Source organism: Saimiri boliviensis, chromosome 2 (genome assembly GCF_048565385.1).
Source record: "Saimiri boliviensis isolate mSaiBol1 chromosome 2, mSaiBol1.pri, whole genome shotgun sequence".
NCBI classification, from domain to species: Eukaryota; Metazoa; Chordata; class Mammalia; order Primates; family Cebidae; genus Saimiri; species Saimiri boliviensis.
In genome coordinates, this window is record NC_133450.1 from 186776495 (window position 1) to 186912370 (window position 135876).

Consider the following 135876-nt stretch of genomic DNA (forward strand, 5'->3'; position numbering starts at 1 on the left):
TGCTCTTCCTGTTCTGTACCCACAATCTACTCTCCACATTGTAACCAGAGTTCTCTTCCTAAACAGTCTGATATTCCACAGAACTCTCACCTTGAAGCCTTCAGTGACATTTCATCTCCCTCAAGATAGAGTCCAAGCACCTTGGCCAGGCTTGCAGGCCTCCCTGTCTGACCCCCACTCACCTTTGAGCCTCATCCCTTATTCTCTGCCTTGAATTTCATGCTCCGGTGATCATTTCTATGCTGCTTCTATGTCTTGGCTTATCCTTCCTTTCACCTGGAATGCCATTCCCACTTCTCTCCTAAGCTATTCAAGATTCCACACAGGTATCACCTCCTTTTCTTTAAAGCTTTGCATGTCCCTAAAGGTTAGAATAGGGACTGTCTGAACTCCTGCAGCAGTAAACTTCCCTAATCCGTGTACTTGTCATACCATAGGAAAACTTTTTTTTTCTTTCAGATAGAGTCTCACTCTATCACCCAGGCTGGAGGGTAGTGGCTCTTTCTTGGCTCACTGCAACCTCTGCCTCCCAGGTTCAAGACATTCTCCTGCCTCAGCCTCCCAAGTAGCTGAGATTACCAGCGTGTGCCACCACAACTAGCTAATTATTGTATTTTTAGTAGAGATGGGGTTTCACCATGTTGGCCAGGCTGGTCTTCAACTCCTAACCTCAGATGATCCGCTTGCCTTGACCTCCCAAAGTGCTGGGATCACAGGTGTGAGCCACTGTGCCTGGCCTCCATAGGGAAATTACATATGTGGCTATAGCCCTCATGGGGTTGGAGGTTCTGAGCCCAGTGGCTACATTTGTCATGTTGTGGATGATCATTAGCTGTTTGTTAAAGAACTGAGGAGTCACTGAGCACATTAAAGATCAAATTCCAAGTCTCTGTGTCTTGGGACTCTTGAGGCCTTCTGCACAGAACCTGGAAAGGAATGAGCTATCCTTTTGCAAATGCTGCCACCTTGTGGCTGAAGTCAGAAGTGAGTGTAGCCAGAACATCACCTATCAATGCAAGAGCTGGGCCAGGCAAATATTACAGTAAGGAGAGGGGAGGTAGGCCCCAAGGGAGTGCTCAAGGCCAGCACCAGTGTCCTTTGAACATTCGTGATGAATTTCAAGCAGACAGAATGACAACAACAAAGGTTCAGAGGCAGAAAATCTTATGGCACTTGGGAAGGGTAAGTGTGGTTGGAGCCTAGGGTCCAAGGCCAAAGAGGGACTAAGCCATGGGCAGAGGCCAAGCAAAGGGGCCCTTTAAAACCACCTAGTGAATGAACTTGGATCCTGTCCTCTAATCTTGGCATGGAGACTAAGGGAATAAAGAAATGACAAGGTCAGATCTGAGTATGGCCCCATATTAGGGGGGCTCAATATTCATTCATTTACTAAATATTTATTGAGCACCTACTATGTGCCAAGTGATGTTCAAGATCGTTAGGTTACATAGGGAATGAAACAAAGATCCTTGTCCTTTTGGAGCTTATGTTCTCATCCGGAGGAGACAATAAACAAAAGTGTTATTTTAAAGATGTGTACATATGATAGAGGATTAAAAAAAACTGGGGGTGGGGGGAAGGCAGGGTAAGGAAGACTGAAAGTGCTGGACTACAATTTTAAATGAAGTGGCCAGAGTAGACCCCATGAAGGTGACATTTTATTAAAAACTTAAAGGAGGGAGGGAGAGAACAATGCAAGTATTGGGGGAAGAGCATTCTAAACAAAGGGAATAGCCAGTAGCTTGGCTTGGGGGAGAGCTCTGGGAAGAATGAAGCACGGATTAGTATGGAAACTGCCACCTCTAAGACAGGTAGTGAGAATGCTCAACACATTCCATCCTGGGTGACTCCATTGCCCACCAGGATGCTCCCCACCTCACCTTTCCCAGCCTCAACTCACCAGCTTCAACTTCAGTGACTTCCTCCAGGCCCTCCAGCTAGCCACTCTCATGGCCACGAATCCTATCAGCTCTGAAAACCCTCAATTTTATTAATACTTTCCCACTCTTTAGGTGTGCCCTCCACTCCCACTGCCCACCCCCTGCCAAAACCAAATACTGATATCTTCATCCCCAGTAACTTAGAATGTGACTTTATTTAGAAATAGGGCCTTTATAGAGAGAGCCAAGTTAAAATGAGGTCATTAGGGCAGGCCCTTATCCAGTATTAAGTGGTGTCCTTACAAAAAGAAGAAATTTGGACACAAAGACACACAAAAAGGTAAGATGGGGTGAAGACACAGGGATATGCCATCTGAAGATTGGCATGATGCACCTGTAAGTCAAGCATGCCAAAGAATGCTGGCAAATCACCAGGACGAGGCAAGAAAGGATTCTCCCACAGATTTCAGAGGGAGTGTGGCCCTGCTAACACCTTGATTTCAGACTTCCAGCTCCGAACTGTGAGACAATAAATTCTGTTGTTCTAAGCCTCCCAGTTTATGGCACTTTGTTACAGCAGCCTAGGAAACCCATACAACTACAGCATTCCTGTCCTAGGATAGTCCATCTCACCCCACCCCATCTTCATGGGGATCTCCAGGCCACTGTGCCCTGTCCACTTTCCCTCACTTCCCTCCTAGCACAGTTTGGATGCCTTGGTCCTTCTTTACATGCCCTCTCTTGCTAGTCTCTTCATTAATCTTCCATAATTCATGCCTATCTTAAAATCAGTCTGGAAGAATGTAACTGTGCTTTTTTTGAATCCTCACCTATCCTGTGGGTACTGCTAGAGCTCACACACCCTGACCAACAACCCTATCAGCCTACGCTGGGCTTTTAGCCCTGTCTGGTCATCCTCCTGCACCCCTAGATATTTCTCCCAATTGCAACAACCATCTCATGCATCCTTCCCTCCAGCTTCCTCACTCCACTTTCAGCTATAGAGCTGGACTACTGTTTTGAGAAGATAGAGACCTTCTGAACTCCCTCATGTCCCATCTTCACCTCCAGACCTATCTGCCTACATATCTGTCCTAACTCCATCCCTCTTGTTGCAGGAAGTCATCCTTCTTCTTCCCTTGAGAGACCTTACCGTCAAGCTTCTGGGTCCCATTTGCTTTTACCTGCTCAGGAACATCATACTGTGAGTTAGCCACAATCTCCTGCATCCTTCATCTCTTTTCCTACTGGCTTCTTCTGTCTGTGAGCCTATAAACATGCTAAAGTCTCTGCTAGTATATTAAAAACTACAACAATAACAACAACAAAAACCAACACTCTCTGTACTCCACATTCTTCTCCTGCTATCTATCACCCCTCTCCACCCATTCACAATCCAATTTCTTGAAAGAGCTATCTCTATTTCCTTACCTTTTGTGCCAAGATGTGACCTTATGGTGGCAGAAGCCACACTGCAGTGAATTAAGGAGAGAGTGGACAGAACTAGACACAACTCTTGTGCTGTCTTGTCAAGTTGGTCAGCTTTCCTGACTCCAAAGGGCTCATGTCTCTGGTCCCCTCCCTGCCATTCCTCCTACAGGCCCCATTTGGGTCCTGTAGAGACCAAAGAGGGAGAGAAAATGCCCTTCCTGGGACTCCAGAGCTTGCAATGCTACTTTCAGCACAGATCACCGTGATTATTCCATGTGATCCCTCCACCCTGGCCATCAGTAGATGGGATGAGATCATCAGCCAAAGGTCAGTAATGTGCAAGGTAGCCTGCCTGGCCTCAAAGCTCTGGAAATCCAGTGATACTCAGAGAACTGCTGTTGGCAGAAGACACACAAGTGAAGATGTTCAGAGAAAAAACAGTATGCAGAGGCTGAAAGGGAATAAAATCCCTGATGACAGCAAGACACCTGAGTCACTGCCACTGCAGCCATAATTGCCTTTAGGGGTGTATAAGACGCTTCACAACCTGTGCATTTGAGAGGCCTGGGCTCAGCAGCTACTGAGGTTTTCTCTTCTAATATCATCTGACTCCTCATCACCTGCCCACCCCCAGGGTCCTCCACATCACTCAGAGCTGACCTATCTTTGAAAGCAAAGGATGCAGTATTTAAAATTTTGACCACTGCCTGCTGGCCCTGCGGTCACCTCACCCCTCCTCTAAGCCCTCATTAAGACCGTCAATCCCCCAGTTCTCTCTCCCAACATCTCAATCCCTCTTGCCTGATCTCAGTTAAGTATTATTTCAAAATCCTTACATTGCTGGGCCTACGCTGCTACAATGTGAACCCAGAAGAGCCCCAAACTTCTGCTTTCCTCATGACTGGACACCCAGGCTGCTGGACACATTGGAGAAAATCTCAAGATCCATGGGAGACCCAACTGATTCAGTTCTTCAGAGTTCACTACTGCCCATAATCCTGCTCTAGTTCCCATAGCACCCCGGCTACTGATGCAACATTCACCTCTCTCCTCATACCCCTGACCGGAGAGTTTAAGGCCAAGGTGAAGCAGAAAAGGAGCAGCAAAGGGGAAAAAAGGCAAGGATGATACCTGAAGAGAGATGTGGGATTGAAGTATTTTTCGTTTTGTTTTTTTTTCGAGAGTCTTACTCTGCCACCCAGGCTGGAGTACACTGGGGCGATCCCGGCTCACTGCAACCTCTGTCTCCTGGGTTCAAGCTATTCTGCCTCAGTCTCCCGAGTAACTGGGTTTACAGTTGCACATCACCAGTCCAGCTAATTTTTTGTATTTTTAGTAAAGACGGGTTTCACTAAGTTGGCCAGGCTGGTCTTGGCCTCAAGTGATCCACTCATCTCAGCCTCCCAATGTTGGGATTATAGGCATGAGCCACTGCGCCCAGCCTGTTTTCTGTTTTTGAGACAGGGTCTCACTCTGTCGCCCAGGCTGAAGTACAGTAGCACAATCATGGTTCACTGCAGCCTCAACCTCCCAGACTCAAGCAATCCTCTTGCCTCAGCCTCCCAAGTAGCTGGGACTAAAGGTACACACCACCATGGTGTACACACCAGCTAATTTTTGGATGTTTTTGTAAAGACAGGATCTCACTACTATGTTGCCCAGGCTGGTCTTCAACTCCTGGATCAAGGAATCCTCCTGCCTCAGCCTCCCAAAGTGCTAGGATTACAAGCATCAGCCACTGTGCCCAACCCAGTTATGTTTCTAAGATAGAAAAAAGCATGTTTGCAAACTAGCAGAGTTGAGGATAGATGTGTATACAGATAGGTCTGGAGGTGAAGATGGAACATGAGGGCGTTCAGAAGACCTCTATCTCTTCAAAGCAGGAGTCCAGCTCCATAGTTGAGATCGGGGCAAGGAAGCTGGAGGGAAGAACGTGTGAGATAGTTGTTGCATTTGGGATAGGTAAGTCATTAATAATGATAATAGTAATTAACATTTAATAGCATTATGTGCCAAGGTGGTTTCTAAATGTCACATTTCTTTATTTCACCTCATAACAACCTCATGTGATAAACAGTATTGTATTCCTGTTTTATGGATAAGACCACTAACACAGAGTAGTAACTTGCTAAGTGGCAGACCAGGACTGAAACCCAGGCAGGCTGGTGCCTGAGTCCATGCTCACAACCACTATACTACACTGTATGTTGCAGATGGTGAGAAATGTCTGACCGGGCACTGTTCCTACACCAGCCCAAAAAAGGTACAAACAACTATCCAGGGAATTAACTATATTCAGTACTGACTGAGGCTTCTTATCTACACCAGATCCTCCCAGCATCAGCCTGAGCCTAGTCTTCCTCCTCCCAATCAGCTCCCAGGGGGTAAGGGCAGGGACTCCCATTTCTTTAATCCCACTCCACATAGCAGGCTGAGTAGAGTCTCATCAAATAGGTAGAAACTTTATTTTCTAAATCCCTCCCTGGACCTCTGTCAGAAGGCAGTTCAGATGCACTGTAGGTAGAAAGCAGAGTAAGCCCTTCTTTAGCAATGCAGAACTTGGTAGGGGCTCCACACCTGTCACTCTTCACAGCAGTCCCTTCCCACATGCCAGAGAGAAGGGAAAGCATGACAAGGGCGCCCACCTCTGTGGACTTGAGCCTTGATGGGGATGTCTAGCAGTCACAGGGCTTCTCAGAAAAGATACACACACCTCAGACATTCAGGCCTGGAGAACAGCCTGGCTGAGCAGGTCTTCAGGATCGGGTATCTCGAGTCCTTCTTCGGGTACGAGGGCCAGAGCTGGAGCTGGGCATGGAACCCAGGCCAGGGGGTGCTCCTGGGGGTTGGTAGCCACACTCATTGGGGTCCAAGGGGTCTCGGCTGAGCAGTACCCACACTGCAGGCACATGGCGGCGCACTGTGAGGGGGTCCAGGCCTGTGTCAGGTGAGGTTGGGACCCAGCTGTCCTCAGTCTGCAGAAAACGTAGCTTGGTGAGCTGGTGTAGGCCCGGGATCCGCCGCTTCACAATCTCAGCGCAGCTGACAGCTTTTCCTGCAGCCCTGCCGGAACCTGAGAACACCACATGCCGTGCACTGCCGCCCTCCAACCGACCCAGCGCCAGCCCCAGCAGATTGCGAAGTTTGCTGCCATCTCGGACCCGCATCTCAAGGGTATCAGGAGGTAGCTGGGGCACTGGGGACGCCGCTGGGAGCTCCACAGAGCCAGCTTTCCGGTAGTGCTCCATCAGTTTGCTGTCTTGTGACTCTCGCTGCCCACTGCACGAAAGCATCAGATGAGTGCTCGGCCATGTGCCCCTGGTCACTGTCCACCATCTCTTACCTCCCTTCAGTATGTGGCCCTGCTCCCCATTCCATACTTCCCAGAAACAGGATCGTATCCCCTGGTCCTTAGCATCTCGTGACAAGGGCCATGCCTGCCTCACATCCGGGAAGGGGATGTACCCCATACACCCCGGTCCTCTATAAGGGCCATAACACCCCCACCTCCAATCCTGGAGTCCCAAAGGCAAGACAAAATTCCCCAAACACCGAGCTCTTGGGATAACGCCAGGACCCCTCATCCCAAACTCTCCGGAACTGGAGCCTAGTCCCGCCTATCCTGGATTCCTTGGAACAGGGCCTGGAACCCTCACCCGAGACTAATACCAATAGAGAGCGCTCCTCGCTTGCGGCATTACAAGGACAGGGACAAGGCCCTTCGCCCCAGGGCCCCCGGAAAACAGCCAAGGACCCTTACCCAGTGCTGCCCCCAAGCAGAACTGACTTCGCTCTCCCAGAGATTACCAGGGTCTAACCATATCAACCCAGGTCACTCAGAAATTCAGGGACAGAGGCTCGACTCAGAAGGCTGCTCGGGCTATTCCAAGACAGCCTTGGTCGTTTCCAGGGTCCTGCCGGCCGCTGTGGCCAAGCAGCAGGCGTCCCCTCTCCCACCACCTCCGAGCGCCCGGCTGTCTGCCCGGTTCCAGCTCTCACCGAAGCCGCTTCACTGTGGATCCGGAGCCAAGATGGCGCGCGGGCCCAGAAGCTCCAAGGCCGCGGGGCCGCGCACGCCCCGACGGGGCGGGGCCTGAGGGGCGGGGCCTGAGGGTCCGGCCGCGAGGCAACTCCGCCGGGAAACAGAACCACCCGCAAGGCCGCCCCGGAGCAGTCCCAGTGGGGCTGGGACACCAGCGCAGTCTCCAATGTAACGCCCTAGAGGGAGGCAGGAAGATATCCTGCGGTAGAAAGGAGTACGTTGGAGAAGTCCTGCGTCTGAAGGGGAGGGATCTGGCTCTTAGAAGATGGGGAGGGCTGGCGCTACCTGTTGAGCAAGAGGGGAGCAGCGGGTTTCACCTTGAGTGCGAGCAGGAGCTTCAGTTTGGAGCTCATCTTGAAAGCTCTCATCTTGAGAGCTCTACACCTGCCAGAAAGCCAGACCAGGATGAGTTTAGTTCCCAGGCCGCTGTTGCACAGGTGAGAGCCTTCGTTACCGACTTCTGAGCTTCGACCTCATCCTGTGGGCGCTGGCGGACCAGATCTTGTGCAGGGAGCCGAGGATTGGTGGGGAAATCGGGCCGCAGCCCCTGACGACACCTGGCTGCGGAGTCTGGGGGCTGAGAGGGCAGGCTACGGAGTCTAGTATGGTGTCTGGCGTATGATCGGCGCTCAAATATTTGTTAAATGATTTGTTAAATTAACGAACCAGAGAAAAAGCAATGGGAATGGAAAAAATTAGGTTGGGAGATGCTAGTAGGTAGGTCCAGTTTCGAGTTGGCGACTGTTTGGACGGAGAAGTAGGGAATTCCGATCTAGGATGACTCCCAGATTGCAGACCAGTTTGGACATGCTGAATTTGAGGTGCCAGTGAGGTCGCGCAGGCGGGGCAGCCAGCGGGTCACTGGAAAAAGGGTCTGGAGCTAGAGCACTTCGTGAGTCCACAAGGGGGCAGCAAACATTTGATGGAGTGCTGTGCCAATCTGTTTCTCAACGTGCTTGCCCCAGCGCCCCTACTTCCCAACTTCCCCTCCCCAGGACCAAAGCTTCCTGCATCCAAACCTCTTAGGCTGCCCTTCTCGGCTGGTGGCACCAGGTAGGCTCCCAAGGGAGAAATTTAAAGGCTCTTCTCTGCTTTTGCACATGCTGCTCCCTTGGTTCTGAAAGTCCCTGCACATCATCTACCAGGTCCCTTCAGTCCCTTTTTCTTTTGTGCCCACCTGATAGGACTGCCCTTTTTCTTTACTGTCTATCCTGCTAGCTAGTGCAGGGCAGGGATTAGGTTAGCCCCATCTACTCCCGTCATCTGACATTTGGAGGTCTCTTCTTAGTAAATGTGGGTTAAATGGATATATGAAGGAATATCCCATTCACATCATCAAATGAGAGCCTTCATCTTGAGAGTGCTACACCTGCCAGAAAGTCAGACCAGGATGAGTTTACTTCCCAGTCCAACCATTAGGCGGGCTGACAGTTCTGCCCCTCCCCTGACCCCCAACCTAAACCAGGAAGCCAGCACACTCCTCTAGTCATCTCTATGGTTTATTGTCACTGGAATAAGAACACTGATAGCGGGGAGGGTGGGTGATGCAAATTGCAAACCTCAGGTAACCTGACTTCTAACTTTAGAGCCCCACCTGAGTACAGAGAGGTGGGCCTCAAATCCAATAAATACAAAGCTTCCTTTGCCTTGTAACAAAGACGGGTTGGTATAGGGCCCTGGAGCCTGACTGCCCAGGCCCACCCTGGGATGGGGAGCAGCTGTCACTCCTCTGCTGGCTTCACTTGCTTGGTGGCCTCTAGCTGGCAAAGTAGTTCATCCCACTGCACGAATTGCTTGGAGAGAAGCATTGTCTGGTTGTAGGTCAAGGTGAGAATAGGAGTCTGAGTGAGGAAGTGAATGGAAAGTGGGGAGCAGGCAAATACAGGTGGGTGGGATGGTATGAGAGAGAGCTAGAGGTGGGACAAAATGACAGGGCTTGGGGACAACACCCAAGGTCCTAGTTGAGCCAAAAGGATACAGTCTTATTGTATTCCTCCAGGAGAGCCTTGGACTCCTCAGTGATCTCCACACACTGGTCCTGTAGGGCCAAAGTGTAGCATAGAAAGGAGCCCGGCAAAGCCCTTATCTTACAATACACTTCCTGCCTCGTCAGGGACTCCCACTCCCCATAGAGCCTAAAAAAGATGATGCTGAATCCCAAAGCCAAAGGAACAAATGGCTATGGGAGAACTTTCAGGCTACAGGATGGGTTCCCTAACAGCACTTCAAAGACTGATTGAAAAGGGAGTGGCCATACATTAAGTAAACATTCCCCCTAGTGTATGTCTCCTCTTCTTCTGCCCTTATTTTTGAACTCTCTTTGAACTTTACACTAGGGCCTGGGAATAGTGAAAAAAGAGCTCCTCCACTCATATTCAAGGACATACCATCCCCAGGAATTCTTGGGTACCTCCCAGCCTCAACCTTATGGTGTCTCAATAAAGCCCTGCTCTGGGAGGCAGAAGGTTTGGACATGAACCTAGGCAAGTTCCTTTACCTCACTGGGGCATATGGAAGATAAAGGATAAACCCCAAAGTTTCCTCTGAGCTTATATCAGAAGGGCCTGAATTTGCTTCCCCAGGTGGCATGAGTGGGGACAAGGGGCTGTGCCACCTCTATCTTCCCTTCTAGTCCTCTACCCTCCCATACCTGCTGCTGAATGTGGATCTGGGCCAAGCGCTGCAGGCGAGCGGCATGCTCAGGAACGGCTGTAAAACAACGCACACTGCTGGATGACGCTTGTGCCCTCCCCCGGGACTGCTCAATAGTCTATTAGGTCTTTGGCAGGATTAGAGTATTGAGTGGAGAAGCTAAACAAACGCCAGACTTCATCGACCGCTGCAGCTGGAGGTGGCGGTGGGGCTCCCTGCCCACTCCAGGCTTACTCCAGGACCCATTGGGGAGGGGAAGATACATGTCCCGAGGAGAAGAAAAAACCTTGGGGTTTCCAGTGTTGTTCCCTACCCCACCCCAGTGCTATAAGCAGGACCAGGTAAAGAGAGCTTTGGCTATCATGGGAACTGTCCCTTTGCTCTCAGCCCAGCGGGGCCAGGTCTGCCTGGCCTATGAAATAGGAGGCCTGAAGATGGATGCCAGGTCCCTAAGCTGGAATCCAACACCCTGAGGCTTGGCCACCATGCTGGGCTCAAAGCTTAAGGCTGTCAGATACTCAGTGGGCAGCTGATCGGGGTAGGGAGGGGGAGCTGGGAAAAATACCTCCAAAGACAGACAAGATGGATATCTGGATTCAATTAAAGCCACTGTCTGCTCGTCAAAGTCCAGGCCCAGGGACTGCTCTCAGCAGTGCAGCAGAAAGAATTCACATACATTCATGCACCTGGCAGAGACTCTGATAGTAAAATCTGGGTTCTGCAGCACCTTGAAGGAGAGATGCTTGGGGGTGGGTAGAAGGCAGAAGGGAATCCCCAGAGTTGGGGACTGCTAGAGCTTAGGCTAGTGTTCTCAGGCCCAAATTGCCTAAGATCCTAAACTGGGCTCTCTACTCTGGTAATTTTAATCCAGAGGATGTGGCAAGTACCCCCAGGGTAAGAATAAAGATAAGGAACTGGCCAGGCACAGTAGCTCAAGCCTGTAATCCCAGCACTCTGGAAGGCCGAGGTGGGTGGATCACATGAGGCCAGCAGTTCAAGACTAGCCTGGCCAACATGGTGAAACCCCATCTCTAATAAATATAGCTGGGTGTAGTGGCACACACCTGTAATCCTAGCTACTTGGGAGGCTGAGGTGGAAAGTTCATTTGAACCAGGAGGCAGAGGTTGCGGTGAGCCAAGATTGCGCCTGGGTGACAGAGTGAGACTGTCTCAAAAAAAAAAAAAAAAAAAAAAAAAAAAAAAGAGGTAAGGAACAGACCCAATCTGAATCCACACAACCTGAAACACAAAAAAGTCTTGCCCATCCATCCACCCACCTTCCCAACCACAGTAGTGACGTTGCAGCCCCAGAGACATACCTTTGATGTGAGCACTGTCCAGCATGGGCACCAAGGTGTTCAACTGTTCCAGGAGCGAAACCTGGGAGAGGATAAACTGCTCCTCTAAAGCAAAAATGGACAAGACAGTTGCAGTGAAGCAAACCTGGGCATTGCTACTTAGCCCATGTAAGGGCCTGAGGACTTGGCAAGGGAGATGGCTAGGTCCTAGAGCTTTTGGCAGGGACTCTGCCCACTGTCCTCCTCTCTAGATGCACATTTTCATTCTGCCCCCAACTTTCCTGGATGCCTCAGGTCTGACCCATTTGAGCCTAAGGAGCCTCTCAGTTACTCCATATCCTACCTTTCTCCAAGGTTTAACTTCAAGGCCTCTTCTTCTAGTCTCCTATCAACAAACTCAGGGAATACCTTCTAGGCTATAGGATACAAAGTACTTCAGACTTGGATCCCCATACCCAGAGGTCCCTGGGAAGATCTGAAAAAGGAGATATGTGGCAGACTACACCAGGCAGGTTCTGTTCAGTGGCTCTCAGAGGCATAGACAATTATATGCCGAAGGAGAGCTGGGACAGTAATGGGAGAGTCCAGTGAGGAAAGCAGGATCTGGGCTAGGCCCTGTACGCACAGGGGGTTTCAATGCACTGAAATCCATATAGTGGGAAAGGTATTCAAGAGGGAGGACTGTTATGTGCGAATGCTTAGAGGCAGGAATGCTTGTCAATTAGTAGAGGAGAAAGAATTCAATTAGCTGAACTGGAGCAGGGAGAGCACAGGAAACAGAGTTGGATGGGAGGGTAGACCCGGCAGACTGGAAGGCTTTGAATGGCAGACTATGGAATTAGGACTTTATCCTAGCAAGGCAGGAGATTCCAAGGTAGGCAAAGTGACATGTTGGAAACATGTTTTTGTGACAGTGAGACTGAACCACATGCAAGAAGGGAAAGATCAGGGTTAAGAGTATGATTTAGGAGACTGTGCAACCGTTCACATTGCAGTGGATGCATAGTTCCTGAGGTAGTGCCACAGGGAGGCATGGAGAAGCTGGACTCAAGAGTCAGTGCACTAGAAGATCTGTACTTTGTGCTTAAGCCATGGCAATTGATCAAGAGCCTTTTGGGAACTCTGACAGCTCTCTTAGCAGGAGCTTCCCAACCTTATCCAGTCCTCAGTGCTGCATTGCACTGATCAGTCTTCTGGGAGACTGATCTCACATTTGGGTTATAAGCTCAGGTCCCTGAAGCAGGAGGGACTCTGTCTCCCCTAGCATGGGCTGTGCCCATGAGGGCGGGGACTTTCTGGTTCACCACTGTATGCTTCCTCACCTAGGATAGAACCTGGATCAGAGTAGATGATCATTCATTATACATCTTTTGGATGAATAATGAAGCTCAGAAAACCCTAGCTTATAGAGTGGCTGACTGATAGCAGACATTGCTAAGGCAATGGTTCCTGCCTAGAACTCTGAAATTGCAGCGCTTTCTCACATGAAAGAAAGATGTTGAAACTCATGCCAATATTCTCTCTTTTCTTTAATGGCAATGCTCTCTGCCCCTATCCTTTCCTAAAAGCTCATCTGTCTAGTGAGCAAAAGTGAGGAAGGTTCTGAAGGAAAATCTAAGAGGCAGGCTAGTGATAGAACATTGGACTAGCTCCCACTGTGGCTGACACCAAGGCCTGCAGCTGGTCCAGAGGTATACTGTACTAGAGGATCCGTAGGATTCTCAACCCAGAACCAGGCCACAATTCCAGAGAGCAGCATCCAGGGGTTGTATCCATCAGAAGACTGGATGGGGAGGCCATCTCTTTGCTTAACCTACCCAATGACCCACATCCTCCAATGCAGGTACACATGTAGCCCAGCATTACCTGCTAAGATGAACTGCAGCTTAGAGGCATCAGGTATGGCAATGCGGTCGATGTACTCAGGATCCAGGTACTTGATCATATCTTCAACTAGAAAAGTAGCGAGATGGAAAATGGAATAGGGTTGGGGAGTAGAGCTGTCTTATGAAGGATGTTTGTCAAGTGGTCAGCCTTGAGGAGAGCCTTCAATGAGGAGCTGATACCCAACAGTGCCGCATGAGCAGGGCTCCACCAGCCTCCCTATCCCCACTTCCCTATCTCTCCACTCTCTTCTCTTGAGGTCTCTTCTGACCTCAAGCTTCAGAGCTGAAAACACAATTGCCACCAACACTCTGGGCCCTCAGCATTCTCACTGACTTATCCTCACCAAGGGTAGAAGGTCTCTTTTCTCCTAGATGCCACCAAGACAAGTCAGAGCTTTGTCTAATTTCTAGTTACTAAGCAGGTTACTAGCTCTGACATAACCAGGCTCTCAGCGTTTAATTTGTTTCCTGCCTCTTAACCTTGCCTGGGAAATCCCATACCCTGTTTACCCTCCTTCACCAAGAGAAGCTTTCAGGCAGAGCGCTTATTTATAACTAAGGACACTGTCATGGGCTTGAGTTTTATCCACAAGGTAGAAAATCACACTTCAATTTACCAGTTGAATTGGGTGCAGGTAAATGTTCCCATAATCTTTCTATCCCCAAAGGGCTATTCCAGTGACCTACTGAACTGAAGGGGCAGGGCCAGGTCCCAGGAAGCCTAGGAATGGGATGTTGGGCAGGTAAGCATATCAGGGAAGCACTTACTCTTTTTGTACAGAATCTTCACCCTTTCCCTCTTGCTAGCAATGTTCCCCAAAGCCACCTGCACCTTGACCAGGCCGTCAGCCACCTGTAAGGGAAGTGGTGGTTAACTGCAAGATACACTACCTGGCTCAAGGCTTGGAAGAGTTAAAGAACCCTTTTTCTTCCAGATTCTCTAGGTTGGCCTCCCTTCTCTAATACTAAAGGAAATGCAGCCCCATCTTCTAGGAATACTTAAAGTGGAGAGAGAGAGTCATGTACTCCTTGGGGAGATTAAAATATGGGGGATATAGTGAACTATTTTAGAGTTTATGGGATATATAGTATACACAATATATTTTCTAGTTCCTAAGCCCTGGGTCTGGGCATGAGAAATGCAAGCATCCTCACTCATGCCTTCATGACCTCTAGACTGGCTGGCCTACCTCTAGCCCTATCCCCTCCAAAATAACTTTAGTGTGGGAGATTAAAGAGTCCAAGATAACTGGGATAGCAATGATGGTGCAATCACTGAATTAGGGAATACAGAAGAGAACTGGGTTAGGGAAGAGGAAAGGTACAGTTAAGAACCTATGAATTGAATTTGAGATGCCTATTGGATATCCAAGTGGAAAAAACTCCAGTAGACAACTGGATATACAAGTTCTCAGAACAGAAATCTGGACCAGAGATATACATTTGAGACACATTGACATGCAAATAGTAATTGACACCACAAAGGCGAGTGAGCCTACCCAAAGTTTAGGGGTAAAATGTAAGGAATCCCAATATTAAAGGGTCAAATGGAGGAGACTAAGGAAGTGACTGCACTCACCCAGTCTTTAGGGCAGAGGGTGAGGAATGCGAGTAGGGAGGCAAATAACTCTGAGAAGCAGCAGTGAGAGATAAAAGGTAAACCAGGAGGGTGAGCATCAAAGATCCCAACGGAAGAGAATGTTTGGGAAGTTAGTTCTGAAATGGGAGCAGTCTGCTACTGGCAACTAATTTCTCCTTTCGTGTACAGACATCATTACCTTGGATGCACTTAGCTCCAAGATATGTCTGACACGTCATCAGAAGTTCTTCAGTAAAAGGTCTTCCCACAGTGGAAATGGGAGGAGAGGGCACCTGAGCTTCGTAGTTGTCAAAATTCCGCCACTAGTATAAAGTAGTGCTAGTCCACATCTGAATACCTAGTACCCGTTCCTTCCTAATCCTGGCTCTTTCAGACCTCACCTCTCACCCTTTGGACCTTTCCTTATGCACCTCTGCTCTGTCTCCTCAGGGGTCCCATGGACCTCTTCCTGCACAATTCATTTAGCAATTAATTACGCAGGGCTCCAGAAGGGCCTTCCTATCATAGACTTCAGCTCTTACTGAAACTCTCATTAGTCAGCTTCTCGAGTGTGTCAGGTCTCCCCGACTAGCCCGCGAGGGCAAGGGCGGAGTTTTAGTCAGAGGAGGTACTGAGCCCACTCTCAGGCTTAACCACCGCAGAGCTCCTTATGAGAATGGACCCCCGAGGGTCCAATCGGCTCTGGGAAGTCCCTGACCTTTGTTATTTCAAAGGCTGGGCTGTGGAGAACAGGACTGGAGCGGTTGCATCCCGAAGGCCGGGACAGCGGACCGCTATTGCTCTGCTCCAGAAAGGGACCGGACCAGACTACTCACCTTCCGCGAGCCGCGCGCCCCGCCTGGCCCATACACCCAGCGCTCCAGCTCTTCCACTCGGGCTTGTAGCCGCTGCAAGTCAGTCACAGCCGCCATCGCTACTACCGACCCACCTCAGCCGGGAAACAGCCAAAGGGCGGGACGTCCGTCCAAATAGGAAGGCTACCCAATCCGACTGCACGAGCGGCCCTTTATGCAGGAAGTGACGCCTGATTCAGGCCTTCAGTGCCGGAAGTTGCTGCTTGGAGCTGTCAAAAAGCTGATTACCTTGGCAACGGCTCTGTTCCAGCCCTCCCCTGGCTTCTAACGCCTGGTTGTCAAGACAACCTTTGCTTTTCGGGTGCCAAAGCTCTTTCCCTACGCTATTCCCTGAGTTTGCACGTTTAAATACACTTACTATTCCAGAACAGGTACATTCCCATAGATAACATCATTAGGAGGCTCCTGAGTTACCATAAACTTTTGGAATCTTCTAAGGTTCAATTGATTAAATGACTTGCCCAAGGCCACCCCGCACTATAGTGACAGATTGGGACTTGAACTCAGGCTGTATGATTCAAGAGACGGAGCTCTTCTATTCCCATGGAACTTTGCTATTCTGCCTTCCCCTCTGAAAGCCCCTGGCCCAAGGCAGCCTATGTACCATGTAATTCCTCCCCATCTCCCATACCCAAACAAGAAAGGAGGCATCAGAGAAGGAGGGATCGCAGCTTTATTGTCTAGGTGTGACCTGAGGGATGTCTTTCACAATACCCCAACCAAACCTTTCACTTGGTTCCTGAAGAGAAGCAGAGCCTACTCAAAGGGGTAGGGTCCTAGAGATGACATTGATAGAGGGGACACATGAGGAGATGATGGAGGTTACTGAAGGAAGAATCCTTTGGTAGATACTGCTGGAATTGGCCAGGGAGGAAGTGCCCTCCCTTTACAATGAGGTAGGTGTAACATCAAAAGAAACTTTGGTTTTAAGTCCACATGGCATGGGAGGTGTGGTTCCCTTCCAGGGCTGGGTCCCAGAGTGGGCAGCCTGAAAGAATCAAAGCAGGGGGTCTCCTCCCCTCTCAGCAATGGAGCTGGGACTCTTAGTTTCAAGTTGGACCTCTCAGGGCAAGGTGCTGGAAGGGGGCCCTGTGGAGGGTGGGGGTGCAGGGTTGGTTGGACCCTGGGAAGCTGGCACAGGCTGGCGACGGGCAAAGAGGACACCTGGCAAAGGGGTGAGAAGATGGTAGAGGGCAAAAACAAGCAGGAGGGGGTAGGATATGGAAACAGAAGAGGAAAACAGAAGTAAGTGTTCTGGTTGCTAGAACACTACTACACACGTACCCCTGTCACAAACCAATGAGGACAAGTTCCTTGGGTCAGTGAAAGACTCCATTGCTAATGTAGATACCCTCAAACAAGTAAACAAGGAATATTTATGCTGATACATAGGCCCATGACAAGGCAGACATCCCCTGGTACCCATGCCAGAGAGTTCATGCCTTGGATCCCATGCCATATGGACACCCCCTTTAATCCATGCCAGTCTAGCAATCCCCTGAATCCTATGTTACCCATGCAAGTTTAGATATGCCTGAACCTCATGCTAATAGAGGAAGTCTAAAATCCCCATGCCAGCCTAAATGCCCCTGACCCCATGCCATTGTAGACAGCCTGCAGTACCCATACCAGTGTAGACCACCCCGTTGATCTCTAGGGCCATGTTGATACTGCTGATGCCACTGCCTGCCAGATTAAGAGGCCCATCCAGCCGCTCTTCTGTCCAGGAGGGGGCAGAGGAATCACGTTTTGGAGAATCAGACTTCAGACTTATTGATAGAATTTTCCCCCACCATTCCTATAGTCAGCCCCCATTCCACTTCAAACCCACCCCTATACTCACACAGTTGTCTATAGAGGAATCTGTCTGCCCCATCTCTAACGCCTGTCAGATGATGGGTTAATCCTCCCTCAGTGTACAGTCCCAAAGCCCCCTGACAACAAGCTCCTCCTCACCCCTCAGGGGAACCTTGCCACGGGGCAGGAAACTGGGGTGCATGCCAGATCGAGGTGAGTCCATGGGCCCCATCAGCACAGCTCTTTTCTCTGGGGGCTCCTCTGGTGCCAACTTCTCCCGTGTTGGTCCCAATGCCAGTCCCACAGGCAGTGCCAGGCGAGGGGCTGGAATTCCACTCTCCTCTAGAAGAACATGTTATTCAGCTCCCCTGGTCAAACCAACCCATCTCTGCATTTGCTTCTCCCCCAGGCCTGGGACCAAAAGAGGTACACTCAAGCTCATGCACCAATCTCTCATCATTTGATCTATCTTCCCACCCAGAGCCTCAGCCTGGAAGCGCTGAAGCGTTTCTCTAGAGCCCAAAGGACCAATGCACATGTCTAGAGAATTTGGGAGACTGTTTTTAGCTGTTGCTTACTGAATAATTCAGATAGCAAGAGGCACGAACTATATCCAAATAGGAGCACTGGGTGGACAGGTAAGGAATGGAGATGCTGTGATTAAAGGACCTTTTCTTGAACTTCAGCCCCCCACACCTCAGTAACCCGTACCCCAGAGTTCTCATTTGACCCCAAACCTCAGGACCCCTAAACCTGTGACCCCCAAACCTCAGAGGCACGTCAGACCTTACTGCTCCCATGCCTCAATGCCTCCCAGACCTCGGTCCCCACACTGTAATGGTTCCCATATCTTAGCGCCCACCTCAGAGACCCCTAAACCTCCACCGTTCTCCCCTCGCACCTTTCTTAATAGGGCATGGACTCAACTGAGCGCAGGCGTGCGCTGGCAGGCCGGAGGCGGAACCCTGGACCGGGCCAGGGCTGGACGCGGTCGCCGGAGGGGCGGGGCCAGGACCCATGGCTGGACCCTGAGCGCCCCGAGGGGGCGGCCCTGACAAGCCGAAGAGAGGGGTAGCGGTGTAAGCATGGCGACGGCCCTCGCGCCGATTGCTGTCTATGGCGGCCTGGAGCTCCCCTGGCGAGCTGAGCGCTCTAGTCTCGCACTCGTACGGGTACAGGTACTTCATATACCTAGGGGCGGACAGCGGGCGGTGAATGTGTGGGAGGCTGGGCCCAGCTGGTCAAGTTCCACACCCGGACTCTCGCCCGGGACCGGACCCGCCCCGCCTTAGCCCGACCCCGCGCCCCCTTCCCTTCCTTCCGCTCGCGCCCTGGGCCTCACTGGGTGCGTAGAGTGAAGGCGGCCGAGGTGATGGTGGTGGGTAGGCTGAGGCCGCGCGTGACCTCCCGCCACACTTTGCGGTTGATGACTTCCACCAGGCCGCCCTTGGCGGTCACCAGGCGAAACAGAGCGTACAAGTCCAGCACCTGCTTCGCCATGATGGGCACGCGGTTCACTGGCGTCCCTGGTGGGGAGTGGGCTGCCGTCAGGACACTGAGACTAAGACCCTGCCTGCGGCATTCCCTGGGGCTAATACAGGGCAGGAGTCCCGGGGAGCGGGGGCGGCGGGAAAGAGGGAGACTCGGGGGAATGGGATTACAGGCGGAGCCCACAGAGCTCCAGGGCCTCTTTTTTAGCAGGAAGGACAGGAGGCTAGACCAGGAGTGGGCGAGGTTCTGTAAAAGGCCAAATGGCTAAGTGATCTGTCACAACTACTCAACACTGTCATTGTAGCCCGAAGGCGGCCATGGAGAATACTTAAAGGAATAGGCGCAGCTGTGTTCCAATAATATACTCTGAAATTAGAATTTCACCAGTCTGGCGATGTTATTTGTCTTTTAATTTTGTCCCCCAACTATTTAAACAAGTAAAAACCATTCTTGTATTGCAGGCAGCTGGGTTTGGCGTGCAAACTTTAGTTTGCTGTCCCCTGGGGTAGATCGTAGGAAGGACTTCCGGACAGTGCTGAAGAGCCAGCCACCCCTAAGCAGCAGCCCCTGGGTAGCTGCCCAAGGCTGGGGTATGACGGGGGAGAGAAGAATCAGCTCCCGCCTCGGCCTGCCGACTCCGCAGCCCGCGCCGCCCCCGCCGTCCAGTCCTGACAAAGGGGCCTGTCTGCGCTGAGCGATGGGCCCCAGTTAATTCCTTACCGATCCCGTCCCCTTCCGCCGCGCCTTTGGACCCGAACAATTAGCTGCGGCCTGATTAATGGGGGAAAATTATCGGCCCCGAGGGACCCTCTCCCCCTGCAGCTGGAGCGGTGGGAGGCAGGGACCGAAGGGAGGCAGAGTTAGTGGGGAGGGGCGGGCAGGCAATGCTGGGATCCGTTCACATCCGCTACCCCAGTGGAGGGGAGGCCTCGAGGAAAGGCCAGAGAGGGGACACTGGAACTAGAATGGGCCTCCCTGGGAAGCAAAAGGACTTAGGGCCCGACTGAGGGTCACTGGGAAGGAAGGGACCCGAAAGGGGTGCTGGGGCTGGGGTGGGGGGGGGAGGGAAGTGGGCCAGCAGCTGCACTAAAGAAGTGGGCGGAGGGTGGGGGGCGAGCAGTGCAGCCAGTTAATTAGCGGCTTATCAGGCTGCGCTCCGAGTGAGTTAATTAGCTTTGTAGAGAGAGATAATGAGTTAGTGTTCGGTCCCATGAATCTGGGGAGAAGCTGAAGTGATGGACTGCCGCCCACCCTGATGTCCTACTGGACCCTTTTGCCTTCTCCAGCTCTGACATTCCTGGGAACGAATTTCTCTCCTCCTCCACAAGCCCAACTCATATAGTCACAGCCCACCCCTTGGGAAGTCCTTCCTTCAGTCTAATCCTAGTCCTTCCTGCTGGACAGCACAAGAGGTGTCCCCTGCCTGAATCAAGGGAAAACAGGAAAGACATGGCTGGAGGAAGGACCCTGGACAGAGAACCAAGGCATTCTCAGCCCTCCATTTCTGGCTCCCACCCCAGGCCAGCCTCCCATCAGTTCCTCCTCCCACCCTCCCAATTGATCCCACACTCATTAACCTGCCAGTGGGCTGGCTACTAATTAATCCTGGGTGGAGGAGGGGGGCAGGGTCAGAGGTTAAAGATGCTATTGAGGGCAAAGGACAGGTGCTGCCAAGCTCAGGCCTCTGCAGGGAGAACCCAACTGGGTCCTCAAATCTGGTAAGGGGGCAATTCCAGGGCCCTTCCCCTATGTCATGCCACTCACCCCTCTTTTGCATGAAGCTAAACAGGTCATCCAGAAATTCCTTCCTCTTGGGGTCTGCATCGAGCTCATACAGCTGGGGAAGGATTGGGGTCATTCTACAGCTCTGTTGATCCCCTCTCCCTCCCTGGACCCCAATTCAGGTTGTACCCTGAAGAAGGGCCCCTAGCTGAAGGAGTCAGTAGGATCTCAATGTGGACTCCCTGGCATTAGCATTAGGCTCTCTTCTCCCTAAGAGCAGGTAGAGGTGCCTTTTTCCAGTACATACAGAGACTGGCCCTGGTAGTGGTGCCCTGGGCAGTTCAAACCACCCATCTTGGGAGTAAGGGAAGAGAGGAACAGGATGGAGCTTGGAGGCTCAGCCTGCCCTCTGGGGCTCAGTTTTCCCCCACCCTCATGGGACATTTAGAGCCCCAGGAAGGAAGCTAGGCTAGGTTGTATTCCATACTGAGGAGACAAACATATATCTGATGCTCTGATTCATTCATTTAAGAACTTCATGCTGTTCACATCCCTGTATGCCAGGGCTGGGGGTGGGTGAAGGGCAGAGATTCTTCTAACACACCCCTCAGGCAGGGTGATGCCCAGAAGCTCCTAGGTTGACACCCAGGGCCCCTCAGCTCATCTTCTGGTCTGATCACCTTTCAGAGGCAGTTACCCTGCCTACTACAGAAGCTGCTATAGAGGCAATGGCCCTGTGCTACCTAGGACCTGTGGGGTCAGAGTTTGAAGGATCCAAAGGCCTTCTCAACTCCTCCCAGTCATCTGGAGCCCCACCTCCTGTGTCAGCTCCCAAATACCAGCCAAGGGAACCATCCCTAGAGTCACTGACCCAGAGTAACAGTCCTTGAGTAACACCTATAAATAATAGTCCATCACTCCATCCCCATAAGAATCCTCAGAGTAAAAAACAAACAAAATACCCATGAGTAATAAACCCCAGATCCACCTTTAGAGCCACATTCCCACAAAAACTGAGCCCTAAGTCTTAGGTGGATACTCACGTATAATACATACACTCTCCAAGTAGTAATCCCTAGAATTATACCTAGGAGAAACAGTGTCTAGTGCCCCATCTCCAGAACAGAGCCCTGAGTAACACTCTCAGTTTTACACTAATGCCAGAGTACTAGTCACAGGTTAATGCTTTTAGAATATAGTCAGACCAACAGCCTACAAGTTAACATCACCAGAATAGTACACCTGGGGTCACAGCCCTGTGTAACACCTTCATAGCGACAGCCTTGAGTAGTGTCCTTAGAATGACACCCAGAGGGTTCTCCAGGGAGAAAGAACTTCAGATTAAGGCCCTGTGAGTGGAGTCTTGTCATTCCGAGTTGCAGAGGAGCCCTTTAGTCACACTGTTGCTGAGTGACTATCACAGGCTAGGAACTATCGTCCATGGAACTCAGGCCCAGGAGAAGGTTTGCATGTGGCCGGGGTAAGGGGGGTGTAACAGGAAAGAGAGGAGAGGTGTGTCAGCCTGCCAAGGCAGTGACAACCTCCATTCTGTTTCCAAAGACAGAGGAAGCAACTGGGAACCCCCGCTGGTCACTGGAATATGACCTTGTGACTTGATGTGTGAGAAGATGGGTAGGGTGACGCTAGCATTGGAATCAACAGCCCCCAGACTGCCCTCCCTCAAAGGTTCCTACACCTGGCTGGGCATGGTGGCTTATGCCTATAATCTCAGCACTTTGAGAAGCTGAGGTCGGAGGATCACTTCAGCTCAGGAGTTCAAGACCAGCCTGGGCAACCCAAGGAGACCCTGTCTTTACAAAAGAAAAATTTAAAATTTAGCCAGGCATCTGTCTTTCCCTTCCTGTCACTATCCTCCAGTTTTCCCTCTGTCTTTCTCTAGGTCTTTGTGTCTCTGTGTCTCTTTTCATCTTGCAGAGGGTGGTGCTGTGGGTGGGTGGGCTGCTAATCGCCTGGCTCTGCTTTTGCCAAAATAGGGAGATAGGAGAGAGGGCTTGACATCGAGGGGGTCGGTCCTACCTGCTTGAATTGTTCCTCATAGGTCCACTCGTGAGGATGGAGTCCAGGGGGCTGGCTAGAAGGCGAGCTGGGCCCCTGGGCCCCTGGACGGCTCTCCTCAGCTGCCTCCTCCTCTGCTCGGGCTTCCTCTCCCTCCTCATCTTCTTCAGCATCTTCCTCTTCCTCAGCCCCAGCCTCCCCCAAGGCCCCCTCAGGGGCCTGTAGGGTCCGATGGTCAGGCAGGGGAGGCTGGGGTGGCAGCATCAGGCGTGGAGATGCCAATGGCCCCACCCCCTGGGCCAGCCGAGCTGCCTGCTGCCTCTGCAGGGCTTCCATGACAGCTTCCAGGCGCAGTCCCCCAGCTGAGGGGGGCCCTGGTACCAGGCGGGACCCCGAGGAAAGGGCCGCCTGTGGGGGAGGGAATTATGGATGCTGGGCCCTGCTGGCCCTATAGCCCCCAACACATGGGGAGGTGATCATAGATTCAGGGAAGTGCAGGGGTCACAAGGAAAGAGGCAGAAATATAGCTTTCCTAGAGGTGAACAGAAATAGGACCAGACACAGGGAATCAGAATGGCCATTGACCGAGGACTGGGAGACTGAGCAGATCAGAGAGGGTGACAGGGACCAAGAGATATCAGAAATGTCGGAGGGAGGGAGAGAGAAAGAAAAGAAGGGGAGATGTCTGACAGAGATAATGACAGGGAGATGTGGAAATAGAGATGGAACAGTGTGACAAGGAGAGACAGAAGTGGAGTGACACAGAGATTTGAGAGGGACCAAGATGGAGAGAGGCAGAGATATCAGGCAGAGGCAGGGTAGAGAGACAGAGGTGGAGAGAGATTGGATACTGGGCAGAGAGACAGGGAGGGTAAGAGAGATAGAGGAGCAAGAGATAAATATAAAAGATCTAAGTGACAGGTAGCTCAGAGACGGACAGAGACAGAGAGACAGAGGCGGAGATAGACAAATAGTGAGACAGGGGTTGAGAGATAGGGAAAGAGCAAGATATCAGGAAACAGAAGAGATTAGAAAGAGACAGTGAAATAGAGAGGGACCGACAGAGACAGGGACGGGATAAACAGCCGGAGAGAGGGGCAGAGGACAGGGACCGAGGAGTCGCGGGAATGGAGGGCGGTGGGGACGGGCACCAGACCGGACGGGCAGGAGGCGGCGGAGCCGCGACGCCCGGCTTCCTCGCTCCGGGCGCCCCGCCGCCGCACTCACCTGCCTGGCGTGGCCCGCTGCCCCTGGCGTCTCCACGGCGCTGCCTCTGCTCCGCCCGCCTCCCGGGCGGCCCTGGCCTTTGCTGGGTCCCCGCGGTGCGCTCCCACCGCCCTGCGCTCCTCTGGCCGCGGTGCGCTCCCTCGCCGTGCCGCTTGCGGCGACCGCGGGGGCGGGACCCGAGAGGGGCAGGGCGGGCGGGGCCCTTGGGGAGAGGCCCCTGTGGGCTCCGCTGCTCTCAGCCCCCCAACAGGTGTCTCCCACCTTCCTCTAGCCAGCTGCGGAGGGCAGGGGGCCCTGGAAAGCTGCGGGGGAGTCGTGAGAGAGTGAGGGCTCCACCGCCGCCGGACTCGGGACCAGAGCCCCGCCCAGCCTCATAAGTCGTGCCTCCGACACCCACATTCAGCACTGGGCTTCCACACACAAACAGCCGGGTCCACACACCAACACACCTTGTCACAAGTTCAGGCGCACAGCTTCCCAGTCCCACACGTTCAGTGACACGGTTACCACAGTGTCAATGGCCTGGGCAGGCTGTGATTAGGAGGGGAAACCCTCTGCAGGATGCTGGGATGAGTGTGGAGGGTCTGGTCAGAATAGAAGCTTCTCCCCTTGCGGTGACCAGTCCTGCCCTGCCCACGCGCTGTCTCCAACTGCAGGTATGCTGCAGTTTGCACACATTTGTGCACATGGTGGTGGACCCACACCTATGCACTCACACACACTCAAGAGGTCTTTAAGCTGACTGCACACCCGCAGCAGGGTACAAACACCCACAGCATGCAGGTACACAGCCATACACAGTTTTTCTCTTTTGACGTTCTATTATGGAAATTTTCGTTTTCTTTCTTTCTTCCTTTTTTTTTTTTTTTTTGACAGTCTTACTCTGTCACCCAGGCTGGAGTGCAGTGGCGTGATCTGGGCTCACTGCAACCTCGGCCTCCCAGGTTCAAATGATTCTCCTGCCTCAGCCTCACGAATAGCTGGGATTAGCTGGGATTAGCTGGGATTACAGGCACCCACTAGCAGGCCAGGCTAATTTTTGTCTTTTTAGTAGAGACAGGGTTTCACCATTTGGCCAGGCTGTCTCAGACTCCTGACCTCAAGTGATCCACCCTCCTCAGCCACCCAAAGTGCTGGGATTACAGGAGTGAGCCACCACACCCAGCCTCTAGTATGAAAATTTTCAAACATAGATGAATGAATAGTATAACAAAACAATAATACTCATCATATGCTTGTTTCAACAGTGACTGGCACTTCACCCATCTTCACACACATTCTCCACGCATGTGTACCTGACTCCCACATCTGTATCTCCAGACCCCCTCAGCCCACTGCTTTGGGCCCTCCCCCTAACTATTCCAAGATGCTGAAATGCTGTTCCTTATTTGGGGGTCCTGAGTAGCAGACCTCTTAGAATTTCTGCTCTGAGCAGCCTGGACCCCACTCCCCTTGGGCATCCTCATACTTCCTGTTTCTTCTTGTGCCCAAGGGGACCACCTACCAAATGTGAGGACCACTATGAGGTGATGTTAAGTGTGTAAGTGAACAGCAGGTGTCTCTAGGGGTGACATCTGGCATAGGTATGAAACTGTGGTACCAGAGACTCTCCTGACCTCAAACCCAGAGGGCAGGAATCCAGATATGACCTTTTCCTCCTTCCTCCTCCTTTTTCCTCTCCCAATCAGTCCACTTCTCTCAGCCTCAGTTTGTTCTGGCTCAGACCATCAGCTCTTCTGACCAGGATCCCATGGTGGGTGCCTCCTCCCTGCTCTCCCTGCCTCCAGCTGCCACCCCTTCTGCACCCTTCTGTGCCCAGCTTTTACTGCAGCACTAAGTCCTGGTTCTCTACGGCCCATTCCTGGCCGTGCTGAGGCTCAGCCCCATTCATATCTTCAGCTCCCCCAGTGCCCTCCACCTCAGATTTCAGACCTCTGGGCCCATCAGAACCCTCAGCCCCCAGAAGCTCCAGTGATCTAATCACCATCAGTACTGATGCCCCCTCTCCTATAGCTTTGTTTGGTGTGAGTATCCTGGGGCAAAGCCAAGCCTCCGCCTCTGTCACCCTTCTCTGATGCTGGGAGGGGAGAATCTGAATGCGCCAGGCAGACAGACATGCCCTGAAAGTCTAGTGGAAGTCTGGAGAGCAGAGGATAGTGATCCCAGAACCCCTGCACCCTGCTTGCTCCTTTTCTCCCCACCACAGCTTCTCCTGGCTGCTCAGAGGTGCCTGGACAAAGGTAGGTGGTGAGAGTGTCTTCCTGGAACGGTAGGAAGTGGCTTGGGGAAATTCCAATTCTGAGTGTTTGGAGAACACTTTGTAGGGTTTGGGTTGAGGGGCAACGGGCTGGGCAGTCACTCCCCAGTCTCCCAGATCAATCAAGCAAAGTTAATCCACTTTTGGGGTCTGGGCCAGGAGGGCTACAACTGGGAAGGGCTGAGGGGAAGGAATACTGCTGACTGGGACCTGGTTTATCTCTCTTCATCTGTGAGAAGGAAAGGCTGCCTCTCACACTCACAGTCCGGTCCTATACCTCACAGAGACAGAAACAGACCTAGACCTTCAGAGACCCATGTTTAATTCATCCAACACATTTATTATCTATTTTTTTGCCAAGCACTGGTGGACACAGGAGCCAATAAAACAAACTCCCTATTATAATGGTATAATTCTAAGTGGGGGCAATATACAGTGTGTCCGATGGTGATAAGCACCATGGAGAAAAATGTAGCTGGGTTGGGAGGAACAGAAAGGGAAGTATTAGTTACCTATTGCTGTTTAACAAATCACTCCATAATTTAGCAGCTTAAAACAACAAACAGGCAGGGCGCGGTGGCTCAAGCTTGTAATCCCCGCACTTTGGGAGGCCGAGGCGAGTGGATCACGAGGTCAAGAGATCGAGACCATCCTGGTCAACATGGTGAAACCCCGTCTCTACTAAAAATACAAAAAATCAGCTGGGCATGGTGGCACATGCCTGTAATCCCAGCTACTCAGGAGGCTGAGGCAGGAGAATTGCCTGAACCTAGGAGGCGGAGGTTGCGGTGAGCCGAGATTGTGCCATTGCACTCCAGCCTGGGTAACAAGAGCGAAACTCTGTCTCAAAACAAACAAACAAACAAACAAACATTTATTTTCTCAAAATTCTGTAGGTCTGGATGGTTCTGACTCATTTTCTCTTATGGTGTTGTGGTGAAAAGGTTGGCCAGGGCTGCAGTCATCTGAAGGCTTGACTGGGACTGGAGGATCTACTTCCAAGATGGCTCACTTGCATGGCTATTGGCAGGGGGCCTGTTTCCCTGCAATGTTGGCCTCTCTATAGGATTGCTTGTCTGTCCTCCCAACATGGCAGTTGGTTTCCCCAAGAATGACCCAAGAAAGAGAGACTCTTTAGGTAGCAATACTTTTTATGGCCTAGTCCTAGAAGTCACACATTATTATTTCTGCCACGTTATTTGTTAAAGTACGTAAGTCTAGCCCACTGAAAGGGGAGGGGGAGGAATTTAGGCTTTACCTCTTGAAGGACAGAGCATCAAAAAATTTTTGATGGCATTTAAAATTACCAAGCAAGAGATACTATTCTATAAGTGTCAAAGAACTCGGTGAGCAGGAATTGAAGGAGGGGAGAAAGACAGCTATGGCTACATGGGTACCTAGGGAACAGCACTGCAGTCAGAATAGCAGGTGCAAATACCCCGGGGTAGAAGTTTGCTTGATGTGTTGGAAGAAAAGCAAGGAGGCCACTAGGTTGGAATGGGGCACTGAAGGGGTGAGTGGTTGGAATGTCTGATCAGAGGAAATGGACCTTGGAGTAGGCCCTTGTAAGGAGTGAAAGGATAGAATGAGATGGAAAGTCATTGGATATGTCTCAGCAGAGAGTGAAAGCCTGACTGGCTGCTGTGTGGCGAACCCTCCACACAAGATGCATACATGAGGATCAGTTAAGTGGCCGTTGGTGTCCCCCCCTCGACAGTGGAGGTGAGAAGACATGGTTAGAGTCTGGATATATTCTGCAGATAAAAATAGTATTTGATGATGGATTGGATGTGGGATGTGAGAGAATGAGAAGTGTCCAAAATGTCTCTGGACAGCTGGATAAATGGAGATGCCCTTAATTCACACAGTAAAGGCTATGGGGTGCTGGTGGTGTGGGGTTGGGAGAATTCGGTTTGCTTTGGATATCTCAAGTCTGAGCTCCTTATTAGACAACCAAGTGGAGATGTTGAGTAGAGACGAAGGCAGTAAGATTTCCAACTGTGGTGCTCAGAGAAGAAATTTAGGCTGAAACAAAAATTTAGAAGTCAAGATACATAAATGGTAAAGTTACAGAATCACCTGGGAAGGGGTGTAAGTAGAGAACAGGTTTGAGGGCTAAGTCCAAGGAAGTCAGAGAATGAGAAGATAAGAATCCAGCAGCTGGGCGCAGTGGCTCATGCCTGTAATCCCAGCAGTTTGGAAGGCCAAGGTGGGCAGACCACTTGAGGTCAAGTTTGGCCAACATGGTGAAACTGTCTCTACAAAAAAAAAAAAAAAAAGAAAAGAAAAGAAAAAGGGAATAATCCAGTAAAGCAGTAAAGGAGGCAGTAGTTAAGGAAGAGTAGTGTCCCAGAAGTCAAGAGTGCCTTCAGAGTGACTACCTGTGTAAAATGAAAGTTGAGAACTAAGGTGGAGGCTTGGATGTGTTCAAGATTCGGCTTCACCTATAACCCATAAACCACCGCGATGGCTGAGGAAGGCATTGCTGCTGGAAGTGTAATGGACGTTAATATTGCTTTACAAGAGGTGCTGAAGACTGCCCTCATCCACGATGGCCTAGTATGTGGAATACGCGAAGCTGCCAAAGCCTTAAACAAACGCCAAGCCCCTCTTTGTGCGCTTGCATCCAACTGTGATGAGCCTATGTATGTCAAGTTGGTGGAGGCCCTTTGTGCTGAATACCAAATCAACTTAATTAAGGCTGATGACAAGAAACTCGGGGAATGGGTTGGCCTCTGTAAAACTGAGAGAGGGGAAGCCCCATAAAATGGTTGGTTACAGTTATGTAGTAGTTAAGGACTATGACAAGGAGTCTCAGGCCAAGGATGTCATAGAAGAGTACTTCAATTGCAAGAAATGAAGAAATCAATCTTCGGTGCGTGCACACACACACACACACACACACAAAGTTGAGAACTATGACATGACCAATGGATTTAGTAGCAGAGATTGGGAGGGTCCTGGGAACTAGTCCTTTGTGGAAGTTTGCGGGGAATGATAGGGCAAGCTGGATCCCTGACAGATGTGGGCTGTGACCCTACAGGCAGAGGTGGGTTACAGAGTGGAAGGAATACCCCAAGGAGGCATGGCTTTGCAATCTGGGGTCAATGGAGAGGTGCCAGCCAGGGCCAACCATGCCTGACACGGTGGTAGGGTGAAGAGTCGGTGGTAGTGAGGGTGAAGAATCAGGGGTAGTGGCAGTGAAGGGTTGGGTTCAGGATGGCCAACTTACCTTGACTCCACAGTCACAAATTGACTTTCGATGTTGTTTCCAAATGCAGTTATACATATAGTCTTTTGGATTTGTGTTTATAGAATGTTAAAATATGTGACTTTTATGACCATGTTTCTTCCATTTTTAATATACCAAGAATCCTGAGAAGCAGGGGTGATCTATGCCTTATGCTCAGAACAGGGCCAGGACGAGGGTAAGGCACAGTTGGTGTGTAGGGTGCAGAAGTTAAGAAGGCAAGAGCAGAGTCTTTGGGAGTGAGTGCAGTTTAGGTGCCTCTCTTGCCTTACCCTAGTCCTGGCCGTACCTACCTCACATACTGCCAGGTATTGTGTCTTTCACTCTGAGAGCCCCTACATTAGTGGTGGGTCCTGCAGAAGGCAGACCACAGACTGGAGGAACTCCTATATTTGGTGGGGGCAGACACTACTCTGGGAGTCCAGAAATAGCCAACTGGGAACTAGGCCTCTTTTAGCTAAAAAGTGGGTGCACACTGCCACCCCATGGCTATCCAGGGGAGAATTCTTAGGACTGTTCCCAGAACTGCACTGGCAGAGGTAAGGCCAAGACATACTCCAGGTCATCCTGTCCTGAATTTCTCAAATTGTGGCATTCACAACTGTTAGAGGGGATCCTATTGAAAATGCTAATCTCTGGCAATGGAGCTCAGTAGTCTGAGCTACTGACTCAAAGAGTGTCCTAGGTGATTCTAAGGCACACTCAAATATATAGTCCCTACTAGTCAAAAGCCACTCTTGTCAGGCACAGTGGCTTGTTCCTGTTATCCCAGCTACTCCTGATGCTGAGGGAGGATCACTTGAGGCCAGGAGTTGGAGACTAGCTGGGACAATATAGCAAGACCCTGTCTCTAAACAAAATTTAAAAAGCTAACCAGGTGGCATTTGCCTATAGTCCCAGCTACTCGTAAGGCTAAGTCAGGAAGATTGCTTGGGACCAGGAGTTCAAGGCAGCAGTGAGCTATGATCACATCACTGTGCCACTGCACTTCAGCCTGGGAAACAGAGGAGACCCCATCTCTAAAAAAAAAGCAGCTACCATGAATCATACAGCAAGGGAGATATCTTCTGGAGGTCCCCAGGAATCAGAGGCTTTTTCTGGCTGCTCAGACACAGTAAAAGATGAAATAGATCAACAAATCTTTATTAACAGAAACAGACAGATGGATAGAGAATGCAGCAGGGGCTGTCTGAAAACTGTGATATACATGTGTGTATATGTGTGCATGTGTGTGTTTGTGTGTGTAAAAGGCCTTCTCCAGGCCAGGAAGGTCCCCTTGGAATTAGGCCCACCTGTCTAGATCCTCTCCTCAGTGGTGGGTCCTGGGCTGAAACCAGTTTCCCCATCACACCTCCAAAGAAGCCGTGGGGGTCTTTCTGGGATGGAAGACTCTGACTTCAAGCATTCTTCACCTAACTCTGGTTCCCCAGCTGACTTCGTTGCTGAGGGGGTTGGGGACAAGCCACAGGGGCACTTGCATAGCAGGGGAGTAGAATGGGGATAAGGCATATGGTGAGGACAGGGGAGAAGGGGAAGGGCATCACAGCTGCGGGTGAAGGGGGCCTCCAAAGGGCAGCTCCTCTTCCCCCTCAAATTGCTGCTGGATTGAGGAGTCAGAGTGAGACAGTATAATACCCTCCCCCAACCTTAACTCCAGAACCCGTTTGGTGGGGAGAGGGTAGGAAGCTGTGGAGCTCTGGAAAGGCCTGAGTTAGTGAGTCAAGCTTGTGATGTGTGTTTGAACACAACTGGCTCCCTTGGTATACCGGGGGCTCCCTCTCTGGATGAGTGTGAGTGCATGGTCCTACTGTACGCACAGGTCTCAGTGTCTGTATGTGTCTTATTTGTTCCCATGGGTCTCTGGTTTTGGATACATAAGCATGGATATCCCTGCTCATACAGCAGGAACTCAGGATCTGCATGGTTTGAGTATGTCCCTGTCTGTAAACATGGACTCCAGCAAGTGGATATATGCGGGCCTGCCAGCTCCTGTCCATCCACAGGTCTTCCTTCAGGCCTGGCTGGTCAAGGGTCCTGGCCGAAGAGGTAGGTGGTAAGCTCAAGCCGGAGGCCCCGGGCATAGGCGCGAAGAGTATAGAAGAGGGTGAGGAAGTCCTGGGTGCTGAAGACAGTGTCAGCCAGAGCGAAGGCCAGGGTGGATGGGATGACACCCCGGCCGTACTCCACCATCCATGTGTTTGGCCCCCACTCCACAGCCGTGGCTTCACCAGGCCCATGCACTACTGTCTCTCCTGGGGGACAGGGAGCACCGGAGTGAGGAGCCTAGCTCTGCCCTGCCCTTTCATGGCTGCTGCTTCCCTGGCCCATGGGCTATCTAGGGGTGAGGAATGGAGAGGGAGCTTCAGAAAAACAAAAAGCCCTCCCTCACTGGGCTGGCCCAGACAGCCACTCCTACATGTTCTGTGACATCACCTGGCCCATGTCCTCTCCTGGGGGAAGCCATGGAGGGCTACCTTGCCTGGCCATGGACCCACTGTACGAAAGTCTGCACTCCCAAGCCTCACTCAAATCAAGCAGAAATTTAGCCAAACCTAGGGGTGTAGCTAGGGAAGGGGTAGTTCCAGGACTTGTGTGGCTTTATCTGAAAAGTGTAGCTGTTCAACCACCATGCCTGCAATGCATACACCCAACCTCAAACATACTGGGAAGTCTAGTGCTCTACTTCTTAATTGTTTCACTATTAAAAAACAGAAAAGATAACTGTCTGTCCTGTCTTTGGGGTATTGAGAGCATTTCTGATTAGCCACTGTCTACCCAACAGTTGCTGGAATATTGGCTGGGTAAAATTGTGCCTGGGCAGACAAAAATCAGACATGATTAGCAGGAAGTTATGTTTTGTTTCCTTTTGACAGAGTAATGCACGAGTCCCTCAGCTATGCCCGGGCCAATAACCTGTGGCTTATGGGACGGTGGGAGGGTGGAGGAAGGGAACCATGAGGAGGGCCCCCCCCAACACACTCCTCTTCCATGCCATGTTCCCCGCAATTGTCGGCACCCCCTGCGTGAAGGGACCCACTTCTCTGACAGAGCCTTCTTACCCACCTGGGTAGAAAACCTCACTTTTGGTGGTGCCCTCTCTCCACTGGTGGAAGGTGCCAGAGATGATGGTATCCGAGATCTCAGCCCAGTAGCGCCCTGAGTGACAATCACATGGACACTCTCAGAGTATTCGCGCCATCGCAACGGCCCAGCCAAACATCAGAAAGGAGGGCATGGGCCCCTTTAAAACCCCAGCCTCCCAGTCCAGCCCGCCGCTAGCACTGACCCGAGTGGCCGCGGGAGCCCAGGGCGGTGCCGAAGAGCAGCACATACTCGGACAGCGAGGCGTGCAGAAGGCACATGGCGCCCATCCAGCCACCAGCATTCACGAACACCCACTGCAGCTCCTCGTCGGGCAGCACGTGGCCTGGGTGCAGCCGCCGCAGCTCCACGATCAACCGAGAGAAGGCTAGCTCGTGATCCAGCCCTGGTGGAGGGAGAGGGGCGGTGGAGTCAGGGCCGGCACCGGTCCTCGGCCCAGGAATGGCACCTTCGGAACCCTGGGCTCGGCTCCCGGAACGGCCGCTCCCCTCCCCGCTCTCTGCCCGCTCACCAGCGTATTGCCGCGCCAGCTGCGCGATCTCTTCGCGCTGGAAGACGAAGCTCTGCCTACCCAGCCAAAGCCAGACGACCTGGATCAGCACCGCTGCGACAGCCAGGAGCAGCGCGTCCCGTGCCCACCGCCGGCCCACGGTCCACAGCATCCCGGCGGGCGGCCTGGCACGGCGCAGTGAAGGAGGGAGCCGAGGCCTGAGGCTTTGCGCTCACCGTCTCAGAGCCCGCCGGCTGCCCACGACGCGCTCCCCCGCCACCGCCGTGGTACGGCTCGCCCTAACCAATCGGAGCGGCCTGGGCACCTCGGCACCACCCGCTTCGGTCGAACCATTTCCTCGGGGGGAGCGCGGAGGAGAGGGGCGGCACCGCGCACAGGCGACGAGGGGGCGGAGCCAAGTCGCCCAGCTGCCGGAGGCAGGGTCTTCAGGCCTGATCTGACCTAACGCCACTCTATGTGTGGATAGAGATGGGAGTAGTGAGACCCAGAATGGACTAGCCCACACGAGCTCACTGGCTGGTGAAGCAGACTAGCCCGAAAGCTGAGCCTTCTGGCACTCACGATGGTTAAGACTCGCCATAACCAGCGCTTAAGCGGAGAGGAGGTAGTTCAAGCTGGGAGCCCTAGGGTGGGCATTCCAGAGGCGGTGACACTTGAGCTGTGTCTTTAAGAGCGCGGAGAAGGGGCATGCCAGCCCACAGGGACCGGCCCCTAGAGCAAAGGCCCCCGAGGAGAGACAGCGTGGGGTCTTCAGGGCCCTACAATTCCTTCTCTGTTCTGCAGCACAAAATGTGAGAGGAGGCCTTGTAAACCAGCTGTGGGTTATCAGCAGGGGAGGAAAGGGATTAGATTTTGTCACCGAGTGGCACAGGACTACCGCGTGGAGGAGAGCAAGATGAGTCAGGAGACCATGACTATGGTCCAAGTAAGAGAGAAGGTCTGTCAGTGGAGATGGAAGAAAGAAATGAGCTTAACAAATCCAAATGGACTTGGCAGGGCTTGATCTCTTCTTCCTGGAATACTCTTCCCCCTTTATCCTATCCCCACTTTTCCCTTATTTGGCTAACGTCCTTTGCATATCTAGCTGGCAATTGAGTGTTCAGGTCTGGAAGCCCAGATCCAGTTTGGAGATAGAGCTGGGAGTTGTCATTCATTCAGGCAACAGATATTTTGTCAGCACTTGTATGTGCCAAGTTCTGTGGTGACCATTAGGGATATGGCTGGAAACAATGTCCCACTCCCCAGCTTAGAGATCTCACTAGAGAGTCTACAGAATACCTCTAAGAAAGGATAAAATCTCACAGGGAGTGAGAATAGAGTAAGATAAGGCTTAAGACAGAGCCTGGGAGAGCACCAACAGCAAAGGGTAGGCAGAGGAAGAAGAAAGCTAACAGGAAAAGAAACAAAAGAGAAAAGAGGCATTATAGTGCGGTGATTAAGAAATAAACTCTGAAGCTGGACTGCCTGAGTTCAAAGCCTGGCTCCTACCTACTAGTTGTCTGATCTTGGGCAGGTTACTTAAAATTTCTGTGATGTGGTTTTCTTACCTGTAAAATGAAATGAACAAAAGTACCTACCTTATAATATAAATCTTCATTGTGATGAGATTAAATAGTTTAATATTTATAAAGCAGTGCCTCATATGGTGAGCATTTTTCTGTGATGGTTATATATATATGAAACATAAAGGAACTGGAAGAGAGTAGCCTCATACATTTTGACCTTAAAGAAAAAAACTATGTGTGTACCTATGCAACAATCTTGCATGTTTTTCACATGTACCCCAAAACCTAAAATGCAATTTAAAAAATTTAAAGAAAAAATTTTAAAAAAAGAAAAAAACTGAGGCTGGGTGTGGTGGCTCACGCCTGTAATCCCAACACTTTGGGAGGCTGAGTGGGGCAGATCACTTGAGTCCAGGAATTTGAGACCAGCCTGGGCAACATGGTGAAACGCTGTTTCTACAAAAAATACAAAAATTAGGAGTGGGAGTGCACACCTGTAGTCCCAGCTACTCAGGAGGCTGAAGTGGGAGGATCGCTTGAGCCTGGGAAGTGGAGGTTGCAGTGAGCCAAAATTGTGCCACTGCCCTCTAGTATGGGCAACAGAGCTAGACCCTGCCTCAAAAAAAAAAAAAAAAAAAAAAAAGGCCCAGCACCATGGCACATGCCTGTAATTCCTAAGCTCAGGAGTTTGAGACTACCCTGGGCAGCATGGTAAAATCTTGTCTCTACTAAAATACAAAAAATCAGCCAGGCATGGTAGCAGGCTCCTGTAGTCCCAGCTACTCAGGAGGCTGAGGCAGGAGAATCGCTGGAACCCAGAAGGTGGAGATTGCAGTTAGCCAAGTTCGTACCATCCAGCCTGGGCAACAGAGGGAGACCCTGGCAGAAAGGAAAGGAAAGGAAAAGGAAAGGGAGGGGAGGGCTGAGGCAAAATTAGCATAGAAAGGAAAGGAAAGGAAGAAAGAAAGAAAAGAAAGAGCTGAGGCAAATTAACATAGAGAGTTTATTTGGGCCAAGGTAGAGAACAACTCCTCAGGACACATTTCCAAGTTGCCTTGGGGAATGTTGATGAAAGCAAGTTTTTATTTTTTATTTTCTTAGAGATGGATTCTTACTCTATTGCCCAGGCTGGAGTGCAGTGGTGCGATCTTGGCTCACTGTAACCCCCACCTCCCAGGTTCAAGCTATCCTCTCGCCTCAGCCTTCTAAGTAGTTGGGACCACAGTGTGCACCACCATGCCCGGCTAATTTTTGTATTTTGAGTAGAGACAAGGTTTTGCTATATTGGCCAGGCTGGTCTCGATGTGGGTGGGGGAAGTTGAGATATGACTTCTGTTACATGCTGTCACACTTTAAAAAAAAAAAATTTTTTTTTTTGAGATAGGGTCTTCCTCTTGTTGCCCAGGCTGGAGTGCAATGGCACAATCTCAGCTCACTGCAACCGCCACCTCCTGGGTTCAAGTGATTGTCCTGTCTTAGCCTCCTGGGTAGCTGGGAATACAGGTGCATGCCATAGCATGGGTTATTTTTGTAATTTTAGCAGAGACAGTGTTTCACCATGTTGGCCAGGCTTGGGTTTCACCGTGTTGGTCTTGAACTCCTGACCTCGTGATCCACCTGCCTTGGCCTCCCAAAGTGCTGGGATTACAGGTGTGAGCCACCACACCCGGCCAACACACTTCTTTTTGTTTTTGTTTTTTTGAGATGGAGTCTCGCACTGTCCCCCAAGCTGGAGTGCAGTGGCAGGATCCTGGCTCACTGCAACCTCTGCCTTCAGGGTTCAAGCAATTCTCCTGCCTCAGCCTCCCAAGTAGCTGGGGTTACCAGTGCCCACCACCATGCACAGCTAATTTTTTGTAATTTTTTTAGAGATGGGGTTTCGCCATGTTGGCCAGGCTGGTCTCAAACTCCTGACCTCGTGATTCACCCGCCTCAGCCTCCCAAAGTGCTGGGATTACAGGCATGAGCCACTGCGCCTGGCCCATGCTGTCACATTTTAATGCCTCTCTGGGCCTGATAATTAAAAGGGGCTGGCATTTCTCAGTTAAAGTTTCTTTTCTCTCTCAAGAGTGATGGAATGAAGGGTTAATACAGTTAAATATAATTGTGAGATTCAATAAGATGATGGGAAATGGTCATTAGACTTCTCAGTAGAAGCACATGGGAGAGACAATGCTATGCATTCACAAATCAATTTCCTTTTGTTCTTGAGCAGCTAGATTATATTCTATAGTCTACTTTGGGTTATGTGATTGCATTCTGGCCAAGGAAATATAGATAGAAATGATGTATGACACTTCCAGGCCTGGCTCCTAAAATCTCCTCTGAAATTCTTCTTTTTTCCTTCTTGTTAGGAGACAGGATCTTGCTGTCACTCCCAGAGAGGTATCAAATTCTTAGGCTCAAGTGAGCTCCCACCTCGGCTTCCCAAGTACCTGGGAGACTACAGGAACATGCTAGCATGCCCAGCTTGAAATTCTTTACGTTTTCTTTCTTCCCTTATCTATTACTGTAGTTATAGAATATTCTGAGACCCTAGGAAATGGCATAGCCACTAGATGGATGGCACCTGGATCCCTGAATGCTGCTTGAAACAGATCTCCCTGTTACCCCTAGAATCAACTGTAGTGCTAAGCCATTGGGTTTTGGGGGTTGTTTGTTACATCAACTAAGATTACTTACCCTGATAACATAGGGCAAAAGATGTGTTACAATATACTGTGCGGTCAAGTGTAGAGGCCAGGAAGATGGCCCATGTTTTTAAGAAACTTTGTGGGCTGGGCACGGTGGCTCACACCTGTAATCCCAGCACTTTGGGAGGCAGAGGCAGGTGAATCACCTGAGGTCAGGAGTTCGAGACCAGCCTGGCAAACATGGTGAAACCCTGTCTCTACTACAAATACAAAAATTAGATGGGTGTGGTGGTGCATGCCTGTAATCCCAGCTACTGGGGAGGCTAAGGCAGGAGAATCACTTGAACCTGGGAAGCAGAGGTTGCAGCGAGATTGCACCACTGCACTCCAGCCTGGATGACAGAGCGAGAATCCATCTCAAAAAAATAAACAGAAGAAAAGAAATTTGGCAGAGAAATTAAGGATGAAGAAGAAGGGATTATATAGAAGAGAATGCAGGATTGATGTTTTTGCATTGGTTCAGGCTTCTGTGGCATTCTGACCTGACAATTCACTAACAACCCTGAGTAGCAGGGATTAGCCCCTAAATTTGGTCTCTGATCCCTATTCCAGGAACAGCTTTCTGGGATCATCAGGGCCTACAGCTCCCCTATCTGGTCTTTCAGAAAGATTTTCCAGGGCTTTCCAGGCATGGTGGCTACACCTGTAATCCCAGCACTTTGGGAGGCAGAGATGGGCAGATTACCTGAGGTCAGAAGTTCAAGACCAGCCTGGCCAACATGGTGAAACCCCATCTCTACAAAAATACAAAAATTAGTCAGGTATGATGGCAGGTGCTTGTAATCCCAGCTGCTTGGGAGGCTGAGGCAGGGGAATTGCTTGAACTGGAGGTGGAGATTGCAGTGAGCTGAGATCATGCTACTGCACTCTAGCCTGGGCAACAGAGCAGGACTCCATCTCAAAAAAAAAAAAAGCGTTTCCAGCTTACACTGTTTAAAATAAAAAAAAATAATAATAAAAGGAGTGTCCAGGGTAGGGGACTAAGGGGTTAGCGATCACAGCCATCTTTCCCCCAGATGTAATAGCAGAGATCAGTGTCAGAGGCATCTGAACCAGAGCAACTCCATCTTAAATAGGGGCTAGGTAAAATGAGGCAGAGACCTACTGGGTTGCATTCCCAGACAGTTAAGACATTGTAAGTCACAGGATGAGATAGGAGGTCGACACAAGATACAGGTCATAAAGACTTTGCTGATAAACTTGCAGTAAAGAAGCCAGTCAAAACCAAGAAGGGCACAGAAGTGACCTCTTGTCATCCACACTGCTACACTCCCACCATCACCATGACAGTTTACAAATGCCATGGCAATGTCAGGAAGTTGTCCTATATGGTCTAAAAAGGGGAGGCACGAATAATCCACCTCTTGTTTAGCATACCATCAAGAAATAACTGGGCAGGTGGGGTGGCTCACACCTGTAATCCCAGCACTTTGAGAAGCCAAGGCAGGTGGATCATCTGAGGTCAGGAGTTCAAGACCAGCCTGGTCAACATGGTGAAACCCCGTCTCTACTAAAAATACAAAACTTAGCTGGGCGTGGCAGGCACCTGTAATCCCAGCTACTTGGGAGGCTGAGGAAGGAGAATCACTTGAACCTGGGAGGCAGAGGTTCCAGTGAGCCAAGACCAAGCCACTGCACTCCGGCCTGGGCAACAGACTGAAATTCTGTCTCCAAAAACAAACAAACAAACAAACAAACAAACAAACAAAAACATAAAAATGGGAAACCAAGGCTGGGTGCGGTGGCTCATGCTTGTAATCCCAGCACTTTGAGAGGCTGAAGCAGGCAGATTACAAGGTCGGGAGTTCAAGACCAGCCTGACCAACATGAAACATTGTCTCTACTAAAAATACAAAAATTAGCCAGGTCTGGTGGCGCGTACCTGTAATACCAGCTACTCAGGAGGCTGAAGCAGAAGAATCGCTTGAACCTGGGAGGTGGAGGTTACAATGAGTCAAGATTGTGCCACTGGACTCCAGCCTGGGCAACAGAAATCTAAAAAAAAAAAAAAAAAAAAATGGCAATTAGCAGCCCTCAGGGGTGCTCTGTCTATGGAGTAGCCATTCTTTTATTCCTTCACTTTCCTAATAAACTTACTTTCACTTCACGCTATGGACTCACCTTGAATTCTTTCTTGCATGAGATCCAAGAACCCTCTCTTGGGATCTGGATCGGGACCCCTTTCCTGTAACAACGCCTCTGGGATCTGGAAGGGAGGGAGCTGGGTGGGCCCCATCTTAGTCATTCTCTTCTTCCTCCAAAAAGTGACCTTGGGGAGTCACAGAAAGAGAAGAGTTATGGAGATGTTCTTGAAGAGATGTTCCTGATGGTGGTCAGGATTTAGTTGCAATGATTCAGAGGTGGGACTGAGGCACTGGTGTTCTTGGGAAAATGGAGCTGTCCACAAACTCTAGTCACTCAAATACAACTGAGAAGATAGAAAAGCAGATCTCCTGTTTCTGTCTCACCTTTTTGGATACTATGAACAGCCAGTGGGACAGGTAAAACCCCTATTTTTCAGTCCCCAGCTTCCTGCCTCCTAACTCAAAAGGTAGCCTCTTCCAATTCCAGTCTGAGGACCCTAGGGCAGAGATCAAGTAAATGACCCATGACCTAGTTTTTGCAGCTCAATTGCAAAACACCTGGCTTGGCTTGGCCTGGATTGGGGGAAGGGACCTCCCTGCTATAGCTCAGCTTCTAACTCACACTAGGTTTCTGTTTTGCATTCCACTGAAGTCTCAGAGGCATCTCACAGCACTGGGAAGAGCTTTGGAAACTTGCATTCAAATCTCAGCTTGGCCACTAATTCTCTGGGTTACCTTGAGTCCTCTGGTCCCCTCTGGGAAATGGGGAAGAGGTTTAGACAATATTTAGATGGCTCTTTAAAAGTACTAGGACGCCAGGCATTTGGGAGGCTGAGGTGGGCAGATCACTTGAAGTCAGGAGTTCAAGACATCTGGCCAACATGTGAAACCCTGTCTCTACTAAAAATACAAAAATTAGCCGGTTGTGGTGGTGGGAACCTGTAATCCCAGCTACTTGGGAGGCTGAGGCAGGAGAATCGCTTGAACCCAGGAAGCAGAGGTTGCGGTGAGCCGAGATTGTGCCACTGCACTCCAGCCTGGGTGACAGAATGAGACTCTGTCTCAAGGAAAGAAAGAAGAAAGAAAAAAGAACTAGGGGAGGAATTACTTTGAATTCTATCCTAGTGTTAGCCAATTGGTGTGATCCAAGGAAAATTTTAAAAAGGGAAAAGGATGTGTAAAGAAAACACCAGGCCCCACCTAGATGGTGGTTGGAATTTCTGATGGTCCTGTACTCCCCAAATTTTTAGATTTCTTATAGTCCTTTTACCCCTCCCACTTCTTGTGCTTCTGTCTTTGTGTGTGTATGAGAGAGAGAGAGGAAGGAGAGCAAGATTGAGAGAAAGGGAGAGAATATGGTTACTCAGCACTTTTTCCCTAATTTATTTTTGCTTTTGGGGATGGATCATCTTTATGGTGAAGTACTCCTTCAGTACCACCGGGTTTGCCTCTCCTCGGCTACAGCCACTGAGTAGGTGACTGAGGTGCTTGTGGATCCAGGGTCATATCCTTACTCGCCCTAGAATGTAAGCTCAGGCAGGGCAGAGGCAATGCCTGACTTGTGCATCCCAATGCTTCATATAGAGCCTAGGTGCCTAGCACTTGGTAGATGCTCAGTAAATATTTGCTGAATGAAAGATCAAATGAATTACTACTGCAGCAAGCAAGTCCTGTAGGCGTCCTGGAGCCAAAGGATTCTGCAGTAAGCAGCTTTCACCGAGATTTTTCCAGTGTAGTGGCTCCAGCACTGGGTGGAGTGGGATCGTCAATGCCGTCCTCCAGGGTTCAGAGTTGCTCTGAGCCCCGCCTCCAGGTGGCCGGGCAGCCCACTCAGTCAGTCACGTGCTGGCGGCTAGCCAATCATCGGGGGCGGCGCAGGGCGGGGCGGCAGAGACGGAGAAAGCGAAGGGTAAGGTACCGCCCTGCAGACTTTCCAGCTGATCCCCCGGTGGCCTCATGTCGCGCAGCGGAACCGGTCCTGAGCAGCGCCAGCAGGCGTCAGAGGCGGACACCGCAGCAGCAACCTTCCGGGCAAGCGGTAACCGTACCGCGGCCGGGACTCGCTGGGGCGCAGAGCCAAGCCCTCCGCTTCTTTAGGAAGTTCTTGCCCCCACCGAAGGTTGAAGCGCTCATTCCGAGCCAGACAGACAAGACGAACAGTCGCCAGTGTGCAGGCTGCAGGCCAGTTGGCGCTGGGAAGGCCTCTAGCTCTTGAGCGGGACAGGGCGGAGAGGGCGCTCACGAGCTTGGGGCTGCTGGTGGGTGAGACCCAGGAGAGAGGGAGCTAGAGAGCTTTGCGGCCGGGCGCGGTGGCTCACGCCTATAATCCCAGCACTTTAGGAGGCCGAGGCGGGCGGATCACGGGGTCAGGAGTTCGAGACCAGCCTGGCCAATATGGTGAAACCCTGCCTCTACTAAAAAAATACAAAAATTAGGCGGGTGTGGTGGCACGTGCCTGTAGTCCCAGCTCCTCGGGAGGTTGAGGCAGGAGAATCGCTTGAACCTGGGAGGTGGAGGTTGCAGTGAGCCGAGATCAAGCCACTGCACTCCAGCCTGGGCTACAGAGTGAGACTTCTTCTCAATAATTAAATAAATAAATAAAATAGAGAGCTTTGCGGACTGATCTTGACTATGTGCCCCCAGACCATCAGCATATCCGCTACAACCCGCTGCAGGATGAGTGGGTGCTGGTGTCTGCTCACCGCATGAAGCGACCCTGGCAGGGTCAAGTGGAACCCCAGCTTCTGAAGACAGTGCCCCGCCATGACCCCCTCAACCCTCTGTGTCCTGGGGCCACCCGAGCCAATGGAGAGGTAAGCCTGTAGAGCCCTGCATCTGCGGGCTGGACCACAGGAAGTAGTTCCCTCCTTAGAGCTATCCTCCACCCAAAGGGGCAGTGAACCTCCTTCTGGGTCCTATCCTATCAAGATTTTTTGTCTCCTAGAGTGGGCCTTCCCTACTCCCTTGTAGCCTGTCCAGTCTTGGAATCCCATCAGGTAACTGGTGGTATGGGGCAGTGAATGCTTCTAGTCTATCTTTGTCAGTAGGTGAATCCCCACTACAATAGCACCTTCCTGTTTGACAACGACTTCCCAGCTCTGCAGCCTGATGCCCCCAGTCCAGGTAACCTGGCTCCAACTGCTGTTGGGAGGAGGGCAGCTAGACCTCTTAGGGGTCTTCTGCTGCAGAAAGTGATGCTTCTTTACCTCAGGACCCAGTGATCATCCTCTTTTCCAAGCAAAGTCTGCTCGAGGAGTCTGGTAACTATGGATTTCCCCTCTTACAACTTTCATACCAGGGTTGGAGACTCAGCATTGGGGTTGGGCCCTGCCCATAGCACAGACAAGCCCTACCTCTTGGTTTTCTTTTTCCCCCTCACCACTCAGTAAGGTCATGTGCTTCCACCCCTGGTCGGATGTGACGCTGCCACTCATGTCGGTTCCTGAGATCCGGGCTGTTGTCGATGCATGGGCCTCAGTCACAGAGGAGCTGGGTGCTCAGTACCCTTGGGTGCAGGTTTGTGAGGATGCCCCTTCCCCTGGATGGGCAGGGAGGGGGTGATGAAGTTTTGGTTCCGGTGAGTAACATTTGTTTCTACAGGGTGTGGTCAGGAGGGGGTTGACTTGGTGTCTTTTGGCTAACAAATCTCCCTATCCCCTACCTGATAGATCTTTGAAAACAAAGGTGCCATGATGGGCTGTTCCAACCCCCACCCCCACTGCCAGGTAAGGGTGTCAGGGCTCTGGTTGGTTTCTTGGCTGAGTCTGAGCCAGCACTGTGGACAGGACAAAGGATATATGCAAGTGATGTGGAGGTTTGGAGGTAAAGGAACTGCCTGCTCTTCTCTGCTTTTGTCCCTTGACAGGTGTGGGCCAGCAGTTTCCTGCCAGATATTGCCCAGCGTGAGGAGCGATCTCAGCAGGCCTATAAGAGTCAGCATGGAGAGCCCCTACTACTGGAGTATAGCCGCCAGGAGCTACTCAGGAAGGTGGGAGAGAGCCAAGCCCTGTGTCCCCAAGGAGTCCCTAGCTTTCTTACCCCACGCAAGAGAGGTGTGTAAAGGAGAAAGCTAGAGGGGAACTAGCAGAAAGACTTGCTAGGAGGCCTTAGCAATAATCCAGTAATGTGAAGGAAAGATGATGGTGACTTAGACTCAGGTGGTTAATGGTGGAGGTGCTGAGAAGCCATCAGATCCTGGGCACATTCTTTTCTTCTGCTTCCCCTGCCTATTTGCTGACCCCACCCTGGCCCCTATGTCACTTTGGTGACTTCCTATCCATTCTGTCTGCTTAGGAACGTCTGGTCCTAACCAGTGAGCACTGGTTAGTGCTGGTTCCCTTCTGGGCAACGTGGCCCTACCAGACACTGCTGCTGCCCCGTCGGCATGTGCGACGGCTACCTGAGCTGACCCCTGCAGAGCGTGATGGTCAGTCTTCCAACTAGGACCCTGGTGCTAGGCACTGGGTGGGGGTTGCTTCCGGTAGGGTCAGCATCTGCACCCCAGGCTGAGAGTCAGGCTCTGATTCCAGATCTAGCCTCCATCATGAAGAAGCTCTTGACCAAGTATGACAACCTATTTGAGACGTCCTTTCCCTACTCCATGGGCTGGCATGGTGAGGCTTTTCAAGTACCTATATCTAGCCCCAACACCTTTCTGGGCTCCTGGGGCCCGGCTTAGTGAACTGCAATCCCAAACGAGCGAGACTTGAAGCGGTTGCTGGGGGAAGTGGCCAGAGCAGAGATGCTGGGACTGAGGTTGGAGCAGCAAATGTGGTGAAACTGTGTCTCCAATGTGCTTTCTAATTTCCTGCCATCTCTTCTCAGGCAGGGGATCCTGGGAGATGTGGTTTTCAGGTACCTGGCTGGGTTTGGGCCTAGGGGCTAAGATGGAGAACTGAAAAAAGGCTCTCTCTCCCCACTGTCTTTCTTATTTCTGTCAGGGGCTCCCACAGGATCAGAGGCCGGGGCCAACTGGGAGCACTGGCAGCTGCACGCTCATTACTACCCTCCGCTCCTGCGCTCTGCCACTGTCCGGAAATTCATGGTTGGCTACGAAATGCTTGCTCAGGCTCAGAGGGACCTCACCCCTGAGCAGGTCAGGACTCAGAGCAGTCTGGCTTCTCCAGACACTTACATACAGTATGTGTAGGCACCAGATACTTCTGTTGCCCTTGTGCTCCAATCATTGCGCAAGGCAGAAAACAGCTCTGGCAGGGAAGGGACTGCCAAAGTTAGGAGCCCTAGGGCCTGGAAGGAGGATATGGTCCTTATGTTACCTTTCTCTCCTGCTTTCTCTAGGGATCCCAACAGTCATGACCCTGATAACTCCCATAACATCCTGGGCATTCCTTGGGACTGAGGAGCTGCTCAACTCTTTCATCCCCTGGTGGCTCCAGCAGTCCTTATCACCAGCCTCCCAATCTGGGAGTGGGCCTGTGGGATTCATATTTCATATTCATATTTCAAACTATAATATCCAGTTAAGTGTTTCCTGAGCACCCAGAACTCCATAACACTGGCTGGGTGCTTTGGCTTATGCCTTAATCCCGGCACTTTGGGAGGTCAAGACGGGAGGACTGCTTGAGCCCAGAAGCCTAGCAACATAGGAAGACCCTGTCTCTACCAAAAAATTTTTAAAAGTTAGCCAGGTTGGTGGCATATACTGTGGTCCCAGTTACCTGGGAGGCTGAGATAGGAGGATTACTTGGGCCCAGGAGTTTGAGGCTGCATTGAGCCATGATCATGGCATCACTGCATTCCAGCCTGGGCAACAGAGCAAGACCCTGTCTCAAACAACAAACAACAACAGAAAAACAAGTCCATACCACCATTCTTGGCAGCCCAGCCCTTATCCTCCTTAATTGCTCCCTGTCCCTTTTCCAGGCTGCGGAGAGACTAAGGGCACTTCCTGAGGTTCATTACCGCTTGGGACAGAAGGAGAGGGAGACAGCAACCATCGCCTGACCATGCCAACCACAGGGCCTTGAATCCTGTCCTGGAATTTGGGCCGATATAGCATTAATAAAATTGTGCATCTCAAACTTCAGTCACTTACTCTAATATCAGAGGAGTGTGAACCTTTAGAGATCTAGGGTTAAAAGCTAAATAAGGCATAGCTCCAGCTACAGCTTTTCTTTGTCTGCAGATATGTAAAATCTTGATGCAAAAATTCTACCCCAAATCTCTGAACAAAATTAATACTCAGTATTACATCTAGCCTATAGATTCTCCTACTCTTGGTGTAATGACAGCATTCCCGGTTTAGGAAACTGTTTTAAAATTGTGTTCTTGGTTGTGGCTGAGGCTTTGGGAAGGCTAGAGTCCCCTTTGCCACCACCCCTAGAGTGTCAGCTCCAAGCCTGGGCCTGAGGGTTTGACAGGGAGCGGGTGAGCTGGATCCTGGTCGAAGTGGTCAGTGGCCAGACCCTGGGCTGTTGGCCAGAACCCTGGCTTTGTGAGTGGCTGCAGCTTGGCTCTGCTCCAGCCCACAGGGGCTAAAGGGGCGGGTAGGGAGCATGCAGGGAGCATGTACTTGGCTTTGTGTCCTTGGCTCCTCTAGACTCACATGTGCGGGCACCATATACTTCTGCTGCCCTTGTGCTCCAATCACTGCACAAACAGAAACAGCTCCGACAGGGAAGGGACTGCTGGAGTTAGGAACCCTAGGGCCTGGAAGGAAGCTATGGCTCTCAAAGCGACCTGGGGTCTATTCTGTCCCCTCTGAACCTGTTTCCCTGGCAACACTGTGGGAACAACAGTCCATGCAACACAGAACACCTGATGCCATCTGGTGTCCTCCAAATTTTCAGGTGAAGGCAGGGATTGTGAATGATGCAGGGATGGTCAGAATGATTTCTGCCTTCGTTCCTTTCCCAGGGGAACCAAGCCTGTGGGTGGGGAAATCACACTAAGACTGGACAGTGACTGAATCTGGCCCAGGAGAACCTTGGCTGCCTGCCTTCCAGGCCAGGGTCTTTCTTCCGTGAGATTCTGGAGGGGAAGTACCTGGAACTCAGGAGTGTTGCCCTGGTCTGGAAGATCCGATAGACATAGTATGCACCCATTTCCCTCGAGCTACTGGTGACTGGGGAACAGATGAGAACCCTGGGTGGGTGGCTGGTTTCTTGAGGCACACATACACCTGACACACCTTACACCTCTAACTTGGGTGCATTTTGGAATCATCTGGGAAGTTTTAAACAATACTGATGCCTAGGTCCAACCTCCAGAGATTCTGATTTAATTGGTATGGGGTGGGGTTTTGCAGTTTTGAAACCACAATATCCAACAAAGTTTGAGAACCAGTGCCCTAAACAGCCCTCCTTCTTCCTTATCTTATCTGAAGGCAGGGGGCACCTTCAGCTTCTCCAGTCACCTGGCCAGTGGCTCTTGCTTCCAGTCCTGCTGTCCCAGGGTGGCTAGGCCTTCAGGCGGAGACCCAGGAATCCAGCTAGACTCTGTCCCAGGCAGCCTCTACAGTCCGGGACGGGACAGGAAGTGTCCGGCGGAGGTGGGGGTGGAGGTGATTGGCAGTTGGAGTCTCCAATGGGCCAGGAGCCCCCCTATTTCACCCCTCTCCTTCCATTGGTGCCTGGGCGGAGCCGCCCCCACTGCGGGGGCGCAGGGCGGGAGGGAGTAGAGGCCGGGGCAGAGGGCGAGGGCAGAGGGCGCTGGCGGCAGCGGCCGCGGAAGGTAAGGCCTGGTGTAGACGCCAGTCTTGCCAGGAGTGGGCGGGGCAGGGTGATGTATGATTTGAAAGGCCCAGAGTGACTGACGACTGTCAGTGTGTGTGTGTGTGCCTGTGAGGCTGTGTCTGTGTGACAGTATCATTGTGTGCAATTCCAAGTGTCACTTGGTGCTAATGTGACTGCGTGTGTCAGTGTGCATGAAGCTGGGTCTGCATGTGGCTGTGTGCAAGTGTGGGATTATGTGTGTATCAGTCTGCACATTTTTGGTGGGACTGGGTTGTGTGTGTGAGAGGGACTGTGACCACATTAGGGAAAGTGTTTTGGGAAGGTCTCTGTGGGGTTTGATGCCATATCTGCCAGCGTGAGAGTTGGTGGCTGGGTTTGTGTGTGCCAATGTGTGACTTCAGCAGTAAGTAGCAGAGCAAAAATGAGGTTTCTGACTGTGTGTGTCCTGGGTCCTAACTTAGACGGTGTGAGAGTACAGCTGTATTCACATATTGGAGGACCTCCTTCAGGAGCCCATGGGACTGACCTTTCTCTTAAGTGTCCAGCATGGACAGACACACCCACAACACATGTGGCTTCCCCTCCTTCTTCCTCTGCTCAAGAATCCCCAGCACCAGGTCTACTGCTCCTTATTTTCTGTTTCCCTGCTTGGCTCAGTTTCCCTTACATGCCGTTTTCTCTCCCTATTGCTCTTACTAGAGAATTCTGTGTGTCTCTTCAGTTTTGTGCCCCCTCTCCCAAATCTCTCTGTGTGAGTGCATTTCCAGTTCTGCCTCTCCTGCCCTCTGTCTCTGCCCCTGTGCCTGCCTTCTCTGCTGATCTTGATCTCCTTGGCTAGTGATGAGATGTGGGTCTGCCACTGCTAAGAGCTCCCTGGAAGATGGGGCTTAGACCATGATGAGGAGTTGCTTTTAGGCGGTCCTGTGAGCCCTGGTAGGGGCTGTGTGTGTGTGTGTGACTGTGTGAATATGTGTGTGTCTGAGTCTGAGGCTGTGTGGCTGTGTCTGTGTGAATGTGAGTGACCGTATGTGAGAGAGTGCGAGTGTGAGAGTAACTGTGGGTCTTGTGTATCTGGCACCAAGGGACCAAAGGCATTTCCTGGTGCTGGGGCCCAAAGAGTGGAGGGGGAGGTGAGAAATGGCTGGAACTTCCAGGGAAGGGGGAACTGGACTCTTTGGCCTCTCCTTATATCCCCCAACCTAGGGCCTCCCTTCCCCTGGAAGCACAGCCAGTTGTGCCCCAAGGAAACATTTGGTGAGGAATGAAAAGAGGGTGAGTTTATATCTTATTTTTCATTTGATTGTATCCACGTGTGTTCAAAGGCATGTCCTTTTGTTAACTGTGCCTTATGAGTCCATGTGTGAATATGACTATGTTTGGCTGTGTGAAAACACAGGGCATCTCTCACTGATGGGGACATAAGTATTAGCCACCCTCCTTTCCCTCTTGCTGTCCTTGGCTGTGTTTGTGGCTTCCTTTCCAGACTTGGGGGAGGCCTCTTCCCTTCCTAGGGCCTTGGGTGGGAGGGAGGGAGGGAGGAGGCAGGAGCGGGGAGGGGGCCTGGCTAGGGGTGGCTGAGGCTTAGAGGGGGCGGGGCAGGGAAGGGGAAGGAGGGGATGGCTCTGGGGTCCCAGAACTGAGTGGAGCAGGAGACAGGGTCTGTAGCTGGTGAGAGGAAGTCCTGAAGGCCATGGACATTCTGCTGCTGGGATCACCAAGGTAGGGTGGGGCTAAGCAGGGTTAAGTGTGGCTGGGGTCCAGGGGTGAGCCAACTGGATACACTCAGACATACAGACACGTGGAGGCCCTGCTCTGCTTTACTCCTACTCCTGAAGGGTCCGCGCTATTCCTCTTCTGGTCTTGTACTCAGAGCCCTTTCCCCACCTGCCCCTTCGTTCTCCATCCACTTCACCACTGCCTTCCTCCTTCTGCTCCCCCTTGTCCAGAATCTCTCTCTCCTAGCATCCCCCACCCCATCATATAGACACAGTTAGCTTTTTGAGTTGCTCCTGACCCCAACCCAATCCTCCCCACACTAAGCCCACATCACCTCCTCGTCCTGATCTCTGAGTATCTCTTGGTGCTGTGGCCCCCATGCCAGGCCCCTGTCCCTGCAGGCTCCCGGTTCCTCTCAGCCTCCCATCCCCTTCCCTCCCCGCCACCCTGTCTCCATCTCCATCTGCTGGCTCCTCGCCCGCCCCCCAGCCTCTGGCAGCAGCCAGGGCATCTGGATCTGCTTAACTCCACAGCCCCAGCCTGCACCCTAGCCCCATCCAGCTTCACAGACTGGAGACCAATAAAGTGTCAGAGCCAGGCCCAGCTGAGTGGCCCAAGTAGCCAGAGCAAGGAGCCAGGTTCAGGCGAAAAGCCTGGCAGCCAGAGCAGGGCTAGACCTCAGGGTGGGAGTGCAGGATGGGTTCAGATCCACGATGACAGCCTTCCCCCAGGGTGATAAGGTCTGCTCAGGTAATCAGAGGCAGTGATAAGCCCTGGACCAGGTGGGGGCAAATAGCAGAATTCCTAACAGCTGGACCTGAGGGGTTAACTGGAGTGGCTGAGTTGGTGCCAGTGCTTGGTGCCAGGGGTGGGTGCCAAGGGTGGTGGAGGGGGGAGTTGCTGGCATAGTCTTTTGCCTCCGGCTTTTGTTCTGGGCCCTAAGCCCAGGACTGAGATGGAGGGTGTGAGGGTGTGTGTGTGTTTGTGTGTGTGTGTACATGTGAAGCACTGGTTATACAGTGGGAAAGGGGATCTCAGGTCAGTTCCCCCAGTGATTTCTCACAGCCTTACCCAACTTGGTACATCAATTTTCCTCCTAGGAAGCCTGTTTTGGAGAGGAAGAGCCAGGCTTTAGCTTCCCATTTCAGGGGTGGGGGGTTTCTGATTCTACCTCTCCCCACAGATGAACAGCAGTTGCTCAGGGCTGAGCAGGGTCCTGGTGGCCGTGGCTACAGCCCTGGTGTCTGCCTCCTCCCCCTGCCCCCAGGCCTGGGGCCCCCCAGGTGAGAAGAATCCTGCTCTGTGACCCCCCAGTTCTGACTCATGACTTGCCACTGTCACTGTGGCCCCTTCCCATGCCTAACTTGTGACCCCACCCCTGCTCCTGTCATCCAACCTGGGTCCCCTCTCTGTCCTGTTCTCTGACCTCTTTCTCTAGATGATAACATAATGCTTTGATCCAGTAAGTGGCCCCCCACCCCACCATCCAGGTTTTAACAGTCTGCTTCTTACCTGTCATTCTCACAAAGTGGGGAGGGGGGTAAAGGAAGAACCTTACCTCAGAAGTACCCTCCACAGGGGTCCAGTATGGGCAGCTGGGCAGGTCCGTGAAGCTGTGTTGTCCTGGAGTAATTGCTGGGTAAGTGCCCCACCTGTCTGTTGGTCTGACATTCATGACCCTTTCTTGGCTCTGCCCAGTCCTCATGTCCCGCCCCTCCCATCTTTGCCGTCCTGTCCGTGATCCACATCTCTGTCCTAAACCTCCAACCATCCTTATGCAACAGAAAATTCAACCAGTATGTTTTGAGCACCTGCCAAGTGCCTGGTCTATTCTAGGCTCTGGGATATAGCAGTGCTAAGGCCAGGCAAGGAGCCTGCCCTCATGGAGCTAACATTTTAGTGGGGAAGACAATAAGCAAAGGAGAATCTTGCCAGGTAGTAATACCTGCAGGGCAGAAACGCCAAAGAGAAGGATGTGGAAGAGGACAACTTTTTTTTTGAGACAGAATCTCACTCTATTGCCCAGGCTGGAGGGCAGTAGTGCAGTCTGGGCTCACTGCAACCTCTGCCTCATGGGTTCAAGTGATTCTCCTGCCTCAGCCTCCCAAGTAGCTGGGATTACAGGCGCGCCCCAGCACACTTGGCTGATTTTTTTGTGTTTTTAGTAGAGACAGGGTTTCACCGTTTTGGCCAGGCTGGTCTTGAACTCCTGACCTCAAGTAATCTACCCACCTCAGCCTCCTATAGTGTTGGGATTACAGGCGTGAGCCACCATGCCTGGCTTGTGGTTACTTTTTAATTGGTGGTTAGGAAAGGTCTCTCTGAGGAGGTGATATTGAAGCTGATTTCTGAAGGTTATGAAGGAGGCAGCCACACATGCATATTAAGGTATAACCGTTCCTGGCAGAGGGAACAGCTAGTGCAAATGCTCTGAGGTGGGAATGAGCTCAATACCCCGGAGGACTAGAAAAAAGACCAATATAGCTCGAGTGCAGTGGGTGAGCAGGAGAGAGATAGGAACTGAAGAGGGAAAGGAAGGCAAAAGCTACCTCACAAGGAGCTTTGAAAGCCAATAAAACGAATTTGGGTTCTATCGTAAATGCAGTTAGAAGCCAGTGGAGGCTGGGCATGGTGGCTCACGCCTGTAATCCTAGCACTTTGGGAGATTGAGGTGGGCGGATCACAAGGTCAGGAGATTGAGACCATCCTGGCCAACATGGTGAAACCCCGTCTCTACTAAAAATACACAAATTAGCTGGGTGTGGTGGTGTGTGCCTGTAGTCTCAGCTACTTGGGAGGCTGAGGCAGGAGAATCACTTGAACCAGGGCGTCGGAGGTTGCGGTGAGCTGAGATTGCACCACTGTACTCTAGCCTGGCGACAGAGTGAGACTCCGTATCAACAAAGAAGCCAGTAGAGAACTGTGGCATTGTCTGATTTATGCTTAATATCTTGTGTTTGTCCATCGTCACCTCATCTTACTTCCAGGGACCCAGTGTCCTGGTTTCGGGACGGGGAGCCAAGGCTGCTCCAGGGACCTGACTCTGGGCTAGGGCATGAACTGGTCCTGGCCCAGGCAGACAGCACTGATGAGGGTACCTACATCTGCCGGACCCTGGATGGTACCCTTGGGGGCACAGTGATCCTGCAGCTGGGCTGTGAGTTGGGGGGGATGGCAGTGATGGTACATGGGGATCCTGAGGAAGTATGGGACCTGAGTAAGCCCTCTGGGACCAGGAGGACCTGAGTACTGCTCAGTCTCCAGCTGTACCCTCTGCCTCTAGACCCCCCAGCCCGCCCTGTTGTCTCCTGCCAAGCAGCCGACTATGAGAACTTCTCTTGCACTTGGAGTCCCAGTCAGATCAGTGGTTTACCCACCCGCTACCTCACCTCCTACAGGTGTGTGTGTGATCGGGTGTGGATGCCTACACATTTGGGTATGCTGGCACAATGTGGGTGTGGGAGACAGGGAGTAGGTTCTGAGGAAAACCTCAGAGAGGGCAGAAGGCCCTCTTTTCCTTCCTGACTTCAGATGGCCCCCTCTTCACCAGGAAGAAGACAGTCCTAGGAGCTGATAGTCAGAGGTAGGACATAAGGGAGTGTGTCGGGGCTCCAGCTGGGTCCCACAATAGGTATTTTCAAAGCCCAAGACCATGTCCTTCTTTCTAGGAAGAGTCCATCTCCAGGGCCCTGGCCATGTCCACAGGACCCCCTAGGGGCTGCCCGCTGTGTGGTCCATGGGGCTGAGTTCTGGAGCCAGTACCGGATTAATGTGACTGAGATGAACCCACTGGGTGCCAGCACACGCCTGCTGGATGTGAGCTTGCAGAGCATCTGTGAGTACCCACCCGTAGACCTTCCCCAGACCCCCATCACAGAGACCGCAAAATGGACTCAGATCTCTCCACTACCACACAGCACATACTCTAGAGGCTGCTGCTGCCAATACTGCCTGATTGGCTGCCTAGCCTCAGGGCTGACTCCCTGCCCTGGGCCCTGTACCGAATGCAGCTTTAGGTTATGTCCTCCCTTGCTGGCCCCTCCTTCCTTGATCTGAGTGGGGATGGGACACTAAAACTCTAGCTGGAATTTGGGCCAACTCACCTTCCATGGATGAAAAGAATTGCTCTTTTATTCACTCAACAAACATTTCAAAAGCCCACCCACAGATCTCAGCTGGTTTCTTTTTTCCTTTTTCTGTTGAGATAGGGTCTCACTTTGTGCCCAGGCTGGATAAAGTACAGTGGTGTGATCTTGGTTCACTGCAGCCTCCAACTTCTGGGCTCAAGCTATCCCCTCACCTCAGCCTCTCAAGAAGCTGGGATTACAGGCACGTGCCACCATGTCTTGCTAATTTTAAAAATTTTTTGTAGAGACAGGGTTTTGCTGTGTTGCCCATGCTGGTCTCAAACTTCTGGCATAAAGCAATCCTCCCGCCTCAGCCTTCTAAAGTGCTGGGATTACAGGCATGAGCCAGCACACCCAGCCTCAGCCCATTTCATAATACAGATGACCCGTCTGAGCCTAATAGGTGATCAAGTTTAAGATTTTCCCTCCCCTCTCAGGAGTGTTTGGTTAAGGCTCCTTTAAACACACACCTTGGGAAGTGGTGAGGAAGTGATGGAGACCCATAGTCTACCCTGACTTTGTGTCTTGATGCCCTCAGTGCGCCCTGACCCACCCCAGGGCCTGCGGGTAGAGTCGGTACCAGGTTATCCCCGACGCCTGCGAGCCAGCTGGACATACCCTGCCTCCTGGCCCCGCCAGCCTCACTTCCTGCTCAAGTTCCGGCTGCAGTACCGTCCGGCGCAACATCCAGCCTGGTCCATGGTGAGGCCTGGAATGCGTCCCAACCCGTGGCTGTGGGTCCTGTCTCTGATTTCATGACCCTGAGTATTCTGCGTAGCTTCCCAGTTCTGGCAGGTCATTGAAGACCCAGCACTTCCCTGTGGGCCAGGCTTGGTGCTGGGTTGCAGTGGTGACTGACAGGCTGAGTGTCTGTCCTGTGGAACTGTAACTATGATGTAAAGTCCATCCATGGGAAGACAGCAATGGCTTTTAAAAAATAACTCTTAGGAAAAGGAGTGCCTTTCACCTAGAGGCACATTCCTGCAAACAGTCATATTCTTAGCTGAGGTTAGCACTGAATTTGTATCTCAGGAGATCTTAAAGATTGGCTGGTATCAGGCCTGGGGAGCAGCAGCATCAGATAATAACTAATATTTACTCAGTGCTGCCTGCCTGTGGGGTACCTGGCTATACCTTTTGCATACATTATTTTAAGTATATCCACCCCGATTTTACACATGAAGAAACCGAGTCATAGAGAAGCCCAAAGGGTCATTCAATATGTGGTTCAGAAAAGATTTGAACCTGGGCCGCCTGATGCCACAGCCTAAGTAATCACTACTGCCGTCTTACAAATACTAGATGTAGACCCAACCCCACCAGACACCCAACATGAGGCCTAGACAGCTCCACTAGGCTTTAGGACAGGACTGGAAGCAAGGGGTGTTCTTTGCAGATCATGGCTAGGTAGGCCCTGCACTTACAAGCTGGGTAACAATGAGCCATGTTCACCCCCAGGTGGAGCCAGCTGGACTGGAGGAGGTGATCACAGATGCTGTGGCTGGGCTGCCCCATGCTGTACGAGTCAGTGCCCGGGACTTTCTGGATGCTGGCACCTGGAGCACCTGGAGCCCTGAGGCATGGGGAACTCCGAGCACTGGTGAGAGACAAAGCCAAAGAAAAGGGCAGAGGCCCCATCCCAAAACATCAGTTAGCTGAACCAATTCCAAAAGACAGCCAGGTGGCACATGCACTGCCCATGCAGGCACCGCTTTTGCTGTCCCAGGCTTTATCTTTGGTTGCCTACAGCCGTGTCTTAGCTTAAGTGCTGCCCCTTGGCCTCCGCCCCTGCAGTTATAGGCTCCACTTCTGCAAGCTTGGAGCTTGCCTTTCTCGCTAGGATCTGGCCATGCCCTTTCAGTCTCCTTCTAGGCACCCTAACTTCCAACCTATGCCTGGCCTTGAGTGCAGGACATGGGCCCTACCCCCACCAGTGTGTGGACACTTATTGGGTCTTGCCTTCCTTTAGGGACTATACCAAAGGAGGTACCAGCTGGGGACCAGCTACATACACAGCCAGAGGTGGAGCCTCAGGAGGACAGCCCTGCTCCTCCAAGACCCTCCTTTCAGCCACATCCTCAGCTACTTGGTGAGCTTGGGCAGATGGGCAAGAGGTGTACAGGACTGAAAACCCCAGAGAGAAGGGGACACTGAGCTTGGTCAGGCTTGCTCTCAGTGACATGTGGCCCTCCCCCTCAGATCACAGGGACTCTATGGAGCAGGTAGCTGTGCTGGCGTCTTTGGGAGTCCTTTCTTTCCTAGGACTGGTGGCTGGGGCCCTGGCACTGGGGCTCTGGTAAGTGACTACGATTGATCCTTCAGCCTCTGATCCTCATAAATGCTCTGATGCCCATCGACCACATTCATCTCCACCCTTCATGACTGCCCATTGAACCTATCTGATTCTGGAACTACCTCCCCACACCTCCATCCCCCATGCCTCACCTGATTATAGCTGATTCCTCTCCTGACCCTTTACTAATAAACCCTTTGGAGGAGACTGAGATACCCCACATTGTTGGAGAGACAGCTGCCTTTCTATGCCCCAGGCTGAGGCTGAGACAAAGCGGGAAGGATGGATCCCCGAAGCCTGGGTTCTTGGCCCCAATGATTCCAGTGGACAGGCGTCCAGGTGGGTAGGACATCCAGGAGATTTGGACTTGGAGATGTATGCTCCTATTTTGAATGTCCAGATTAAGAGCTGGCTGCCCTAGTCATTTTAAACATGCTGGGAATCCAAGTTGGGTCTCTTTATTTTAATGATGTCTAGGCTGAGAGCTGGGCCTTTCATTCTTAAGTCCCTGGGCTCAGAAGTGGGTCTTTTCCCCTTCTCTCAGGGTACTTAGGACCCTAGATGGGCTCCCCTCCAGGGTATTAGTATTAATAATCTTCCAGGGTATTAGACTCAGAGCTGGATATTCATCCTTTTTTTCCTAGGTGTCTTGGATCAGTGCTGGGTCCCTTCCCTCATTCTTTTTTTTTTTTTCTTTTGAGACGGAGTCTTGCTCTGCTGTCCAGGAGTTCAGTGTCATGATCTCTGCTCACTGCAACCTCCGCCTCCTGGGTTCAAGCAATTCTCCTGTCTCAGCCTCCTGAGTAGCTGGGACTACAAGCGTGTACCACCATGCCCAGCTAATTTTTGTATTTTTAGTAGAGATGGGGTTTCACCATGTTGGCCAGGATGGTCTCAATCTCTTGACCTCGTGATCAGCCCACCTTGGCCTCCCAAAGTGCTGGGATTACAGGCTTCAGCCACCGCGCCCCAGTGTCCCCTTCCTCATTCTTGATTTGTCTGGGCCCAGAGCTACTAGGTCCATTCCCTTATCTTCAGGGTGTTGAAGAGGCTCTCTCAGAGCTGGGCTCCTCTACTCATCTTCAGAGTGTTGGGTTTAGAACTGAGTCACCTCCCTCATTCTCAGGGTATCTGGGCCAAGATCCAGTCCTACTGTGTCTCCTGATTTGCCTCCTGCTTCTTCTAGGAGTTCCAAACCTGTAGAGGACCCAGGAGGGTTTCGGCGGATTCCACCTATAATTCTGTCTTGCTGGTGTGGATGGATGGACAGATAGAACCCAGGCAGAACAGTAGATCCCTATGGCTGGGGAATCAGCTGGAAGTTCTGTTTGGAACCCATTTCTTTGAGATCCTATATTTCAAATTTGCCAGCTGGAAGGTGCCTGTACCTCTAATTTCACCCCAGAGTTGGAGTTCTGCTCAAGGAACGTGTGTAATGTATACGTCTGTGTCCATGTGTGACCATGTGTCTGTGAGGCAGGGAACATGTATTCTCTGCATGCATGTATGTAGGTGCCTGGGGAGTGTGTGTGGGTCCTTGGCTCTCGGCCTTTCCCATTTCAGGGATTGTGCAGGTGTGAATAAAGAGAATAAGGAAGTTCTCGGAGATTATACTTAGAGATTATCATCCAATGTTGCTTTATTATTTTTGCTACTGGGGGCTTCAGCCCATTTTCCCTAGGTTCAGGTTTGGCAGAGTCCCCTAGAGCCTTTTCTCTTGCTGCTCAAACCACCGAAACAGGCTGCGATTCTGGGGGTGGATGCAGACGCTGCGTCGAGCCAGGTGGAGTCTGAGTAAAGAAAGGTCCAAAGCTGTGACCATAGCTTGGGGATGAGATTAGGGTCCAGGGGTTAGGAGCAAGGACCAGATGAAAACCTGAGTTGGCATCAGAATTAGCAGTTAGGGTTGGGGTTGGGATCAGCATTAGGGATTGGGACTGAGGTCAGAGTCAGGGGTATCGGGTGGGAGCTTACACGAAAGCCTGGAGGTGACAGTCCCCATCAGCCTCCTGCAGTTCCACCCGGATGACCTTCCTCAGTAGCTTGTCTGAGAGTGGCTTTCGGTAGAGTTGAGTACAGCAGCTAGTGCTGGGTGGCAGTATTGATGCTAGGAGGCAATGGGCCAAGTGTTCAGAGTGATCCTGACCAAGAACCTCTCTGCCAGACAGCTGGAGGTTTGGCTGGATTTCCTGGGTCTTTTCAACTTCGTCCCATTCACCCAGACCCCCAGCTTTCTATACCCCCAAGTACTTACCTGCTCTAGGGTCTGGGCTCAGGAGCAGTGACAGTAGCAGGAGGCTACAGAAGGTTGAGGGTCCCTTCATGCTGCTCAGCCTAGATTCTTCCTTCTTTCTCCTCCTCCTCCCCTACCTTTTATGTGTGTGTCTTTTACCTGGGGCACTAGGTGAGTCAGAGGCAGTTGGAGATGTATTGCATATCCTGTGACACTTCTGGCCCCTAATTCTTAGCCTGTTGCCACAGACCCCTTCTTCATCTTGGACTGCCATTTCCCATGGGCTCCTAAGCTCTGGGCAGCCAAGCTGGGGGAAGGATTAGTGTGTGATGTAGGGACTGATGGAACAGAGAGTAAGGGCAGTCAGGCATCCACAGTGGCATCTAATGATAGACATTCACACTCATATACCTGTAGCCACACATTCACTCCTTGATTACTTGGTCAACCTCACAAAGTCATACTCATGATCAGACAACCATAGACAAAATTATAGAGCCCCAGTTATACTCAAAGTCCCATTCCCACCCAGTTGTGTTTTCACAGTCATCGAATTACATGTAAATTCACACTAGCACACACAGATTCTGATGGGGGAGTTGTGGGTGGGGTGGGAGCAGAGGACAAGCCAGCACAGCTTGCCTTCATCTTCTCCCCACTTCCTGCCCTGGCCTGCCTGTCTTATCAGGAGAAACTGATGGGAATGGGTCCCTAGAGCAGGCCCTTCTTGGAAGGCCACTCTCAGACAAGCTACTGAGGAACGTCATCCAGGTGGATGCTAAGGTGGCATCTTGGCTGAGGTCAGCCACATTCAGAGAAACTGGGGAAAGGTATATGAGTGTGAATATGTGGCTATGGGTATATGAGTGTAAGGGTGCTTTGGAGTTGCTGAGGTTGGGCAGCTTTCCCCAGGCTGATGAGACAGGGAGGAAAGGTGGGGTAGATAAGAAAGGAAGATAAAAGCTCTTTGGTGCTAGGTTGCTGTTGTCAAAACAGGTAAAAGGCCTAGTAAATCTCACCTTCCTGTTTTTGCCTAGTCCTCTTCCAGGAATGCTAACCTCTTGCCAGCAGGGACCTGGGGGTCTCCAGATACAGTCCTTGACTTGTTGAGACATTAGACTCAAGACTCGATTACATCTTTGTTCTACTCAAATTCCAGCCTCCTTCCTGGGCCTGGAGGAACATCCCCACTCCCTACCTGGGTTCAGTAACACCCTCACGTCCAACTCCTACACCTCCTCCATCCCACTCTCCAGCTATAGCCTTCCCTTCTAATCCCATACCCAGCCATCACTCCCTTCTTTCCCCACTCCCCGCAATGCAAAGCTTCTATTGATCTTTATCCAGTCCTTTCCTGGAAGCTGGGAACTGCCTAGGGTCGGGGTATGCTTCTGAGTTTAGTGCCCCCGGCTCCTTGAAGAATTTCCCACTCCTGGTCTCAATCTGCAAGTCCTGCTCTGTATTTGAAACAAGCTAAGTCATAATGCACTAATCCAGCCCTTGTCTTAATGCAGTCTTCTACTCTAGAGTCAGCCACTCTCTAGGGCTTATGCCTTTCTTTGGGCAGCCCTTTCTGCTGCAGGGCTGCTTCAACAATCAGGAGGGCCTTCAGTTTCCAAATTAGGGACTAGCCATGCTCCAGGCTGAAAATTCGAACCTCTCCTCCCTTCTGTCCAGGGTGAGGCATGAAGGTCCCTCCCTGGAGTTTTTTCTCCAGGATCTTCAGGTTTTCTGATCACATCCTGGTGAAGGGTCGGCCCAGGGCTAGACAGGGCACTTCACATTTGAAGGGGCCTTTTTTTTTTTTTTTAAACCCCAAGAAGTCTGAGATAGATGAAGGGATCTTTGATGTGGACATTGTAAGGAAAGAGCTTGGGTGCTTTCTTGAAGGTGACCATAGCCCAGATGTCACCTATCTTGAACTTTTGGTACCAGGGGCCTTATATTCCCTCTCCCACCCTCCAGTCCAGACTTGTGCCCCAAGGCTTAGGTGTAGCCACTGAGGAAATCCCAAGGAAATCTCCCAGGTATCTCAGTTTGTCATAGACCTTCTCCATCAGTTGGCTGTGTGCTAAGTACTTTCTGGTCTTTCCTGGACTTATCAGTCTAGAGTCCTTTGGAAGGCAGAAAGCAAATGCTATGGGTGTGCACCCATCTCTCCCCTTTAAGGCCAAGTCTTCTCTCCAGCCACAATCTGCTGTAACAGGGATAGCTCCAGGCTGAAAGTCAGCTTTGGCCCCAGCCAGAAACTGGGCTGTCTCTTTAGCTTAATCTTGTGTTGTCCTTTCTGGTCCTGGGGCCAGTCCCTAACTGAAGGCGGGCCCACCTGGCAGTCCCAGATTCTCACCACTTGAGTAGTGGGTCCCAGGCTGATTGGGTGACAGAAGGGGGCAGCAGAGAGCCTTAGGACTCTCCTAGGGATGTAGCAAGAACTGCTAGGTAGGCTGATGCCTAAGGATCTCTAAACTTGGGATCAGACTGGAGGAGCCAAAAGTTGGGGTATGAACTATTGAAAAGAAGGTCACAAACCCAAGTCCTTACCCTGACAGGCACCTTCTAGGAACCTCCCCCTCTTCTCATTTATAGCCTGCATCCTACACCTCTTCTTAAAATGTTTTAGATACACTTCCAGAAGAGAAGATTCTTCAGACAGTTGGCAAAGCCCTGGCTCCGAGGAAGGGAGTAACAGGCAGGATTATTTAGTTCTCTTCATATAGGCTACTTACAATATGGGTTTTTGGGGAGTAGGGTTGGAGAGACAGTCAGTGATAGTAACAGGAGGCCTGACACTGATGAGGGGCTTTGAGATGGAAGGGCACCCTTCCAGGAAGGGACGCCCTGTCAGTACGGAACAGAGCCAGTATGGGGAGGAGTGCTCAGCTCGAATGGCGACAGCGGCAGCAGAGTCAGGAGGTCAGTACAGTGGGCTTCGGTTTAAATCTTTAATGCACTGGCTGGCTGGGCAGCGGCGGCGGGGCTGCGGTGGGGGAGGCCACGACCCGAGCGCTGGGGAGCAGGGCCCAGGCCGCTAGACAGACAGCTCATCAGGCCTCGCAGAGGCTCCAGCTTCTGCTCCCCGGGGTGCGCTGAGCTGTGGGGCAACCCGACACTGGCATGAGGCGGGGCAGGAGCTACCGGATTCCCCCCGATGGGTCCTCAGAGACTGAGCCTCGTCCATGCACGGGGCAGGTTCGCGGTATCGCAGCCCCCTCACCTCCGCTCCCTCCGCCACATGCGCAGCCAGGGGAAAAAGTAGAAACAGCCCCAGTAGATCCTGCAAAGAGAGGGCAGAGCCGGGCCGGGCGGGGCGGGGCGGAGCTGACCCCACAGACTCCGCCCTGCGGTGTCTCGCCCTGGAGAAAGGCTCCGCCCCGCCCCCCGCCCCGCCCCCAAAAGCGGCTGCATTCGCAGCCCACGCCCCTCGGAGGCTCGCCCCGCCCACCCATCGCCCCTGCAGAACTCCACCCTCCCCCACCCCGGAGCCTCCTGGTTTCTCCTCCGCAGAACCCGCCTCCACTCACTCCTCCTCCGCCTCCAGCGCCACCTCGTATCTCCTCATTCCCGACATGTCCTGGGCTCCGAACGTCTCCTGGGGAGTGGCATGATTGAATCAGGGATTCCCTAGCTCCAGGTCCCCTTCTCCGTCATGCTCAGGACGAGGCTGCCCGGTTCTCAGGTAATCTGAGGCTGATGCCCCCGGGAAGCCTCAGTTGCCACCGCGGAGCAGGGGGGGCTTGGAGATTTGGGAAGCACTAGGTTAAGGGGTGAGGAAGCCGGTCATCTCGGGGGCTTGGGCGAGAGGTTTGGCGGTCATGGGGCTGGGAGATTCGGGGCCCTGGGTGAGGATTTTCAGAGGCTGGGGTCACCTGGAGGGGGGGCTGTGAGGGGTCAGCGCAGCCTAAACTCCCGCCCTCCCTGGCTCCACCCCGGAAACGGACCGTTGCCATTACGTCACAGGGATGCCGTTGCGCACTAGGCTTGCCTGTCCCCCGGAAGGGGTGGGGTCTGCATGTTTCCCGGAGGAGGCGGAGTCGAAACGTCTTCCTAGGGGGTGAGGTCAGGGGCGGAGTCAGTTGATTAAGATGCAGGCAGAGGACCGTCTTTTGTAGGTGTGGAGTCAGGTTTTGGAGCTCCACCTTGGAAGGCAGAGGCTTTCGCATCAGGCAGCAAGAAAAGAGGAACACAGTCCAGTTGGAACACAGTCCAGTACTGTATTCCCAATTCCCACGCCTCTTCTACCCCTCCCTGGCTTCTGCCCTGCCAAGTGCCTCTCTTGCCTGCCTCCCTGCCCTTGTATGATGCTGGGCTGAGGAGGAAGAGGTCCTTAGAGAGAGTCCAGTCCAGAAAAGGCCAGGCTACGGAAATACCTAGCTGAGTGGCCTTGGTTAAGTCACCGAATGGCCACTGAATGGGTCATTGCCCTTCGTCTCTGGCCTGAGACCTATCTTCCTGTGATTTTTTTTTTTCCCTCCTGCAGTCATTCAATCAACAGATATTTGCTGAATGACCACCTGTGTGTCAGGCACTGTGCTGGGCATGGGGAGATAGCAGTAAAGAAGACAGGTAACCAGGCGCGGTGGCTCACACATGTAATCCCAGCACTTTGGGAGGCTGAGGTGGGCCGATCATGAGGTCCCATCTCTACTGAAAATACAAAAATTAGCTGGGCATGTGGCATGCGCCTGTAGGACCACCTACTCGGGAGGCTGAGGCAGGAGAATCACTTGAACCCGGGAGGTGGAGGTTGCAGTGAGTGGAGATCGCAGCACTGCACTCCAGCCTGGCGACAGAGCGAGACTCTGTCTCAAAAAAAAAAAAAAAAAAAGGAAGAAAGAAGAAAGAGGAAGGGTAGAGCTGGGAGGATCAAAAGAGAACAGTCAGAGCCTTACAGTAAATGGAGTAGGCTGGCTGGAGGAAGTAGAAGGTGCTGTAGCAGAGCCAGGAAAGGGCAATTAAGCCAGTGTGGGAGGTTGGAAATAGCCACCCCCAGACCTCTAACATCGCAGCCAAGGCCCAAAACTGAGCCGTAGTTTGAGTAAGGGGAAAGACAGTCTTGGAGCTGGGCTGACTGTATAGAAGGGAGTGATCAGAAATAAGTAGGGTGAAAGTTTCCTCTGGTTGAAATGTGAGGAATGGATACCCCTTAATCTCCCCCATCCCACCCTCTTTCTCCCTCATGCTTGTCTTCCCCTGTCTGAGCCACATACAGGCAGCAGACAGAGAGATCCATGGGTGCCAGGTGGTTTTATCGGACACACTGCAGTCTGGGAGTTGGGAAGCTGTGCTCTCACCATGTTCACCCTTTCACTCACGTTCGCACTCACGTTGACACTCCCGGCCTGGCTGGGTCAGGTCTGGTGCTGAGGAGCTGGAGGCCTGGTCTCCCTTCTGGTGCTTGGTTCTCCAGGCCAGGGCTCTCTCTGGCACTGTCATGGGCTAACTGTTGTGGCTCTTGCTTTGGGAAAGGAGAGAGAGGAAGTGCCATGGGCTGGAATCTTAGACAGGGGCTCAGAGGGGCAGACAGGACTGGGAGGGCCAGGCTTGCCTTGGTAGAGATCTTCTGCAGTCTCCAGATTGTGCAATCCATCCAGGACTGGTCTAGAGGGTGCCTCTCAGTGTGGTGAATCTGGAGTCAGAGAGAATGGAGCCCTAGAACTCAGCTTCCCAAGAGGTCCTGGTGTGAGGGGCACATGCTAGGGACCACATCTGGGACCCTGTTTTAGGGACTTCCTTATGGGAGGGATTGGGCAAGGAGAAATGAAGGAACTGAGATGGTGAATGGAGACCTGAATGATGGAAGAAGTGATTAGGAGGGGAGGAGACTGGACATTCTTCACCCCTCACTCATAGGACAAAGTGCCCCACAGCCATCCCTAAAGAGGAGGTAGCAAAAGGCACCAAAAATGTCCCCAGGAATTGGGTGTTGGTTTACTAAGAGGCAGAGCCCTCAGAGTTGTTGGCATCACCCAGAGCTAGGGGGTGAGTATTAGCTTTAGGGCTTAAGATGGAAAGGCTTAAGATGACTAAACTTGGGATATCTGTGTCCAGTGCCTGTTACAGCTTTAGTGTTACCCTCTCCTCCACCCACATTCACTGTTCTCTTCTTCCTCTGGGAAGTCCAGGCTTGAGAGACAGAGCCTATAAAGAGAAAAGCAGCCAGAGGCTCCAGGACCCATCCAGGCACTGATACATATAGGAACAGCTGGAGTACAGGCACATCCGCATCACCCAGGTGCATACACAGGAGACAGGAGTACCCACACAACACAGGCACACACATAGACTGCAAAGAAATACATGCAATGAACAGGTATACCCATGTCACAAAGGACATACGGTCACTACAGGAGCTCACCCATTTGGCATATGTGCAGTCTCAGGTTCATACTTGGACCTGGATGTTGACACTGAAAGGAGTATAAATCTCAGGACCCCCAAATCACTAAGGTAAGGGGAAAGTCAAGCTGAGAATTGTGTCAGGCAAACCTGCCTCCTGTTTTATTCCTGAGAGATAGCCACAACGGTAAAAAAGCTACATATCTGGCGGGGCACAGTGGCTCACACTTGTAATCCCAGCACTTCAGGAGGCCAAGGCGGACAGATACGAGGTCAGGAGTTTGAGACCAAGCCTGACCAACACAGTGAAACCCCATCTCTACTAAAAATACAAAAAAATTAGCTGGGTTTGGTGGTGGGCACCTGTAATACTGGCAACTTGGGAACTGAAGCAGGAGAATCATTTGTACCTGGGAGGCGGTGGTTACAGTGAGCTGAGATTGTGCCATTGCATTCCAGCCTGGGCAGCAGAGCTAGACTGTCTCAAAAAAAAAAAAAAAAGACCGAGCGCGGTGGCTCATGCCTGTAATCCCAGCACTTTGGGAGGCCGAGGCGGGTAGATCACGAGGTCAAGAGATCGAGACCATCCTGGTCAACATGATGAAACCCTGTCTCTACTAAAAATATAAAAAATTAGCTGGGCATGGTGGCGCATGCCTGTAATCCCAGCTACTCAGGAGGCTGAGGCAGGAGAATTGCCTGAACCCAGGAGGCGGAGTTTGCGGTGAGCCAAGATTGCGCCATTGCACTCCAGCCTGGGTAACAAGAGCGAAACTCCTTTCAAAAAAAAGCAAGGAAATTCCTTGTGGGCTTCAAGGGCTTTACCTTAAAACAGTTGTGTTGAATTTCACCCTGGCAATGTAAACTGATAGCTTATCTTCACAGGTGCAGGACAAAGGACAGAACTCAAAGTCATCCCTCTGCTCGCCTGAGACAAATGCATATCTGATTGCTTTTACTACCCTATTGTTTATGCAAAAATGCAGATCCACTGAGCCAGACTATGGCATTGGTGTGACTATTCCTTTACTCCCACCTTCATGTAAATTGTGTATTCAATGAAAGGCTGATCAAAGGCCCAAAAGAATGCAACCTTTGTTTCTTATCTACCTATGACCTGGAAGCCCCCACTTTGAGTTGTCCTGCCTTTCCAGACTGAACCAGTGTACATCTTACACATATTGATGGATGTCTCATGCCTCCCTGAAATGTATAAAACCAACCTGTGCCCCAACCATCTTTGACACGTGTCGTCAGAACCTCCTGAGGCTGTGTCATGTCATGGGTGTGTGCTCAACCTTGGCAATATAAACTTTCTAAATTGATTGAGACCTGTCTCAGATACTTTTGAGTTCACAACATGAATTCAGTTTCCTTTACAGACTCCCTGAGACCTGCATGTTGATCTTCCCCAAGATTTCCCAGTTTATATCCAGCAGAACGCTGATATTTGGAGCAAAACTCTGATTTATTACCTATATGTGTCCAACTGTCCACCCATCCATCTATCTACCCATTCCATCCATTTATTTCTCTGATCATCTTTCAGTGCCAAGACATTAAAGGCAATTAACCTTGTTTCACTTGCCAACTTCAATTCTGAAGCTGAGTCTGGATCAGGGATTGGTACACTTTCTGTAAATGTCCAAATAGTAAATATATATATATATAGAGAGATAGAGTCTTTCTCTGTCGCCTAGGCTGGAGTGCAGTGGCATAATCTCAGCTCACTGCAACCTCTGCCTTCCGGGTTCAAGTGATTCTCCTGCCTCAGACTCCTGAGTTGCTGGGATTGCAAGTGTCTGCCACCACACCTGGCTAATTTTTGTATTTTTAGTAGAGTTGGGGTTTCACCATGTTGGTCAGGCTGGTCTCAAACTCCTGACCTCGTGATCTGCCCGCCTTGGCCTCTCAAAGTGCTGGGATTACAGGTGTGAGCCACCACACCTGACCAGACAGTAAATATTTTAGATTTTGTGGACCATCCAGTCTTTGTAGGAACTACTCAGCTTTGCTATTGTAGCACAAAAGCAGCCATAGATAGAGCTAAATGAATAAGCATGGCTGTATTCCAATAAAACACTATTTACAGAAACAGGTATGGCAGGCTGCATTTGGCCTATGGGCCAGAGTTTGCCAATTCTAGTCTGGATCAATGGGGAAGAGATATTATGTTCTATTTTCGGGAACATGAACAGGGAGTGCCTTTGTGTTTGTACTATGATTATAGGCTTAAACGAGTGTAGTGTGTTCTTGATGTATGTGAACGATTGGCTTTGTGATTGATTATGTGCCTGTGTATGTATGTGTATGGGTACATACATGTGTAGGTGGGTAAGGGTGTCAGCATTATGTATTTGCGTATGGTGGGTTTTTTTTTTTTTTTTTTTTTGAGACAGGGTCTCACTTTGTCACTCAGACTGGAGTGCAGTGGCATGATCTTGGCTCACTGCAACGACCACTGGGCTGAAGCTAACCTCCCACCTCCCAGGTAGCTGGGACTACAGGTGCATGCCACCACACCCTACTAATTTTTTGTATTTTTAGTAGAGATGGGGTTTCTCCATGTGGCGAGGCTGGCTTCAAACTCCTGGGCTCAAGTGATCTGCCCGCCTCGGTCTCCCAAGGTGCTAGGAGTACAGGTCGGAGCCACCGCACTGGGCGGGTTTGTTTTCTGGCTGCTTTTTCAATCCATTTCTTTGAGGTTCTCAATCTACAAGTCCTGCAGGGGGCGTTCAGTACCCAGGGAAAAGGGGATACGGGGCTGCTGGCCTGAAATCTCAACCTCATGGGGCCTGCAGAGGGCGTATAGCATGCAGGCAAAGTAGAGTGTGTGACTCCTGGCCTGTGGAAGTGGGGATCTGGCCTAAGTGGGCTGTCATGTCTTGTTCCAGAAAGGAGCTGGAAATCAGCAAGAAATCAAATTACTCAACTTCTGAAAGTCCCTGATCCTGGAAGGGGTCTGCTTCACTTCCTGTCCTTCTGCAAATCCTCTATCCATGTCTGGAGGGTCTCAGTCCAGCTGGAGGGGCAGAGCTTGGCTGTGCAGTCCCAGAGTGTGGGTGGAACATTGTACAGAACTCCTGGAGATGATGGGATATCAGGATAGGGGGAAGTCTTGAGAAATAGCACACACCCCTTCCCTGCCTCCTACCCTCCGGAGCTTGACCTAATGCAACTGCTAGGGTTTTCTCAGTACTTCTCTCCTCGATTCCCTGCAATTTGGGCCACTCTGAACCTCAGGGTGCCTGGGCCTGGGCTGCCTGAAGGAGGGATCTTTGCAAAAAGAACCTTGAGGACGAGTGGGGATGGAGAAAAGACATTTCAGATAGAATTAACAGAAAGCACAAAGGCTCAGAGGAGGGACATAAGAGTTTGTGATTAATCCCAACGTAGGTGGGGCAGAAAAGGGCTAGTGGTGGGAGAGGCTATAAGTGTGTGGGAGGTGGAGTGGGAGAGTTATTTCTGGTCATATATAATTTTGAAAGATTCCTGAGGAAAGAGCCATGGGGATGGCCTAGCCCAGATGCTGCAACTGCCCCAAGGAAGGAAGCTGAAGTCAGGGCTGGGCTATAGTAGCAGGGATGAGGAAGCGGCACAGATACCAGAGACATTAAAGAGGTAGAAGTTGGGCTGTGCACAGTGGCACATGCCTGTAATCCCAGCACTTTGGGAGGCCAAGGCAGGTGGATCACTTGAGCCCAGGAGTTCAAGACCAGCCTGGGCAAAATGGCTAAACTACATGTCTACAAAAAATACAAAAGTTTGCTGGATGTGGTGGCCGACACCTGTATTCCCAGCTTCTCAGGAGGCTGAGGTGGAGGATCTCTTGAGCCTGGGAGGTTCAGGCTGAGGTGAGCTGTGATTGTGCCATTGCACTCCAGTCTGGCCAACAGAGTGAGAGCCTGGAAGAGCCAGGGATGGTGTACAGATCTACTTCTGGGTGCCAACTCCTATTTGGGATTTCCTCTTGGCTTTCTTACAGATACTATATTGGGCTGTTTTTTGCATTGCTCTAAAGAAATACCTGAAACTGGGTAATTTATAAGAAAAAAGGTTTAGTTGGCTCACAGTTCTGCAGGCAATACAGGAGCGTAACACTGGCATCTGCTTCTGAGGCAGCCTCAGGAAGCTTATAATCATGGCAGAAGGGAAGGGGGAGCAGCCGTCTCAGATGGCAGGAGCAGGAGCAAGAGAGAAAGGAGCAAGAGGGAGGTGCCACACGCTTTTAAACAGCCAGATTGCATGAGAACTCACTCATTTTTGGGAGGACAGCACCAAGGGGTGGTGCTAAGCCATCTATGAGAAATCCATTCCCATGATCCAATCACCTCCCACCAGGCCCCACTTCCAATACTGAGGATAACAATTCAACATGAGATTTGGGCAGGGACCAATATCCAAACTAAAGGTATTGATCGACTTACGACCTATGCAACATACGACCATTCGACTTTACGACCACAATTGCTAGCCACAACTGCTCCGTGTCTGGCAGCGCAAACATTGCCCAGCTGGGCATATGACAGTACGGACCAGCTTCCGGCAGCACTACCATCTCCGCGTGCACCATTTCAACTCTTATCCCAGACTCGGTACATCAATTTGTGTTTTGTGTCTTGGATATTTTTCATCAAACCCTTCCCAAGTCTACCAAGAGGAAATTATCTTTGTCTATGCCTCAGCCTGCCAAGAAGGAAAGAAAAGCCATCGATCTTTACACGAAAATGAAGGTAATTAAGCAGTACGAAGGAGGAAAGAAAGTGAATGTGATTGCATGTGATACGAAGTTATCACACTCGACTGTGTCGATGATTTTGAAAGATAAAGAAAGAATTCTTGAAGCTGTGAAAGGTTCTGCACCCATGCAGTCAACAGTTATAACAAAGCAACGAAGCGGGCCCATCCACGAAATGGAGAAATTGCTATATATTTGGATGGAAGATAAAATTAAAAAATGGACACCATTAAGTCTTTTTACTGTGCACATGAAGGCGAGAAGTCTATTTCAGACTCTGAAGGAGCATGCTGGAGAAGATTACAGTCAAGAATTTGTAGCAAGCACTGGCTGGTTCCAGAGATTCAAGAAAAGATTCCAAATGCATAGTGTTCGAGTGACTGGAGAAGCAGCGGGTGTGGATGAGGAAGGAGCACGTAAGTTTGTTGATAGTCTGGATGAATTAATTACAGATGAGGGATATCTAGCAGAACAGATTTTCAATGTTGATGAACTTATAAATGAAGAGCTAATCGAACTGGAAGAAAGAGTGGCGGAAGAAGAAAGAAGAGAAGCAGAGAAAGAAGAGGAGGAGCCAGAAAGAAAGTTCACCACTAAGGGATTATCAGATGGTTTATCTTTACTGAATAAACTTCTTTTTTTTTTTTTGAGATGGAGTTTCGCTCTTGTTGCCCAGGCTGGAGTGCAATGGCGCGATCTCGGCTCACCGCAACCTCCGCCTCCTGGGTTCAGGCAATTCTCCTGCCTCAGCCTCCTGAGTAGCTGGGATTACAGGCACGCGCCACAATGCCCAGCTAATTTTTTGTGTTTTTAGTAGAGACGGGGTTTCACCATGTTGACCGGAATGGTCTCGATCTCTTGACCTCGTGATCCACCCGCCTCGGCCTCCCAAAGTGCTGGGATTACAGGCGTGAGCCACCGTGCCCAGCTCTGAATAAACTTTTTATACATTTCGAAGCAATGGACCCAAACATCGAACAATTTGCAAGGATTGAACGGATGGCGCACGATGTATTTCATCCGTATCGTGAAATTTATGAAGAAAAAAAGAAACATAAAATTCAGACAAAGCTCACCATGTTTATGAAAAAAACCAATTCTGGTAACCCCAACTGCTGCCTCAGATGACGACATCAACGATCCGCAGCCAAGCACCAGCGGCCAATAAAATGTTTCATACATGTTTATATATTTTGATATGTTTTGCAATTGGGAAAATGTTTCCTATGGTATTTTTTACACCTATATTTTGTATTTTTGTATGTTTTGCAAATATTAAACCAGTTGTACTGGTAATGCAGTGTTTTACTTAAACCTGACATATGTAAAAATAAGAAACAAAATAGTGTAGAGATGATACAAATGGCACAAAATGAACAAAGAAAATTATGATATATAACAATAATGAAAGAAAATTATGATAAAATATGACTTAAAGATTTATATAACATCATTTCACAGTACTGTACATATAGCCTACTCAACTTACGACCAAATCGTGGTATGACTGGTCTGTCGGAACCAATCGTGGTCGTAAGTCGAGCACTAGCTGTGTATCAGATACCTTATTCCAAAGTCAAACTCCTGATTTTCTTCTCCCCAGTCATCCATCTCAGAAAAGGAAGCCACCGTCCCTTCAGGGGCTCAGGTCTGAAGCCTGTCATCCCTGGTTTTTCCCTTGCCCTTATGCCTCAAATATAATCCATTAGCTCAGCTTCTCATTCTACTTATAAGTCTGTCTAGGATTCCTCCTCTTCTGTATTCCGTCTGCCACCACCTGGGTTAGGCCAGCATCATTCATTTCCTAGACTACTGGAAAAACCCTCTGACTTTCCCATTCTTCTTTGTACAATTCATTTTCCAGACTGTTTATAGGGCCTTTGTAAACTGTTAATGAGATTATGTTACTCCTCAGCTTAAATCTTTTGTAGCACATATAGAATAACGTCCTCATTCCTTCCTGTGGCCTGCAAAGACTTGGGTCATATAACTTCAGCCTCCCGGTCCTACCTCATCTTAGGCCATCTCCTCATCCATTGTCCTCTGGCCACACTGGTCCTTTCTCCTTGAATGGCTGGCTTCTTCTCTTTTAGGTGTCTTGATGGTTAATACTGAATGTCAACTTGATTGGATTGAAGGATACAAAGTATCCATCCTGGATGTGTCTGTGAGGGTGTTGCCAAAGATTAACATTTGAGTCAGTGGGCTGGGAAAGGCAGACCGACCCTTAATGTGAGTGGGCACAATCCAATCAGCTGCCAGTGATATAAGCAGTCAGAAAAATGTGAAAAGAGAGACTGGCCTAGGCTTCCAGCCTACATCTTTCTTCCGTGCTGGATGTTTCCTGCCCTTAAATGTCACACTCCAGAGTTCTTCAGTTTTGGGACTTGGACTGGCTCTCCTTGCTCCTCAGCCTGCAGACAGCCTACTGTGGGACCTTGTGATCCTGTGAGTTAATTTAATATTTAACAGACTCCCCTTTATATACATCTTTCTTTCTTTTCTTTTTCTTTCTTTCTTTCTTTTTTTTTTTTTGAGTTGGAGCCTTGCTCTGTTGCCTAGGCTAGAGTGCGTTGACATGATCTTGGCTCACCTTTCTCTCTGTACCTACAGCCTTATGGAGAGTTCCTGATGACCATTGACTCATAAGCCAATTTTTCAGCTAAATGTATGTGATTCTGCACAATTTTCTTGAACTAGCTCGGGGTGGATCACTATAGCATTAAGGCCCCATTCAGGGTGATCCTGAAAGACAGAGGAAGCTGAGACCACCATCTGGCTTGGACTTGTCATACCACAGGGTGAATGGGGAGTTACTCCACTGGTAGGGGAAGTTGATTCTGACTATCCAGAGGAAATAGGCTGTAGTTACATGATGAGTTCATGAAGGGTTATAGTCACCTCTGTAATTTCAGGGCACCACCTGATGATGCCTTGGTTAAATTCAGTGGTCAATGTTAATAGAGGACCACTGTAATCTTAGGCAGGACCACCAGGGGCTAGTGTCCCTTGGGTGTGAAGGTTCAGGTACCTTAGTGGGCATAGAATATCAACAAGTGAGGGCTGGCTGGAGGTTAAGAGAACTTCAAGTGAGTCACAGGGGAAGTATGGTACAGAATTCTGATTCCTGCCCCGTGATGTGCATGCCCTGTGCAATCTGTTCACCTTGAAGTGATCCTTTTGTGAATATGACGGTATGTAACTTGAGTGATTATGTTTGTATATAGCAAAGATGAAGGGCTTTTACAGATGGAGTGAAGGTTCCTAACCAGTTGACTTTGAGTTTTTCAAAGTGGAGATCACTGTTGATAGGCCTGGCCTAACCAGGTAAACCTTTAAAAAAATTTATAAGGGTAAGAGACAAGAAGCAACAGAGCAACAGCAGGCTAGGTGCGGTGGCTCATGCCTGTAATCCCAGCACTTTGGGAGGCCCAGGTGGGTGGATCACCTGAGGTTGGGAGTTCAAGACCAGCTTGATCAACATGGAGAAACCTTGTCTCTACTAAAAATACAAAATGAGCTGGGTGTGGTGGCTAATGCCTGTAATCCTAGCTACTCAAGAGGCTGAGGCAGGAGAATCACTTGAACCTGGGAGGTAGGGTTGCGGTGAGCCAAGATCGTGCCATTGCACTCCAGCCTGGGCAGCAAGAGTGAAACTCCATCTCAAAAAACAAACAAACAAACTAGAGGAGGAAAACATGTCACCCCAATTATCTTGGAGTTAGAATCAGATGTTGCTATGGAAAGAATTGTGTCCCCCTCTGAATAACATAAGGTTATGTCCTAACTCTAAATGTGACTGTATCTGAAGATGGGGTCTTTAGGAGGTAGTTAAGGTTAAATGAGGCTGGGTGTGGTGGCTCATGCCTGTATCCCAGCCCTTTGGGAGACTGAGATGGGTGGATCACCTGTTGTCAGGAAACCAGCCTGGCCAACATGGTGAAACTCCATCTCTGCTAAAGATACAAAAATTAGCTGGGCATGGTGGCAGGAGGCTCTCTACTGCCACCTCCTCTCCTACTCAGGAGGCTGAGGCAGGAGAATTGCTTGAACACGGGAGGCAGAGGTTGCAGTGAGCCAAGATGGTGCCATTACACTCCAGGATGGGTGACAGAGTGAGACTCCATCTCAAAAAAAAAAAAAGTCAAATGAGATAGTAATTCGATAGGAGTATCGCCTTAGAAGAAGACGAAGGGATCTCTCTTTGTCTCACTTTGTCACATAGTAAGAAGGTGGCTGGCTGGTTGCAAGCCACAAACAAAGCCCTCACCAGAAAGTGACTATCTTGGCACTTTCTTTTTGAGGCAGGATCTTGCTCTGTTGCCCAGCATGGAGGGCAGTGTCATGATCACAGCTCACTGTAGCCTCGACCTTCCAGGCTTGAAAGATCCTCCCAGCTCAGCCTCCCAAGTAGCTGCAAGTAGCTGGGACTACAGGCACCTGCCACCATATCCAGCTAATTTTTTCTATTATTATTATTATTATTTTGTAGAGTCATTGCCCAGGCTGGTCTCAAATTCCTGGGCTGAAATTATCCTCCTGCTTCAGCCTCCCAAAGTGCAGGGACTACAGTCATGAGCCACTGCTCCCGGCCCATCTTGGTACTTTGGATCGTGGACTTCTAACCTTCGGAACTGTGAGAAAATAAATTTCTGTTGTTTAAGCTATGCTGTCTATGGTATTTTGTTATGACAGCCTGAACTAAGATGGATGTGGTAATTTCTAAGGCTCTGAATTGTCTGTCTTTGGGGAGAGGTGAATTTTTTGGTTGCATAAACAAAGGTGATATGTTAGGTGATACTCTTAATTTTCTAAGAAGTCTAGGGTTTGGGAAGAAGGGTGTATGTTGATCTTGGCTAGCTATAGTGTGGACTATAGAGATATTTATTATTATTATTATTTTCATTGCCCATTAAGTTAGTGCCTCTCTGTGTTTGAGAAATTTCCTATTATATTACTCTTGGTTACTGGTAGACTTTGCTTTCCATCACAGAATCCCCAAAGATCCCCAAAGATTTTTCAACCCTCTCTGTGCTAGGATTTGGACACATGACCTAGGCTGTGCTAATCATAATCACCTTCAAGAACTGTGAGCAGGAAACTAGTAGTGATGTGAAGGAGTGGGGTTGTTAGAGAATCTGCTTTTTGGTGGCAGTAGGGGTGGTGGTGAAAATGATGTCTATTTTACAGGGGCAGCTGTAGCTATGATTCCAGAGGTGGCATCTGACAGGCTGACCTCCTAACACTGGTGAGGCTTGGGGCAACAGTACAAATGAAGGCCAACTATCTAAATATTTAAAAGGTAAAAAGCAAGCTAACAAGTCATCAAATAAAAAATGTGTCTGTCTACCTTACCTTGAAAAATATACTTTTTTTTTTTTTTTTGAGATGGAGTCTTACTCTGTCGCCCAGGCTGGAGTGCAATGGCACGATCTTGGCTCACTGCAACCTTTATCTCCTGGGTTCAAGTGATTCTCCTGCCTCAGCCTCCCGAGTAGCTGGGACTACAGGCATGTATCACCATGCCTGGCTAATTTTTATATTTTTAGTAAAGACACGGTTTTGCCATGTTGGTCAGGCTGGTATCTAACTCCTGACCTCAGGTGATCCACTGGTATCGGCTTCCCAAAGTGCTGGGATTACAGATGTGAGCCACTGTGCCTGGCCGAAATATACTTTCTTTTATTTTTTTTGAGATGGAGTCTCACTCTGTGGCCCAGGCTGGAGTGCAGTGGCGTGATCTCGGCTCATTGCAACCTCCGCCTCCTAGTTCAAGCAATTCTCCTGCCTCAGCCTCCCGGGTAGCTAGGACTACAGGCACATGCCACCATGCCTGGCTAATTTTTTATATTTTTAGTAGAGACAGGGTTTCACTGTATTAGCCAGGATGGTCTTAATCTCCTGACCTCATAATCTGCCCACCTTGCCCTCCCAAAGTGCTGGCATCACAGGTGTGAGCCACTGTGCCCGGCTAAAAAATATACTTTCAAAACAACTTGGAGGCTAGGTTCAAGTTGAGAATTCTTTTTTTTTTTTTTGAGGCGGAGTTTCGCTCTTGTTACCCAGGCTGGAGTGTAATGGCGCAATCTCGGCTCACCGCAACCTCCGCCTCCTGGGTTCAGGCAATTTTCCTGCCTCAGCCTCCCGAGTAGCTGGGATTACAGGCACGCGCCACCATGCCCAGCCAATTTTTTGTATTTTTAGTAGAGACGGGGTTTCACCATGTTGACCAGGATGGTCTCAATCTCTTGACCTTGTGATCCACCCGCCTCGGCCTCCCAAAGTGCTGGGATTACAGGCTTGAGCCACCGCGCCCGGCCGAGAATTCTTGAACTCCTTGGAGTTCCCTGATGGAATGAGGTGGTTATGGTAGAGCCCATTGCTAGCCCTCCACTTGTCCCTCTCTTCTTCCTATCCTCAGTTCTATCCTGCACCATAAAGGGTCTCGTGTTCCTGGGTATAAACACTCCAGTCCCATACATACAAACTCCTTCTCTATTCCCTGCAAACAGCTACTTCTTGGCTGCCCTCTGGACCTGGTAGTGTGTATGTGTATATCAGTGACATGGTCTATCCTAGGAAGAACAGATCTGAGAAAGAGGCCCACATGAATATTGGCAGCTACTTGGGGTCATTTGGGCAGGAAATTCTCTGTTTTTCAATTCCTGAAATGTGGTCTGGAAGAAAAGAATGAGTTCTGGGTGGGCGCTCCCTTGGTCCTACAGATATTTTTTCCCCTGTGTCCAGAGATATGATTAGAAGAAGGCTAGATCAGGGTCATCTAAAACATGGGATGCAGGGCAAGGACCCCAGTTGTCTGGACGTTAGCATTGTTCTGGCCATTTGGCATCCCCTTTTAACGATGCCACCATGGTGTCTTGGAGGCCTGCCTGGACCATCTGTACTGTACTGTATGCATTGGGAGTGGTTCTGGCTGCCTAGACTCACTTATTCTTGTTATTTTCTGCATCTTCCCAGGGTCTTTTAAATAAGCTCCTTTTCTGTTGGAATCAGCCGGTGAATTTCAGTGGCTTGCAAGTGAGAATCTTGATCAATACTTTTGTTTATTTGCCTTTTGTTTTTGGAGGGGAGGGGGAAGCTTCATGAAGACTAAGAGCATATCTATCTTGTTCACTATTGTATCACTAGCAACTAGAATAGTGCCTGGAATGAATAAGTGTTCTGGGTTACAGACAGTGATGAGGCATCACTTTAGGGGTTTTCCCAGAGTTGGACTCCTAAGGGATGGCAGCGCTGGGATCCCTGGAGGCCCTACACTAACATTCAGAGCAATACTCTGGCACTCAGTGCTGCCATACCAGGAGCCATTTATGTAGACTACAGAAAGAATGGTGCTCCCTGGAGTTGTGCAGTGATGCTGTCTTGCCTGATGGGGTTGAGTGTTCCTGACAGTGGCAGGGTTTCCTGAGAGGAATGGTGGCTTGACAGTAATTAGGGGACCTTGACATTAATGGGAGTCCTGTCAGCAATGAGGACACAATAGGTATTGGGACATCCTGCCAGGGATGGGGGTTCCTCAACTGATGAGCACTTTACGGTGTTGAGGCCCTGTCAGAAGGGCTGGTTTCCTCTTGGGAGAGGACCCTTGAAATTGATGGTCTGATGGGAAGGAGGTTGGCCTCGTGATTGGGGTTTGGATGGTGTTAGGCTCAGATTTCCAGGGACTGGGATTCTGGGATCAAAAGCCCTAGGAGATCTGGTTGTCCCTGAGGCTGGGGTGAAAGCTTTCCCACCTCTTCTAGGTTGGAGCCGAGGCCAGCTCACATCTTCTGCATCCCACTGGAGCCGCGGGGAAGACCTGAAGGCCCTAGAAGTAGGGTGGAGAGGCCTAACTCCCTCATCTACCCTGATCCTTTGTGGTCTGTCCTTGCTCTTTTCTTCCAACCCTGCCCTGCCTGCCCCTGGCCCCTTGGGAGATAGAAGTGGCCCTCAGATACGGGTCTTTTGGGAGTTGGACGCTGCCCTGCTGCCCTCAGATGCTTTGCTCCTCAGAGGTCCTCCATCACCTGCCGATCAGACACCTGGCCCCACTCCTTTTCAGGAGCCCTGCCTGTCACAGGTTCCCTTGTCCTGCCTCTACCCCTACCGTCCAGATCCCCAGCACTGTTCCTACATTCCTCCTTTTTTTAAAACATCACCAGGTCCTGGCCTCTGATACTCCCTTGGGAATAGGGGTAGGGTGGGCATTGCTGTGGCCCAATAATCCCCTTCTCCACTGCTTCACTGTTGGGAAAACTGAGGCCTGAGTAGATCCCCTCTTTGAGGCTCTGGGGAAGCCAATGCCCCTTCTACTGCAGAGGCCCAGGAGGCTGGAAGCCCTCCAGGGTGTGTCTTTGTGTCTGGGTTCAAGTGCTGGGACCCTACCTGTGGCCACCAGCTTCTCCTCTTGTTTTTTCCCTAGCTCTTTCTAGTAAGCTTAGCTTTCCTACCCCAACTAGACTCCCCAGCCCTCTGTCCGAGTGCTGTCCATCAAGGAGGCTTGAACTGCAATCCCAGGTTTGCTCCTCACCAGTTGAGTTGACTTGGGAGGTCATTCTCCCTTTCTGTGCTTCAAATTCCTTATACATAGAATAGTACTAATGATACCTCATGGGATTGTTTGAGGGTGCAGTGATGTAATGCCAAGAAAAGACTCAGCTTGGAGACTTGCACATGGCCAGCAGCCAAAAATAGCAGCTTTCCCTATTCCCATGGGCTGCTTCTCCAGATCTCCCCCGGCTGTACTGTTCTCCATTTGTAATTAGGAGACAGGTCAACTCAGAGAAGTGGTATGTGTAGTAGTTCAGAGTAGATATTCTGGAGCCAAACTGCCAGACAGGAACCCCAGCTCTGCCTTTTTCCTAGTTGTCCAGCCTGGATAGGTGACTTACCTCTGTACCTCAGTTTTCTCAGCTGCAACATAAAAATGGTAATAGTACTTAAAGCAGTGCTGAGTACCTGTGGAGAGCACTAGTGGAGAATTAGCTAATACTCAGAGCCATGTCCTTCCATGTGGACAAAGTCTCAGGGGACATCTAGGAAGTTATCTGACCAGAGAAATGCCTGCTGTTTCCTACAGAGGGGCACTTGGAGGAAATTTCCCAACTAGGAGTCTTGAGCCTTCATGAAACTGTTATTTCTAAGGTTTTCTGGTGTTTTCTGAGTTTCCCGGAGCCCAGAAAGAGGGGGTGACATGGATCTTGCCTGCCGAGAAGTTGAACATAAGATGATCAAAACATGATCAAAACCTCATGGAGTTGGCGTTGAACAAACACTCAACCACGCAACAGAGATGGCCCCAGCTGTCTTGAGAACTGGATGTGCTCCTGGTGGGGCGTGGGGTGTGGTGGGAAAAGGCCAGTTCAGTTTCATTTTTGTTAATCATATGTGTATTGGGGTTTATTTCATGCCAGACTCTAGAAGAGCAATGTGGGCAATGGAGATGGATGAGACCTAACCTCTCCCCAAAAAACTCTCTCAACAGATGGGAAAGGGAACTTTTCATGCCCCAAAGGCTAAGAGCAACCTGAGCAGGATGTCAGATACTTTTTTATTTTTTGAGACGGAGTCTCACTCTGTCACTTAGGCTGGTGTGCAGTGACGCAATCTCGGCTCACTGCAACTTCCACCTCCTGGGTTCAAGCAATTCTCCTGCCTCAGCCTCCTGAGTTGCTGAGATTATAGGTGCCCACCACCATGCCCAACTAATTTTTTATTTTTAGTAGAGATGGGGTTTCACCATGTTTGCTAGGCTGATCTTGAACTCCTGGCCTCAGGTGATCCATCCGTCTTGGTCTCCCAAAGTGCTGGGATTATAGGCATGAGTCGCTGTGCCCAGACGGATGTCAGATACTTTTAGGAAGATATTGGCTGCTGAAATATTGGACTTTAGAATGGTAAGTATCACCCAGCTGCAGGCCTTGAACCTGTAACAGATGCTGTGTGCCCTAGAGAGGAAGGTCTATCTAGAGGCAGACAACAAGGCCTACATATCCTGGTTGGGGAACTAGTAGTCCACACTACTCTTCAGAGAGCTGGCAACCTCTAGTGGGCTCCTGGCCCACCGGGACTCTGGATAAATGAAGATGCAACAATCTTCAGTGACTGATTGTGAAACAGGAAGCAGATGTTGATTAAATGGAGTCACAGTGCTGAGAATGTTAGAGTGGGGCAGGATGCTCAGTTGCTCCAATTGCTCAGATTGCTGGGCTTATGTACCTGGGAGGGAGTTAAGGGGGTAAGACCCAGTGCGCAGGACAGGTTGGTATGGTTGGGGGGATGGGAAAAAGAGGAAGGCAGAAAGCTAGGATAGAAAGCACTGGTTGGAGACGGGGTGGGGAGGATTGCATGCCATCTCCCCTGGGGCTCTAGTGTCGACCCTCAGATTTCCTCCAAATTCTTCATTTCCCAAGCTTCCAGGGTCAATCATAAGTCTATTGAATCCAAGGCACTTCACTAGCTCCTAGATTATTTTTCCCAGACTCAATTCCTACTTTGATCTCATAGGGTGGCCCCAGGGAGAGTTTTTTCGACCTGCAGGACTTTGTGGGGAGCCTTTGCAAATACTGGGGGTTTAGCGTGAGAACTAAAGCTTCAGGAGCCAAGTCTTTGTTTGGAAGGAGTCTAAAATATCAAGCTCGTCTCTTGCATCTGACAAATGGGGAAACTGAGATCTTGGGGTGCAGAGTTGGAAACGAACTTGCCCAGAGTCACACAATGAGTGGGGCAGAGACAGGATCATGGGACTCTGGCCCAGGCAGTGAGTTCAGGATTTGCTCTTGTACCTCCTAGCAGCAGTGTCATGGAGGTAGTGTCCAGGGGCCCCTGTACTGGTGGCATCTTCTTCTCCCACTCTCGCCTTCCCTGCTCTGTCTGTGTGTTCCTCTGATAGTCCAGAGAGAGCACTTGTGTTGCTTCTGTGGCAGACTGACTTCCTCTAGATTTCACTGGCACTGAGAAAGACTTCAGGCAATGTACTCCCCTCCCATGTGCGTTTGTCCTCTGCTTGCTGGGTGCGGGGCACAAGGTCCTCAGCTGGGAGATCTAGAATGCCATGGCTGGCTGACTTGGTGGATGGATCAAAGAATGGCTGGGTAGAAGTGGGTGAGTAGATGGTTGGATGGATGGAGGTCTGATGAATGCAGAAACTGGCTGGCTGAATGGGTGGGAAGTGGGTGAGTGAGCGAGTGGCTGGCTGGATGGATGGAAGTCTGATGAATGCAGAAACAGCTGAATGAATGGATGCATGGATGCATATGAATGGATGGGTTATTTCAGCTGTTCTTGAAAATTATCCCTATCCCTCCCACCTACCTGGTTTCCCAGGTGATTCTGAGGCCTGGGATACCCAAGGTTTTGAGCACCTGCATCTGGGAGCAGAGGAGAGGAGGAGGATGTCATGCTCTTAGCCTGGTAAGGAGGGACTGCCACAACTCCCTCACCATGTCTCCCTTTTCAGGACCTGCCCAGGCCTGGTTTTGTTGCTGGCTGAAGTATACCCGATAAAATGACAGCCTCTCTTCCCAGGCAGTGGTGCTCATTCTGGCCTCCTTGCTGTCATCTGATCCCAGTGGCACAGACTTATCACTCTCAGCTGGACAGGCCCTTAGAGAACACCGTCTGGAGGCCAACCTGCTTTCCCAGGGTACTTTCCAAGTATGAGGAGCCCACTCTGCACAGAGCAGCCCTGTGGGATGCTCCAAGAGTCACATGGTTCTCATCTCCCAGAGCTGAGATTCTTTTCCCATCTGGGGAGACTTCTCTGGTCTCAGTGTTGCCTTTCGGCCCTGGAGCCCATGTAGACTGCAGGGGTGTTGGTAGGGCTCCTCTGTGCAGAATCTCCTGTGCTTCCCTGGCTACTCCTTCTTCCACCTGTGGGCCTCTCTCCTGACTCTGACCTCTGACTTCCAGGTCTATCTGTCAGTGTCCCTGAGAGACATGGCCCCGGGATTGCAAAGGTGGGCCTGGACCTTACTTAGTCTGGCTAAGAGAGGAGGGCTGGCCTGGAGGTCAGATTCTGTATGGACAGAATGGAAAGATGGGCCCTCAGCCCTGGCTGCTGAGCTTTCCTCACATATTTATTCATTCTCTGATTAAATATTTATTGAGGGACTGCCTTGTGCCAGGCAGCATGCTGGACACCAGAAAAACACTGAAATCCAAGGTAGATGTGATCTCAGTTCAAGAACATGGACAAATTTGGACGAACCAGTGAATATAAGTCAGTGTGATGAATGCTGTGAGGGGGCACTGTGGGAGGCTACCTAACCCAGCCTGTGGTCAGGGAAGGCTTCCTGGAGGAAGAAGAATCTGGACCCAGGTGGGAAGCCAGATGGGGAGAGGAGAGAGAATAGTGTGCCAGACCAAGGGAAGGGCGTGGGTAGACAGGTACTTTCACCCCAGGCAATGAAGCTGGGCCCTTTGCTCTACTCTGCCTCCCCCAGCCATGAGAGCTGGTTCCCCACAACTCCCTTCCCCCCATTGACACTGGATCCCTCAGATACCTGGATGCTTGAACACCTGCCATGAAGAGCAAAGACTGGGAGGCATGAGACACTGGCTCACTCAGGGAGCTGACCTAAGCTTAGTGTCGCTGAACTGTGGAGAGCAATGAGGCTGATCCTCAGAGCATCAGGTTCTTAGGTGGAGGTGAGCGAGGAGACACCTTAGGCTGCAGCAGAGAAAAGAGATCCTGCCAATCCACCTCCCCTTTCCTATTCCTGCCCTCCTGGCTAGACAGCAAACAGATCTGTGGGTGCCAGGTGGCTTTTTATTTTTTTGGCTAGTCAAGTAAAGCAGTGAGAATGAAGAAAGAACAAAGAAATCTGTAACTGGTTGTGATCAATTAATTGTAAACACCAGGTGGCTTTATTGGTAGCATTGCAGTCTGGGGGTGGAGTAGCTTTGCCCACACTCACCCTCTTGCTCACATTCACACTCACACACACCCCAGGCCCTGCCCTGGATGGTCAGGTCTGGTGCAGAGGAGCTGGAGGCCTGGTGCTTCCTTCTGGTCTTTGGTTCCCCCAGGTTAGGGAATAATTCACAATGCTTCACTCAGACTCCAGGCTCTCTCTGGTGCTGTCATGGCTTAACTGCTGCGGTGCTTCATCTAGAGGAGGAAGGAGAGGAAGGGTGAGGGGCTGGAATCTTAGGAGCTCAGAGGGAGAAGACAGGGCCAGGGAGGGCCAGGCTTGCCTTGGCTGAGGTCCTCTGCAGTCTCCGGATGATGCGTTCTACCCAGGGCTGGTCTAGGGGTGCACAGAGCTGGCGACCCCTCACTGTGGTGAACCTGGGGTGAGAGGTCAGAGAGAATGGAGCCCCAGCATCCAGCATGCCTGGGGACCATGTCTGGGAACCCATTTCAGGGATTTCCTTGAAGGGATTGGGTTTGGTATGGAGAAGGGGGATAAGAAGGTGGAAGTCTCAACAGGGGCTAAAAGGGGAGACAAGACTAGACACCCTCCTCACAACTCACACCACAGCGGGCACCCTGCAGCCATCCTTGATGAGAAGATAGCGGAAGTTCCTGATGATATACCCTGGGATGGGGTTCTGGGTCACAGACAGACAGCAGTCTTCAGCATCGTTGGTGCCACTCAGAGTTGGGGCTGGGATGGGGAAAGGTGACAGGACACAGGGACCCTGAGGGTGGTGTGGCCATGGCCTGAGCTCGGATTAAGGACACCTGTGTGTGCGTGTGTGTGTGTGCGCGGTGGAGGCTGGGGGAGGAGTTAGAACTGGTATTCAGCCAGTATGCGCCAATATGGCCCTACTCATTGCTAAATATATTGTTATACTTCCAAACTGTTCTGTAAATAACCATTGCCCTGAGCCCCACAAATGGCTTCCTGCTGCCCTGATCACCTCAACCTCTCTCCCCGGACAATCCAGCAAGTAAAGTGATGCAGATCACAGTGTGGGAGGGGTGTGGGGTGGGGTAGGCTGGTGTTAGGAGCCTTATTAATTGGTAAAATTTTTGAGTATCAGTCTTGCCTCAGTGTCTGCCATTCTCCCTACCTTAAGCAAATATATACTGTTCTCTCTTTCTGCCTGGGAAATGGAGGCAGCAGGAAATAGAGCTTGCAGAGACAGCCCAGCCACAGGCCCCAGGATGTGCCACGAGACCCACCCACATCGGGTTGGAATTCAGGGCACAGGGACACCCACACTTATAGGCACATACACACGGACCTGCCAGGCTCACCGAAACATGCCTGAACTCGCCATGTCCCTCATATCTAGTGCCAAGCAACCTGAGATCTAGAAATTACCCACTGCCAGCACCCCCCACTGCCCCCCACCCTGACTCTCCCTTCAGCCTTACCTGGGGAAGTCCAGAGAACCAGCAGGCTGAGGGTCAGTAGTAGTGCCATGGAGGGTGAACAGAGGCAGGCCAACAGCAAATTGTGAGCACCAGTGGTCTCCGGTGTGCAGGATCTGTGTGAGGCTGCAGGGCCACTGGGATGCAAGGGTGAAATGCAGGGTGTGAGTGATGTGACGCTGGGAATGTGAGCCCTGCAGCTGATTCTTATTTATGACCCTTTTTTCTGCCTGAAATTCCCCTTTCAGCCTGTGATTCCCCTGCTGTCCCCCTCTTTCTGGCAGAACCTCAGCCTGCCCCCCTCTTTTCCCTGCAGCTGCCCTTTCCCTGTGCTTTCCTTGGCTCATGCTCTGAGAACGTAGGTCTGCAGTCTGGTCCAGTAAAGAGGGCTGTGCACTGTTTCTCCAGAGAGAGGGACTGCCCTGTCATCCCATTGGTGGCATTTGCATCATCAACCATGGCACTGGGGTTCAGAAGTAATGGTCAAAAGTGGGGGCCACAGTGAGGAGCTGTGCTCCTTTCCTTAGGTTTGTCCCTTGTCCTCACTGGTGCTTCTTCCTTGGAAGATTGGTGGTGAAGAAGGGTACCTGCTGCCCTCAGGACAACCATGAGAACCTGAGGTGCCCTCTGATGTCATCACAGTCCCTGGTGCCCTCAGGACAACCATGAGAACCTGAGGTGCCCTCTGATGTCATCACAGTCCCTACCTGCCCACCATCTGGGGACCAGTCCTTCCCTTGGGGCAAGCAGAGATGAAAGGCCAGGTACCTTGGGAGGAGGGCCAGGACCCCTATCCCACCTCTTAGGCCTCTGGGGCTCATCAAGCCCTCCCCTTCCCCTATTTACCATTTTCCTAAGTCCAATACCTGGGCTATAAGAACAGCTGGAGGGAGTCTGGCCTGGAATAGCCCCCTTCATTTTCCCCATTTTTCTCAGTCCTGAGAACCAAGAGGGGATTTCTAAGGAGAGGGGCTGGCCAGCTCATATTCAGACAAATTTTAAAATTTCAAGGAATAGACCGATGGGGGAGGGGACAAGTGACTTCCCATCCTTATGAGAAAGATCAGAAGTGAAAGCCTCAAAAGAGAAACTAAATATGAAATGCCCATTCACCCATCATCACCCATGTCTTAGACCCTCTTTTGGATGTGGAGAGGGAGAGGGAACATTTCCTTCTTAAATTTCTGACTTGCTTCTTTGCATCCATTAATCATAGTAATAGTAATGGTGTTTCTGATTGTTTACTATGTGCTAGGCTCTATATCAAGGATTTTGCCACTATCACCTTGCTTAACTTTCCCAAAACAATACTATGGTGTAGTTTTTATTATTTTCGTGTTATTATTCTTGTTTTACTCATAAGGAACATGAGACTCAGAGCACAAGGCCACGTGGCAAGTAATACTGGAGCATGATTTGGACCCAGGTGTGCTAGGATTTGCGCTCTTTGCCTCCACCTCACACCATCTATCTGCCACTTGGTCATGGCACAGCATGTGTACTACACAGTGCAGAGGAGGGAGACTGCAGACAGAGCGCCTAGGTTGGGATTCAGATTCCACCACTTACTAGCTGTGTGACAAGGTGAAAATTCTCCAGTCTCTGTGTCTTAATGTCCTTATTTGTAAAACAGGAATGGTAGAAGATCTACTTCTTAGGATTAAATGAGGTACCCTTAGTAAGGCCCTTAGCTTAGAGGCTGAAACATAACAAGCTCTGACTGTTAGCCATTGTTCTTCTTTTTTTTTTTTTTTTTTTTTTGAGAAAGAGTCTTACTCTGTTGCCCAGGCTGGAGTGGAATGGTGTGATTTCTGCTCACTGCAATCTCTGTTTCCTGGCTCAAGCAATTCTCTTGCTTCAGCCTTCTGAATAGCTGGGATTACAGGCACCCACCACCACGCCCAGCTGACTTTTGTATTTTCAGTGGAGGTGGGGTTTCACCATGTTGTCTAGGTTGGTTTCGAACTCCTGACCTCAAATGATCCACTTCCCTCGGCCTCTCAAAGTGTTGGGATTGCAGGCATGAGCCACCATGCCTGGCCTTCTTTTATCCTTTTATTCAGGTATCTGCTCATTAATTCATCTATCCATCCCTCTTTCCATTGATATATCCATACTTCTGTCCATGGTGGTTTTGGTTATTCTGTTTGCTCCAACTCATCCATTCTCCACTCTACATGGCCCTGGAAGGCTAACCTCTGCAGATTGCATTACTCAGGGTCCTGCTTTCTGGCTTCTGTTTGGGGCTGGCCCGTGAGAGGCAGCAAGAAATCAGTGATGGAAGGAGAGAGGCTAGGGTATTAATTCCCAAAATCCTTCATCTTGCTGCAGTTCTGGCAGTGAATAATTTCTTCTGTGGCAATTGTTCTCAAAGAGTAGTCTTTGGGCAGCAGCAGCATCACTTGGGAGCTTGTTAGAAACACGAATTCTTAGATTTTACTTCCCATTTACTACATCTGAGACTCTGAGGATGGAGTCTAGCAAACTGCATTTTCACACATCCTCCAGGTGACTCTTGATATTTGCTAAAGTTTGAGGCTCACTGGTCTACAGATTGAGGTCCACTGGTCTACAGTGATCCTTTTGGGCTGCCTCCCTTCCACAGGTCTATCTCTATTCCTTTTTTGTAGTCTCACTGTATTGCCCAGGCTGTAGTGCAGTCGGCACAATCTCATCTCACTGCAGCCTCTGCCTCCCAGGTTCAAACAATTCTCCTGCCTCAGCCTCCCAAGTAGCTGGGATTATAAGTGCACACCACCATGCTCAGCTAATTTTTTTTTATCTTTAATAGAGATGAGGTTTCATCATGTTGGCCAGTCTGGTCTCAAATTCCTGACCTCAGGTGATGGCCCGCTTTGGCCTCCCAAAGTGCTGGGATGACAGGGTTTGGAAACACTGTTCCCTCCTCTCTCCCCTTCAAGACTTTGTATGGTAATGGTTTCTCACCATTGTTAGACCTCACCTGCCTATCATCCCACATTGGTTCCTTAAACCTGACCCAATCTCTTAAATTGACCCTTTATTAAAATCTTTCCAGTTAAATTTTCTTTTCTTTTTTTTTTTTTTTGAGATGGAGTTTCGCTCTTGTTACCCAGGCTGGAGTGCAATGGCGCGATCTTGGCTCACCGCAACCTCCACCTCCTGGGTTCAAGCAATTCTCCTGCCACAGCCTCCCTAGTAGCTGGGACTACAGGCATGCGCCACCATGCCCAGCTAATTTTTGTATTTTTAGTAGAGACGGGGTTTCACCACGTTGACCAGGATGGTCTCGATCTCTTGACCTCGTGATCCACCCGCCTCGGCCTCCCAAAGTGCTGGGATTACAGGCGTGAGCCACCGTGCCCGGCCTAAATTTTTTTTTTTTGAGAGGGATTTTCGCTCTTGTTGCCCAGGCTGGAGTGCAATGGTTCTATTGCGCCTCACTGCAACCTCTGCCTCCCAGATTCAAGCAATTCTCTTGCCTCAGCCTCCTGAGTAGCTGGGATTAAGGCATGCGCCACCATGCCCAGCTAATTTTGTATTTTTTTTTTTTTTTTTTTTAGTAGAGACAGAGTTTCTCCACGTTGGTCAGGTTGGTATTGAACTCCCGACCTCAGGTGATCCACCTGCTTTGGCCTCCCAAAGTGCAGGGATTATAGGGGTAAGCCACCACGCCCAGCCCCGGTTAAATTTTTTTTGAGTGTATGTGTCAGTGTAAAATATATATCTGGTCTTCATCCTCCTTTTCTGACATATAGCTCCTAAAATCCTTGGAATCTTCGGAGAGATGTATATTTTGTATGCTAATGAGATAACTGGTGGCTGGGAGCCCCAAGACAGCCTCTGGATGGGTGCTGGTCAGCAGAAAGAACCAGCCACATGCTTAGAGAGTTGGAACATGCAGTCCCACTACCCTCCACCGGAGAGAGGTTGAAGCTTGAGTTGATAAACCAATGGCTGATGATGTAATCAATCATACCTATGTACTGATGCTCCCAAAAGGACTAAGTTGAGGTGGGGGGCTTCTGGATAGCTGAGGACATGGAGATTCCTGGAGGAGGGTGCCCAGAGAGGGCATGGAAACTCCACACCTTTTTCCCCCATACCTTGTTCTGTGCATCCCTTTCACCTGAATGTTGATCTGTCCTTTGTAATATCCTTTATAATAAATGAGTAAGCATAAGTAAGTGTTTCCTTGACTTCTATGAGCTGCTCTAGCAAATTAATTGAACCCCAGGTGGCTTGTGGAAACCCCTGTTTATAGCTAGTCAGTCAGAAGCATGGGCCACAATCTGTGCTTGCAATTGGTATTTGAAGTAGGGGGCCAGTCTTGTGGAACTAAGCCCTCAACTTGTGGGATCCGATGCTACCTCTAGGTAAATGATCTCAGAATTGAATTGAATTAGAGGACACCCATCTGGTGTCCACTGGAAAACTGTCTGCCAGAGAATTTCTTGGTGGGGAGAAATCCCCACACACTTTTGGGTAACCAGAGGTCACAGAAGAACTGAGTGGTAAGTGGGAGTAGAGAGTAGGGAAACATGATTTTCCCTGTATCCTTGCAGTGTGCTGTTTCCTGCCAGGGTCCTCACCAATATAATCAGTAGTACCAGGAAACAGATTCCCAAAATGGGATTCTAGGGTTGGCTTGCCCTTGATGAGGGCATGGATGATCTCTGTGCTTGGGAAAAGAGGACACAAGTAATCTGGAGCACGTAGAAGCATCACAATCACTTAGACTATCACTTGTGAGGCACGGATGAAATACTGGAAGGCAAGACATTAGGAGATAAGGTACCTGGGACATTTAATTGCTATGGCCACAAATGGTGATTGCAAATGGTGATTACTGTATTATTACTATAGTACTATATTGAGGCCAGAACCTCACTGGCCATTTCTGATTGTGCTAGTAAAATTCCAATAAAAAAGCTAAGTTAGGCCGGGTGTGGTGGCTCATGCCTGTAACCCCAACATTTTGGGAGCCTGAGGCAGTCAGATCACTTGAGGTCAGGAGTTTGATACCAGCCTGACCAACATGTTGAAACCCTGTCTTTACTAAAAAATACAGGCATGCTGGTAGGCGCCTGTAATCCCAGCTACTCGGGAGGCTGAGGCAGGAGAATCACTTGAACCCAGGAGGCGGAGGTTGCGTGAGCAGACAGAGATCATGCCATTGCACTCCAGCCGGGATGACAGAGCAAGACTCCCTCTCAAAAAAAAAAAGGTAAGGTTAGACTATAAACTTCTTTTTTTTTTTTAGACCATAAACTTCTAACTCAAGTTACAAGCAGAGTTGTCGATAACCTCTATGGAAGTCTTAAGGAACGTTTATTGTATGTGGCCACATGACAGATACAGCTGAAGATCAAATCCAAGACCTGAATGTCTTGGATTCATGTCTGAGTGATGATGCCCTTAGGCTAGAATGAAGGCATTGTTGGGATGTGCCTTTATTCTACTTTATGTAGAATAAAGGCGTAGGACTCTGAAACTTGGGATGGTGACATTTGGGCAGAGAGGAACAAAGCCGAGAACTTTGTACTTTCACATCCCCCTGAATCTTCCTTGGTGGCAGAAGATAATTCCCCCTTCTCCTGTAAACCATCAACCAAACTTCTCTTTCATTAAAAAATGTTTTTAATATCTCCCTGGCAAAGTGCATGCCTTTTCTCCTCAGGAGCTACCCTGACCACTCCTCGAGTCTCTAGGCTCATACTGTGAATTTCATCTTAACATTGCCTAAACAGGAAAGTAAAGGATGTACTCCAAGAGCAAGAGTATAGGTGCTGGGAAACTTGCAGGAACTTGTCAACTTGTCCTGGGAGAATCCCAGGAACCTGTGAGGACAAATTTATTGATATAGGTGTACTCAAGCAGGATTTGGGTATTATTGTGTTAATAAAAGCTGAGCACCTGGGAGTGGTGTTAATATTCTGTTGGGTTGATTCCTGGAAACCTGGATTTGACAGTGGCCTGTGATCAATGAGGCTGAGGTGCTAGAACCTCACTGGCCTGTTGTGGAGCAGTGCTCCTCAAACTTTAATGTGTGCATGATTCACCTGGGAGAATCTTACTCGTGTAGATTCTATTCAGTAGGTCTGGGGTGAAGCTCAGGAAGTTTCATGTTTCACATTCACAATTTTTTTTTTTTTTTTTTTTGACCGAGTCTCGCTCTGTCACCCAGGCTAAAGTGCAATGGCATGATCTCAGCTCACTGCAACCTCCACCTCCTGGGTTCAAGCCATTCTCCTGCCTCAGCCTCCCGAGTAGCCGGGATTACAGGCATGCACCATCATGCCCAGCTAACTTTTGCATTTTTAGTAGAGATGGGATTTCACCATGTTGGCCAGGCTGATCTCAAACTCCTGACCTCAGGTGATCTGCCTGCCTTGGCCTCCCAAAGTGCTGGGATGACAGGTGTGAGCCACCACGCCCAGCCTTCATGTTTCATAAACTTTTAAATGATGTTGATGCTGTGGTCCTTGGACTATACTTTAAATAGTAAAGTAGAGGAGGAGGTACAAAGGTTAGAAATGAATGTTGAAGTTACCTATTTTGTACACCTCCTAAGGGTCCAGAAAGATACTCTCTTCTCCAAGGCAGCAAGAACACATTAGTGAGGGGAATGCTAACTCCTTGAAAAGCACTATGTGGCTTCTTTACTAGGCTAGAAATGGGATTGTGAGGTGCTCTCTTGGGACTGGGCAGCCTTATTTCAAGGTGAATGATAGAATTCTTGCGTGGTAGAGGACAGGTGTTAGCACCTAACCATGAGTGATAAGGTGGGTGAAATTACTATGAAAGCTGTAGGGATGAGTGGTAATCATGTGCTTTGCCCATAGGAATATGTGTGGGTGGCTAATCAATCATGGTGTCCCTAGTAATGAAATAGACAGACAGCTTACTAATGTTCTACTTCACCCATATAAATGGAAAAATTCTAGACCTGATAAGCAGAAACTTGATTCTCAAGTTATATTAAGGATTTACAGTTTTACTCAATTCCTAGACTTAAGCCAGTTTCCCAGAACTGAATCCTCTCGATTGGTGGGGGGCTGGGAGATCCTGGATCTCTTTCACAGGCGGATTCTATAAATCTTCCTCTTAGTGTTTTTCAAGATGTGGTGAAATTTCTAGGCTATGGAGATGGGGACAAACTGAAAAATAGTCATCTAGGGCATAATGTTAAAGAGCACTTTGGGTATTAGAGGCAATATATACAGTATTTATATGTACTACTGTAAAATGTTGACTGGATATTGCATAAAGCTTATAAAGCTGACAGTTTTGAATGAGGTCCAGGCTCCACGGAAAGTTGCCCTGTTGCTCTGGCCGAATGAACCACAAATCCAGTGAACTTTACGTTGTCTGTGGCAGATAAGGGGGCTGTAGGAGCCCCAGTAGAATTACAGCAAAGAACCTTAGTGTAATGGAATAAGGCCATGCTTCTTCTGCTAACAATTCTTTTCTATTTGAAAAGCAGCTCCTGATATGCCTTGGGGCCCTGGTCTAAAACTCAGATTATAGTTCATCCAGTGACAATGTGACCTAAGGGTGCTATCTAAGCAAATCCTATAGTTGGATATGAACAGTAATATTCATTATGAAATGGATTGTATATATAAGACCAGACCTTAGAAGTTTCAGAAAGTTTAAATAAAAGCATGGCCAGATGGCTTGGATTCCTACTTGTGTTGTTTTCTGCTCCTTCCTCCGATCACATTTATGGCTTCATGGAGATGTTCTCTACAAACAGTTAACAGAGGGTCTGTAAGGTATGCTGGCATTAGCTGGAAGAGACAGCTGATTACAGCCCCAACCAGGGATGTCCCTGAAAGACAGTGGTTAAGGGAAGTCCTCTCAGTGGGCAGAATTTGGGACAGTACACCTAGCGTACACTTTGCCTAGAAGAGGAGATGGTCTGAGGTTTGGAGCTACACTAATTCAGGTGCAGTGGCTGCCTACAACAACCTTGCTGTCACCTCTGTAAGTGGTCCCTTCACTAAATTCTTTTCCATTAACCTTTCTGAGCATGACATTTGTTTCCTGACAAGATCCTAAATAACACAATCATATAGTGCAAAGCTGGCAGAGAGGTTTCAATTCAATTTCAATACCTTCTGCCTGGAGTGCCTATTGGGAAAGATCCTGAGAATCAGCAGGAAAGGGTGAAGTAATGAAATAATAATAAAACAAGGCATTTGTTCCACATTCATTCAATAAATATTTGTTGAGGGCCTCCTGTGTGCCAGACACTGTGCTTGGCACTGATATACTGCATTAAGCACAACAGACACATGTTCCTGCTCTTGCAGAGTTGTTATGCTAATGAAAGAGAAAGAAAATTAAGCAAACAAAATGGCAATAAGGGCTATGAGGAAAAATAAAGAAGGCAAGAGGGATAGGGAGTATTGAGGGAGGGTGTTATTTTAAATAAGGCAGTCAGGAAAACCTTCACTAATGACATTTGAGCAGAGACCTGACCTGAAGAAGGTGAGGGAGAAATCCATGCTGAGATCTGGGGGAAGATGTCCTAAGTAGAGAAAACAGCAAGGGCAAAGGGCTTGAGGCAAGAGTGTGTTGGAAGAATAGCAAGGAGGCCAAAAAGGGAGGGTGGTAGTAGATAATAACAATCAGATAATAACAGGGACCAGATAGCACAGGGTTTTGAAGGCTATTGTTATATTCTGCTGAGTAAGATGGGGAGCCATTGGCAGGTATTGAACAAAAACGTGACATGATCTGACATAAACTCTCTTTAGCCGTTGAATGGAGAATTGACCAAGGAGACCAGGGTAGAAGCTGTTGCAGCAACCCAGAGAGGAGATGATGGTGCTTGGAGTTGGTGAGAAGTGCTCAGATTCTGGAAACAAATTTTGCTGAGGGGTTCAGCATAGGATATGAGAGAAAGAAGAAGAGAGAATACTACGAGGTTTTTGACTTGAGAAACTCGGATAGAATTTTAGTTAACAAGATGAGGATGACTGAAGAGGAGTGGGTTTGTTTGCAGATCAGAACCCTGGCATTGACTTAGGTTGAAGTTGCATGTTGGGCATATTAATGGAAATGTTAGGTAGGTGGCTGGGATGAGTCTGGAGTCCTGGGAAGAGATTCTAGCTGAAGAAACAAATCTGGGAGTAAATGGATGGTACTTATAGTCAAAAGACAATGAGGTTGCCAAGAGAGTGAGGGTAGATAGAAGAGGTCCAAGTTCTAGGTCCTGGACCTCGCCAACATGAAGGAAAAGAGGAATCAGGGAAGGAGGTGGCAGTCAGGGTGTTAAGAAGGTACCCACTCTCATTGCAAAAAGGGAAAGGACACGGGCCCGGTGGACGAAGGGTTTAAGGCACCTATCCACAGCTGTTGGTTTAGATAATCCAATGGGGGTGAGGGACTGGAGGTCAGGGAGGTGTTTGAAACAGTCTCTGACCACAGATACAGAGCCATCAGCGCTACGTGCTTCGCTGTGTTCACCCTCTTCCCAGCCAAATAGATTTTACAGGGTTCTTGGTTCAGCCTGAACCCTGGGAATCTTGTTCCAGCTTAGGGCAGATCAGCTCACTCAGCCCATCTTAGCCTCATCCTCCTCCAAGGAGCCTACCCAACTTTCTTGCTCCGGGCGTATGGAGGGGAGGCTCGGGCTGTGGGTGGTGGCCGCGCCGTCCCGCCAAACCCCGGCCACCCAGGCCCCCGAGCCCCGGGTCCTCTGCGGGACCGGCCAAATCCCTGCCCCAGGGATAGGAGATCCTGAATGTGGGGTAACTAGCTATTGGGGAAGGGGAGTGGGGGCAGATGGGCCTGGGAAATCAACCAAGTCCGTGGTGGCGGTGGCGGTGGGGGTGGGTGAATGATTGTAGAGGACTCTGAGTAGATGCTTAGTAAGTGCGTGCCACAAGCATGAATTTGCGTATTCCGAGCTGTGCCTGTGGGGCTGTGCGCGACTGGGGTGTATGTACGGATGTGTGACCGCCCCCGTGAGCGTGCCCATGCGTCTCCCCTCCTGGGTCTGCAGGGGGCGCCCCGAGCCTGGGAAGGGAGGCTCTGGAGTGGGGCGCGGCTCCGGCAGAGGGGTGGGCGCGTGCGGCGGTGACTTCGCGTGCTCCTCAGAGAGGTTGGGGGGCACAGGCGTCCGAAATCCCTGGGTCTGGAACAGCCTCTGGAGACCCCCGGTTCCCTGGCCCCGCCGTCCCTGGAGTCCCCGCGCGCGGGCCGGGCGTATGGAGTGGAGGCTCGGGCTGTGGGTGGTGGCCGCGCTGTCCCGCCAAACCCCGGCCACCCAGGCCCCCGAGCCCCGGGTCCTCTGCGGGACCGGCCAAGCCCTGTGGCCGGGGGAAGGCCCGTGTTTGTCGGCGAACATGAAGCATTTATCTTTCCCTCTCACGCCCCAAATATTCCCGATTTACCCAGAGTCCAAGGTGCCCAATGTTGAAGACTTGAAATAATTACTGTTTGGCTTAAAGTCTGAACGAAGGTCCACATCACCTCACGCAGTTCTCGCACCCGATAGATATCTTACACGACATTACAGCACCAACGCTACGAAAGGTTTCCTTATTCCACGGAAATGTATTGAGATGCTAACCGTGTGCAAGGCGCAAGGCTCGGGCAGGAGAATGAAGGGCGATAGCCTGACACAGGCGGAAAAGGACCTTGTCTTGCTCATAAGTGGACACAGAGGAACGCACAACTTTTGGCCTAGAATGAGACATATGTGAGGACAAATCATAAAAATAATGGAAAACAAATTAGTCCCAGAAAGATGAAACAACAGAAAATTCAACGCCCACGCCTGGTTTGCTTTTAGAGAACAGACTGCTGCCCCCTAGTGGCCGAGCGGGGCAGTGAGCGCCTCCCAGCCGGCGGAGGCTCACGTTGGGCGGGGGATATTCCCAGCAGAAGCTGGCGCTGGCTGCTTAGGCCTTCGAAAGTGGTGTTCAGTTATTCTCTTAATATTTGTTGAAATTTATTATTACCACAACCCATGGTTCTAAAGCAGAAGTCTCAAAGAATATGGTAACAGTTTCTCTGGGGTGTTTTAGTTTGCTGCCAACTGATTGAAGACAATGGAGCTTTCAGCTGCTTGACATAGCAATAGGCTTAGGTTACCAAGGTCACAAGGTCATATAATTCCCCTTAAAGTAGACACTACTAGAAGCATTACAAATACAGGCCTGTCGCAGTGGCTCATGACTGTATTCCCAGCACTTTGGGAGGCCGAGGCTGGAGGATCCCTTGAGGCCAAGAATTGGAGGCTGCAGTGAGCTATTATTGCACACTGCACTCCAGCCTGGGCAACAGAGAAAGACCCTGTTCTCAAAAAAAGATATGCAAATACAGGCGTTAGAAAAAAAGAGGCTTGGCAATTTCAGCATCCATAAAAAGGCAATTTCAGCATCCAGCCCAAGACTGAATCAGGCAAAGGATAAAAATTTTGATGATTTTAACAAAACAGCATCATTTTGTCCCCAGATACAAGGAGAAGTAACACCCGGATGTGAAAAAGAAAAGCAACTTCACAAAGGATGCCAGCTGAAGCTTAAGGCGTGTTTCACAGGTAAGTGATTACAGCTGGGAAACGAATTAATATGACCTTTCATAGACAACAAGTGACAGACCCCACCCCTCTGACTTTCACGAGGTCATCTGGCACGGTAGAGGATACCTAGTGTATCAAATGTGTTGTTCTGGTAGCCCCGTAATTTTTAATTTTTTTTTTTTTTAGATGGAGTCTTGCTCTGTCACCCAGGCTGGAGTGCAGTGGTGTGATCTCAGCTTGCTGCAAACTCTGCCTCCCAGGTTCAAGCAATTCTCCTGCCTCAGCCTCCTGAGTAGCTGGGATTCCAGGCATGCGCCACCATGCCTAGCTAATTTTTGTATTTTTAGTAGAGATGGGGTTTCACCCTTGTTGGCCAGGCTGGTCTTGAACACCTGACCTCGTGATCCACCCGCCTCAGTGTCCCAAAGTGCTGGGATTACAGGCGTGAGCCACTGCACCCAGCCCATAATTTTTAATTTTTTTTTTTAACTTTTTTTTTTTTTTTTTGAGACGGAGTTTTTGCTCTTGTTACCCAGGCTGGAGTGCAATGGCGCGATCTCGGCTCACCGCAACCTCCGCCTCCTGGGTTCAGGCAATTCTCCTGCCTCAGCCTCCTGAGTAGCTGGGATTACAGGCACGCGCCACCATGCCCAGCTAATTTTTTTTTGTATTTTAGTAGAGACGGGGTTTCACCATGTTGACCAGGATGGTCTCGATCTCTTGACCTCGTGATCCACCCGCCTCGGCCTCCCAAAGTGCTGGGATTACAGGCTTGAGCCACCGCACCCGGCCTTAATTTTTAATTTTTAACAGAAAGATATCAAAAGAAAGATGCCAACAGTTGTTGGTAATCATATCCTTCTAAAAGAACATGGTTGATGAGCAGGAATTGCGGCCAGCCAAAGGTGGCCCAGGTATCATGAAGGGAGGGGTTCTTAAGAAACCTAGTTGCCTACTCTAAAGAAGTTTTTTGTAGGCTACTCTGCTTATGGAGCAACCATTCTTTTATTCCTTTACTTTGTTAACAAACTTGCTTTTACTTAAAAAAAATTTTTGTAATAAAATGTAGAGACAGGGTCTCACCATGTTGCTCAGTCTGGTCTCAAATTCTTGGGCTCAAGCCATTCTCCCACCTCTACCTCCCAAAGTGCTGAGATTATAAGTGTGTGCCACCATGCTGAGCCAACTGCTTATTTTGGAATTGGTTTCAGGTTTATAGGACTGACTGAGGCCGTTAAGATTGTTTGTTTGCCTGTTTTTCACTGCAACCTCAAACTCCTGGGCTCAAGAGATCCTCCCACTTCAGCCTTTCAAAGTGCTCAGATTTGCAGGTATGAGCCTGGCTCCTGGCCTGAAGTTAAAATCTATTTGCTCTAATTTTTTTTTTTTTTTTTAAGATGGGGTATTGCTCTGTCACTCAGGCTGCTGTGGTGTGATCATAACTCACTGCACCCTCAAACCCCTGGGCAATCAAATGATCCTCCCACCTCAGTCTCCAAGTCGCTAGGACAATAGGCACGTGCTATTGTACCTGACTGATCTTTCCTTTCCTTTTTCCTTTCCCCTTTCCTTTCCCTTCCCTTCCTTTCTCTCCCCTCCCCCCTTCCCTCCCCTCCTTTCCCTCCCCTCCCTTCCCTTCCTTTCTCTCCCCTCCCCTCCCCTTCCCTCCCCTCCTTTCCCTCCCCTCCCTTCCCTTCCTTTCTCTCCTCTCCCTTCCCCTTCCCTCCTCTCCCCTTCCCTCCCCTCCCCTCCCTTCCTCTCCCCTCCCCTTCCCTTCTTCCCTTTTTCCTTTCCTTTCCTGTGTAGAGACAGGGGTCTTGCTGCGTTGCCTAGGCTGGTCTCAAACTCTTGGCTTCAAGCCATCTGCCTGCCTCAGCCTCCCAAAGTGCTGTAATTATAGGCATGAGCTACCATGCCCAGCTTCTTTACTAGTCCTACCTATCCTTTATATTTGTATCAAAGAAGCCTTTAAAATATTGACGAGGAAGGAGTGAACCGGGAGAAGCAGGAGGAGATTCTGAGGCAACATTGACAAGTAGGAGTCATCCTGTGATTTCTTTAAGTGTGTGTATGTTATCATTTCCTGGAAGAGATAGTGGTGGAATTACTTAAAAACATGGTATGGCCAGGCACAGTGGCTCATGCCTGTAATCCCAGCACTTTGGGAGGCCAAGGTGGGAGAATCCTTTGAGCTCAGGAGTTTAAGACCAGCCTGGGTAACATAGTGAGATCTCATCTCTACAGAAAGTGAACAAAATTAGCTGGGCATGGTGGTGTGTGCCTGTAGTCCTACCTACTCAGGAGGCTGAGGTGGGAGGATCACTTGAGCCCAGGAGATTGACTGCAATGAGCTGAGATCAAGCCACTGGTTCAGCCTGGGTGACAGAGTGAGACCCTATCTCAAAAAAGGAACAAATAAAAACAACAAAAATACATGGGATTATAGTTTTCTGAATGACACTGAGGAGGACTCATTGTTAGAAAATAGTGATAACTTGGGCTGGGCGTGGTGGCTCACGCCTGTAATCCCAGCACTTTGGGAGGCCGAGGCAGGCGGATCACGAGGTCAAGAGATCGAGACCATCCTGGTCAATGTGGTGAAACCCCGTCTCTACTAAAAATACAAAAAATTAGCTGGGCATGGTGGCGCGTGCCTGTAATCCCAGCTACTCAGGAGGTCGAGACAGGAGAATTGCCTGAGCCCAGGAGGCGGAGGTTGCGGTGAGCCGAGATCGCGCCATTGGACTCCAGCCTGGGTAACAAGAGTGAAACTCCGTCTCAAAAAAAAAAAAGAAAATAGTGATAACTGACTTATAAAGCAATGAAGTGCGTCTGTGATTCCGTGATAAAGAAAAGTCAGGATTCCAGGGATTACAATAAGTTTTCATGCTTAAGGAATGAAGATTTTGTAGATTTTTAGATATAATTCATTTTCAGGATTTTTTTGTTTTTACATTTTAGCAGAAGTTATTAATTGTTTTCCTGTTGGACACTGCCATATGAATATTCAGTAAATGTGAATTTTTTACTGTATTCATGAATAAAACATTAGAAATACTTCATATTGCTTTGTACCTATTTTTTTTTCTGAGACAGAGTTTCGCTCTTGTTGCCCAGGTTGCAGTGCAATGGTGCGATCTCGGCTCACTGCAACCTCCACCTCCCGAGTTCAAGCAATTCTACTGCCTCAGCCTCCTGAGTAGCTGGGAGTACAGGTGCATGCCACCACACCCAGCTAATTTTTGTATTTTTAGTAGAGATGGGGTTTCTTCATGTTGGCTGGGCTGGTCTTGAACTCCTGACCTCAGGTGCTCTGCCCGCCTCAGCCTCCTAAAGTGCTGGGATAACAGGTGTGAGCCACCGCGCCTGGCTTGTACCTATTTTTATTGAAATATTTACTTGTCTCAGCAGTAGGCTTTTAGAAAGTTACCTTTATCTCCTCTTCCATTTGGGCCCTTGTGGGTTTATGCCTTTATTTTATTGCTTTAAAATTAATTTGTTTTCTTTAAGACAGGGTCTCTCACTTTTTAACCCAGGCTACATGGCTCCCGGGCTCAAGTGCTCCTCCCACCTCAGCCTCTGTAGCATCTGGCACCACAGGCACACACCACCACACTGGTTACTTTTTTGATTTTTTTTTTTGTACAGATGAGGTCTCACTGTGTTGCCCAGGTTGGTCTGAAACTCTTGAACTGAAGCGGTCCTCCTGTCTTGGCCTTCCAACGTGTTGGGATTACAGGTGTGAGCCACCATACCTGAACTTGGTTTATGCCTTTATATATGCACATGCACCAAAAACATTTGCTGCAGTTTTACTTGGGGCTCAGGGAGATGTGAAAATAAAGGCATGTAATTAATTTTCCATCCCTACCCTGAACTCCCACTTGTTTTGAATTTAATGGTGTTGATCTTTTCTCTTATGATTCATGTTTTATGGTTTCATGTCTTGTTTAAGAAGCTCTTTTTGGCCAGGCACAGTGTCTCATGCCTGTAATTCCAGCACTTCAGGAGGCTGAGGCGGGTGGATCATTTGAGCCCAGGAGTTCAAGACTAGCTTGTGCAACATAGTGAGACTGTGTCCCTATTTTATTAAAAAACAAAGTTCTTTTATACCTTGAAGTTATAAACACATCTACCTATATTTCTTCTATGTGTATCTTAAACATTTATGTTTTAAATCCATCTTATATGATGAAGAATTTGAAAGGCAATGTCAAGATAGAGGTACTTTTTAAAAGGGAAGGGCATTAGAACCTTTAAGAAAAACAAAAAGCTGAGTGACAAAGGAAAAGTACACTACTTTGGTCTGCAGAGAATATTTATATAGTCAAAAAATGTAATATGTGATAATACATGTTATGTAATAGTAATCCACAATAATATACTGTAATTACAATCTAAATATGATAATATAACCATGATCTAAATATCATGGTATGACTATATTTAGAGGATGCAGTGACAGGAGAGGAGAGTTGGCAAGAGAGTTAAATCTTCACTTTTTATAGTAGGAAGTCATCTGGTAATGTTTAAAATAGGTAAATCAAGAAACAGAGGTATAGGCAAAGTACTTAGACATATGGCACTAAGAAATAGCATAAGAGTTAAAGTTGTAGGAAATGATGTTATTCAGAATAAGCCTTTTGGTACTTTTTGATAGATTTTTTAACTGTGAGTATGTATTGTGTGATTTTTTTTGAATTATGCATCAAGAGAAGAAGAGAAAAAAGAGAAAAAACAGGATGATATTGTCAAAGATGAAGGCAGACAAGGAGAGTGGTCACTCATTATCTGACGAATTAAATAATATATTGCATGGCTACTCAGAGCAGAATTTGAGGCAAATACCAGGCATGCAAGTGTGGCAGGAGAATTTAGTGAAATAGGGAGTTTTGGTTTTTTTCTGCCTCTGTTTTTCTTTTCACTTTAGAGTAGGCAAGAGTTTTGGCAGGGCTGAGAGTGATGTCCTGATGTCAAAGTGAGCCCGATGTCAAAGGCTCTTGTGCCTTTTGTGAATGTCTTAAACCAGGGGAAAATGCCAGGCATAGAGGCTCACACCTGTAATCCCAGTTACTTGGAGCTTGAGACAGGAGGATCCCTTGAGCCCAGGAGTTTGAGGTTACCGTGAGCTATGCTCCCACCATTGCACTCCAGCCCAGACCACAGAGCAAGCCTGTCTTAAAAAAATAAAAATTAAAAGAAAAAGTAAACCTGTGGAGGAGGTTACGCCATGGAGTGGCTGAGGAAAGGGAGAGAATTCTTTAAGACTGTGAAGGGATTAGTGTGTACATCCAACCAGAGTGGGCACTGGGCTCTAATTTCTGGCTGTGATGAGGCAAGGGACAGGACTCTGAGTAGATGGCTGCAGGGCGTATCTGGGGAGGGTAGGTCCAAGCCCAAGGGCTGTCATATCTGAATTCCCATGTCTCAAGTGTGGAGTCTAGGACTTGAAAAGATATACCTGCTGGAACCACAGGGGTCAGAGCACCCACTGGTGAGACTGATGTCCAATGATGGGATGGCGGGGGAGGCAGATTGGAGGCCTCCCCTGGACCTTGAGGTTTCTGTGACCTTTGCATAACCCTTGGCAGATGGGATCCCCCGAAAGTGCCTGATGTTGAATTTCTCATCAGCACTCTAGTGCAATAGGTTGGAGTAGGAATTAGGTTCATTTAAAGAACGTTCAAAATGTAGTATTTCTCGCATATCTGAGCTTATAGATTAATTTCACACCTGCTGCCCTAGGAGAGGTAGGGGGGAGGCCCTGTCCTCACCTGCCACAAGAGGAGCAGACAAGCCTATTCTTGAGGATGTTAGGATAGGTGGTAAGTGCTGTGGCATATTCAGGCTCCTGTGGAAGGAAAAGGTGATGAAGCAGCTGCTTCTAGCTTCAGAGGTTCCTCCCTTTCTTGCCCTTCCCCAGGATCTGTTCCCTTCTTTCCCACATTGCCTGGCCCATTCTGAGGGCCTCTTCTCTCCCTGCCTGGAGGTGAGCAGGGAAATAGAAGGGTCTTCACTCTGGCGAGGAAGAGGTAGAGGAGAGCCACCCAGATGGCTCCTTCCAGGAGAAGAGACTGATTCGCATCTGAATTCTGGGGTTTCAAAGACCTGCCCCAGGACACTTATTCCTTGACTTTGAGAGGTTTAAGGGGCTAAAGTAGTTTGGGTCCCAGCCAGGAAAAAAAAAAAGGGAGGAAAAAGAAAGGGAGGCGGTTTTTCCATCTGGAAGGAGGTTGAGGGAGTCTGGGGGCCCAGATAGGAATAGGAGAATACAACCACCCGTTAAACAAAAAGGAGAGGTTGAGGCCTGAGCTTCATTGAATAGGGCTGAAGCAAGTCCTCTTGGGTCTTTGCCTTCCAGGAGCTCTCTGAGGGCTGGAGCTCTGCTAGGGTAGGTTTCAATAGAACTTGTGTTTAGGCTGGGCATAGTGGCTCATGCCTGTAATCCCAGCACTTTGGGAGGCTGAAGCAGGCAGATCACGAGGTCAGGAGTTTGAGACCAGCCTGGCCAACATGGTGAAATCCCATCTCTACTAAAAATACAAAAAAATTAGCTGGGTGTGGTGGTGCATGCCTGTAATCCCAGTTACTAAGGAGGCTGAGGCAGGAGAATTGCTTGAACCCGGGAGGTGGAAGTTGCAGTGAGCCAAGATCGCACCACTGCACGCCAGCCTGGACAACAGAGCAAGACTCTGTCTCAAAAAAAAAAGAGAACTTGTGTTTGTCTGTGTTATAGATGGGCTCAGGCCACAGCTTCCCTCCTGAGGACCCTTCCAAAGAACTACTTGGAGGGTCTCATTGAATAGGTCCCAGGGAAAGGAGAGGACGTCTCTGGGATATCTGGGAAAAGATCTGAAGGTCACTCCTGGAGTTAGTGCTGGACAGAATCAGGGTCTCAGAGGCCTGCAGAGCTGTTGAGGGTGTGTGCTCCATGTCTACCGTCTCTCCGTTGGTAGGATTCCTCAGAAGACCAGGTCCCACCCTGTCCATCAACCTCCCTTTAACTGTCCAGGGGTGCAGGCACCTGAGAGGCAAGGGAACTCTTGGGGTAGATGGGAACATAGCATTTGTCAGCCTGAGTTTTTGGCTCAGAATGTGTGACCCCACCCTGTAGGGACTTTGGCATCTCAGAGGACACAAACACACAGGAACGGGTAGTTGGGTGGGAGGCCAGAACAGCTTTTTATTCGGTTTGGTATAAGTCATATTTACAAGGAAGAGGTGGGGTACACTGGGGAGCAGAATCAGGTCCAGAGTCCCAGTGATTCTCCTTCGAGGGGACAGTCCTGCTGCCTCCTCTCATGCTCCCTGGGAGACTCTCCCTCCTTGGCGTCTCTGGGCCTGGCCTGGTGTGGGTAGAGCTGGAAATGCAGCCATGCAGGGTAGAGCTGGGAATGCAGATGGGGTTGTTGAAGCAGGAGAGTGTGGCAAGGCTAGCATGGGGTGGCTGCTCTGGGGCCCCTGAGCATAGCCTCCTTCTTGCCTCTTGGGTTCAGGCTTCAAGCCCTGGTGAGGCTGGTGGGGTATCTAGGGCTCCAGGCTGCTCACTGGGCTGTGGCCCTTTAGGGGTCTGTGACTGCTTAGTCCTGTGAGGGCAGAAGAGGGGTGTGAGGGGCTGATCGAGGCTCCCCTTTACCCATATCCCTTCAGATTCCTCACCTCTTGCAGCCTTTGGAGCCCTTTCCCTTCTTGCCAGCCTTGGGGGCCCCCCTGTTCTTCCTGAAGTTCTGGGATGGTTTCTGTGGGGCTGGTGTCTTGTCTAGTTGCTGCATCAGCTGCTGCACCCAGGGCTTCTTCGGGTCTGCACATAGCTCTGGCTGAGAGGGCTTGCGGGGCAAGAATCTGAGGGTGTGGAGGGGGGGCGATTGGTCAGCCTTCTTGGTCTTACCCACCGTGCCCTCCCCACCCAGTCGCCAGCCTGTACCAACCCCTTTGTGTCTACTCACAGGATAGCTGGGATGGAGCAGCCTAAGCTTGGTTCCTGTTTTCGGTAGCCGCGGACAACCTTGGCGGGAATCTTCCTTAGGCTGTACCTGAGGCAACAGTCCTGAGCCCCTCCATCACTGCCTGCAGGGTGATATTCACAGGGAGCCAGAGGCTGCTTGCAGGCTCCTACCCAGGCCTCTTGATCCCCTTAACCCATCCAAGGCCCCTCCCTGCACCTCGCTTTACCTTGGGTCCTAGGGATGCCAAAGGCCAGAACCAGGATAAGGAGGCTCAGAGCCAGCGACTGAGCCATGGCTGTGGTAGAGGGTGAGTAAGAGGCCAGAGTTGTGGGCGAGGTGGGCAGCCGCAAGTTGGGGGTCTGTGCGTGGGCTGGGACTGGCCTGCTATTTATGTAGCAGACACTTTCACTTCCCTTATCCTATCCCCACTCCTTTTCCTTCCTGAAAGCTGGATCCGCTGGCACCAGCCCCACTTATCTCGAACTAAGTGGGGACAGTCCCCAGCTGCCAAATTTTATGTCATTAGTTGAATCTGTCTGGACTGAGCCTTCCTTTTACTCCCAGCTACTGTTTTCACGCAGACCTCACTGCCTCTCTCTTGGAACACCGTGACTGTCTCCTCACTACGTTCCAGGAGCCATACCCTTTCCCTCCTTTCAGCAAATCTGATTCTTAAGTTGTAAGAGTTCTTTTTTTTTTTTTTTTTTTGAAACAAGGCCCAACTCTGTCACCTAGGCTGGAGTGCAGTGGTGTGATCATGGCTCACTGAAATCTCTGCGTCCTGGGCTCAAGTGATCCTCGCACCTCAACCTCCCCAGGAGCTGGAACTACAGGCAAGCACCACTGTGCCTGGCTAATTTTTCTGTTTTTTATTTATTTATTTTATTTATTTTTTATTTTTTGTGGAGATGAGGTTTCTCCATGTCTAGTCCAGGCTAGTCTTGAATTCCTGGGCTCAAACCATCTGTCTGCCTCAACCTCTTGAGGAGCTGGGACCACAGGCACGTGACAGCACGTCTGGCTACTGTTGTAATTTTTTTTTTTTCTAGAGACGAGGTCTTGCTATGTTGCCTAGTCTGGTCTCAAACCCCTGGGCTCAAGCGATCCTCCTGCCTTGGCTTCCCAAAGTGCTGGAGAGCGACTGCCCTTGGTCTGTGGCATACCATTTTGTTTCCTTTTTGCTTTCCTTTTCTATGTATTTTATAGTTATTTTCCTAATGGATACCTTGGTGATTATAATTAACATCCTAAACTTAACAACCTAGTTTGAATAATACCAACTTAGTTTCAATACTATATAAACACTTTGCTCCTATACATTTTAGTCTCTTCTTCTTTGTATTGTTATTGTCACAGATTACATTTTTATACATTGTGTCCCCATTGACATAGATTTATGATTATTGCTAAATACATTTGCCTTTTAAATTATATAGAAAAGAGTGGAGCTACAAACTAAAAATACAATACTAGCCTGTATCTTTTTTTTTTTTTTGACACAGGGTCTTGCTTTGTCACCCAGGCTGGAGTGTGGTGGCACGATCTCAGCTCACAGAAGCCTCGACCTCCCAGGCTCAAGTGATCTTTCCACCTCAGCCTCCCAAGTAGCGGGGCCACCATACCTGGCTAATTGTAGTTTTGTAGACATGGGGTCTCACTCTGTAGCCTAGGCTGGTCTCAAATGTCTGAGCTCAAGCAATCCACCCTCCTTGGCCTCCCAAAGTAATGGGATTACAAGTGTGAAGCACCACACCTGACTATGTTGTCACTTTTTTTTTTTTTTTTTAGGCAGAGTCTCACTCTTTTGCCCTGACTGGAGTGCAGTGGGGTGATCTTGGCTCACTGCAACCTCCGCCCCCTGGGTTCAAGACATTCTCCTGCCTCAGCCTCCCAAGTAACTGGGATTATAGGAGACCTTTGTTTATTTGCATGGCTGTGAGTTACTATTTTTTGTCCTTTTGTTTCATTCTGTAGGTCTCCCTTTAGCATTTCTTTTTTCTTCTTTTTTTTTTCTTTTTTCTTTTTTGTTTATGTTATTTATTTTTTTCTCCCTTTAGCTTTTTTTTTTTTGAGATGGAGTTTCGCTCTTGTTCCCAGGCTGGAGTGCAATGGCGCGATCTCGACTCACCACAACCTCCGCCTCCTGAGTTCAGGCAATTCTCCTGCCTCAGCCTCCTGAGTAGCTGGGATTACAGGCATGTGCCACCATGCCCAGCTAATGTTTTGTATTTTTAGTAGAGACGGGATTTCACCATGTTGACCAGGATGGTCTCGATCTCTTGACCTCGTGATCCACCCACCTCGGCCTCCCAAAGTGCTGGGATTACAGGCTTGAGCCACCGCGCTCGGCTTTTTTTTTTTTTTTTTTTGAGATGGAGTTTTGCTCTTGTTACCCAGACTGGAGTGCAATGGCGCAATCTCGGCTCACTGCAACCTCCACCTCCTGAGTTCAAGCAATTCTCCTGCCTCAGCCTCCCGAGTAGCTGGGACTACAGGCGTGTGCCACCATGCCCAGCTAATTTTTGTATTTTTAGTAGAGACAGGGTTTCACCTTGTTGACCAGGATGGTCTCGATCTCTTGACATTGTGATCCACCTGCCTCGGCCTCCCAAAGTGCTGGGATTATAGGCATGAGCCACCGCGCCCACCCTCCCTTTAGCTTTTCTTACGGGGATGTCTACTATTAATGAACTCCCTAAGTTTTGTTTATCTGGAAGTGTCTTATTTCTCCTAGATACTTGCAGGATAGTTTTGCTGGATATACAGAATTCTTGTTTGACTTTTTTTTTTTTTTTAACTTAAGTCTTTAAATACATCCCCTACTGCCTTTTAGCCTCCATGGTCTCTGAAATCAGCTGGTTAATCTTACTGGGAATCTTTTGTACGTATTGAGTTACTTCTCTCTTGCTGCTTTTAAAATCATCCCTTTGTCTTTGGATTTCAACAATTTGACTATTATTTGTCTTGGTGTGGTTCTCTGAGTTTATCCTTCTTAGAGTTTATGATCTTCTTGGGTATGCTTATTCATGCGTTTCATCAAATTTGAGATGTTTTGTAATTATTTCTTCATTTTTTTAAATGCCCTGGTCTCTCTTTTCTCCTCCTGAGACTCCTGTGATGAGGTACATTTGGTGGTATCCCTGAGGTTTGTTTATTTTTCTTCTCATTTTTGGTAATTTCAATTGTCTTACTGTATTGTCAAGAATACTGATCCTCTCTTTTTTCACCTGTTTAACTCTGTTGTTGATTGCCCCTAGTGAATTATACATTTCAGTTATTGTATTTTTGCCTGCAGAATTTCTGCTTGAGTCCCTTTTTTTCTTTTTACTAATTTCCATCTCTTTATTGATAGTTCCATTTTGTTCGTACATCATTTTTCAGATTTCCCTTAACTCTTAGCCCATGGTTTCCTTCAGCTCTTTGAGCATATTTAAGACAATTAATTTTTTTTCCCAAAAGGGCCATTATTTCCCAGTTTAATTGGAGGTAATAATGAAACAAGTAACACAACAGTATTTGAGATTTCAGCTTCTCACTCTTATCATCAAGCCTCCCATCATCAATATTTATTGAGCACTTACAGTAAGAGAGTTAATTTAAAGTCTTCATCTACTATGTCCAATATCTGGGCTTCTTCATGGATGGTCTCTGTCAAATTCCTTTTTCCTGTGAATAGGCCATAATTTCCTGTTTCTTTGTATGCTTAGTAATCTTTTGTTGATAACTGGGCATTCTGAGTATTATAGTGTGATGTCTCTGGAAATTCAATTTTTTCACTCCTTAGGGGTTGCTGATATATGTTTGTTGAGAAGTGTGCCATCAATTTATGGTGAATTTTTCAAACTGTTTTTTGCAAAGTGTGTATTCTTTGTTTTGTGGGGTTACTGAAGTTTCTGTTTATGACCTGACAAAGATTTCTCTTCTTCCCCTGCAAACGGGTTCTGTCCCTTTAAATATTCTGATATACGTGGCTTGGGAAGGGGGCTGAAACCAAGCAAGCCTGTCCCTTCAACCCCAAGAGGGCTGAAACCAAGCAAGCCTGTTCCTTAGGGAACCACAAGGCAAACCCAAATGTAAAACTTCTCATTTTTGGTGGACAGGGTTCCCTCTGCCCACTCGGTGACCAGCCAGCCACTTCAGTAATGTGGGCTGCCATCCCCACTGTGTTGGTTGGTAGCTAGTGCCAGCATTGTGCTGTCTTTTGAAAGATGGGCAACTTCTTCCTCCATCAAGCACCTCCCTGCTTGTTTTAAGTGTCCAATCAGGTTCCAGACTTTTGAAAGAGTTGATTCCAATTGCTCTTTCCACCTCAGTGGTTGCTCTGGTGGAGGGACCAACCCCTAGACCTTCTTACTCTGCCATTTTGTATGATGTTGTTTCTTTAGTTTAATTTTTAACATTTTAAATCTTTTATCCATTTGGAGTTTATTGTGGCATATGATGTATGAGGATTATTGGGTCATAACTTAGAATCTATGTTTAAAACTGGATTGAGACCTTAGATTTGTAATTCCCACACCAGAGCTGGAGAATCCATCTGGTTTCCAGAATGCTAAACCCAGCAGCAAGCTCCTTACATCTTGTTTTTTGAAGGATGGCTTATGAGAGGATAGGGGAACCATAGGAAGAGAAGGAGACACATGTCAGGAGGGATGTAATCAGGACAATGATGGCCAAAGACATAAATATTGGGTTGCTGTTGGTGAAGGATGAGATGCAGAGGGCCTGGATTTGAAGATGGAGATATTTTTGGGAGGGGGGAAAAAGGGGTGGTGTTTCATTTCAGAGTCCACAGAGTAGAGGGCATGGAATTTGAGTGGCTTAGAAGAGAGAGAATTCAGCTCTTTAATCTGAGATTTTCTAACAGGCTGAGACCGTAGGCAGGGCAGGGAGTGACTCTGTTGGCCAGGAGCTGGCGTTCCTGAAACAGGACTAGGCAAAAACCAGGAGATAAGATTTCTTGGGTCTTTTACCTGGTCTAGTGGCAGATCCTGGAACCAGAAAGTTTTAAATTCCTAGCTCCCTGGTTTTCCCCTTGCCTAAGTGGAAGTGACTAAGAAAGTAGTAAGCAGCCTATCTTTAAAGAATTCTGACAGATAGAATAGCATGGGCTTGGGAGGGGGGCATGTAGATACTTCTGAAGTCATACTATATTAGTTTGCTTCCAAACTTGGCTACACTTCAGAATCACCTGGGAAACTTGTTAAAAACACATAATTAGAAGCAATATGCCAGACTGCCTTAAATAGAATCTCAGAATAGAGCCAAAGAATGTGTATTTTTACAAAGCTCTGCAGGTAACTCTAAGCATTTGGTGGGGAGGGGCTGGAAGAGCCATTTGGGCCTATTCTGCTCCCCACACTTGAGATTGACACAGAGTCAATCTGGGGAAAGTTGATCTGGGGAAAGGAAAGCTGGATTGATGCCCCCCTACCTCCCCTGGAGGAGGAGACTTTCTTTACTGGCGCGGTTGTAGAAAAAAAGGGGAGATGGCAGGGAAGAGGAGGGGGCTGGTTGTACCTTTTCCTCTCCTAAAATTTCAAGCTTGTTCTCTCTCCAAGATACTCGTCTGTCCCCTTTACCCTTTTTCATGCCATCAAAGAAGCTTCTTGTTGTGTCAGATGGTATGCACAACCCCCTCAGGTCCTGTCCCTGCCTGGTCTTCCTAGATGCAGGAATCTTGGTTGACTAGGCATCAACCCTAAGCCTCTACCTGTGAACTTGAGCCTGCAGGGTAGAGCAGTCTCAAGGAGATTTGCATCCTGGAGATATTGAGGTTTGTGTGTTTGGTCCTGGGGCTTAGAATCAATGTTAGGAGCCCTAAAGGAAATGAAGGAAGCAGTAGAGGCTTTTTTGGAGGTGGAAACCTGGCTGGACAAAAACCAGGGCAGAGAACAGCTGCCCTGAGAGTGAGGGTGGGATAGTGAGTCCCTACCACATCTCTGGTCTGTGAGTGGACCTAGTGGTGGGGGTGGTGAGAGGGAGGCACTGAAGCAGGGTAGAAGAGAGTGAGGAGCTCAGATGATGAGAATCATTACCCTTTTCTGGGACCCCAAGTCTTATGAGCCAATCCTCTGCCCTCAGCTGCTGGCCTGGGCTCATCGTACCCCACAGCCCCACTTGAACTCTAAGCAGGGTTTGAGGGTTTGGAGCTTGCAGCTTTGACCCAAGCCCCTCTCGGTCCGCAGACCAGGCTGGATGCAGACCTTGGGGAAGGGGACACAAAGACCCAGATGGCTGCAAATCCGAAATGTGGGGTCTCCACCTACAATTCCAGTCCTCTGGGTGAAGGTGTTGGCTTGGTGAGCTCCTGAGAGAATCTGATTATTATGTGACAACCTCTGGGGTGGCCTAGGTGCAGAGGAGTGCTGCACTGGTACCTGGGGTGAGGGATAAGGGAAGTACACATGGCTGACTTCAGCCCTAACCCATGATGACAAATTCAGCTCTAACATACTCTCTCACCAGACTGAGGTCCTGGGAGGCGGAGAGGAGCTGTGCTTATTCACACCTACCTTAGCTGCAGTGTTAGCAGGCCTATTACCTCTCTAGGATAGGCACCTGGAGTAGACATCCTAGGTGTGGGTGTTGCAAGAGTCTGGAAATTCCCTCATTGGAAAGGGCTACATTTCCTTCAGCTTCAGGCCTGTTTGCTCCTGCCTGGTGGGGTTTCCAGGGCAGCAGATGCTCCCCGCTTGGCAGGCAAGAGCCAGGGAGGGATATGGCGGGAATTGCAGCTCAAGGGCTAGGCAAGTCCTGGAATAGGATTGGGGTGGGCTGGGGCCCATGGGCCTGTATATCCAACAAGGGTCAAAGGGCCTGGGCGCGTTGCTGCTCCTGGGTTCCCAGTTGAGCACTGACCTCTCTAGGAATGAGATGCCCTGTGGACTGTGCAGCTGTTACTGAAGGAGCTACTCAGTTTCTGGGAGTCATCAATGTACAGAATGTGTGTGCCTAGTTAGTGTAGTTACATGCATTTGTTAATGTGTAGCTCTACCTAGGGTTAGGGTTAGAGTTAGGATTATGCTTAGAACAATATTGATGTTGTGGTTCCAGATTGGATAGGACTGGAATCATGATGATGTTAAAGTAGGATTTGGAATCGGGTTTGTGATTACTGTTGACAGAACTAGGTATATCTTAGGTGAGGATTGTGTTAGGGTTCGAGTAGGGGACTGCTTGCATTTAGGACTTGGATTAAGATTGAGGAGATCTTAACCCAAATCCTAAATGATCTTAATCCAAAGAGATATATTTTGTGTTGGAAGTTGTTTTTAAGCTTTCTTTCCCTTTTTTTTTTTTTTTTTGAGACAGGGTCTCACTCGGTTGCTCAGGCTGGAGTGCAGTGGCTCAGTCTCAGTTCACTGCAACCTTCCATTCCCAGACTCAAGCTATTCTCCAGCCTCAGCCTCCTGAGTAGTTGGGACTGCAGATGTGAGCCACCACACCCAGTTATTTATTTTATTTTTTGTAGAAAGGGGGTTTCACCATATTGCCCAGGCTGGTTTCGAACTCTTGAGCTCAAAGCAATCTGCCTGCCTCAGCCCCCACAAAGCAGTGGCATTACAGGCGTGAGCCACTGCACCCGACCCAGTTTTAAGCTTTCAAGATACTCCAGAGAGGTACTTAGGCTTCTGTGTAACATGTGGTATTGATCTGATATAGATGACAAGCTGTTGGCTGTTTTCCAGAACCTCCACAGTTGAGGGGTACAGAGTGGCCCCTGCAGCTCTGATTCGACTAGGGGAGGTAGGCATTGAGCTCCTGGGGAGAGGGTAGATCAGTTTTCTATCTCAATCTTATTTGGCCATGTAAACATTTTTGGATCACATCCACCAGCATTATCTGTCTAAGTACAGTTTTTCCAAGGGTCTTATTTGAAAAACTATGGTTTAGAGGTTTCTTTGGGAATGGGGTTGGAGTTGGGTTTAGAGGTATGGTCGATAGGGATGGGATTGTGGTTAACGTGAAGTATAGGCTAGAGCTACACATGAGGTCATGTCTTATATATGGGTTTTGTAACTGGGGAACCAGGACCTGGTTCTTCATGGTTTCCCGAGGATAACCTGGACTGGGTGTGTCTACCTGGTTTGTTCTTCCCTTGTGTCTGCTGTCAAAGAGTCTGAGGGTCAGGACTCTGCAAGGATGGAGGCAGCAGTAAATTGGGGGCCCTCGGGGTGATGGGTGTGTAGGGGAAGGATAGGGCTGCTGAAGAGGGCAGTGGACTCTCTTCCTGACCCTGACATTCTTTAAGAGCACACAACCACATTATTGAGACTAGGGATATGCACATGAATCCAAAACTATCCTATTAAAGGACAAGCAATAGGACAGAAATGACAAACCAGAGTTTAAAGGAGAGATGAGCCTGGTCTGAGGTAGCCTAGAGAATTTATGGAGGAGAGGGGCTTTGTAGGATGGATTTGGACTGCCTGTGTGTCTGTGGGTCTGTGAGATGGGTTCTGTGTGCAAACCTGTCTTTGTGTCTACATGTATCTTTGTGCCCGTGTCTGCTTGAGCGTGTCTGATGCAGGGTGTTCATGAGTCCATGTGAGTGTGTCTTCCTTGATGCATTTGTGTTTACTCTGAACTAGTTTCTGAGTGGTACGGTTGATTTATGTGTTTTTCTGTGTGTATCTGAGTGACGGGATGTCTGTATCCATGTGTCTTTGACTGTGTGTGTGATTCTTCCCTGGCCCCTCACTGTATCTTCCCCCTCCCCTGACATACCCCAGCTGCTAGCACTATTTACCGCAAGGAAGGCTTCCCTTCCCGCCATCTGGATTCCCATGGATCAGGCTGCCCGCCCAGGGACCTGCCTCTGTGGCCTTTGTAGTAGGCCTGACCTTGAAAGTGACATTCTGGAAATCCCCTAATATGCTACTTGCTTGGCCACTAGCTGAGTGTTTATAGTGGAGGAGAAGGACAAGGCAGGAAAGGGGGGCAGTTGGCAGCACCCGCCCCTCCTTCTGGAAACAGGATCTCATTGGCCCCTTCCCAGACCCCCCAGGGTCCCAGCCTCACTGTCTCTTCTGGGCATGAGAATGCACAGACCTCTGCAAGCCTGGTCAGCCCTATCAGACATCTGGCCCTTTGTGTCCCCAAGCACTTTACATGCCTGCATTGTGCTTACCTCTCATACTCCCACCTGAGCTCAAGGAAGTCCTTCCTTCTCTTCTGTCCCTGCAGTGGACACAGGGACCATTCTGGCTCTTCCATCTATGACAGATCTGGCCCAGACCATGGGTTCCAGAGCCCAGGCAGAGTATTTGGCCTTGGTTGGCTGGTTAAACAGCAGAGGCCCAGCCACCTCCCACATGGTGGAGGAATCAGTGTCTTCATGGAGTCTGTTCCTGTGCTCATCCTGTCCTCCTTGCCCTCCCTGCCTGAGTTGCAGTGAACAGGTACAGAAGTGAAGCCGCCACAGTCCCTGTCCTCAACAACTCAGTGTTGAACAACAGTGATGTTGTGGAAAAGCCATCCACCTCTCACTGCTGGTGGTCAGTTGCCTGAAATTTCCTCCAGCCAATTCTGAAGTGCCCTTCTGGAAAGCCCGAGAAGAGCTCTAGAAGATCATGGCTATTCACCATGACATGATGTTACCTGAGTGTGCCAGAGGTGAACTGAAAGATCCCAAGCAAACACTGATGTACTCCTAGCATCTACCCCCAAATCCGAAGTAGGAAATTCTTTTTTTTTTCTTTTTGAGACGGAGTCTGCCTCTGTTGCCTAGGATGGAGTGCAGTGGCACAATCTTGATCTCAGGTCACTTCAACCTCTGCCTCCTAGGTTCAGGCGATTTTCCTGCTTCAGTCTCCTGAGTAGCTCGGATTACAGGTGTGCAATACCATGCCTGGCTAATTTTTGTATTTTTAATACAGATGGAGGTTTCAACACGTTGGCCAGGCTAGTCTCAAACTTCTGACCTCAAGTGATCCACCCGCCTTGGACTCCCAAAGTGCTGGGATTATAGGCATGAGCCACCGTGCCTGGCCTGAAGTAGTAAATTCTGAAGTTCATACTCTACATGCGAATTTTGCTTCTTGTCTCTCTTCACCCTGGGGAAGATATAAGTTGGGGTTGTGCTGGGGTTATGGGACGGGATGAGCAAAGCTTTATCTGCCACCGGCATCCTGCAGGAATCATAGGCTCTGACGCTGACTTCTCTTAGGTCTCAACTTTGCTGAGAACTCATAATCCTGAAGGTATCAATTCCAGCTTATCCTGAGGGTATCAGTTCCAGCTCATCTTTGTCATGGGACTTTAATTAGCAGCATGAGCCCATGCTGGCCCCAAGCAAGTAGGAGCATGTGGGGAACCATGGGAGGGACCTGCTCCACCCTAAACCAGGATGTGTGCACACTAACCCTTGTCTTCCTACCTAATGCTGCTGTGACCCTCCTAAGTCCATTCCCTTTGTTCTGGGCCTCCCTCTATTCTAGCTGTGTGGCTGCCTGCCCAGCTCCCACTGGGCAGGGAGGATGTGCCTGTCACAAGACCTCTTTTGATTTTTGGGATGCTTTAGGAAAACACCACTTGAACGCAGGTTTGGGCCTTGTGCCTCTCTGCCCCGGGGACCATCTGTAGGCTGGGCCCCCATCCTTTAGGCACAGCATCAGCATTCAGAGCAGGGACACATCCATGCTTCTTCCCAACCTGGCTCTTCTGTATCCAAGCAGTAAATGCTGAGGTCCTTTCAGAGGAAACAAGTTCTGCCACCTCCTCCTCCTAGTGATGGGATGGTGAGTGATCCTGAGTTTCCTTAGGAACCAGGGGCATCCCACTGTCCCTCAAAACATGTCATAAAGAAGTCACAGTGCTTCCTGCCCTTTCTCCAGCTCTTGGCTCCTCTGTGGTAGGTCGGAAGGGGAATGCAGAGATGTCACCTCTTGAGGGATAATAACTGTCCAAAATAGAGGTCCCTCCCATCTTCTCAGGGCAGCTTCTTTGTCTTCCCGATTCCCAATCCTCTCCTCCCACCCATATAACCTCCCTGATCTCTCATTGAGCACTAGGATGCCACCCCTGACCTGTTTCTCCATCTCCAGCCTCATGCTCTTGCTCAGGCTCCATGCATTTAGAGCTTTTTTCTGTGACCTTTCCTGCTGGTACAGTGTTCCAAGAGCAGCTGCTGCACAGTTCTCAGCAGCAGCTTTGATCTCCTTTTCACCTAGCTATGTACTCACAACCAACTGCTTGGGACCTAATAGAAACATTCCATGGTAACTTCCAGAATGCCTCTCCACCTCCAGCTTTCCAGCTTTGGTTCCCATATCGTTTTCCCTTCCCACAGACATGGTCCCTTCCCAGCTCCTCACTCGTCCCTCTGGATCTGTGCCCATGCTTCCTTATATGTGGAGGAATTCTTTCTTCTCCTAATCCATGAAATCCTCTCTCATTAACTCTACCTTCTCTTTACCATCAGTGAAGTTCTGTATTTTTAGCCAAAGCCAGCCTGTGAACCTGGGGACTTGTTCCCATTCCTTCCCTTCTGCACCACAACATTGTTCCAGCAGTTCTCCCCTTGAGCTCCTGCAACATTAATTTATCTGTCTCAACTGGATGTTTTCCATTAACATCCACCATGCTATGTCTCCAATCTTTTTTGAAAAGCCCTTCGGCGTTCTAATGCTTCATATTTCTGCATCTTTATTTGAACAGACCTCCTTGAGAAGCTTATATTACCCTTTCTAACACTAACTGATGTCTTTCAATTCTCTCTCTCTCTCTCTCGCTCTTTTTTTTTTTTTTTTTTTTTTTTTGAGATGGAGTTTTGCTCTTGTCGCCCAGGCTGGAATGCAATGGCATGATCTTGGCTTCCTGCAACCTCTGGCTCTGAGGTTCAAGTGATTCTCCTGCCTCAGCCTCCTGAGTAGCTGAGATTACAGGTGTGGGATTGGATTACCGGCTAATTTTTGTAGAGATGGGATTTCACCATGTTGGCCAGGTTGGTCAACTCCTGACCTCAGTTGATCCACCTGCCTCAGCATCTCAAAGTGCTGGGATTACAGGCATGAGTCACTGTGCCTGGCCGTCCATTCTCTCTTGAATCTACTCCAAGTCACACCTTAATCTCCACCATTCACCTGAGGCGGCTCCTGTTGAGGTCATGAATGATCTCAGTGTTGCTAAATCCAACACTCTTCATCTTGCTTGGCTCATTGGCAACTTTTCATGCAGTTGATCTCTTCTTGAAAAACTTTCTTGTTTGGCTTCCAGTATTCCACACTCATCTTGTTTTCCTTCTGTCTGGCTGGCTACTGCTTGTCAGTTTCCTCTGTTTACTAGTCCCTCCTTTACTTTCCAGTTTGTTAACTTAGAAAAGTCTCAGGGCCCACTCCTTAGATGTCTCCATTTACAGTTAGTTGTTTGGTGTGTTATCCAGTTTCATGGTTTCTCTCTCTCTCTCTCTCTCTCTCTCTCTCTCTCTCTCTCTCTCTCTGTATTATCTGAAGCCAGGACCCTCCCTGAGGACCATCAGGCTTCTGTGTTGAGGATAGACTGTTGGGTGAATGGTCTCAGGATGAAATGGGGAGATTAGTTATGATGCTACTGGAGTAATGGTAGCAATAGAGAGGGTGAGAAGTGGGTATTTTCTCAATATGTGCTTGGCAGTAGAGATAACAGGATTTACTGTGAATTTGGATGTGGACTGTTAGGAAAAAAAAATCAAGGATAACGCCATTGTTTTTGTCCTAAATAACTGGAAAGATGGAGCTGCAATTAGCTGAGGTGAGAAATGTGATTAGAGTGGATTTGGTATGTGTGATCAAGTGGTGGTAAAGGGCAGAAAACCAGTTCATTTATTTTTGTATGGCTTGAGATTAATATTGGACTTCCAAGTTTATAATTTGACTAGGTAATTTGGGAGCGAGAATAGACTGTCTACCCCATGGGATCATGAGCTCCACTGGGAAAAGGCCTGTGTCATGTTCATTGTTGTGTTTAGCATAGTACTTGGCACATTATAAGTGCTCAAATATTTAATTGTTGGCAACTTTTTAAAAATTTTAGATGGAGTTTCCCTCTTGTTGCCCAGGCTGGAGTGCAATTGCATGATCTTGGTTCACTGCAACCTCTGCCTCCCGGGTTCAAGCGATTCTCCTGCCTTGGCCTCCCAAGTAGCTGGGATTACAGGCACATGCCATCACACCTGGCTAATTTAATATTCTTAATAGAGATGGGGTTTCTCCATGTTGGCCAGGCTGGTCTTGAATCAAAGTAATTTTTTTTTGTGGCTTCCTCCTCACCAGCTGATTACTTCCTCCCATGGCACTACCACACACCTCATAGCCCCATTGCAGTCATCAATACTTTGCCTGCACAGCCCTGACTTTGGATTCAACTAATGTAAGGTCTTACTATGCATGGGCCACTCTCCAAGGCCCTGGAGTTATGAGACAGTGGAAAATATTCTGGTGGAGTGGATGCTAAATGTTCATAAATCAAGCATGACCTTTAACTTCATGCACTCCAGACAAGGGCTTTTCTTCTTTGATGTGGAATGGTGACCCACCTGAAATGTAAGTTAAAGCTCCTTCCCTAGACAGGAAGGACTTTTTAGTCTGACTCACACCTTCCCTTATGACAATACAGTGGAGACAAGGAGGAGACAGACAACGTATTGCTGAGACATATAGAGTGTATTTCCGGTGGCGCCCTGTCCCACCTGCTCATTTATTTAAGGAAATGACAATACTGGTCCTCTGGAGGGATGCAGCAGTGGGGAGCCCGCAAACTCTTTTTCATGGCTCTGCATCTTCTCCTTGAGCAGACCAATGTTTCTGTCTGAACTGAGGGTCAGGAGCTAGGGTAGGTGCCCTGGTTGGGTGACACAAGCCACTTGAGGACAGTGCCAAGGGCAATGGCGGGGCTGGCCCGAGGCTGAGGCAGAGCTAGGTTGTCTGGAGTGTAGCCGGAGCTTATTTTCTAGGGACTGGGGACCATCCAAGAAAGCTCGGCCCACCAACTTCTCAGCAGGACGAGATTGGGCCTTGGAGTGCCTTGGTGGCTTCTCTGTCTTACTTCTCCCCACAGTGTTCTTGGCTGGAGCTGGGCTCTTTGCAATATTTTCTTTTCTGGTTTTGGCCACTTTTGAAGCAGCTGAGTACATGGAGTCTTCATGCCCTTTGCCTTTCATCTTGGGGTTGATACACTGCAGAAAAGATTTAATTTTATTTCTCAAGCTAGACTCTGGAAGGCTGGGCCTCTTGTGAGTATGGGGTGGCATCACCTGCCCATGCAAAACCTGGCCTTGCAAAGTTTGGCCCTGCAAAGGCTTACTCTGAGTTGGTAGGCTTAGGAAAGGCTGACCCTGTGAAGCCTGGGGCACCACAGTCTGGGCATTCTCAGGAATCCTCGCTAGTTCAAAGATGGCGTTTATCTCGGTTTGACGGTCTTGCAGGTCATTTTCGGATTCTTCGCCCCCAGGGACTCCTGTAGATAGCTGTGGGAGCTTAAGCTGAGAGTGATGCTGGAGGCTGTGTTGACAGGGATCTGCATGATGAAAGCTATGGCTCCATCGACAGGAGCCTCGGGGTGTCTTGTTTGGAAGCATCCCTCCTGGCCTCTGTTCTTCAGCAGGGGGTCTTTCTTCTCTGGTTGAGGAGAGCCCAAACCCTGTATCCCCTTCTCTATGGTTCCTGGCTGCTTTGGTTTCTTCTGGGTCCTCTCTCTTTCCTGCTAACATGGGGATATGGGCTGGGACGTTGCTCTTGCTAGGGCTTTGAGGCTCAGGGCCCCAGGGTTCCTCCAGATTGGGGTTGTTCACATTGGCCTCCACCTGAACACAAAGCACGTGGGCCTCTGTCATGTCCCCACTGGGTTGTGAGATCTTGGAGACCCAGTGGGCAGAACTTTGGGGTACTGCTTTGGAATTAGATTGCTTTTTGTTCTGCTGCACTGCCTTCCACTCATTGGCCGGCTGTTCTTTAAGGTGGACCCGTTCTGGATTGGGGGCAGGAGTGTCTGGTGGGATGGGAAGTTCCTGGAACAATGTCTCCCCTTGGTGGTTTAGACTTTCAAGAGACTCCTGTGTGAATACGTTCTCAGGAACTGTAGCACTTTGTTCCCTGGACTCCCTTGCTCTTATGGGAATTCCCAATTGTATCTCTAGGACCTTTTTTCTCAGGTGGAAGTTTAGTTTGGTCAAGATATGTGTCTGGAGTGAGTGGGGGCTAGCTGGATGTGTCTGGCTTTCTAGAGGCAGCGTCTCCATTGTTCCTTTCACTGGCACTGCAGGCTGAAACTCTTCTGCAACTTCTGTACAAGTCTTGTTGTTGTCTTGAGGGCATAGCCCAAGACTTATACAATGATCTTCAAATGAAATCATCTGAGTCGGAGGCCCTGCTGGGATCTCCATAGGCCCGGGCACCATCTCCGTGATGACAGATTGGCTAGTGACTGGCGGGGTCAGGGCCCTGGAGAGCACCACATAATACAGAGCAGGCAGCCCCGACAGGAAGGCCAGATACTTGTGCCGTAAAGTTGTCTCCAGTTTCTCAATGGCTTCCACGGACAAGACTCGGAGCAGCTTAGGGTGTTCAGTGGCAGTACATGGTAAGTCCTGTTGCTGCTGATCAAGGGCCATTGGCATCAAGGGCGTAACTTTGTGATGTAGGTCAGGGTCACTTGCTGTCTGCAGTTCCAGGAGCTGGCTTTCTGGAATGCAGGGAAAAGGAGCCACTGCCAGGCCCTCAGAGATTCTGCAGTCCCAGGACCTGTGTACACAGGCAGGGATCTTGCCCTGGTGGATCTGTCCACATTTGGAGTCAATGTGGTTCTGCAGTATTGCCTTGACCTGGGTTAACAAGTGTGGTGTGGGGATGGACACTGGGGCCACAATGGGTGATGGGGCCACATCACAAGCCCCGTTGGCCTCTAGTGCTGCAGGCTGGGGGATGCTCACATTGGCCAGGGCTGTGCTGCTGCAGGACAAAGTCTGCTGGACAGTGGATGTAAGGAGCAACTGGATGGACTGCCGGATCTTCTGAGGCAGGCCCCAGCGATGGTGAATCAACTGTTTCTGGATGTGGAATTCCAGCAGGTTCCGGGCATGCTCCGGGAAGAGTAGTTCCCTGGTGAGGACTGAGATGGTCTTTCCTGGCTGGGAAGTTGTCATGGTCTCAGGAGACTGAGCTTTGCCACAGGGCTCATGCTGCATGGGGCACTGGGTGTGCTGAGACCTCTGCAGGACAGCTGGCAAGCCCCACTGAAGCTGGAGCTGCCTCTGTAGCAGGTGCCACTCCAAGGCTTCACGCTCGGCCAGAGTCAGAAATGGGACATTGATCTGAGCTCGTTGATGGTCAGATGGAGAAACCCAATTTGGGAAAAGTGGAGAAGAGGGTGGGGCTGACTGGGGTGGCCTTTTAGGCAATAGATGGGGGAAGGAGAGCTTGTTGAAGAGAAAAGGATCCTTCAAGGAGGGCTTGGGGACATTTTCATTCTTTGAGAGGCCTTGAGAGCCCATGAAAGTGGGCTCCTCCTTTGGTTCTGTATTCAGGGACTCACTGTGCAGAGAAGGGAGCCCACAGAATAGCTGGCTGCATTTCTGCTGCAGATCACTCCCTGAGTCATTATTCTGTCCCCCAGACAGTGGATGGGGGCACCTTAGGGCGTTAAGGGCTGAAGAGGGCAAGGCTAGAGCCACAGGGTTTGGGCTTTGCTCACAGTGGTGTCTTTGCTCTGGGTTCATAACAGTCCATTCAGAAACCCAGAAGGTCTGCATGGGCTGGCCAGCCATACATGAACACCAGGTCTGGTGGGAAATGATCTCATATCTGTGAAGAGAGAACTGAGAAGTATTATTCAGGTTGAAAGAAAGTGGCTGGTCATTTCCAGGCTGGTAATACAATGGTGGGTTTGGCATAAGCTGCCTTAGGGACTCCTCCACACGTCTGGGGAGCCCCCACCTCTGGAAATGCATCCATTTTTTAACATGTACCTCAAGAAGCCTCAGGACTTCAGGACTGAGGAATGGCAGGTGGGCAGCAAGGACCATATGCAAGGCCATTGGATGCGTCGGATTCAGGGTTTCTGGGTTCAGGGACAACAAGGAGACCTGGGAATTCAAGTGATGCTGGCCTTGGTTCCCCTGGACATGGCTGGGGTTGCTGTGCATCGTCTCTTCCTGGTTCAGTGGAGTCCCTGAGTCCTCAAGCCTTGAAGAAACCATCACATTTGGGCCCCGGAGCACATCTTGCACTTGAAATTCCTGCCCTAGCCGAAGGTGATCAGCCAAGTAATCTTGGATGCTGTTTGTACCTGATGACTGGGCAGCTGACTGGGTTAAACATTTCTGATCCGTTAATTGTGACAGTGTTGGGGTTACAGATGCCAGTGAAAGCTCTCTGGTGTGCCGGGAACAAAACTCCAGACTCTGATCTAAAGACATGCTAGAAACAGACAGCATCTCTAGGCAAGAGGAGCCCTGCAATGGCCCTGATAAAGTCAGGGAGACCTGGTTGTTCTCATCCGCCAGTAATTGCTGAATCTCCAGAGCCACAGAATTGCAGATTTGGCAGCAGGGATCTGCACACAGGATTCGCCGCACACTTCCCTCCGGAGGAAGCCAGCCCTGGCTAGGAAAGGGAATGTGTCAAAATTAATGATGGAGTGACATCCTTCTTCTCGGAAGAGTGTGGGCTGGAGCTGACACTCTCCTTTGCCAGTCCTGAAAATCGTGGGGCCTGTACTCTCTTGTTGTCTACCTCTCTACTTTTCTTCCTAAGAAAATGCCATTTGGCAAGGTGTGGTAGGCTGGGCTGACGTTCTGGAGCTTGTTGGGCAAGGCTTCAGACAACCCGTGGGAGGGCATGGCCCTCAGAGAGGGCTGGGAGCTGGGGTCAATTCTCTATTGACCTTTTCTAAAGCTGAGCTAGGAGAATGGAGCCAGGCAGTTAGCTGATGGGGTATCACCAAGAACATCACCAGTTAGAACCCAGACTAGTCTCATTTGGGGCTAAGAAACCCAAAGCCTATATTCAGTATTTCCAAGCTATGGGAAATGAGGTCCTCATGGGATTTCTGCATTCTAGGGTATTTGGTACTCCTAATTTATACCCAGCATCTCTTGGGAACAAATCTTGTTCTCTAGAGCTCTTAAGGAGTGGATAAAATGATAGATTTCTGTCTAAGGAGTGTCCTAAGCACTGGCTTCCCTAAAGACTGAACCGGAGGAGGTCACGTCAGCAGAGTCTATCCAGAGTCAGCTATTTTCCCTTGAAAGGGTATAGCTGTAAAGAGAATAAGACAAGGGTGACTTCTTTATTCAAAACCCATTCTATTAACTGGGTAACTTATCTCATGGCTGAGTGCAGTTCCATGTAATATATTTTATGAATTATGCCCTAGTAAAAACCTGAATTGTAGAACTGCTCTTAACCTAGCACAGAGCTGAACTGGGTGGCTCATCCCTCCTGAGACATCTGAACCCAGAAACCCTGAGCACTCTTCCCTGGAAACCCTCTCAACCAGTGTCCATACTTCCACTGTGTATGTCTCCCTCCTAGCCATTATCCTTCTCAGTCCTGCCCCAGGCCAAGCCAAGAAATCATCATAGGCTGGGCTGGTTGTTGATAGACTGCAAAGAGCAATAGATCACCTTTTAATGACAGAGAGCAGCTTCTGTGGCTTCTCAGCTTCTTCCTGGGAATGTCTCCTAGCTGAGGAATGAGGAGACAGTGTTATATGGCCTGGGATAATTTCATAGGCATCCTATAGGAAGCTGAATAGTAAGGCCTTTGACTCTCATCAAGAAAAGACTACAATCCTGAGAAGTCAGTACTCTAAGGCATGTCTAAGAACAGCATCACTGTAACATGATGTCCCATATCTAATTTCATTTGATTTTTACAACCACAATGAGTCAGAATTGTCAGTGTTTTGCTCATTTTATGGATAAGAATGAGAGATGAAATTACTTCCAAAGGGTCATAAAACTAGTAAATTATGCAGTTAAGAACATCAGCTCTACTTTCTTAATTCTTGATTTCCAGGGCATTGAGGTACACAATTTTGGAACATTCCCAAGTTATGATTTCCCACCCATGGAAGTTTCAGTCTGGGGAATTGAAGTATTCAGTGTCAGAGCACTTGGCTCATGGCTCCAGGGGTTATAGAGGGACAAGATTCATGGGAAACTCACCCTCAGTGGAAGGGAGTCAGAGGAAAGATTAGGACTTTACCTGTTGATGCTCCATCTCTAGCCCTTTGCCTGACTTTTTGGTGATGCTTAAGAGACAAAAACATTAGAATGTGAAACTGGAACACCATTTTCTTTTTCATGTCCAAAATAAGGTAAAACATACATATATTTTCCATTCCCTTTCTATATATCTATCTGTATTTTATACAGTCTCCTGGATTTCCTTTGCCTCTTCCACCTTTTTATTCCGTTTCCTTCTCTGCTTGTTTCTGATTCACTTGGAGGCTTTTCTAAACTCTATACCTCCCATCTGATTCCCAGAGAAGTCCTGTTGGATATTGAGGATGACACAGGAGGAAAACAGAACTGACAAAAAGGTAAGTAGTTATTTTTTTTTTTTTTTTGAGACAGAGTTTTGCTCTTGTTACCCAGGCTGGAGTGCAATGGCGCGATCTCAGCTCACCGCAACCTCCGCCTTCTGGGTTCAGGCAATTCTCCTGCCTCAGCCTCCTGAGTAGCTGGGATTACAGTCATGCGCCACCGTGCCCAGATAATTTTTTGTATTTTTAGTAGAGATGGGGTTTCACCATGTTGACCAGGATGGTCTCTTGACCTCGTGATCCACCCGCCTCAGCCTCCCAAAGTGCTGGGATTACAGGCTTGAGCCACCGCGCCCGGCAAAGGTAAGTAGTTCTAACAACCACAGGGCTTCTGCTTAGGAAGCCCACCAACCAGAAAAATCCCCCATATTGAGAGATCTTCCAAGATCCAGCAAGATAGACTCCATGTTATCTAGTTCTCAACTCAAGCCAAATAGAGAGGTTCTTGACAGAAATTTTCTGAGTATGTTGTGGGAAGGGCCTGGTAAGGAATATGGTCTCTGAGAAGAAAAGTATTACACAAATTTAGCTGAAGATATGCTATAAAAATTGTGCAGCAGGGATTATGAGGAGGGACACCTAGAACTTATAAGCTTCTTATCTGAGGCTTAATTAGTTCAGTTGGAATCACAGTGTTGCCCTACCCGGCAGCAGCTCCTTTTAGCTTCCATACGCAATTCATGGTGGCTCCTTTTCACTTGCCAGATAAGTAGAATAATGATGAGGATGGAGCCATAGATATATAAGGGATATCCAACATCCCACAGAACAAAAGTAGGGCTCAACATGGTCTAAACCTCATTCGCATGAGATCAGCCATCCCTGTATCTCGGCATTCAGGGTTCTGGTGCCTAATGACTCCCAGTGCTAGGCCTTGTCATGTCCACCTCACAGAGGATGGAACTAGGCCACCAGACTGCATCACAAAGCCCTCCTGTTTCATAAGGCACATGTAGTAGGGAAGCTTATGTGGTGATTCGGTCTGTAGATGAGGGTGTTTTGAGCCTGGGACTGAAGGTGCCATAAGCAGTGTCTATTTCTTAGTCTGTCTTCACTCTCCACTCCCTGTACCAGCCTGATGGCTCAGCTCTCTCCTTCACAACTGTATGGTCACCCATCCTCAGAAAACTGAGTGCTTTGGCACACAGGGCACCTTATGAGAAGGAGTGGTTAGGCCAGAGGAACCTCCACTAACACTAACTCTCCCATTTGTTTTGGAAATATACCTGAGAAGTACACATGAATTTAGGGAGGGTGGAGTCTGGTTATGGCTTGGAAATGAAGAGCTTTGATGTTTCAGGCAATGGGTGATTGGTAACAGAGGTGCAGGAAGGGGACCGTGGCTGATGTGGTAGGGTAGTAGGGAAAGGCCAAGGTGGCTGTATCAATCCAGTCTTGCAGATGGGTAGGGAGAGACTGTAAATGCTGCCTTCCATGGAGGCACATTAATGCTCAGGGAGATGAAGGCCTGCAGAGATGGGTTAGCGGCCACTTCTGACTGTGGGTCCCAAGTGACTAGTTGCTGTTTGTGGTTGGACGTATGCTGTTTGCCTGAGGAGATTTTGTTCGTTTGTTTGTTATTTTCTCAAATCTGGATTTTGTAAATTTTTAGGCAGGGAATGGTATGTGTTTTCCAATTCAGCTTCAGGACTCATTACTTCTATAGCCAGATGATTGATTTACCTGCTTAGCTTCTGTAGATACTGTGATATGCCTCCAATATCTCAGTATTTCTGAATTTCCTTGGAAGAGTCTTGCTCTGGTAATGGTGGTCTCAAGCCAAGAAACCCTTGGGCTCCAAGTCTCTGAAGAGGCTATTTGGTCCTTCCTCAGTATCAAGTCTACCCAGCAGATGTGCTAAGCACCCAGTATGTGCTTGATCCAAAGCCGGGGGGTGTTGAGGGTACAAAGACATTTGAGCCACATTGGCTTTCTGCTCACAAGATGTTTAAAAATGTAGTTTCAAAGACAAGACTAATTCATACAAAGCAGGAGCCAACAATCAGTACAAATAGACTTACATACTCATTTGCAAGGCTCTGGCCACAAACATTCCATTTCAGAAAAGAGAAATCATAGTGAGGATCGTGGTCATCAGAGAGGGATCCTGGGTAGTTGAAGTTAAGTTTAAAAGTGCAGGCCATGGGCAAAAGGACTGTTCCTGGTGGGAGAGAAACTTACCAGCTCATGCAGAAACTAGGGAATGGGCCATGGAGTTCATTTGGCAATAAGAAATGCAATCTATCTCTAGCAGAAGTGCAGAAGAGTAGACTGGAGAGCAATTGTTGGAAAGATTGGAGTATTAGGGATAGAGGCCTCTTGATGGAGGGAGGGCCTTAGTATCTATTTTATTTCAATCCCTAAGACTGTTTTTTAAAAAAGTAAACATATTTATACATGGCCAAATTTAAAAGGCAGAAGAGGTATATAGCTGTATCTTTGGCACCCTTGTCTCCTCCTATTTTTCTTACTCATCTATCTCTCTTTTAAAAAATGTTTTATTTTATTTTTATTTTGTATGATTACATAGTAGGTGTATATATTTATGGGCTATATGAGATATTTTGATACAGGCATATGATGCATAATGATCACATCAGGGTAAATGGGGTATCCTTTACCTCAAGCATTTGTCATTTCTTTGTGTTACAAACATTTCAGCTGTACTTCTAGTTATTTGAAAATGTACAATAAATTATTGTTGACTGTAACCACCCTCCTGTGCTATTAAATACTAGGTCTTATTTATTCTTTCTTTTTTTTTTTTCTGGAGCAACTTCCCGCCAGCACTCAATCCAAATCTGTCCCTGGCTTGGACAGTTCCTGATGCCTCAATGGCCTACAGCTTTAAATATACACATAGTTAATGTATGTGAGTAACAAGTTCTGTCTGCTTCTAAAGAAGAGTACAAAGTAAACCATGTTAACAGGAAATTGTCTGAGAAAGACAAGCCCACACATTCCATGCTAGCCCGGGGTTCTTCCCACTTTCTTTTTTTTTTTTTTTTTCAGGTGGTTGTGAAAATTTCATGAACTAATCTTATAAACATGGAGAACAGTACCTTGCTTATAGTAAATGTTCAATTAGTATTGCCTCTCTCTTGTATTTTCATTGTTACTGACTTGCTTAGTATTGTGTGGATGTGTCTTTTAATTGATTCAGGAGTTTCATTACAAATTGATATTCACTAACATGAAACCTCTGGTATAATACAAACACAAAGTTTTGAGAACCAATCATGCTAATTGCTTTTGAAACTAAATGCTGATGATTACAGACTTTTTGATAGACACAGGTTAATCATTTACTGCATATAAAATTTCTGACATTTTAATTTTAACTGTTATAAGATGAAAGAAATGAATTAAATAACTTTTAGGAACATTTCCCTACTCTAAAATTATATAATATAGGATTTTATTTTATTTTATTTATTTATTTATATTTTTTTTGTGAGAAGATAAATTTCTTTTCTTTTCTTTTTCTTTCTTTCTTTTTTTTTTTTAAATAAGAAAAAGAATAAAGAAGAGGAAGAAAGAGAAAGAGGAAGAGGGAGAGAGGATGGGGGTATTGCTTTATTGCCCGGGCTAGAATGTAATCTAAATATGGGTATGCCTGTAATTGTCCTTAATAATGGAGATATAAAAGAAAATGAGGGAAGAGAATAACAAACAAGGAGCCAACCAACATTTCGTTTAAACTTCTAAGTTGATATGATGTGGTACTGATCTACGTATTCCTGTATTGGGTGCGTATATATTTAGGATCTTTAGCTCTTCTTGTTGTTGCATTGATCCTTTTATCATTATATAATGTCCTTCTTTGCTTCTTTTGATCTTTGTTGCTTAATTGTAACTTCTGCTTTTTATTTATTTATTTTAACTTTCTGTTTGGTTGGTAAATCCTTCTCCATCCCTTGTTTTGAGTCTTTGTGTATCCTTGAATGTGAGATGGGTCTAGATGCAGCATACTGATGGGTTTTAGTTTTTTATTCAAATTGCCTGTCTGTCTTTGGATTGGGGGATTTAGTCAATTTAAATTTAGAATTAATAATAATATATGTGAGTTTAATACTGCCATTTAATATTAGCTGGCTATTTTGCCCATTAGTTGATGTAAATTCTTCATTATATTGATGCTCTTTTTGATAATTTTTTTAGAAAGGCTGATACTGTTTGTTCCTTTCATATGTGTAGTGGTTCTTTCAGAAGCTCTTGTAAAGCAGGCCTGGTGGTGATGAAATCTCTGAGTGCTTGCTTATTCACAAAAAACTTTATTTTTCCTTCACTTGTGAAGCTTAGTTTGGCTGGATGTGAAATTCTGGGTTGAAAGTTCTTTTCTTTAAGGATATTAAATATTGGTCCCCACTCTCTTCTGGCTTGTAGGGTTTCTGCTGAGAGATCTGCTGTTAAGTCTGATAGGCTTCCCTTTGTGGGTAACCTGACCTTTCTCTCTGGCTGCCCTTAGTATTTTCTCCTTCATTTCAACCATGGTGAATCTGAAGATTATGTGCCTTGGAGCTGCTCTTCTTGAGGAATATCTTTGTGGTGTTCTCTGAATTACCTGGAGTTGAATATTATCCTGCCTTACTAGGTTGGGAAAATTTTCCTGAATAATGTCCTGAAGCATATTTTCCAGCTTGGATTCATTCTCTTCATCACATTCAGGTACACCTATCAAGCGTAGATTAGGTCTTTTTACATAGTCCCATATTTCTTGGAGACTTTGCTCGTTCCTTTTTATCCTATTTTCTCTAATCTTGTCTTCTTGTTTTATTTCATTGAGTTGGTCTTCGACCTCTGATATCCTTTCTTCTGCGTGATCAATTCGGCTGTTAAAACTTGTGCATACTTCACGAAGTTCTCGTATTGTGTTTTTCAGCTCCATCAGTTCACTTATATTCCTCTCTAAATTGTGTATTCTTGTTAACATTTCGTCAAATCTTTTTTCAAAGTTCTTAGTTTCTTTAGATTGGTTTAAAACAAGTTCTTTTAATTCACAGAAGTTTCTCATTATCCACATTTTGAAGCCTGCTTCTGTAATTGGAACACACTCGTTCTCCATCAAGCCTTGTTCCGTTGCTGATGAGGAACTATGATCCCCTGCTGAGGGAGAGGCGTTCTGATCTTGGGTATTCTCAGCCTTTCTTGGCTGTTTTCTTCCCTTCGTTATAAATTTATCCATCTGTGGTCTTTGTATTTACCGTCTTTGTAATTGGGTTTCCGAGTGGACGTCCGACTTACTGATTCTCAGCGCCGAAATCTGAGCAACCCACTGCACCAACTAAATCAGCGGCGTTAAGATTGATGGTGCTTTTCTGACTCTGCACCAAGAACCGACCAAGGTGCCGGCAAAACCGCCTCGCCGGTCACAAGAGTAGCGCTGGCGACCCGTGCGGCTCCTCCGCTGGGAATCTCCTGGTGCGTGAGCAACAAGAATTCATGTGAAGGTATGGTGTCCTCTCGTTCTTTGCGCTTTCACTGGGAGCCACAATCCCGAGCTGCTAGTGATCAGCCATCTTGGATCTCTCTCCTCTTATTTATTCTTTCTAACTATATATATATATATATATATATATATATATATATATATATTTTTTTTTTTTTTTTTTTTTTTTTTTTTTTGAGACGGAGCCTTGCTCTATCACCCAGGCTGGAGTGCAGTGGCGCCATCTTGGTTCCATCCACCTTCCAGGTTCAAGCAATTCTTCTGTCTCAGCCTCCTGAGTAGCTGGGATTACAGGTGTGCGGCACCATGCCTGGCTAATTTCTGTATTTTTTTTTTTTTTTTTTTTTTGAGACAGAGTTTCGCTCTTGTTACCCAGGCTGGAGTGCAATGGCCCGATCTCGGCTCACCGCAACCTCTGCCTCCTGGGTTCAGGCAGTTCTCCTGCCTCAGCCTCCTGAGTAGCTGGGATTACAGGCACGCGCCACCATGCCCAGCTAATTTTTTGTATTTTTAGTAGAGACGGGGTTTCACCATGTTGACCAGGATGGTCTCGATCTCTTGACCTCGTGATCCACCCGCCTCGGCCTCCCAAAGTGCTGGGATTACAGGCTTGAGCCACCGTGCCCGGCCTTAATTTCTGTATTTTAATAGAGACGGGGTTTCACCAAGTTGGTCAGGCTGCTCTTGAACTCCTGACCTAGTGATCTGCCCACCTCAGCCTCCCAAAGTGCTGGGATTACAGGTGTGAGCCATGGTGCCCAGCCTGTAATTATATTTTTGTATACATTAACCATCCACTCTTCTCCCCCTTCAACCCCCCTCAAATTCCCACCCCCCTCCCCCCACCCGCACCCTTCTCAGCCTCTGGTAACCATCATTCTATTCTCTATCTCTGTGAGTTTAATCGTTTTAATTTTTAGCTCCCACAAATGAGAACATGCAAAATTATTTTGCTATGCCTGGCTTATTTCATTTAATGTAATGTTCTTCAGTTCCATCCATGTTGTTGGAAATGACAGGATTTCATTCTTTTTTATGGCTGAATAGCACTCTATTGTGTATATTTACCACATTTTCTTTATACGTTCATGTGTTGATGGACATTTAGTTTGCCTCCAAATCTTGGCTATTGTGTAAGCATGGGAGTGCAGACATCTCTTCAATATACTGATTTACTTTCTTTCGGTTGTATGCCTAGCAGTGGTATTGCTGGATCATATAGTAGTTATATTTTTAGTGATTTTTTTTGAGACAGGTTTTTGCATCGTTACCCAGGTTGGAGTGCAGTAGTGTGATCATAGCTCACTGCAAGTCTCAGCCTCCTGGACTCAAGTGATCTTCCTGCCTCAGCTTCCCAGGTAACTGGGACCACAGACATGCACCACCACACACAGCTAATTTTTAAATTTTTATTTATTTATTTATTTTTGTAGAGACGAGGTTCCACTTTGTTGCCCAGGTTGGTGTTGAATTCCTAAGGTCAGGTCATCCTCCCACCTCAGCCTCCTAAAATGTTGGGATTACAGGTGTGAACCTATTTTTAGTTCTTTTGGGAACCTCCATACTGTTCTGCATAGTAGCTGTATTAATTTACATTCCCACCGACAGTGTACAAGGGTTCTCTTTTCTCCACATCCTTGCCAGGATTCATTATTGCCTGTCTTTTGAATAAAAATCATTTTAGCTGGAGTGAGGTGATATCTCAGTGTAGTTTTGATTTGCATTTCTCTGATCACTGACGTTGAGCACCTGTTTGCAATTTGTATGTTTTCTTTTGAGAAATGTCTATTTAGATCTTTTGCCCGTTTTTCAATAGAATTATTAGATTTATTTTTATTTTTATTTATTTATTTATTTTGCCTAATGAGTTGTTTGAGCTCCTTATATGTTCTGGTTATTAATCCCTTGTCAGATGAATAGTTTACAAATATATTTTCTCCCATTCCGGAGTTGTCTCTTCACTTTGTTGATTGTTTCCTTGGCTGTGCAGAAGCTTTTTAGCTTGATGTGATCCCATTTGTCCACGTTTGCTTTGGCTGTCTGTGCTTGTTGGGTATTGCTCAAGAAATCTTTGGCCCCAGACCAATTTCCAATACTCATGTATCTTTCAGAATTAATTTAGCATTGGAAGCATAAATAAATTGATATATTTTCTTCATAAATGGAAACATGCTTGATACTGTTTTTCCTTTTCTTATTTTACTTAATAGTTATTATGAACATCTCTTCTGCATATAATTTTCTTTAATGTTTGTACAGTCTTCTTTGGCAAAACTATAACATAACGTATTTTCAATCCTATATCCATGGATAGTTCTTTAAAGTTTTTTTTGTTCTACCAAATAACGCTGACATGAACCTCAGCATGTAAGTTCTTGTACACTGGTATGAGCATATAACTAGGAGAAATTCCTAAGAGTTGAATTAATGGGTCAAAAGGGTATGTGTATTTTAAATGTTGATATTGCATAATTGCCTACCAATTATATGAATTTGCACTCTCACCAAAACTCTGTAAGGGGCCTCTCTTCCTATGCTCGTTGACTCAATATTATCAAATTTTTTATCTTTGTTGATATGAGAAGTGAAAATTGTATTTTATATATTTATAAAGTTTGTTTGAAGGTATGATAATCACCTTTTTGTTTCTTTTCTGTGATATATCTCTTCCTATCCTTAGCTCACAGATTATTGGGCAAAAAATCATTTGTTGATTTATAAGTGTTTTTTAATATTAAGAAATTAATTCTGTATATATACATCAGAAATATTTTTTCTCAGTTTGTCGTTTGATATTTATGATGAATTTTTGCCACACATACATTTCTGCATTTTATGTAGTTGAATTTATTAGCCTTTTATGGCTTCTTTTTTTTTTTTTTTTTTTTTTTTTTTGGAGTCTCACTGTATTGCCAGTTTGGATTGCAGTGATGCTATTATGGCTTACTGCCACCTCAATCTCCGGGGCTCAAGTGATCTTCCCATCTCAGCCTCCCTAGTAGCTGGGACCACAGGCACATGTCACCATACCTGGCTAATTTTTAATTTTTCCTTTTTTTGTAGAGATGGGGGGGGGGTCTCCCTGTGTTACCTAGGATGGTCTTGAACCCTTGGTCTCAAGATATCCTCCTGCCTCAGCCCTCCAAAGTGCTGTGATTACAAGCATGTACTAGTGTGCCTGGCCATGGCTTCTGTGTTTTAAGTCACACTTAGAAAGGTTTTTCCCTGCCTGAAGTTTAAAAAAGTTCTAATTCTTCAGATACTCATGGTTTCATTACTTTTGATAAATGAATGAAGTTAGAACCTGTATTAAGAATTACATTCAGGTACATCTAATAGAGATTCAACTACAAAATAGGGTTTCTCAGCGTTCCTGGATTCCTCTTAGGATAAAGGAAAGTTGGAAGTAGCATTACTTTCACTCTTACAACAAAAGAAATCACACATACAAGAAGAAAAGAAATCACAAGACACTCTGCAAATTCACTTTTCTTGAATTTGTCAGCAAGCTGAAGTTCTAGGTCAACTCAATTAACCTTAGTCTAAGGAAAGACATCGCCAAGGAGATGTGGCACAGGTGCACTTGCTTATTTGGAGCCAACTCTCCCACTCCCCTCCAATCAAGCTTATAAGAATCCAGATAAAAGTTTTAATGAATTGCCAAAGGCCAACTGTAGCCCAGCACGAGAATACAGAAACCGTGGACTTACAAGTACGGGGAGAATTCACACACACCTGCGGGGTCCTTTCCATGAACCTTACTGTATATTCACAAGAAAGACTGGGGGAAGTGTGAGAGTTCTGAAAAAAAGTATCCCTTGTGGTACAAGCCTGGGGAAAACGAAGAGCAGCTGCTGAAGGGAAAAGCACCAAGTCCTTCCCAGATTCTTCTCCCTTCTCTTCTCTGTGGAAACAAAAGCCTTAAGCTGCTGGATGAAGGGCAGTAAGTCCTATCGTTAGGCTGTAAATCATGTATAGGTGAAGACCCACTGTAGCTGGAAAAAGGGAAAAGAAAAAATTCTACCTTTGTAGACCCCAGACCATTAGAAGTATTTCAGCTGGGGGTGGCATAGGATCAGGGAGAAGTCCCTTCCTTGAGACTCAGGGGCACAGTGCCTGTCTAAAACTGAAGGTGAATCAGTAAAACAGAGAATCTTACCACCCCAACCAACCAGGCTAATAAGCAGTAAGTAACGACTGCAGTCTACTACTGAAATAGCATCAGGAGCATGGAGGAAGACATTGAGCAAACCTCTGGCAAGCCAGCCTCAACAATAAACACAAACTAATATTAGAGAAGCCTGGAGTCTCTTATGCACTGACAGTAACATAGCAAGAACAAAACCCAAACACAGCTGAGCTTCTGACTAGACTGAATCAATCTCCCATACTAAAGTCCCAGCAGAAGGAAAGGGATGATCATTTTCAAGCACAAAAATAATTTAACTCAGTCTTTGCTCCCTTACCGTAGATGTCCAGCTTTCAACAAAATTTTCCTACAAGGCATATGAGGAAGCAAGAGAAAGTCACCACACTATAAAGAGACAAAGCAATGAACACAACCAGACTTAGATATGATACATATATTGAAATTATCAGACAGAGAAACTAAAGGAACTATGTTTAGTATGTTAAAGGACCTAGTGGAAATGGTAGACAGCCTTCCTGATCAGATGGGTAATTTTTTCAGAGTGATAGCAACTCTAAGAAAGAATAAAATGGCAATTCTGGAAATAGGAAACGCAGTTACACAGATAAAGGTTGCTTTTGTCAAGCTCACCAGTAGTTGTTTTTTTTTGGAAACGGAAAGAAAAAAGAGAAAAAAGCAAAACAATGTCAAAACAGAGCATCCAAGAGCTGTGGCACAAGAGTAAACAATCACACATATTTGCAATTGACATCCTAGGAGAATAGAAAGACAATGGAACAGAAGAAATATTTGAAGAAATAATGACCATGGATTAAAAAAAAAAAAAGAGAAAAACAACTGTTTTTTTGAGACAGGGTCTCACTGTCACCCAGACTGGAGTGCAGTAGCACAATGATGGCTCACTGCAGCCTTGACCTCTCAGCCTCAAGAGACCCTCCCACCTCAGCATCCTGAGTAGCTATGATTATAGGCATGCACCATCTCACCTGGTTAATTTTTTATTTTTTATAGATATAGGGGTCTCCCTATATTGCCCAGGCTGGTCTTGAATTCCTGGCCTCAAGTGATCCTTCCACCTTGGCCTCCCAAAGTGTTGGGATTGCAGGCATAAGCCACCATGCCTGGCTAAAATTTTTAAAATTAATGATAGATACCAAGCTAAAAATCCAAGAAGCTCAGAGAATACTGACCAGGGTAAACATTTAAAGACAGACCTAGACATACATTATTTGAGTTGCTGAGAAATGAAGACAAGGATGCTAAAGGCAGCTTGATAAAAAAGGAAACATTACATAAAGAGTAACAAAGATAAGAATTACAGTAGACTTCTGGTCAAATCTATGTAAGCTAGAAGACAGTGGAGTGGCACCTTTAAAGCACTGAAAGAAAAAAGTGTGAGCCTAGAGTTCTATACCACACAATGATATATTTAAAAAATGAGAGAGAAATAAATACTTTTTTTTTTTTTTTAGGCTGCCAGGGTTTCTCTTCTTCATAAAACAGGCAGTTGGCTGCTAATCATTGATTCTCCCACTTCTTCCTAGCTAACTGAACCCATATTTTTAAAATTAAGGTAAAATTTACATGTCATAAATTCACCATTTACCTATTTTAAAGTGTATAATTCAGTAGGTTTTAGTACATTCACAACATTGTTGAATCATCACCACTAATCCTAGAACATTTTCATCACTCTCAAAGAGAAACCCTGTACGTATCAGGCAGTCAACTACTATTCTAACCTCCCCCTAGTCCCTGGCAACCATGAATCTGCTTTCTGTCTCTATGGAATTTCCTATACTGAGTATTTCAAATAAATGGAATCATAGAATATGTAACCTTTTGCACCTGACTTCTTTCACTTAGCACAATGTTTTTAAGGCTCATTCATGTTGTGGGACCTATTAGTACTTTATTTCTTTTTATGGCTGAAGAATAATCAATTATATGGACTTGCCACATTTTGTTTATCCATTCATCATTTGATGGATATTTGGGTTATTTCCAGTTTTTGGCTACTATGAATAATGCTGCTGTGAACATTTGTGTACAAGGTTTTGTTTCTGCTTTCAATTTTCTTGGATATATATAGAGGAGTAGAATTGCTGGGTCATGTGGTAATTCTATGTTTAACTTTTTGAGGACCCACCAAACTGTTTTCCAGAGTAGCTGCACCATTTTACATTTTCACCAACAATGTATGATGAACCCTAATTTTTAGTTAGAACTGCAGAATCCTGAATACACTGCAATGCCCAATTATTCAGGATGAATTGTGATTGCTAAAAGCCAGTTGAGCCATATTATATTTCCAAAAATGGCCACAATATTTATAGTTCGACATGCTTTTACTGTAACTTACCACTTCATCATCAAGAGATGGTGTCTGTTTCCTCTCTTCACACTGAACAGATCTATGTGACTCATTTAACAATTAGAAGATAGTGTAAGAGTTGTGTAATAAAAGGCAATATAACTTTTGTCTAGCTTTTTCTTTCTCAGGACATGTGCCCTTGAATCCCTGAGTAGCAATACAGGAAGTCCAGAAGATTATGTAGAGAGACTACATAGAAATAGAGTGAGATGTTTAAGGAACCCCAGTTGTTACAGCCTCAGCTGTTTATCTTCTCAACCCAGGCAACAGATATGTGAATAAGTGAGTCTTCAGATGATCCAGCATCAGTGTTATCTGAATACCACTGTGGCCAGATCCCAAACAAGACTGCCTAGCTGATCCTAGTCAGTCCTCCAATGTGAAATAATAGTATTTTAATTGTTTTTTAAGCCACTCATTTGGGGGTGATTTATTAATCAACAATATATGTCAAAGCAATTGATCCTCTTTGTCAGATTCCCAATTTTTAGACTTCTTTGCATCTAAGGATGGACATGGGACCCAGTTCTGACTAAGAATATATGGGGAAATTTTCTGGGAGGACTTCTGAGAAGGAGTTCCTTTCTGATACAAGAGATGGGACATAGAAGAACTTGCTTAGAGCTCTCCAGCTTATGCTCCCTTGCTTCCTGCCCTTGAATGAGAAGTATGGATGTCATGCTTATACCTAGAGCAGCCATTTGTGGTCCTGAGGTGATAGGCTTAGAGGTTAAAACATCAGTGTCTGAGGATGATGGAGAAGAATGGACAGTGTTAGGATATCCAGTGACACTAATCTCTAAAGGAACCTTGGAACCTCCTGAGTTTGAGTACTGTTTCTGAGCCAGAACACTTCTATTTCCTCTACCTATTTATCATTTTGATGCACTATGATTCTGGGTCGTAGCTGTTTCCTAGTTTCATTCAAAGTGCAGTTTTCTATTTTTCCTGTTGTTTTGAGGTGATTTTCTTGAGAAGGAGTAAGAAGCCTCTTTATTCATCATCTTGAAACTGATCTTTATTCATAGTAAGAAAGTTCAAGTTAAAATATGATTTCATGTTCATTTCAGATAGACAAAAATGTTTGAATATACAGTATGTTAGGAGAGGTATGAGAAAGAGACACTGTTACATGATGCTGGTTGGAACATAAATTGGATAACATAAAGTGGCTGGTACTGGTTGTTCCTTTCCTTGTTTAGTGCTTCTTTTAGGATCTCTTGTAAGACAGGCCTGGTGGTGATGAAATTGCTGAGCAATTGCTTGTCCATAAAGGATTTTATTTCTCCTTCACTTATGAAGCTTAGTTTGGCTGGAAATGAAATTCTAGGTTGAAAGTTCTTTAAGGATGTTGAATATTGGCCCTCACTCTCTTCTGGCTTGTAGGGTTTCTGTGGAGAGATCTGCTGTGAGTCTCTTGGGCTTCCCTTTGTGGGTAACCCAACCTTTCTCTCTGGCTTCCCTTAGCATTTTTTCCTTCATTTCAGCCCTGGTGAATCTGAAGATTATGTGCCTTGGTTGCTCTTCTTGAGGAATATCTTTGTGGTGTTCTCTGTATTTCCTGGACTTGTATGGTGGCCTGCCTTGCTAGGTTGGGGAAGTTCTGGATAATGTCCTGAAGAGTGTTTCCCAGCTTGGATTCATTCTCTCTGTCACATTCAGGTACACCTATTAAACATAGATTAGGTTTTTTCACGTAATCCTATATTTCTTGGAAGCTTTGTTCATTTCTTTTCACTCTTTTTTCTCTATTCTTGCTTTCTCATTTTACTTCATTGAGTTGGTCTTCAATCTCTGATATCCTTTCTTCTGCTTGGTCAATTCGGCTTTGAAACTTGTATATGCTTCATGAAGTTCTCGTGCTGTGTTTTTCAGCTCCATCAAGTTGTTTATATGCTTCTCTAAGCTGTTTGTTCTAGTTAGCATCTCATCTAACTTTTTCTCTAGGTTCTTAGCTTCTTTGCATTGGGTTAGCTCATATTCTTTTAGCTCTGAGAAGTTTATTATTACCCACCTTCTGAAGCCTGTTTCTGTGAATTCATCAGATTCATTCTCCATCCATCTTTGATCCCTAGCTTGTGAGGAGTTTTGATCCCTTGGAGGAGGAGAGCTGTTTGGATTTTTGGTGTTTTTATCCTTTTTGTGCTGGTTTCTTCC

The 135876-nt window shown here is 48.6% G+C and overlaps 11 protein-coding genes and 1 pseudogene across 22 annotated transcripts; 3 read left to right on the forward strand and 9 right to left on the reverse strand.

The window, feature by feature from the left end:
• Window positions 1–5747: 5747 nt before the first annotated feature.
• On the reverse strand, window positions 5748–7416 carry RPP25L (ribonuclease P/MRP subunit p25 like). Of its 2 annotated transcripts, none has more exons than XM_003943834.4 (2): window positions 7311–7416; window positions 5748–6590 (listed from the first exon to the last, which is right to left on the reverse strand). In XM_003943834.4, the coding sequence occupies exon 2, from the start codon at window positions 6557–6559 to the stop codon at window positions 6068–6070; it is 492 nt and encodes a 163-aa protein (XP_003943883.1). In that variant the 5' UTR covers window positions 6560–6590; window positions 7311–7416; the 3' UTR covers window positions 5748–6067. The 2 variants fall into 2 exon arrangements, with proteins under 2 accessions (XP_003943883.1, XP_010330028.1); XM_010331726.2 differs by lacking the exon at window positions 7311–7416 and adding an exon at window positions 7072–7304.
• Window positions 7417–8834: 1418 nt separating this feature from the next.
• On the reverse strand, window positions 8835–15760 carry DCTN3 (dynactin subunit 3). The gene is made up of 7 exons (XM_003943828.3): window positions 15605–15760; window positions 13958–14042; window positions 13170–13256; window positions 11325–11408; window positions 10004–10062; window positions 9332–9391; window positions 8835–9164 (listed from the first exon to the last, which is right to left on the reverse strand). Exons 1-7 carry the CDS (start codon window positions 15698–15700, stop codon window positions 9075–9077), a joined length of 561 nt encoding a protein of 186 aa, XP_003943877.1. The 5' UTR covers window positions 15701–15760; the 3' UTR covers window positions 8835–9074.
• A 538-nt stretch (window positions 15761–16298) lies between these two features.
• ARID3C (AT-rich interaction domain 3C) lies at window positions 16299–24116 on the reverse strand. Its single transcript, XM_003943827.4, has 8 exons — window positions 23897–24116; window positions 22691–23077; window positions 20696–20768; window positions 18783–18966; window positions 18342–18631; window positions 17600–17782; window positions 17273–17362; window positions 16299–16807 (listed from the first exon to the last, which is right to left on the reverse strand). Exons 2-8 carry the CDS (start codon window positions 23003–23005, stop codon window positions 16707–16709), a joined length of 1236 nt encoding a protein of 411 aa, XP_003943876.1. The 5' UTR covers window positions 23006–23077; window positions 23897–24116; the 3' UTR covers window positions 16299–16706.
• Window positions 24117–27136: 3020 nt separating this feature from the next.
• Window positions 27137–31524, forward strand: LOC141583748 (small ribosomal subunit protein eS12-like; annotated as a pseudogene).
• On the reverse strand, window positions 30531–33306 carry SIGMAR1 (sigma non-opioid intracellular receptor 1). 3 transcript variants are annotated; one of them, XM_074394999.1, is made up of 4 exons: window positions 33017–33302; window positions 32737–32890; window positions 32467–32559; window positions 30531–31655 (listed from the first exon to the last, which is right to left on the reverse strand). In XM_074394999.1, exons 2-4 carry the CDS (start codon window positions 32786–32788, stop codon window positions 31429–31431), a joined length of 372 nt encoding a protein of 123 aa, XP_074251100.1. In that variant the 5' UTR covers window positions 32789–32890; window positions 33017–33302; the 3' UTR covers window positions 30531–31428. The 3 variants fall into 3 exon arrangements, with proteins under 3 accessions (XP_074251100.1, XP_003943878.1, XP_074251102.1); XM_003943829.4 differs by having other exon boundaries at window positions 32690–32890; window positions 33017–33301; XM_074395001.1 differs by lacking the exon at window positions 30531–31655 and having other exon boundaries at window positions 33017–33306.
• Window positions 33307–41184: 7878 nt separating this feature from the next.
• GALT (galactose-1-phosphate uridylyltransferase) lies at window positions 41185–45339 on the forward strand. Of its 5 annotated transcripts, none has more exons than XM_010331716.3 (12): window positions 41185–41336; window positions 41942–42111; window positions 42346–42421; window positions 42510–42558; window positions 42685–42814; window positions 42967–43023; window positions 43164–43286; window positions 43592–43724; window positions 43828–43911; window positions 44123–44152; window positions 44239–44393; window positions 45182–45339. In XM_010331716.3, the coding sequence occupies exons 1-12, from the start codon at window positions 41255–41257 to the stop codon at window positions 45260–45262; spliced, it is 1170 nt and encodes a 389-aa protein (XP_010330018.1). In that variant the 5' UTR covers window positions 41185–41254; the 3' UTR covers window positions 45263–45339. The 5 variants fall into 5 exon arrangements, with proteins under 5 accessions (XP_010330018.1, XP_010330019.1, XP_010330020.1 ...); XM_010331718.3 differs by having other exon boundaries at window positions 41224–41479; XM_010331720.3 differs by having other exon boundaries at window positions 41232–41336; window positions 41974–42111.
• Window positions 45340–45420: 81 nt separating this feature from the next.
• IL11RA (interleukin 11 receptor subunit alpha) lies at window positions 45421–56741 on the forward strand. 5 transcript variants are annotated; one of them, XM_010331721.3, is made up of 14 exons: window positions 45421–46990; window positions 48196–48264; window positions 49892–49991; window positions 50287–50347; window positions 51696–51865; window positions 51992–52106; window positions 52259–52291; window positions 52377–52543; window positions 53374–53537; window positions 54294–54435; window positions 54805–54924; window positions 55035–55131; window positions 55385–55467; window positions 56315–56741. In XM_010331721.3, the coding sequence occupies exons 1-14, from the start codon at window positions 46844–46846 to the stop codon at window positions 56329–56331; spliced, it is 1485 nt and encodes a 494-aa protein (XP_010330023.1). In that variant the 5' UTR covers window positions 45421–46843; the 3' UTR covers window positions 56332–56741. The 5 variants fall into 5 exon arrangements, with proteins under 5 accessions (XP_010330023.1, XP_010330025.1, XP_010330026.1 ...); XM_010331723.3 differs by lacking the exon at window positions 55385–55467; XM_010331724.3 differs by lacking the exon at window positions 48196–48264.
• Window position 56742: 1 nt separating this feature from the next.
• CCL27 (C-C motif chemokine ligand 27) lies at window positions 56743–60200 on the reverse strand. Its single transcript, XM_003943832.4, has 3 exons — window positions 57383–60200; window positions 57103–57235; window positions 56743–56918 (listed from the first exon to the last, which is right to left on the reverse strand). The coding sequence occupies exons 1-3, from the start codon at window positions 57450–57452 to the stop codon at window positions 56831–56833; spliced, it is 291 nt and encodes a 96-aa protein (XP_003943881.3). The 5' UTR covers window positions 57453–60200; the 3' UTR covers window positions 56743–56830.
• An 89-nt stretch (window positions 60201–60289) lies between these two features.
• Window positions 60290–61318, reverse strand: LOC101045572 (uncharacterized). The gene is made up of 4 exons (XM_003943854.4): window positions 61228–61318; window positions 60883–60950; window positions 60576–60635; window positions 60290–60452 (listed from the first exon to the last, which is right to left on the reverse strand). The coding sequence occupies exons 1-4, from the start codon at window positions 61306–61308 to the stop codon at window positions 60296–60298; spliced, it is 366 nt and encodes a 121-aa protein (XP_003943903.1). The 5' UTR covers window positions 61309–61318; the 3' UTR covers window positions 60290–60295.
• Window positions 61319–81269: 19951 nt separating this feature from the next.
• On the reverse strand, window positions 81270–82970 carry CCL19 (C-C motif chemokine ligand 19). The gene is made up of 4 exons (XM_010331715.2): window positions 82762–82970; window positions 81913–82045; window positions 81633–81726; window positions 81270–81546 (listed from the first exon to the last, which is right to left on the reverse strand). Exons 1-4 carry the CDS (start codon window positions 82808–82810, stop codon window positions 81526–81528), a joined length of 297 nt encoding a protein of 98 aa, XP_010330017.1. The 5' UTR covers window positions 82811–82970; the 3' UTR covers window positions 81270–81525.
• Window positions 82971–101439: 18469 nt separating this feature from the next.
• Window positions 101440–102608, reverse strand: CCL21 (C-C motif chemokine ligand 21). The gene is made up of 4 exons (XM_003943824.3): window positions 102449–102608; window positions 102223–102343; window positions 101936–102118; window positions 101440–101862 (listed from the first exon to the last, which is right to left on the reverse strand). The coding sequence occupies exons 1-4, from the start codon at window positions 102513–102515 to the stop codon at window positions 101769–101771; spliced, it is 465 nt and encodes a 154-aa protein (XP_003943873.1). The 5' UTR covers window positions 102516–102608; the 3' UTR covers window positions 101440–101768.
• A 13421-nt stretch (window positions 102609–116029) lies between these two features.
• LOC101034203 (protein SPATA31F1-like) lies at window positions 116030–122534 on the reverse strand. The gene is made up of 4 exons (XM_003943823.4): window positions 122391–122534; window positions 121407–121452; window positions 120824–120884; window positions 116030–119801 (listed from the first exon to the last, which is right to left on the reverse strand). Exons 1-4 carry the CDS (start codon window positions 122532–122534, stop codon window positions 116030–116032), a joined length of 4023 nt encoding a protein of 1340 aa, XP_003943872.2.
• Window positions 122535–135876: the final 13342 nt, after the last annotated feature.

Excerpts from the sequence above, each read along its gene's own strand:
- LOC101034203 (XM_003943823.4), bottom strand. The coding sequence starts at position 122,534 with ATGTTGAGCCCTACTTTTGTTCTGTGGGATGTTGGATATCCCTTATAT. Across the intron at positions 121,453-122,390 it reads CTAAAAGGAGCTGCTGCCGG|CATCACCAAAAAGTCAGGCA; the intron begins GTAGGGCAACAC and ends TTGTCTCTTAAG. Across the intron at positions 120,885-121,406 it reads TAGAGATGGAGCATCAACAG|CTAGGAGACATTCCCAGGAA; the intron begins GTAAAGTCCTAA and ends CTCATTCCTCAG.
- SIGMAR1 (XM_003943829.4), bottom strand. The coding sequence starts at position 33,167 with ATGCTGTGGACCGTGGGCCGGCGGTGGGCACGGGACGCGCTGCTCCTG. Across the intron at positions 32,891-33,016 it reads GCTGGCGCGGCAATACGCTG|GGCTGGATCACGAGCTAGCC; the intron begins GTGAGCGGGCAG and ends TCCCTCCACCAG. Across the intron at positions 32,560-32,689 it reads GGGCTCCCGCGGCCACTCGG|GGCGCTACTGGGCTGAGATC; the intron begins GTCAGTGCTAGC and ends ATTGTCACTCAG.
- CCL19 (XM_010331715.2), bottom strand. The coding sequence starts at position 82,810 with ATGGCACTACTACTGACCCTCAGCCTGCTGGTTCTCTGGACTTCCCCA. Across the intron at positions 82,046-82,761 it reads GGTTCTCTGGACTTCCCCAG|CCCCAACTCTGAGTGGCACC; the intron begins GTAAGGCTGAAG and ends TCCCCATCCCAG. Across the intron at positions 81,547-81,632 it reads TGCAGAGGACCTCAGCCAAG|ATGAAGCACCGCAGCAGTTA; the intron begins GCAAGCCTGGCC and ends TTCCTCCTCTAG.
- LOC101045572 (XM_003943854.4), bottom strand. The coding sequence starts at position 61,308 with ATGGCAACGGTCCGTTTCCGGGGTGGAGCCAGGGAGGGCGGGAGTTTA. Across the intron at positions 60,636-60,882 it reads GCGCTGGAGGCGGAGGAGGA|GATCTACTGGGGCTGTTTCT; the intron begins GTGAGTGGAGGC and ends CTCTCTTTGCAG. Across the intron at positions 60,453-60,575 it reads ATGTGGCGGAGGGAGCGGAG|CTCAGCGCACCCCGGGGAGC; the intron begins GTGAGGGGGCTG and ends GTTGCCCCACAG.
- DCTN3 (XM_003943828.3), bottom strand. The coding sequence starts at position 15,700 with ATGGCGGCTGTGACTGACTTGCAGCGGCTACAAGCCCGAGTGGAAGAG. Across the intron at positions 9,392-10,003 it reads AGATCCACATTCAGCAGCAG|GACCAGTGTGTGGAGATCAC; the intron begins GTATGGGAGGGT and ends TTGGCCCTACAG. Across the intron at positions 9,165-9,331 it reads TGGAGGAATACAATAAGACT|ACAATGCTTCTCTCCAAGCA; the intron begins GTATCCTTTTGG and ends ACCTACAACCAG.
- RPP25L (XM_003943834.4), bottom strand. The coding sequence starts at position 6,559 with ATGGAGCACTACCGGAAAGCTGGCTCTGTGGAGCTCCCAGCGGCGTCC.
- CCL27 (XM_003943832.4), bottom strand. The coding sequence starts at position 57,452 with ATGAAGGGACCCTCAACCTTCTGTAGCCTCCTGCTACTGTCACTGCTC. Across the intron at positions 57,236-57,382 it reads GAGCCCAGACCCTAGAGCAG|CATCAATACTGCCACCCAGC; the intron begins GTAAGTACTTGG and ends ATTGCCTCCTAG. Across the intron at positions 56,919-57,102 it reads TGTCACCTCCAGGCTTTCGT|ACTCCACCTGGCTCGACGCA; the intron begins GTAAGCTCCCAC and ends TTCTTTACTCAG.
- ARID3C (XM_003943827.4), bottom strand. The coding sequence starts at position 23,005 with ATGGAAGCCCTGCAGAGGCAGCAGGCAGCTCGGCTGGCCCAGGGGGTG. Across the intron at positions 18,967-20,695 it reads TAGCTTCATGCAAAAGAGGG|GGACGCCAGTGAACCGCGTG; the intron begins GTGAGTGGCATG and ends ACTCCCCACCAG. Across the intron at positions 18,632-18,782 it reads GCCTTCACTCTACGCACCCA|GTATATGAAGTACCTGTACC; the intron begins GTGAGGCCCAGG and ends GTCCGCCCCTAG.
- GALT (XM_010331716.3), top strand. The coding sequence starts at position 41,255 with ATGTCGCGCAGCGGAACCGGTCCTGAGCAGCGCCAGCAGGCGTCAGAG. Across the intron at positions 41,337-41,941 it reads AGCAACCTTCCGGGCAAGCG|ACCATCAGCATATCCGCTAC; the intron begins GTAACCGTACCG and ends ATGTGCCCCCAG. Across the intron at positions 43,912-44,122 it reads CTACTCCATGGGCTGGCATG|GCAGGGGATCCTGGGAGATG; the intron begins GTGAGGCTTTTC and ends ATCTCTTCTCAG.
- IL11RA (XM_010331721.3), top strand. The coding sequence starts at position 46,844 with ATGGGCCAGGAGCCCCCCTATTTCACCCCTCTCCTTCCATTGGTGCCT. Across the intron at positions 52,544-53,373 it reads TGTGAGCTTGCAGAGCATCT|TGCGCCCTGACCCACCCCAG; the intron begins GTGAGTACCCAC and ends TGATGCCCTCAG. Across the intron at positions 54,436-54,804 it reads ATGGGGAACTCCGAGCACTG|GGACTATACCAAAGGAGGTA; the intron begins GTGAGAGACAAA and ends GCCTTCCTTTAG.
- CCL21 (XM_003943824.3), bottom strand. The coding sequence starts at position 102,515 with ATGGCTCAGTCGCTGGCTCTGAGCCTCCTTATCCTGGTTCTGGCCTTT. Across the intron at positions 102,344-102,448 it reads TGGCATCCCTAGGACCCAAG|GCAGTGATGGAGGGGCTCAG; the intron begins GTAAAGCGAGGT and ends ATCACCCTGCAG. Across the intron at positions 102,119-102,222 it reads TGCTCCATCCCAGCTATCCT|ATTCTTGCCCCGCAAGCCCT; the intron begins GTGAGTAGACAC and ends CCACACCCTCAG.